This window comes from Mixophyes fleayi, chromosome 9 (assembly GCF_038048845.1).
Source record: "Mixophyes fleayi isolate aMixFle1 chromosome 9, aMixFle1.hap1, whole genome shotgun sequence".
Taxonomy (NCBI): domain Eukaryota; kingdom Metazoa; phylum Chordata; class Amphibia; order Anura; family Limnodynastidae; genus Mixophyes; species Mixophyes fleayi.
In genome coordinates, this window is record NC_134410.1 from 20,977,782 (window position 1) to 21,121,960 (window position 144,179).

A 144,179-nucleotide genomic window follows, 5' to 3' on the forward strand; every position below is an offset into this window, starting at 1 on the left:
ATCTTATCATTGATCTCATCTGCCCTTTAATGGCATCCTGCGAACATCTACTTTCATTTGGTGGTGTGATATTACCAGGCAATAATGAGGGATTAGGGACAGGCCCAGTTACAATTTCTTAACAATGATTCATTATTTTTACTGCTCTTGTTCCTTATCCAGCGTGATTGTTGGGCGATATCGGAGCCGTAACCCGAGAGGAACGTGGAAACTGAATACTGGGCGAGTTGCCATGTTTGTCTGCATTGTTCTTACCGAGGGCTAGATTTACTAAAAACTGCATTTACAATAAGGCAGTTTGAGGCTGCAATGTAAAATGACGGCTGATGTGTGGCGGATTGAAAACAGCTAAATCACCGGTTTGGTCAAATCCGCCATTAAAACTTCCATAAAAGAGACATTCTGTTTGAGCTATCTAGCCATTCAGAACATAAGAGGAGGCGCTATTGGCATATAACTTATGGGGCAATCATTATTTATTGATTAAAATGAATTTATAGCTAACTTATGGGGGAAAGCTACTAGCAAAAAAAAAAATAAAAAAAAATCAGAGGTAGAATGGTTTGTGGTATTCATAATGATACTGTACGCAGACAGTTGTTAAGAGTAAATAATTTGACTTTAGAAACTGCCATTCACATCTGCATGCTTAATGAATAGTCTGAGAGGAGTACAAGCGAATTAAGGAAAGAGGTAGAGGACTCTCCCACCTCCCCCCCCCTCTCTATTTCTGTTAATAACACTACCCTCGTTTCTGTTCCCCAAGTCCGATGCTTTGGGGTCATCCTTGATTCATCCCTCTCATTCAAGCCTCACATTCTGTCCCTCTCAAAATCCTGCTACTTCCACCTTCGGAATATATCTAAGATACGTCACTTTCTCACCACAGAAGCCGCGAAAACCCTAATTCACTCGCTTGTTATCTCTCGCCTTGACTACTGTAACCTCCTTCTCTCTGACCTACCTGATTCTCGCCTTAACCCTCTTAAGTCTATCCTCAACAATGCTGCTCGCCTCATTTTTCTCTCCCGCCGCTCTGTATCTGCTGTCTCCCTCCAACAGTCACTACATTGGCTCCCCATACCCTACAGAATTAAATTTAAACTCCTCACCCTCACCTTTAAAGCTCTTAGTCAGTCTATCCCTCCCTACATCTCCAATCTCATCTCTACCTACACTCCTACCCGCCCCCTCCGCTAGCCCGTGACCACCGTCTCACTACTTCACTGATCACCTCCTCTCACTCTCCTCTTCAGGACTTTGTCCGGGTTGCTTCCCTGCTGTGGAACGATCTTCCATGTTCCATCAGGTTAGCATCTACTCTCAAAGGCTTCAAGCGTGCCCTTAAGACTCATCACTTTATTCAAGTCTATCAGTCCTCTTCCTAACTTCCTTTTCCTGGCTCTCTCCCCCAATTAGTACCACCCTTTTGTGTCTCCCCCTTCCCTTTAGGATGTAAGCTCACATGAGCAGGGCCCTCTTTCCTTGTGTGCTCCTTCTACTGTTCCTTCACCCTCTGTACCTCTTGGCCTGCTTCACTAGCCCTGTTTTCCCTGTTTTCTTAAGCCTTGGCCTTCTTCTCGCAGATTTCTACCATCCCTTTCACTATCTGTCCCACAGTTAATCCGTCACATAGAGTCAATAACGCAGAGACCGAGTCCGCATCAGTATCCGCCAATGCGATATATTGTGCAGATCTGGTCGCTGAAAAGGGAGAAATCTTTACACACAGAAACATTGTGAAAATAAAAATTGACACTGGTGCCAAGTACAACATTATGTATAAGACTCCCCTGCACAGAACAAACTCACAGGCACTAATTGACCAGACATATTCAGTACTTGTGGCGCTCAGGTGGGCTTTGGGCAATCATCTACCAGTGACACTTCCTATGGTCACGAGGTCTGGTCGGGTATCTAAATCTATCCCGAAATTCCAGGACTTTGTAGCTTAGTGGTAAATCTCCATGGCCCTTTCTCCCATTAACTTGCTGCCCCATCCTACCCCTCTGCCAGTTTACACCTACCCATTATCTGTATCTTGAAGGGAAGGATATACATGTATGACCTGCCAGTGCATGGCGGGAAGCAAGGTCATTGGCTAGGCATGCTGGGAAGTTCCTGTTCTCTGTTCATGTACGTCATGCTGAGTAAACAAGTTTGGGTTCACTCCTGAAAGTTGTCACTCCGGTCTTTCTACACCCTTATCTACAGTCTACTCATGTAATTTAATACAATCCTTTGAATTTCAGTTTGATTGTGTGCAGCCTTTTGTTTCCTTTATTTTGTATGCAGCCACAGTTTGCACTGAACATTCACTGTACCCTGTGGTGAGAAGATGAGCTAGACAAGTTCCAGAACTAGGTGAGCAGAAATAAGCATACGCACTACCCCAAACAGAGGCTACATCTCTAAGACCTCTTATTTTTGGGGGGCGACATTGCAATATTTAACAAAAAAGAATACAAGTAATGGCAATGATACAATTCAATTTAATCAGCACGGGATACATTCCTATCATTAAAGTGTTAATGTCTAATAAAGACATATTGTGTTATTTAAAATGAGGTAGATACAAGTACCTTTACAGAGAAGGTCCTAACAGAGCTCTCAAAACTGAAATTGGATACATCAATGGGGGCAGATGGGATACATCCAACGATACTAAAAGAGCTTAAAGGGGTGCTGCTAACACCATTCACAGAATTATTCAAGCAGTCACTAGCTACAGGAGTAATTCCAGAGGACTGAAAAAGAGCGAATGTAGTCCCATTGCAGAAAAGTGGAAGCAAGGAAGAGGCGAGCAACTACAGACCAGTGAGCCTTACATCAGTAGTAGGGAAATTGATGGAAACACTCTTAAAAGAAAGAGTTGTAGAATATCTAAAATCCAGTAACTTACAGGATCCCAAATAGCATGGGGGAGATCATGTTAAACAAATCTTATTGACTTTTTTGACCGGGTAACTAAAGTAATAGATCAAAGAGGGGCTGTAGATATAGCTTATCTGGATATTAGTAAGGTTGTTGACACTGTCCCACATCGCAGACTGCTAAATTAATTCAAAAGCTCGGGATTGGATTCTAAGATGGTTGAATGGATAAGATCTTGGTTGCAGGATAGAAAACAGAGAGTTATAGTAAATGGAGTACATTCACAGGAGGGAAAGGTTACTAGTGGAGTACCCCAAGGATCTGTACTTGGACCAGTGCTGTCAGGATTCCCAGTGTAAAAACCACTGAGAGAGTGTAAGTGGAACGAAGTGGTTTTATTATTACACAGGTTACACAGGTTAGGGATGCAATAAATGGTAAGGCATCAAATACAAGTCAGCAGTATATGGCAGTTGTAGCAAAGATTACTCAGGAAGTCACATATGACAAGGTAGTATAGTACAAAAGAGACAGTGCTGAGAAGATGGAGAAACCACGGGTGTCAGGATACCTGGTTTACTCTGGAGTCAGGAGGCACCAAATGAGTCACAGGTGTCAGGACTGCAGGTTACTCGGGAGGCACGAGACACCGGGTGAGTCACGGGTGTAAGGACTGCAGGTTACTTAAGTTCTGAAGGCACGAGGCACCGAATGAGTCACAGGTAGCAGGACTCAGGTAACACGGGAGGCATGAGGCACCGGATGACAAGCAAGCTGAGAAGGTGTAGTGGTCTGCAGGGCAGTGTACTTGGGGGACCAGGTAGACAGACAGCCTGCAAACTGGATCAGACACAGCGGTGTAACAACTGCAGACACAGGATCTGGATATGCCACAGACTGTAGGTGCTGTATTGCTAGTGATGCAATGGAATGTAGACAATGTAAAGCAGAAGGGTCAAACAAGGCAGAGGTCAAAGCCACACAGTCCACCACGATACCAGGGATAAGGCAGAAGAGAAGTCACAACAAAGCCGGGTCTGGGTCATAAGAAGAGGTGCAAAATGAGAAGCCAAGCAGAGGTCAAAACCAGGAAATCAAACAGGATTTATACACAGGAAAACCAGCTGCAGTAAAGGCAACAGATGAACTGGCAAAGGCTGCCTGGACAGATAGGCTTTTAAAGACCAGGGACAGGTGCTAAGCATCCTGGAGTAAGAAGCTTAGCTCTGTCAGGTAGGAGAGCAGTCCAAGTACCACAGTGGCCCCTTTGGTGGAACAGTGGTACTGCAAGCTGGATACATATCAAGGCAAAAGTCCAACATAGTTCTTGGCAGACAGGAGTTGCAAGAGGCAGATTGTGTCAAGTGCTTTTTAATATCTTTATTGGTGACATTGCAAATGGTATTGAAGGGAAAGTATGCCTTTTTGCAGATGGCACAAAAATATGTAATAGGGTAGACACACCAGGATGGGTAAAACAAATGATCGATGATCTAGGTAAACTAGAGGACTGGTCTAACATGGCAACTTCAGTTTAATGCCAAAAATTGCAGAATCATGCACTTGGGTCTAAAAAACCCAAAGGCTAAATACAGTATTAATGACACTATAATGAAAACTGCTGAGGAGGAAAGGCATCTACAAGTCACCATTTCAGGTGACTTAAAGGCAGGTAAGCAAAGCAACAAAGCAATGAGGATGGCAAGTCAGATGCTTGGTTGCATAGGGAGAAAAATCAGTAGCAAAAAGAAAGAAATAATAATGCTACTGTATAGGTCATTGGTACAGCTCATCTAGAATACTGTGTTCAATTCTGGAGGCCATACCTCCAGAAGGATATAAATACATTAGAGACTGTACAAAGAAGGGCAACTAAAATGGTGCATAGCCTACATCACAAAACTCACCCGGAAAGACTAAAAGATCTTAATATGTATAGTTTGGGACAGAGAAGGGAAAGGGGGACAGAGAGAAACTTTCAAATATATCAAGGGTTTTAACAAGGTACAGGAGGGAAACATTCTTCAAAGGAAGAGAAGTATTAGAACACAAGGACATGCACTGACACTGGAGGGAAGTAGGTTCAAAGGAAATTTGAGGACAAACTACTTCACATAAAGGGTAGTGGATAAGTGGAATAGTCTCCCATCAGAGGTGGTTGAGGCAAATACAGTAAAGTAATTTAAACATGCTTGGGATAGACATAAGGATATCCTTACAAAGAATAAAGGATCAAATAAGTTTTGAGGTTACAAAAGGTTAAAAAATTGGGAAGACTAGATGGATCAAGCGGTTCTTATCTGCCGTCAAATTCTATGTTCCTAATTACTTGTAATCACATATTATAAGAGTTTGATGTCAAATTTGGATTAGCAAATTAGTAATATTATTAAATTGCAACTTTTTATTTCTTAATGCTTTCAAATGTGTAGTGAGGTCCAGGTCTAGCTGGATGTTTCTGCATAGAACAGTGCGTACATCATTAATAATTGTGAAGAACCAGACGTTCACATCTTGGGGTCAAAAAAAGATCTCTATATACAATGGGATGTAATATGTAATAACTTCTCTCCAGGACAATCCCAAACATGATGAAGAAAGGTGTCCTCGACTGTATTGCATCGATTACATGTTGGGCTAGGGACATGTTAAATTTGGTAGAGTCTATTTATTGTATAATAAGCCCTGCAAATTAATTTAAGCCCTGTAAGTTGATTTATTGCATAGTAAAGTGGCACCAAACCCACCGTAGATGTTGTGTTTTGACGGGTGCTGTAACTTAATATAGGTTTCTTGTCATACCAACCGAGTATATATGAATTGTTTTAAAGTATGAGGCTGGAAAAATTTTGGACAGTTAGAAGAAATAATCTTTTCAACTGGTTCTCCAAATATCCACTAGCTGGCGCTGTGTGCTTACATATACTACGTCAACTTTAGAACCTTTATTATTATTGTATCATTTTCATCTATAATATTAAAGTCATCACACACGACAATCTGACCTGAAGGGAAATTGTGCTACTGTGCTATAATCTGTAGAAACAAATCCTTGTCATAGACTCAAAGATACAAAATACGCGTTGTTCATGCATTCGTAACAGCCTTCCGGATTAACACAACTGGCGTGTTCTGAACTTGGTATACCCTGTTCAATTAGAATTTAATCACCCCGGCTTTAGAAATAAACAAGGCAAACGTTATGCTATTCAAGCAAATCTTTATTTTAATTGAACATACTCAAATTCCTTCAGATGTACAGTATTTCCTGCAAAAAAAACCACATGAATGCTAAGTATGTAATTATGTAAGCGTTTTCTTCTCCTATCCAGAGTGTTTATACCCCTAAATCTTCTGTCACTTTAAGAACTGTTCAAAATCATAATGTCTAAGTGAAAGTGACTAGCCTTATGAGCACTGAGAAATAGAATTTCTCGTCTTAGTGTCAATAATGCAATAACATCTACATTCAATAGGATACATAACATAATGCAAAACATCTAAATCATATCACATTTTAGGATGTAAATATGCAAATAAAGCAACTTTGGCATATTAATCTTTCCATCCCAAAGTTTACATAGTGCATCTTGTGACTCCTGTATTTAAAATGTACAAGAGAGGTTTTCCATATTAGTCTGAACATAACTCACTTACACCCAATGAACTATAAATGACAGCTGTAACAAGACTATAATAAAACTGTGTACACAACATATATTAAATCCGATTCCATAGGTGAAGGAATACTAACATAATAACATTATTAATATGTTCTCCCTGTGTTTGTGTGCATTTTATTCCGGGTGCTCCGGTTTCCTCCAACACTCCAAAAACATACTAGTAGGTTAATTAATTGGCTGCTATCAAAAATTGACCCTAGTCTCTCTCTCTCTCTCTCTCTCTCTCTCTCTCTCTCTCTCTGTCTGTGTTTGTCTGTGTATATTAGGGAATTTAGACTGTAAGCTCTAATGAGGCAGGGACTGATGTGAGTGAGTTCTCTGTACAGCGCTGCAAAATTTGTGGCGCTATATAGCTGATGATGATGATGACAATATCTATCACCTATAATACATAACAGATAACAGCATATAGTAAACTGTATTCCCTTGGTATAAAGCAGTTAACCAAGGATTAATATCATGTACCCTATGTAAAGATCAGTAGAAAAACAGAACATTAATGAACAAACTCTTCCATCTTTCAAGGTGGCACTCTATTTTAGTGTCCTGCGCCATCTCCACTTTGTTCCTTTGCAGCAGGGACATAACCCCTTGCCTAGCAGCAGGACGTGATCCGTTGCCTAGCAGCGGGACGTGATCCGTTGCCTAGTAGCGGGACGTGACCCGTTGTCTAGCAGCGGGACGTGACTGCTGGGACTTCAGTCGGCCGGACTAAAAGCATCCAGATGCTTGACAACTGGACAAAACTTTTAAAGGACATATCAGCGTTCACTGTGATGTCACTGGCCACCGGAAACACCTCTGGGCAGCCTGTATAAGGCAGGCTCTGGCACCGATACTTCTGATATTTTTACATTTTATATACCTCCTTGTCACTCTTCCAACCTTCTTCCCCCACTCCTCTCCATTTCACTTTGGGGTGTGGATGACACTGAATGCAATTAACTCTCAGTGACTGGAATCAAAACACATCAGCATCCATATAGTCTTGTGGGTTACTGAAGCTGTTGTTATGGGCCATCCATCCAAGGATTCTACAGCCAATGACCTCATCTGTAAATATGCCCATTGGCATCATTTTCAGAAACAAGAGTAGTTCCGCAACGTTGGCAAAGTCGAAATCTGTGAAATTATTCATTGCTCTGGAATCCAGGACGGCCTCAGTGTCTACATGGGAGGTGAGGGTGATGGACAGCTTAAATTGCAAAAAGGAAGAATGGCCAATGCTCACTGGACTTGTCTCCTGTTTAAGTGAGCAAAGCTATTTCCCAAAAGCTCTGATTTTTCCAATTCTGAGCACTGGGTACTGACTCCGCGGCCACAATAAAGACACTCACCTGTCTCTCGGCAGCAAGCTTTCTTGTTATTAGGAAACAAAAACCTCCTTAGCTGCAAGAGCTCCTTGAAGCTCTCAGCTAGCATGACAAGGATCACCTGTGGCTGGTGAGCTGATGGGAGATGGCGAGTAACTATCACTTCTTTATTGAAGGTCCTGAATTCAGGTGTCAAGCCAAATACAAATGGAGATGAGTGCAATTGGGAGGTGGGAAGGCCACAGCAATTGATTTGGTCCTTTCTAAAAGGCGGCGAGCAGCGTCTCATTGTTAAATCCGTTCTCTGCTGTAAGAATCTGGAATTCAATGGCATACTGGGAAACTGAGCGACCACAGTGGTGCTTCAATGGCGGTGCAACCCGAGAGTCAAAGATCAGCTTTAGTGTGGCTAAAAACACCTTGCTGATACCCATCAATGGATTGTCTTTCTAATGGAGTGGCCTTGGCCAAAGCAGGGAGATGACATGCCCCACTTTGATCCGCTCTGTGGGGAACAATGCTGCTTACAGCTTGTACGGTAGGTGAATCCCCTTCACCCTTCAGGGGTTGCCATCAAATTTACAGAGTGCAGCAATTTTAAGCTCCTGGACAAATTGTGCACCATTATTTATTGCTCCTGGACAAAGATCTGAGATTCTGTCCTTAGATTATGGAGTTGGCTGACCATTGGCTCATAGCTGGCATTCCTGCAAGGTCTGCTTGCTTCAGGTTACCATTCTCTTCATGTGTCTCTGAACAGTGTTGTGAAAGGATCACACCACTCCCCTACCACGGTGTGGTCCATATTTAGGTATGAGCAAAATATCAGTGCTGGTTGCTCCCAGGAGAGAACCACTTGGCTGGGCGAGCTATTACAGACACGAAAAGTCCAGCAAACCACTTAGCCCTGAGAGGATGGATCATAAGGTACAACGCTGAAGTCGATGGGTAGGAGAAAGTAGAATCATTAGAAGTGAAGCCAAAGTTGATGAGTTGGAGAATGTAGACCTGTGAAGTTGATGAACAGGCAACGAAACAAGACTCTTTGAAGCACCAACAAGAAAATGTAAATCCAAACTTTGCTTGTGCAAAGCTTTGTAGGAGGGCTTTATAAAGCCTGCATACAGGTGAGGTCTCTTAGTCCCGGTTGTCTTGGCCTTTAGCAGAAGTGTTGAGTGTGTAGCAAGTGTACCACAGCACCATACATTGCAGTAGTACAAATAATGTAGACATAGTTCACATAAACAAACAAAAGGTCGCAAAAATTTACATAGCACAAGTAGAACTGAAAGACGTGGGTAAGAAATACAAGTAGTGACACAATATGTTTAACCTACATCAAGTTGGGATGTAGTCAGAATGTCGACACCATAATGTAGACATTCAGAATGTTAACACTTCCAGCGGATTGAACTCAAGCGCTGAGTTCAAGCCGTGGGAAATGTTACGAATAGGACCAGTGCCGCTAAGAGCTCACTGTGCGGAAGGAGCTCTTAGGAGCTAGTTTTGTGGCGTCTACCATGGTTTTTTATTTTGCAAAGAATCCATGGATCTATTACAGATGAAGACCGTGGATGTATTTGGCATTTTTATTTTGCCAAGCAAAAATCGTTGGATCTGGGACCTGAAGTACACAGGGACAAAATGTGGTTTTTTTTACATTAATTAAATTACTATTACACCACACTCACCGCCCAGGGTTATGATAAAAGCCTGGGAATTACAGACCGAGGGAGAGGTAAAAGGAAGTGGTAGAGTGTGGTGTTGTCAATGATCAGGGAGAGTTGGGGAGGGGTTGTGACTCAGGAAGAATTTAAGACAATGAGCTCAGTTTTGGCTATATTTTCCTTAAGAAAGTGTAATATGTGGCTTTATGCTTGTGTGTAACAACAAAGTACACTCATACAACCAGTGTATTGTATTCTAAGTAGCAACCATCACTACATGCAAATCATAGATATAAATGTGTCTTAAATCTATGTGCGTTCTTGCTCAACTCTAAATTGCAGTGTAATAATAGAGCTGTCCGGTATTTGTGTGCAACATGCAAAAGACGGCAGTAATTTCACTGAATGCAAAAACAAATTGTATTTGAACCCAATTGCATCACAACATGGTTTATCCAGGTGCAAATGTTCAACTTTTAGCTGGGTGTGCTCCTGACTCTAAATAGAGAGCAAACTCCTAAAATCCAGCAGCTCCTAATCCTGATCCTTTTGTTGCTGATTTATCCTAGCTGTTGATAGCAATCTGAAAAATTGTTGTACTTAGCTTCTCCGTTACATCATTAAATAAGCCTGATAATACCTCCAGCTGACTTGCGCAAAATATATGGGGGGTACTTACATAAATAAATTAATTTCATTAATATTTCATTTAATAGAAACTTATGTAAGTCAAAATTTATTAAATCACTATTACTGTACAAACAGTGTACAAATATACATTTAATAGTAATTTAAGGTGATTTTATAAAAATATTGCTTATAAATAAAAACGTGGGTCGTAAAAAGAAAATGAAATGTGGGATCTGGTGTACACACAGCAATTGTATTGCCTAAATGACCATATACCCAGCATAAAAATAACCATTAATGACCAGCGTTTCATGCCAAATTACTGGGACTGCCAGGTGTCTGCCCGGTCCAGTTTTTGCAACCCATGACCAGTAAAAGAAAACAATTACCAGTTGCATCTTGGTTATTGCTGGACTTTACGCCATGTTGTTCATTGGCGAACGGTAGAACATGCTACAAAATACTATATACATGGGAAAGACAGTTTATGTTATCAGAATATAACAATCATCTAGCCCTCACTAAGTCCTAAAATTGAACACTTCTAATTTCATGTATAATTTCATTTCATGGATTTTTAATTTTGCGCAAAAAAAATAAAGCATGGAGAAGCCATGTGTGAAAAAGTAAGTGCACTCCACGATTCAGTAGTTAACCACCTTTAGAAGCAATAACTTTAGAACCATCTTTAGAAACAATAACTTTTAATCGTTTTCTGTATAATATTACCAGTCTCGCAAATCGTATTTGAGGAATTTTGGACCAGTTCCCCTTTAGTTCATTGATGCTTGACGGCGTTCATTTATGCACAAGCTTTAATTGTCAACAGATGACCAGGGGGGAGCGATCGGGGCAATTGCCCCCCCTAGCAGCACAAGTCCTTTAAATTTGGGTATAAAACGCTGATCAAAACGTGTGGAGGGGCGTGGCCAATCATGGGTGGTGGGCGGGGTTTTCCGGTGTTAGCCAATCAGAATGAAGGAGGGGTGTGATTATGCAAAATCGCCTAAACATGACGTCTAGGTCCGCCCCTGCAGATCACCTCACATTTGCTCTAAAATACTCTAGTATAAGGAGGAGTTTATGGTGAACTTAATGATTGTGAAGCATCCAGGGATGGTGGCTGAAAACTAACCCAATGTAACCCCAGATCACCCCCCTCCATCACCCTGCCCATTGCTGGGAAGATTGGCATATGTTTTCAATATCCCCCATTTGTTAATAACCCACGTCGCATTAGAATTATTGCCTTCAAATGATTCAAAACATATTTCTAACCCTTTCCAGACAGATGGGTAGAAACAATTGGTTCTCTGAGATCCTTACAGATGGCTTTTCTCCTTAACATGGTGTTAACACAAACCTACCGATGGTTCTGCTTTTATATAATGAAGTGCACATGGCTTAAATTTCCTTTTTTATTGGTATATAAGCAGTAAGAGTGTACTTACTGCACTCATGGCTTCTTCATATTGGCTTATTTTTGTTTTGAATAAATAACCAGAAAGTAAAATATGTTTAGAGTTATTTGTCAAAAGAGATTAAATTAGATTAAATTGATAAATTTTAGGACTTGGTGGGGACTTGATAATTATGTCCTGATATGCAAAAATATACATCGGGAGTATTTGTAGCAAGCTGAGAGTTTTCCGGCAGGTTTGAAAAGTGGAGATGTTGCCTATAGCAACCAATCAGATTCTAACTGTCATTTTGTAGAATGTACTAAATAAATGATAGCTAGAATCTGATTGGTTTTTCAAACCCGCCGGAAAACTCTCAGCTTGATACATTTATCCCTGGGTGTGCTTTGTTCACATGACATCTAATGAATTGCCATATTAAAACAAAGACAGACGCACACTACCAATAAAATCACATCCAATAATTTACATTAGACCATACTACCGTCACCATGTCTAGTATTGTAAAACTCTTTTTTTATTTTTTTAAAAAATGTTTTTATATTTTCCATAACACAACTTACAAGGACAAAATATGATCGTCAGCAGTCATAATAACAAGCGTCTTACGTGATAGTCGGGATAAATACAACAAACAAGTGTATAAGGGATATACAGTGTTAGGCTAGGTACACACTGGAGCGTGTACCAAAGTGTCTATTGTCGGTTCATTCCGTTGGTCGTACTGTTTAATATTTTCCGACCAATCCCCTAACGATCATGTAGTGTGTATAAGTTTCCGATCGATCCACAAGCAACTGCCAATACTTCCTCGAGCTGCGACTCCTTTGGGGGCGTGTGTATGTTAATTTGTGGTGCCTGTACCAGTCCCCCCACGTGAAGCTGTGTCCGCACGTCACTCATTTGGTAATTAGGTGCTTCTAGCGGTAAAGCAATAGCTGGTGTCTATTACATTAATGTGTATAGCATATGTCTGCCAGTTTAATTATAAACCTTTGTCAGTGTGGTATACAAAAAACAACGTTTTATTTATGTGTATTGCTTATGTCTGCCTCCTTTATTGTACATTCAATACACATTCATAAAAATGTAACATATATGTATTACATTTGTCTGCTTGCATAATTATATCTATATAAAAAAAATAATGTCTGGTTGCATATTAGTACACCTGTGTAAATGGTAATGCATCTTGCACCTGTGTTCTGTAGCCCCTTACATGTACATTTAAGATGTTTTACAATCAAACTTTTATTTACTTGTCAATGTATATATTTATAAAATACACAGAATAAACCACACATTATAAATCCAACAGATTTATTGTTGAATTCTGTACTAAAAATTACCATTGGACATTAACATTGGACTTTTTAACAGTTAAACCGGCTTGTGCTTTGTGGCATTACCTTCTGAAAAAAGTGAAACATCTCCTGTTACTAGCCGCCGCGACTTTCTGCTCACCTTCATCCTGGCCGTCTCCATGACGACCAGGACGTCACTTCCTGTTCTCGCCTCGAGACGCTGTAGTAGCCAGCAGCGCCTCCCAAGCATTAGGGGCAGCCGGGCGCGTGAGCATATTATTAATCTATTAATTAATCAGCCCCTGAGGCTGATTTCTCCCTGCTGGGCTCCTCTGCTAGCATTGGCCAGTCTCTGTATATAAGCCAGGGAGGGCTTAGCCGGTTATTGTTCTCAGTTGCTGCTCTAGCCTGCTCCTGTGTCTTTGGACTTGTTGCTGTTTGGATTTTCCGTGTATGACCCTTGGCTTCATTTATAGGACTTGATTCTTGCCTGTTGCCCTGACCTTTGCTTCGTTTCTGGATTTTCCTTGTTTGCTGCCAGCCCTGACATCTTGCCTATACCTGACCCTGTTACCTGCTTTGTACCTAGACCTCGGCCTGTTTCCTGACCACGCTAGACGCTACACCCCGCTATTCTGCGCTACGGTACATTCATACACCTGTACTACTCTGAGTGTAAGTCCTGGGGCCATATGAGTACCTGTGAGCATAACGAGCTCTACAGGAAAGGCGGCTGCTATAGGTGAAGACCTCTCCATCTGGTTCTACAGGTTTATGATAAGACCGTTAGCTGTAACATCTCCATGAACTTTTTTTCTATATTTTTTTTTTTACATCACTGATGGTAGCCCTGAATTCTTGAAAATATTCACAAATCTTTCGCATCTTCTCGCCCACACCCTTCAAAGGACTACCAACATTCTTTTCTACCTCAGAACCTTCGTCCAATATGACGATGGTATCTACGAGAAACAGAAAAAAATATGTTTAGCATTTAACTTCTATATCTGTAATAAAGTTAAGTTATTTTTCAACACCAAGTAAAGTCCCATTTGCTCACTTTGTACAGTGCTCGTAATAAGTTCATGTTCTGGTCCCTCTTGTTGCATCTCTGCAAAGGTGCCCTTTACCTCCATAGGTTCTGTAAAACATTTTGGTTATTATAACGGTAACGGTATACGTTTCGCCCCAAAACATTTTACAGCCTCCACATCAGACTTCAAATACATCTTTTCTTTCTTCTAATTCGGTATCTATTTTTTCAGCTTTAATAAGTCCGTGTTCAGCTTTAACATGTCATTGTGCATTCTTCTTTCTGGAAACAATACAGCATTTTCAATATACTATATACTATTGTCAGTCGTTCATCTACAAATTCACTAACAAGTCCTTCAAACAGTTGCACAACATGTCAAACTCACTTTTTTTAATGCTTCTATAGATTCGCATCAGTCTCCGTTGTTCTTTATATTTTAGGTCTGACCAACGCTTTTGCACTTGAAATTTATTTCTTTTCTTTCCAAGTTTCTCCTTAATTTGTTTTAGTAATTTCTGCGTTATTAGTTTCTTTCTGTTATTAACTCTTCGGTATTTTCTCTTTTGGCAGTCGTAGTCGTAGTCGTACTGGTACAGTACTTTTACTCTTTTCACGTCCCTTAATTGTATTTCTTCTTCTTCTCCATCCCCCTCCACTACATTTTTTCTCTACATCTCGCACCCCCAGCGACACCTGCTCTTTATCCGCCATCTTCCCACGTCCCTCGGCGCCCGACAGGCACCTCGGTTATTTTATACACTCAGACATGGGCGTTCGTTTCAGTTGTGGACCAATCAGTGGTGGTACCTGTACAAAATGGAGCATTGTGGGTGAAGGCCATTCATGTATAATACCCACGTGCTTGGCAAAAATATAAATATATTTAACCCTTAGTGGTCCGAGAAATACGAACGGATACTATGAGCGTTTTACACCTTACATCCATTGCCATACAAGGTAAGTTGTTTATATGGAAGGATTATGAATGTTTTTTGTACCATTGTGTTTATCGTAACAACTGCATAAATATATATTTTGTTATTGTTAATATGTGTAGATTCAAAATATTATAGTATAATTTAAGATACACAAACTTGCTAAAATATTAGTAAAAATATTTGGTAAATATATTACAATATATTCTACAGTTTCTTTGATATCATCAGTGGACAAAAAATTAGCATGACTATTTATTTTTTATTTTTAAAGAAAAACTGGAAATGTCATATGACCGCAACGTGGAGCTCATGAAGGATTTCACCCCTGTTGGTGGAAGATACAATCAAAGGAATATTGTAACTGAATGTTACGTAATGTAGCTATGCAGGAACTTGTAAAAGCATGCCTGGTACATTACCCTGGAGCAAATGTGGAATGGGCAAAGAGCAAAATACGGAACCTTCGAACTGTATACAAGAAAGAACTAAACAAGCTTGAGGCCTCTAAAAACTCTGGTGCAGATGATGTTTATGTGTCAAAGCTGTGGTACTTTGAACTTCTGGAATTCCTCCATGGAAATGAAATTACATGGCAGTCCACCTGCAGCATGGATACGGACAGTAGTTCTCCTACTGATGTGGTCCAAGCAGATGACATACCTCCTAGTGGAACTGTAAGTAAAGTATATTTTGCAGTTGCTGTGCAACAGGTTTATTAAAGTAGAAATACATAACAATAACGTTTGCACACATAACATGCTTATGGACAATTGTTACACAAACTCATTCTGCCATGACACTGCACCCTACCTGTTAAAATATTGAAGGTATGCCTCAATATTTAATTTTGCACTGGCACTTGCATTTCTAAGCTGGCCCGACTCTAGAGGTGTCAAGCCCACTACCTTCGTTTCTTCTACATTGTTGTCCGCATACGTATGTGAACTGCGTACACAGGGGGTTTTACGTCTTAGAAAGTTATTCATAACACAACAGGCCATCACCACTTTGTCTATCTTGTCCAAACGCAGATTAATAGCAGAATGGAAAACTTTGAATCTGTTACTGAGAATTCCAAACGCATTTCCAGCAACACGCCTAGCTCGTGACAGTCTATAATTAAATATCCCCCTTTCTGTAGACAGATTGCTTTGTGGGTACAGTTTCAATACATTGTTGTGCAATGCAAAGGCTTCATCAGCCACAAATTTAGTCCATATTTTGTATTACTTTCAGTTGGAAGATTAAGTTCATAGTTTTTTAGTCTGCTCCAATGCACCACCAACAGACACTTTCCCATTTTTCCCAATGTCCACAAATAAGAATTCATAGTTCGCATCTACTATGGCCATTAGAATGATGCTGAAAAATCCTTTGTAGTTATAATAAAAAGATCCACTTTGGATTTGGACATATTTCCCATCAATGGCATTGCCACATTTTGGAAAATTCCGTTGTCTCTCAAATTCTTCCGCAATAACTTGCCATTGTTCTAGCATTGCAGCAAGCTGAAACATAAAGAGGTGTGAAATTGGTACATGCATTTAATATCATACTCTTTTTTTTCCCTAATTTTTTCATTACTCAGCCTGCTGTCCTGTCACAAAAACTCATGTTGGATGTTGCAGACCAAGAAGAGACAAGTGCAACTATTGTACAGGGAAGCCAGGTGACAGTCAACAGCCAGGAGTGGCTGTTGAGGTTGCAATTCCACCACAAACGCAACAGAAGAGGAAGAAAAAAAGGCTCCAGGAAGTTGATCAAAGTGATGGTGGAATGTGCAAACAGTGTGCCAAAAAACCTGCACAACACACTTTTGACCTACTTGGAGCAACACTAGCAAGTAAAATGAAAAGTGGAAATGGAGGGTTTGGTGCTACCAAGTTGGATTTGTAGCCAGCAAACCACAGGCAGACACAATCATACACATTTTGGCATACACAGATTCAGCATGGTAGTATAGGGGTACAATATTTAATGCCAAAACCATACCTGACTTCTACTCCTATACCCAGCTCAAACATGCAACAGTTCACTGTAAGTTCATCACAAATGGATAATAGCGAAGTGTTGCAATATGAACAACTATAAACGGTATATTTGGCTGCTTTTATTGGATTGCACGTTATTTATTTAATGTATATTGTAAATTTTATGTATGTTAATAAAATTATACATTTGTTTCTAAAGAAGACTATTTATTTTTACCAACCTTTATATACTGTTCATGGAGAACTTCAATGATAGCATCACAGGTCTCGGGTATTATCAAACCTAGAGCTTGTGGTGACATTGCTGTGCTGTATTTCAGATCAGACAGTGTCCTCCCTGTTGCCAAAAATCTTTGGGTAGCAACCAGTCTGCTGTGCTGATATGGGTCTCTTTAAACGGGTGTCCTCCATCTGGATGATGGTGGTGACTAGTTGGAGCAGTTCCTGGAATTTGGGGTCATTCATTCTTAGGAAATTCAGGAAATTCCATCAGGGTTGTTGTCCCGTATCTTCTGCAGCAGGGACATATGAGAGAATGAGTCTCTCCACTTGAAACACTCTTTGGTATAAACAAGATCTATTCTTTCTCTTTCTTTCCCTTTGGGTCTGTACTTGCAGTCTTATTGTCACAGCGAGCAGAAAAAGAGCAGTTCCTTGTTGTCCTTCAACAGTATCCATAGTAGTAAAAAAAATTGTTGATGTGCGGCTGTGAACGACCGTACACGTGCTAACGAATGTATGAAGAAAACGTGTTACCTTCACTTTTTTTATGAGGCTTGGGGTGGTTACTATTGAACATGCTCTGTCCTTAATTTAAATTTCTTGGGGATATCGTCAGTGGTGGGATTCAGCTGGTTCTTACCGGTTCTCCAGAACAGATACCTAAGTTTAGGCTTGATTCGGCGAACCGGTGACTACAGGGGCTGAGTCACCATCTTCGTTGGTGAGGGGAGCAGGCTCCATGAGAGAAACAAAACTCACCTGTCTGCAGCGTCAGCACTCCTCCTCCCTGGTCCGTCTGCACTGAATGTCGGGCGAGACGTCATCCCGCCACGCCTGACATTCAGTGAGGAGCGGTGCAGAGAGGAGTCGGCGGCAAGAAGAGAGAAGACGCACAGAAGAAGAGAAGAAAAGAAAAGAAAGGAGAAGAAAGAAGCCGACAGAAAAGGTAAGTGAAGGAACGTAACCAAGGGGGAGCAAAGGCAGCATGGCAGACATTTTTTTCAGGGGCAAAGGCAGCATGGCAGACTGTTTTCAGGGGCAAAGACAACATGGCACAGTGTGATGAAGAGGGGCATTACTGTGGCATAATATGAACTGGGGGCACAACTGTGGCATAATATGAACTGGGGGCATTACTGTGGCATAATATGAACTGGGGGCATTACTGTGTGGCATAAACTAAGTCATTAGTATTATTATCTCGATATTAGCAGCATAAAATAAGAAATCTTTTATACACACACGCACACCTTTTACACATTTTAAAATAAACACTTTTAATTTTTTAAAAGGATGAAAAGGTAACAGAGTTTGACAGATTTTTTCAATAAGAAACCAAAATTGGAATCTGTTCTATCAGAATTGGTCTTGGGCGGTACAAAACAAGTACAACCAATCCAACCTGAAGAAAGCAGCACGTCAATTATTGAAATACAAAGCAAAGAAAATTGCAATTGAGGACGCCAATCAAGAAGCAATATGGAAATAGCTTAAATAATAGCTTTTTGTCAGGTATTCTTTGATATTTTTTCTTTAATATTTTAAAACTCTTTCTTATAACATAATCTAGTTTTGTGTACCTCTTTTATTGTTCTTATTTGAGTATTAAATGCATGAAATATTAAAATACCTTTCGGTATATCTTTTTATATACTTAAAACGGTAATTAGGGCAGACAACCGGTTGTTAATTTATTTGAATCCCACCACTGGATATCGTTAGATGGACCTCATAAGTTGTTTCAGTGTCCGACAATATGGCTGTGAAAAGTCGCTGCCGGGACGGTCGGCCTTTCATTAATTGTCTAAAATGTGACTAGTGGGTATGCATTAATCGTCCGAGCGATCGGACCTTCGGTCGAAGATAAAGTCGTTGTAGAGAACACATCGGTCGGAAATTCTCCATTGTGTACCTAGTCTAAGGGGATATACAGGATTTACATTCAGATAACTGGCCAAGGCAAAATACACAGAAAACTATTTCAAAATGAGATATACAAGAGTGATATTTTTTATTTTAATTTTTTTTTTGGGGGGCGGGGGGGGGTAACTCAGACCTGAAATAGGACCCCTGGTGGCCACCGGGCCCCCAAAGGGGAACGAGAATGATTTTATAAAGTCAATTAAACCAATCATCTGGCTATAGTCATAAGAAAAGTTATGACATGTCCAGTATTTTTAATCAAGCAATCTGGTAAAGCTACGCCCAACATATTACACCGGAACAATACAGTTGCCATCAAAAAGCAACATACAATACGGAATGAACACTACTTGAGTTCTCTGTACAGTGCTGTGGAATTAGTGGCGTTATATACATAGATGATGATATGAGCTACAGCAGCTGAAGACCACATCGGAATGTCCGTTAAGAACAGGCTTACTAACACCAGACAGTTGAAGACTGGAAAAATGTTGCCTGGTCTGACAAATATTGATTTCTGCTGAGACATGTAGATGGTAGGGTCAAAAAATTGCTGTAGACAACATGAATCCATGGATTCATCCGGCCTTGTGTCAACGGTACAGGCTGGTGGTGATGGTGTAATGGTGTGAGGAATGTTTTCTTGGTACATTAGACTTCTTTATACCAGGTGAGCTTTGTTTAAATGCCCCACTATCTGAGTATCGGTGCTGACCATGTGCATCCCCTTATGGCTACAGTCTACCCATCTTCTAATGGCTACATCCAGCAGGATAACATGTCATGTCACAAAGCAAATCATCTCAAGCTCATTCCAGGAACATGACAATGAATTCAGTGTATCCCAGTGGCTTCTACAGTCACCAGAAAACATAGCTCTATCTGCTGCCTGGAATAATATGCCGGGTTATATCTGGTGGCTAGAACAACTACCACTGTGTACTCACGTTCGTTGACTGTTAAGACTCTCCCCCCCCCCCCCCCCCCCCCCCCCCTGCTGGCTCCCACTGCAGCTATCATGTTAACTTGCTCTGAAAACTGGTGGCCACACGGTGTACACAGCACGTAGGTCACTCAATCAGTGATCAAAGTGGAAAGTTCTAATGGAATCTGATCGTTTTACAATTAATTCAGCAGGAGAATTGGACAACTAGACAGCAGTATGTGCACAAATATTTACACAGACAATACATATATCCAGGTAAAGGAACTTTGTTTTTAATTATTCATTGAAGCTCTCACATATTTTACTAGTGCTGGACAGAGTCATGAAGAAAGTGGTGGAGAGTAGGAAGAGAGGTGTACAAAGGGTATTTCATTACAGGCTGGAAGGCTTGAATTTTGCAGATGATATTTGCATTCTCTCACAACAATACTGAGATATGGAGTAGACGTTTGCTCGGTTACATACGGGGTTGAGCCATGTCTGGTGAGAAGTATAGAGCTGAGCCTTTTCTGGTACCTAGCATAATGATGATTGAGCCATATCCAGTGGAACCTGCTGTGCCTGCAGGTGCCAGGTATAATATCCTGAGCCATATCCGGTGCCAAGCAGTGGTAGAAGCGGGCTGGTGTACAGTGGTATGTCATACCGCCACTTCTCCTACTGCCTTCATTGTAAAACGATCAGATTTCATTCAGTGACATTTTCTATACTGCCGCTTCTAAATGTCCACTTCGACCACTGGTGTCAGATATAAAATGCTCACATATCTGGTGCAAAGACTATAGGATATACATTGTAGAAAATTGAGCCATATCTGATGCAAATATTACAAAGCTGAACCATATTTGATGCCAAGACAAATATTCTGAATAAATCCATGCAAACAAGGGAGAGGATTCCTGTGAGGTAGCAATGTGCCACAGTGCCACCCATTATATACCCAGACTATACACTCTGCAGCGCGTTCAACACTTTTAGTAAACATGGCCGCTTGAACAGCTGTAAACTTTGAACTCTATATTGAATGCGGTGCCAGTACCTATAGACACTTTCGCCGAATGCTTGATGGACCAGCAACACCACTTGTGTCTGTGAAGTATTTATAAAAATGTCAATATTTATAGACATTCGATTACAAATAGCGACCGCAGCTTAAACTGAACATGACACAGCCACAAATTAAAGCTACTGTGTGTATCTACCTCAAACAAAACCAGATATAGCCTCCTGTAGTTTTATATCAGAGACCGATTATTAATAACACAACAAGTAACACTTATCAAACAGAATAATAGCAGGATATATTATTTCTAAGTAAAGTAATAATTTATCTTTGTTATTATCCTTTACTTATATTGCACCAACATATTCAGTTCCTGACCCACTGGAATTTACAGTCTGATTTACTTACATGCAAACAGCAAGGCCAATTTAATCAGAAGCAAATTAACCTGTTAGTATGTTTGGAAGGCATGCAGAACACCCAGAGGAAACCCGCACTAACGCCAGAGGAATACACAAACTTCACCCAGATAGCAACCTGGTTACAATCAAACCCAAATGCCAGCACTAAAAGTGACAGTGCAATCCCATTATGCTGCCTATATTGAATATGCATTTGTTTTATGCAGTGTATATAGGAGGCAGGCAGGCAGGCAAGGGGTTACCTGGCTCCACGCTAATAGACAGGCAAGTACTTGTCCTGTACAAAACCGCATGAAAGGAGACATTCCTGAACACTTACACATTGCATTGAGCTGCAAGGACCCACCTTATTGAGCAAACTATCCAAAAACGACTCAGAATTAGAGGGTCAACAGATTCTGAATGCTTGGGGCTGAACGGTAAAATCTAATAGAAAAATCAACAAGAAATCTCAATTAGAAGCAGATTCATGCAAGCAAGATTGCAAGGGGTGGAGGAGGCACATTTTGTGGCGTTCCCTGTTTAGTGAGGGGCTGCAGAGCAGTTTCCTCTACTCAAAATAAGTTTAAAGTCAAACCACTAACCCTATAACTGCCTTCTCGGTACTCAGGGAGCCAGCGTGTTAATATAGAGCCGTTCTATACTTACAATGAGACGCCTTTTGCCTCCCAGGCAGGTATTTTTAGCACACCTCGTCAATAATTTAGGATATAAGTGTAAACTAACGCAGCAGTATTTTAGTAGAAAATGGAAAGGCTGAAATAAATGACAGGAGTGGTCCTAAGCGGTACTAAGATGGACTTTTCACTGTTTCCACCAATCCCGCAAAAAAAAGTTGCAAAATAATTTTCAGGGGGTAGTTCGAAAAGGCAAGATGTCCCATTAGGCACATGTATTGCACCTTCATAAATTACCTTTAAAGTCTCTCTAGTTGGGACCCAGTAGCCACTGCTTACTAAACATTAACTATACCCTGCTGTAATATTTATTAATCAATTGTATCCAAATCACTATCATATATCATATTAAACTGAATTTGCCTCCATAGATTCATATTCCCTTTTTCAACAACATTACAAACTGGCCATATGTCATGTTAAGAAAAGTATTTAATGTCAGGGAAATTAACCTTTTCATTTGTCTCTGCCTTTTGTGTTTTTAACAAGCAGCTCCTCCCATCATCAGCCATTCATATAGCGCTACTAATTCCGCAGCACTGTACAGAGCACTCTGAGCAGCCAAGCTTGGACTGGCAATTAAGCATGAGATCTACCAGTGAGCCTTAAGCCTAGGTGCAAGGCTATATCCACAGTTTACACTGCCTAAGGCATTATGAGTAAAAATAATACTGTATGCTCCGCTTTCCTCCCACACTCCAAAAACATACAGGTAGGTTAATTGGCTGCTGACAAAATTAACCCTAGTCTGTATGTGCAATATGTAATTTAGAATGTAGTTCCATTTGGGCAAGAACCGATGTGAATAATAGATATTCTCTGTGCAGCGCTGCAGAATTGGTGGCGCTATATAAATAACGATGAAGATGATAATACCAATACTCCAAATCTTTATGCCCCGGCGGCAGCTATAACACCGCTTCTCTTTTCCAGTGCTCCCCCCAAACCCTTTCAGTCCCCAGTACAACCAGTCACCACATTCTGCAATAATTGGCTGCAGAAAGAAGCACAGATTGACTCAACAATCACCTGTGCTTCCTCCTGCATTCACTGGTTATTATTTTGTTATTAGGTGACTGGAGTTAGGGGCAGGTCCCTCTCTTGCTCCTGTTCTACTAGCACTGTCACTGTGCTCTTAGATGATTGCAAGAGGAAGCGCAGGTGATTGGATTGTCACACCCACTTCTTCCTTCAATCGATTATTGCAGAGCATAGTGACCTGACGTAACAGGGGAGTGAGAGGAAATAGGCTAGCAGTATGAGAACCTGATATCAGCAGCCCCTAGAAATGTGCCTTCTGAGACAACCTTTTTATATCACCTTATGTCTGACACAGCAAAAAAACAAAAGAACAATGGATTACCGTATTGACCTTTTAAAACTAGGGTGGCCTATTGATTTAGGGAATAGCCTCAGCAAAGTAGAGGCTTGTGTAGAGACTTGTGGCAAGGCATGGGATCCTATATATGGATTTTTTGATGGTGTCCCTGTAAAACTGGATTTATTGGCATGCCCTCTATAACCCAGTCCAACGGCCACTCCTCCCGAGAGGCAAGTCAGAATTTTCAGAAACAAGGTTCTCACCTTCTTTCCTGGGGAAGAATGATGAACGAGCATGTCCTAGAACACTCCTTTCCCCAACTTTCTTGTCACTTCAGTCACCGATCACTCACTACTGGAGCAAACTGACAATGTGAGAGAAGCAGGGACAGGAAAAGTATTGGAGATGTCTGATAGTGTTAGAGAAGCAGGGACAGGATAAATATTGGAGATGACTGACAGTGTGAGAGAAGCAGGGATAGGAGAAGTATTGGAGATGACTGACAATGTGAGAGAAGCAGGGACAGGAGAAGTATTGGAGATGACTGATGGTGTGAGAGAAGCAGGGACAGGAAAAGTATTGGAGATGACTGACAGTGTGAGAGAAGCAGGGACAGGAGAAGTATTGGAGATGACTGATAGTGTGAGAGAAGCAGGGACAGGAGAAGTATTGGAGATGACTGACAGTGTGAGAGAAGCAGGGACAGGAGAAGTATTGGAGATGACTGACAGTGTGAGAGAAGTAGGGACAGGAGACGTATTGGAGACGACTGACAGTGTGAGAGAAGCAGAGACAGGAGAAGTATTGGAGATGACGGACAGTGTGAGAGAAGCAGGGACAGGAGAAGTATTGAAGATGACTGACAGTGTGAGAGAAGCAGGGACAGGCGAAGTATTGGAGATAACTGACAGTGTGAGAGAAGCAGGGACAGGAGAAGTATTGGAGATGACTGACAGTGTGAGAGAAGTAGGGACAGGAGAAGTATTGGAGACAACTGATATTGTGAGAGAAGCGGGGACAGGAGAAGTATTGGAGACGACTGACAGTGTGACAGAAGCAGGGACAGGAGAAGTAGTGGAGATGAATGACAGTGTGAGAGAAGTAGGGATAGGAGACATATTGGAGATGACTGACAGTGTGAGAGAAGCAGAGACAGGAGAAGTATTGGAGATGATGGACAGTGTGAGAGAAGCAGGGACAGGAGAAGTATTGGAGACAACTGATATTGTGAGAGAAGCGGGGACAGGAGAAGTATTGGAGACAACTGACAGTGTGACAGAAGCAGGGACAGGAGAAGTAGTGGAGATGACTGACAGTGTGAGAGAAGTAGGGACAGGAGACGTATTGGAGACGACTGACAGTGTGAGAGAAGCAGGGACAGGAGAAGTATTGGAGACAACTGATATTGTGAGAGAAGCGGGGACAGGAGAAGTATTGGAGACGACTGACAGTGTGACAGAAGCAGGGACAGGAGAAGTAGTGGAGATGAATGACAGTGTGAGAGAAGTAGGGACAGGAGACATATTGGAGATGACTGACAGTGTGAGAGAAGCAGAGACAGCAGAAGTATTGGAGATGACGGACAGTGTGAGAGAAGCAGGGACAGGAGAAGTATTGAAGATGACTGACAGTGTGAGAGAAGCAGGGACAGGAGAAGTATTGGAGATGACTGACAGTGTGAGTGAAGCAGGGACAGGAGAAGTATTGGAGATGACTGACAGTGTGAGAGAAGTAGGGACAGGAGAAGTATTGGAGACAACTGATATTGTGAGAGAAGCGGGGACAGGAGAAGTATTGGAGACGACTGACATTCTCCTGTCATTGTGCCAGTCACCAGGCTCCCTCAAGCAGTGGGCAACTAGGGGTTGGGGCAACAGTGTACAAGGAACACCCCCAGCCCTACACCGCGAGCAGTTCAAAAAGCATGCTGGCTATTTCTAGTACTAAGGGACAAGAAATGATAATAAAAATGGATGCCATAACAATACAAACATTACAAATTCCCTTTTTTTTCCCAGAAATGTTTCACCCACCCTTTTACTTTTTATTTTTCTCCGAATTCTTTGCTGGAAGCTCCTGATGCCAGTGATTTCCTAAAATGGAAAGAGAATATATTTCACTTTCGAAAAGTGTGATGTCGCTGTCAGTGTAGCACGACAAAGAAGTGAAATGTTAATTATGTTTCACCACATGGTAAATCCCAAAATGTAATGTGTTGGATATAGTATACACTTTCATTGTGATTAGGCGAGTGTTTACTAGCTACAATATTTTGTTTATCTACCCACCCCGTCTTCTGCTTATCCCCCCCCCCTCTGTCTGACTAACTTGCAGTAGGCGTCTCTCCAGGATACTGGATCTCCGCATGAAGTGGATTTACCAGTTTTCTAAAACATACTGGACAGATCTGCCCTGCCCCTTCTCGTTCAGGCTATAAAGCATCTCTCATCCCCAAGAGAAAACTCTACACTGAGAAATTCTTTCTGCCACCAAATATGGCGTTTGTACCTGCTCCTAACTACCAATGTGCCTATAATCCTGTGAGTACTACCTAACTAGCTGCTTTATTTCATTTTAACTGAATCTACACTCCTGTACTTTGTCTAGATTAATGCATGTATCATTATTATCAACCTCATTGGTTATGGGACATTTTCTGGATCAATAAGATGTTCCCTTGATAAAAGTGTTTAAAATTTCCCCAAATATACTTTAAAGGTTTGATCAGGTTGTAATTTCTACAGTGCAAACTTAGAGTTAGGGTGGATTGAGCCCCCTACCTGTTGCTAGCTATTTTGGGTGTGTCTCACGTCTGTTCATGAGATTCATTAACACATATTTGAGATGTTGGGACAAGTCTGTAAAGAAAAAAAGCCCATATCTAGTACAGGAGAGTTTTCATAGTAAATTAACCACTTTGTGCCGAGAACAGTGTTACTGATGAATCTATAGTACAAATGTCTATGCCATTATATATAAATTTACTTGTTAAATTTACATCTAAAAGACCCCATGGGCATCTCTGAAAATAGTGCTTGGTAAAAATGTTTTATCTGTGAGTCTTGAGAGTGGGCAGCAGCAGGGAAATAATTGCCAGCGTACAGTGTTTTGGAGAGGAATGGCGTTATCCAGAAGACGTGCCCTGGCACAGCCTCACCCAGCCAGTCACTATTTACTGTAAGCACCATCAGACTGCCAACACTCCTTGGGGCCTTTCTGTGCTAGTCATAGGCACTCAAATAACTAGTATTATGTTACTTTGACCACACACAGGCCTGACACAATATTTGTAGGTCCTGTACTGCTCCATTTACATCCACACTGTAAGAGGAAGCGGTTTCTGTGGCAGTGTAGAAAATTCCAACAAGTGGAGTGTGTCAGAAAGGGGTGTAAGCCACTGTGCTGGCATCTTTGGCCCAAGTCACCGCCTTCCAGCACCTGGAATCCAGGGGGTTCTCTATCATCTAATTGTTGCCTCATAATGATGAATGGTAACTTTCCAGCCATCTCTAATCCTTACCACCGTTGTTGTAATTTCCATCCATTCTAAATGCTGAAGAACTTTGTGAACTTTTGTTTTGAATGAAATGGTCACAATGCACCCAAAGGGTTAATTTTGTTACTATGTAATCTGCCCAACATCAGCGAGTTTGGAATTACTGGCGCCAATAGCTTTTTATTCGCAGAGGAATTGAAACCATCTCTCTTCCACTAAAGATAACCGTTTTTTTGGTACTAATAAAGTTAAGTAGGGAGTGTCTTTACAAAACTGTCACTGGGTGTTGTTAATCCTTTCTGGTTTATTGTAATACTCACAGTTTCTTATGTTCCAAGACACAAACCTCAGAAACCATTTTCAGATATAAATGATTATAAAACACAACTTATTATACTATACTATACTATACTATACTATACAAACACAGCAGTCTCCTAAAACCTTTAATAATACATAAGGTGGCAGGAATGATGAACTTTGCCACACAGACATTTTGCAAGAGGTTATTTTATCTATACATCAGACAGAAGGAAAGGGGAATATAAAAGACTCTGCAAGAGAAATAACAGCACTGGTCAGTCTCCCGAATGTGAGTATTACAGAATGTTCCAGCCAGGTACTAGAGGAAGAAGGGAAGGTCAGGGTGTGTCAGCATTATCCCGCACTGTGGGTGGAATGTAGACAGAAAGATTATGGTATGTCACTTAAGTGAAGAGAAGATAATTCATCAATTGTGCAGGGGATTCTCTATTGTGAATGACGTGTTTACTGGATGGAGCAATCTCTGAGTACACTTTTATACACTACTATGAGACGCACACAATTCTGAAATGTGGACGTATTGTACAGTGCAATGTGTATAATTTCAGGACATTGTAAGGGACAGTGTCGGACTGGTTGCTATTTATATTAAATAAATAGCAACCTTTATATCTTTAAGTACTCTTATGAGCATGGGTGTGTTACTTTATGTTGCCTTTAAGCAATATGTTTAACATGGAAGATTCTGAAAACTCCTCACAGTATTGCTCAGCATTTAAAAACCATTCAGTGGGCAGCACGGTGGCTTAGTGGTTAGCAATTCTTCCTGACAGCACTGGGGTCATAAGTTTGATTCCTGACCATGGCTTAATCTGTGTGGAGTTTGTATGTTCTCCCTGTGTTTGCTTGGGCTTCCTCCGGGTGCTCCGGTTTCCTCCCACACTCCAAAAACATACTGGTAGGTTAATTGGCTGCTATCAAACTTGACCCTGCCTCTCTGTATGTCTGTCTGTGTGAGTGTATGTCTATATTAGGGAATTTAGACTGTAAGCTCCAATGGGGCAGGGACTGATGTAAATGAGTTCTCTGTACAGCGCCTCTGTTTGGCCCTGCTCTTCTTGGGCCTCCGTCTGCCCCTCCTCACCCTCCTAGCTGTCCTGTGAAACACACACACAGAATAGTTGTGTTAGTTTTATTAGATTTGAAATCAGTATACCTACAAAGCTCTAAGACACACTTATGTTCAATGTATTTATTTAGTAGACAATGGATGAGATTAATAATGGAGCTTAGCAAGGGGAGCTCTCAGGTCACATGACTGTGTCACAACCAGGAACACATGAACAACATTTTCACCTCCTTAACTTCCAGAAATGGCTCGTCCAATCATCTTCCAGCCTGTACAGAGCTTTTTCTATGTACAACTTCTGAAGGCTGGGAGTATAGAGATTCATGGGAGCTGACAGGGCTGAGTATCTCCCAAATTGTTGGGCATGGTATTCCCATGTCTATAATTTTTGAGAGAGGAGAAGTAAGGTAGTAATATAAATAATAATTTTGTCACAAAAACAATGTAATATTGTATATAATTTCTGATTAAGGTCTCCAATGAACAAACTTTTAACAGGCTTAGCCAGAAAAAATTGAGATTCTGTGCAAAATAACAACATGGTAACCCTACTTCTGACACCATTCAGTAACCCTGTCTTTGTCCATTGCAGCCTATCCCGTATACTACTCTGATCGCCGGTGGTCTGCGTCCGGGAATGGCTGTATGCATACAGGCCATCCTTCCCAGTAAATGTAATAGGTATCCAATCATGCAATTTTCTGTCCATGCTAAACTGAAATGTATGTCCACTTTATTACCTTTTATCTTAAGTCTACTTGCGGGCTGAACCAATATTCACAAGAATGCAGCCTGTGAACTCCGTAGTAACCTTGTTCCTTAGCGATGTCACAAGTACCTAGAAGATTCACAGGCTGGGTGCTCTTTCTTCTCATATCTTCTCATTGTCCTTCTTCTTCCTATCGTCTCATCTGTTTACCTGGAACAAGTTCTCAAACTGCTCCATCCAAGCTTTTCATTTGTCCATACCAAATTCTGCATTATTCTGTGTGGTGTGATTTGTCTGGTTTACCCACCAGACAATTGCCACCATAAGCCATGGCCTTGTCTTATCCTAAATCAAACATGGTCCAATTCTTTCTCTCTCCTGCATCTCTGACTTGACCTCATCCACTTTCATTACCTCATGATGCTTTTAATCTGTCTTCTGTTTTCTTTATCTTCATTTGTTACTCGCAAGATGTTCTTGTTCCCCACATAAACATTGTCATACGTCACTTACATTTACTAGGTTTGCCATCAACTTTGCAACTGGTGAGGATGAGAGTTCGGACATCGCCTTGCACATGAATGCCCGGTATGATGGCCGTGACCGTGTTGTGTTTAACACCCGGCAAGGTGATGTTTGGGGAGAGGAAGAAATGAAGAAAGAGATGCCCTTTAAATCTGGAAAACCTTTTGTAGCTATGTTTGAGGTCACGCCAAACAACTACCTGGTAAGCCGGACTTATGTATCATGCTTGATAATTGTTCTGAAAATGCTTAGTTTTCAATGTTTATTTGCTTTTGTTTTTTAATAATAATAATAATAATAATAATAATAATAATAATAATAAGAATAACTGTTTGCAAGCATCCCTGAACCAGGTAACCATGTCCAGGGGAGGGCTAGCAAATATTAGCCAGGGGGACAAGACTCGTCTCAGCAGCCTATTAGGAATATTTTAAAGGAAAAAAAAAATACAGGTGACCCAGTCCAAGGTAGCCCACTATGGGTCCGGCCCAGGGGGCAGGTGCCCCCCTTACAGCTTGCCCCTGACCATGTCAACGAGTGGTATGGCTACAGAGGGCCATGGTCTATAGTAGAGATATACTAGTCAGTCCACTCTTGCGTCTATCCCAGACGCATCCTCTTTAGAGCTTTGCTGTACAAAGCGATGTATTCATTAAGCGTACTACACAGTGCGGACAGGGAGTCTTCATTGGCCAAGCAGCTCCAGTGGTATGACAGCCATTGACCAATCAAAACCATAAAATGTTTGGCAGCATAACTCATTCTATTCACAAATACAGTTGTCTTTTCAAAGGTCAATCGCTAATTACCCTTTGGAAACTTTAACATAATAATCATAGGGGATACCATGCAGCCCTGCCATTAAGTACTGCCTGTTCTCCTTTTTAACCCTTTCAGTGCCAGATGTTTGAATTGATGTGGTCATTGCCCAGGCTGCATGGCTTCTTGCAGGAATAACTTTATTTAATAATATTTTTTTTTCCTCCACCAGACTGAAATTTTTTTAAGACAATAAAGGGTGAATTTTTTTTTGTGAACATAATATACACATGAGTACAGATAAGTAAGTTGGCAAAACCTATTACAAGTACGGGCATAAAGAAAGGTATATTCCTGTGCTGGGTTATTGGGGAAACATACAGTAGAGAGAGGAAGGGAAAAATATGCAAGAATAGAAGAGGAAAAAACCATAGGAAGGAGTAAACTACTAGCGAATAGGGGAATATTAGGCTTGATGGAAAGGGTGAAGATATTAAGGATAAAAACAACTTTAAAGCATCTGTGGATCAATTATAATACATATAAATTATAATAAAAAAAAATGCACCATCTATCAAAATCATAAACAATATATCGGCACCATACAACATTTATATGTCACATTAGATCCTGCAAGCCTGCATAAAATCTACAAATCTACTAAACTCTGTACTCTATAGAGTGAATATAATCTAAATGACCATGGACTTCCTTAATCAAATGGTTTTGAATTCTGCAGTCTGTCCGCAGCTACACAACGAACCTCAGGGGGTAAATTATCGAGCTGCGGGTTTGAAGAAATGGAGATTCTAGGGGGTGTGGCTTTGCGTCCGAACGGCATGGCCGCACTGCCTGTGAGCTCCGGGCAAAAACTCTAAAACACAGTGTATATCGGGGATCTGGGGTTCCCCCCAGCCACAAACCTTACTTGCAGTGAAAGCGCTAGGTGCTCAGACGGTGGACGTGGACCGGCAAGGCGGGGATCTGTCCTGTAATCCAGGGGAGCTGAAGAGTGGAGCGCCCCCAGGGCTCAGGCGGCCAGACATCCAAGTGGTGTGCGGAGGAGCGGCTTTCTCCTCCAGCGCACATATCGCCAAGGTGCTGTTTCCTCTTCTTTTTTTTTTTTGGTGCCTCCTCCGTGGCTGCTGTGTCAGGTGGCTGCCGCGATGATTGGCCGTAAGTCCCAGGGTGCCATAGCCACCTTCTCTTCCGGGAGGTCTCTGCGGGGTCTGCTGGGAATTGACCTGACGCGGAGGAAGGAGCAGCGGCGCTGTGGAGGTGAGGTGACTTGCCTCTATTCATATTCATACACAGTCAGCTCTGCATTCACAAAGCCCCTACTCTACACAACCAAACCTGTCAGGGCTCATCAGCCAGAGTGTCTTGCCAGCCTGCTTTCATCTTTGAGCTTGAAGTTGATCACATTTAACAAGGGGACCACCCAACATAGCTGCTTATAGATCTCAATATTAAGCCTGCTAAAGAGGTACCACTGGTGCCTGCATAAAAGTCTATACAACAGCCACTGGTTTTCTGCATTTAACAAACAGTGTATGCTGCCATCTAGTGGTCGCCCTCCATATTACTGTGAAACAGCTCTCATCGAATTAAGCCTTTATTAGATCCACTAAGAGTTCGCTCTTTGGGGCGTGATGTGATAGCCATCTGTGTCGGACCCCCTCCAAACGTGCCTGCATATAACCAGGGAAATAATAACAACCAATAACTTCTCTCCACCTGGTAGCGGTTGTCATACTTCAGTTCATCAACATACACTATCTGCTATCAACACTGTGCGGTGACCCCGTCTGCCGAGTGAGGCTCTGGCCGTGAACTCTCTCGCAATGTGGGAATCCCCACGTTCCCCTACAACGTCTCCGCCATACGAAATGTTGATGTTTGGGTGCTAATCATGCCTTCCTATTCCCCTTGGTCCTGAACACCTACAGCGAAACAACCAATCTCTCCTCCCCACTACTTCTGTAAACGGTTGAACCCCTTTTCTACCAAGATGCCTAGGGGGGAAAAAAGACCCCAGGAGGAGATCTCCTACCCTACCTCTCCAAACAGAAAACTCCTGCCAGATCCAGTGACCATTCTGACTCGGACCCTGACACTGAGGATTCTGCTCCAATGACTTTCTAGCCCTCCTTAAATAGCTGAAAGATGTCAAAGCCTCGGTCCAAGCCCTCCACTCACTAAAATCAGACATCGCTGAAATAGGCGGCAGAACCGATCATCTTGAACACAGAGTGGAAGAGGTGGTGGCCCACCAACAATCAGTCGGAACGGAGCTCCACCAAATCCACCAAGACATCGCCCAATTACAAGAAGGACAAGAAGACCAAGATAATCGAGCACGTCGCAACAATATGAGAATCAGTGGGATACCGGAACTGATTGAATCCGCCCACTTGGAGCTTTACCTCAAAAGACTTTTTACTCAGCTCTCCCCTTCGAATCCCGAGGAGCTCCTTCTTCTAGATAGAGCCCATCAGGCGCTGAGACCTCGCTCCCAAGATCCGTCCCAACCTAGAGATGTCATTCTTAGAATGCACTACTTCACGGCGAAAGAAGACATCATGAGGGAAGTCCGCCGCCTACAATCCATCACCTTTGACAACGTTAGTCTTCAAATTTTTCAAGACCTTTCCCCACTCACCCTAGCCAAAAGATGGGACTTCAAACCTATTACTACTCTTCTCCGCCAACGACAAATAAAATACCGCTGGGGATTCCCCTTTCGCATTCTGATTTGGCATCAGGGTTCGATGCTCATGGCTAGAACTCTCTCTGAAGCTCAGTCACTGCTTCCGAAACTGGGAATTACTACTGATCTTCTAACCCCCTCTGAATCATCTCCTCTTCCCCAGAAAGCATCAAGACCTTCGTCCCGTCAAGCTCCCAGTACCGGGTGGACCACCGTACCGGTTTCATCTCCACCACCTGTCGAGACTTCTGGGACTTGATTTTCTCTGCCATGTTTTGTTTCTCTGTACTCCAAATGTTTTGTTTTGTCTTTTTATATGCTCTTCTCCTTGCTATTCTTTTCCTCCTTGGAGGTCCGGACTAAATGTCACATGTTGGGGAGTGTCCAAGTAAAATTCTGGGTCTCCACCTTTGGAGGGACCCTTCCAATTCATGTGCTTTGTGGCTCCATAATGCCTTATGTTCACTGGTAGTTCTGTTTCATAACAATTCTGCTGGGTGCTCCTGTGTCACAGCCCCTCACCACATGTGCTATTTGATTGTCCTCGTTGACACCTTCCTACTCTCCCGGCATCACTCACCCACCTGACCTACTTCGAGTGGGAGCTGTCGCACAGGACCACCCGACTATTTATTAACCTTTGTTTTATTGCATTATCAGATTATGCCAATTTACCTTGTTCAATCTTAAAATACATGGCTATACTGTTTTTGCTCTGTTTATTACACTAGACTGTCCCACATCGGAACACCACCTAATACCACCATACTTACCCCCCTTGTATTGTTTTACATGCTGCTTCCCTTACAATCATACCAATATGTTAGCCTTACCTATTGTTATTTGGGTGTCCGCGGATCCTATCAGTCTTTTTCCTCCTTGGGGGTTGGTGACCGCTCGACCTGGTCCCCTATACCATACTGCATTGTGTTCTCTGTTAGATCTACTTTTAACATTTTTGCGGGGTGTTCCTGTGGTGCAGCTTCCCCTTATGGAACCCACTTGATTGCCCATGCTGATATTTACTTAGTTACTCTGCATCATTCTATTACCTAACCTGTTTCGGTTGGGGGTTGTTGCATGGGACCACCCGACTACTTATTAATGTTACCTTTATCGTAGAACCACTTGTTACTAGTTTATACTGTTTTATTATAAAATGTCTGTTTACATTGTTTTGTTTTGCTCCACATTCCTATTTTCCTCTATACCTGCGCCCTCTCTCCTCTACCCCTATTACCCCTCCCCTCCTTTATCTCATCTCACCTCAACTCAAACCGCCTACAATATTCCCAATTCTCACCATTCCTGCCTCCCTCCCAGGTTGCTTCACCCATTATCCGCACCTAATCCCACCATAGAAACTCCTAGTTCAGATACCCCAAGGGACCACAACCTCCTGATCCATCCTTTTGGATCTACGCAATGCGTCTATTGGATTCCTCGCCACGTTTCCCTGGAGCTTTTAGCTCCTTTGCTGACCTATGTACTCCCCCAGTACATAGTAACCTCTTCCTATGTCGGCACCACTGGTCCCGGCCCTTTTTGCCGTGTGACCCACTTCCTGCCCTCCCGCCCCTTTCCCTCTCACCAACTCCTCCCCTTCTTCAACCGACCACATGGTACATCCACATTTAATCTCCTCGCTCACCTTCTCAAACCCTTCCCCCCCACTATTCGGCCACACTGTACCATGCCCTCTCCTGATCTTTTTCCTCCTCGCTGCACATGGGTCTTAGAGTCCTCTCATTTAATGTTAAAGGGCTGAATAGCCCTCAGAAAAGGGGTAAGCTTTTCACTACCCTCAAACTCTATTCGGGTGATATAATTTTCCTACAAGAAACACATTTCCAAAATAATTCCCATCCCGAACTCCGCTCAAAAGCATACCCTGATACACACCATGCATGCGATCACACAACCAAAAAACGAGGAGTTACAATCTTATTTGCCCGCCATCTCTCCTTCAAACGCATTGATTCTCTCGCAGACAAAGAGGGTAGGTACCTTATCTTAGTAGGCAAAATTAATAATAAACTTTGCACCCTGGTTAATGTTTACGCTACCAACCAACACCAGAACCGCTTTTTTTCAAAACTAGATGTCTTAGTGTCCCACCTGCGTCAGGGGGATCTTTTCGTAGCGGGAGACTTTAATACTGTCCTGAATCATTCCTTGGACCGTTCCACCGCTGTGGCTGCACCCCCTTCCGCTTCGGACCCAATATCCTGTAAGTCGCTCCTCAGTCTCATGAAATCCCAGCTTCTTTACGACTCCTGGAGAGTGAAGGAACCTACCGCGCGTGAACATACATACTACTCTCCACCCCATCACTCTTATTCACGCATAGACATGATCCTGCTCATCCATGATTTGGCACTGAGACTCCAGACGGCTCAAATACACCCGATGATCTGGTCTGACCACTCTCCAATTTCTATAGACCTCTGCGGCTTTTCAAACCGCACCCGCCCCATGATGTGGCGCCTCAATGATTCTCTACTTCACAATGCAAATATACTTTCCCAGCTTGGGGCTCATCTCGAAGAATTCTTCAAACTCAACGACACCCCGGAGATCTCTAGGACTACTCTTTGGACGGCACATAAGGCAGTCCTAAGGGGACACTTACTCAGCATCGCCTCTAAGAAGAAAAAAGAAACTCTCACCTTGACCAACAATCTATCCCTCAAACTACAATCCCTGGAAGCCCAACACAAGGCTACTCCAGACCCTGCCACTTTAATAGCCCTCCGCGAGACCAAAGCCCAACTTGATCTCTTTTTTTCCAAACGGTCGCTAAGAGCCTTAAATGGCTCCGCCAATCCTTTTATGAAGAGGGAGACAAGGCGGACAAAATCCTAGCGGAATGGCTTCGCTCAGTCAGGACCCACAAAAATATTATTTCGATCCGGGATTCCAACAACCAACTCCACCACGACCACGCTGCTATTAGAGAAGCTTTCCAACAATACTATTCCACCCTCTATAACCTCCCAGGGCCCCCTCCTCACAGCAATCCAACGCCGCACTGATCTCAGACTTTCTTGCTACATCTAAACTCCCTAAGTTATCCCCTCAAGCCCTTCAACAGCTTAATGAAGAAATCTCATTAGAGGAAATCCAACTCGCAAAAAAGTCACAAAAAAGTGATAAATCCCCAGGCCTCGATGGCTTTACGGCACTCTACTACAAAAAAAATTTGAGCTTGCTTGCTCCCCACCTGCACTCTCTGTACAATGGTGCCCTTCAAGGGACCCCCTTCCCACCTGAAATGCTCAAAGCCAGAATTGTAGTGATCCCAAAAGACGGAAAGGATACACTTCATTGCGGCAGCTACAGACCCATCTTCCTCCTCAACCTGGACCTAAAGATATATGCTAAAATCCTGGCAAATCGCCTGAACGAATTCCTCCCATCATTGATCCACTATGACCAGGTGGGATTCATTCCGGGATGCCAGGCAAGGGAAAACACCAGAAGAGCTATTGATGTCATCACAGGACATAGGACTTTTATTTGGCACCATAGCTGAGTAAATATCTTTCAATTACAAAGGAAAACTTTTTTTCTTTACAAAAGCATGTGCTAAGAGTCAATAAATAGTCTTGGCTGTCAGGGACATCCAAAATGTATCTTAGAGCTTGTTAACATGCTCTGGTGGAGGTGCTTTCTGGAGGGAAATACACTGGAAGTGCCTCAGAGATCACTTTGTCCTTGTGTTCACAAAGTAATCGGGAGTCCTTGTCGCTCTCTGTATGTGAGCCGGATTTCTCACAATGAACCAATGCTCTAAATCATGGTCATTGACCTTGGTTCAGAGTGTGCTTTGAGAGAAGCTCAGGGACCCAAAACTAATATTTACCGAGAGGCACATATGTAAATTATACGTCTATGATACACTAGTGTTATGTTGTGTTTGAGTAGGGTCAAAGCCAGGGCCGGCGAAACACAATAAGTCCAGAAGGAGGGTGCTGCGTTAACCGAGGCGCCATGCCAGCCCACCCACACCGAAAAAATGTATCTTTTTTACAATGTTATTCCTTAGTCTCTTAGTCCCCTCGGTGCGGGGTAGCAGCGCATGCACAGTGACTGCGCAGGTGCAAATTGTCGACAGGAGGGGGCGCTGGAAATGCCAGTTTCTCCGCTAGTTAGAGCTTCTCTTTATTATTAATTTACATATCTCAATGTTTGCAGTTTTGAAGTTGGCAGTGATAGAACAATCTGTAGCCAATCAGATAACCACAATGTTCATAGCAGCACAGATTATTTCAGGTGATGAGTGTGAGTCGATTTTGTGAGAGGCAGAATCCAGTCCACTTGTGTGATCATGTTAGAGCAGGACTGCATGTGACAGGGGCAATGTCATGATATCTGGAGAGGGGAACAGAGGCAAACTGAAAGACACAGACTTTGCTAACAGAAGGAGCAGAGTCCTTTAACAGCACAAACTAATGATTTGAGGCTCCTGTTAAACTAAGGCAGGAGTGACTCACGTGAAGTGTATAAATCCAACTTGTACCTATGCTTCCTCTTCTATAGAGATTGCCAGATCCTCAGTTGTATTATGAACTGTCAGCACTGTGTTCATCTATATCTATTTGAGCCCATTCTATAAAACTGCACTGTAAATTCTTCTCTAAAGCACCCTGTTCCCTTGTAGCACTATAAAGCTCAATATATATATACACGCATTACTGTTTTTCACCCTTTTACAATCCATGTCTGTTGCCTTGTCCAGGTGTCTGCAAGCGGAGAAAGGTTCTATGAGTTTGGACACCGGATTCCCCTGTGTCAGGTACAATGGCTGCAGGTGACCGGGGATATTACAGTTCAAGCACTGAGCATCATGGGCAGTGGACCAGCTGTAAAGGGGGTAAGTAACACAGAGGAGTGGTAACTACAGGGGCTATGATGGAGATATCCTGAACTACTATAGTATAGGGGGGGGGGGTAATAAACAAATAACTGGTCATTAGAACATGCGTGAATCTGATTAGCACAGCCGATTTAAGTGAATACTTATAGGAAGATTCTAATTAAACCCTACATAGAAACATTGTATATTTCGAAACATAAGGCAGATATGACATTGAGACTTTCATATATTGTTATATACAATGACTTGGATGTCATATTTTTATTTCTTTACATATGTATAATACAATTTTCACTATCTGTTCCTACTTTCTGTTAATGTTAATATATATTTAAATACTACAGTGAAATGAAAAACTAGTAATGTTCACAGATTCACCACTGACTCACCCCACATAGAAGCTTTGATTTACACTTCTTCTATTTGCTTATACCAGTCTATTTGTTGTATAACCTTTGTGTTGATGTGTACCCCACTTAATTTCCTCCCCCTGTGTCCTCCCCCCTATTTGTAACTGTTTGCTTTCTGTACCTTTGAAATTAAAAACCTTAATAAGAACTAATGTTGAAAAAAAAATGTATAATATATGTATTGCAACAAAGTAATACATATTTCAATTTGATCATTATTTCATTTCACAAAAAAAAAGACTATAGGCCTGATGAATAAAAGAAAGTAAGGCAAAAAAATTAGTATGTTTTCTGCTGGACAAAACCATGTTATGATGCCAGGGGTGCAAAATAGTTTTATATTTTGCACATAAGTTAAATACTGGCTGTGTTTTCATATAGCACACACATACTTGATAGCTTTATTTTTACAATGAAATTTAAAGTTGATCTAGGACATGCCCTACCCCAACTATAAATCTGCCATCACATTTTAAATTTACCTCCCCTTCAAATGCAACATGGTTTTGCCCAGGTGCAAAGTTACCCTTTTTTTTTTTTTTGCTTCACTTTCCTTAATGAATCAGGTCCTGTGTGATCATCCCATATACTCGCACCATACCTGGTTTTAGAATTATGTCTAGCCAGTTTCTGCTGTCTGATTTTATAAACTCTAAAACCAACAACTCTCTAGCCAGAACTCTAAAGTGAGCTCTACTGTTTGTACTGAGCAAAATCTGAATTTATATATATATATTCATTTGCAAAATTAAACACTGACAGAATTAAGCTACATATTATTTTGCTCTAATTAGTTTCATGATAGTTTCCCATAAAAACGCTAACTATTGATACTCAAGTTCCGATGTCATGTTTGCAAAGCTAATCTGCGTGTATTTATTTCAGAATCTTGTGATGTCAGCCGCACAGGCACCGCTCCCGGTTAGTATGATTTGGTGAGAGTGACTTGTTTGTAAGTATTAACCCATTCCCATGTCTCATGCTGTTTCCTGTTTGTCATACAGCCTATGCTGGGACCCCCCTTTATAAACCCAGTAAGTACCCATCAAACATTGAACACTTGATACCTAACAGCTCAATATGCCCAACACTGAATGACCCTGTCGCTCATCCTAGGCAGTTCCGTTCCATGCAAGCATCAGAGGAGGGATGTTCCCGAAACGTACGGTTGTTGTGAAAGGCATGGTGAAATCTAATGCGAAAAGGTGAGGTGCAATGCTCTGCAAAGCTTTGTGAACAGGGCAATGTTTTGTTGAAATTAAAACACATTTCCACTATTGGTTATAAGGCCTATGCCTCGATTATGATTAAAACATTGTTTATAATTTTTGCTTTCTAGCGGATTAAAAATAAACTCAGTAGCATAATCTCAGTGCTGAGAATTGACTCGACAACAACTGGACAACATCTTTGCAACACAGTAGAAAGTTCACAGTTGTTACGTAAGGAAGTGAGACTTTGCTCAGCAGCCTTTTAGGAACATTTTAAAGGAAAAAAAAAATGCAGGTGGGCAAGTGACCCAGCCCAAAGTAGCCTACTACAAAAGACAAAATGAACATTTTTAGACATGATCTATGGAGGCAAATACGTTGTTCTGTGTAACCCTGACATCCCCTTGCTGCTGTTACCCCCTCCCCACTCCTCTGTAGAAAGCTGAAGCTGCTCCCACATCCTTGGGACAATGTCCTAATGAGATCTCTCATGCAGGACAACAAGCTGATTCTGCATGCTTTTGAGTTACTATGACATCATTGGTCCTGCCCCAGTGCATGAAGCAACCAATCCATTAATTGCATTTCTGTACTGCAGGTCTGCAAAACTGTCACTCACATCTCTCCTAGCATGGCAACCTGCAGCAAATGTTTCTTTGTTATGTTTCATTACGGTATATTTAAAAGTAGATTTGCTCTAGACATGGGCTTTCCCATATGAAGAGTGTCTGGAAGGTGCAAGCAGTGTCCTGTTGACAGTCCAATCTCCACCCCCTACAAATACTCATGAAAGTGAAATACATTTGCAGGGAGAACAATGCAGTCACATGCTAACTCAGAAGTGCCACCTCAAATACCCTCATTATAGGTTACAAAAATTAAAAATGCCCCATGAGATGCTGTAACCTTGACACACTAATTTATATGCTTCCCATACAAATGGGAGCATTTGCAAAACAATAAATGAACAAGATCACAAACCATCTGTCTTGCAAACCTGCAAATGTACAGTTCCATAAATGATCTTTAATGTATTGTTCTCTGCTGTGCAATATGTGTCCTCGATCTGGAACGACTTGTTAATTATATCTATTAACTGCTCATTCTCCAGCTTTGGTATAAATTTGAAGGCTGGATTCAGCAATGACATCATTTTTCATTTGAACCCTCGTCTTAACAAATCTACTGTGATCAGAAACCATTGTATAAATGGCGTCTGGGGAGAGGAGGAAAAGGACTTGGCCAAAAACCCTTTCAAGCAAGGAGAATACTTTGACGTGAGTTACTGGACAATTTATTTTAGAAGGGGAATGTCGGTATGATTATAGGATGTCTACAGGGTGCAGTGGTGGTCGGTTAGATTGTTGCGCTTCATGTGTATTAAAGGATGATTTCGAACAGGTGTTTGGGTTGTGTGTGTGAAGCGATTGGTCAGGTGGATATGTTTGCGTAATGGTGGTCAATCTGTCATCTGCAGTAATGAAAACTTAACAATGCTTGTGTAATAACTGTTAGTTGTCTTCCTCATCTCCTCCAGGTTTCTGTTCGCAGCGGAGTGAACAATTTTAAAGTTTTTATCAATGGAAGCCACAGCTTTAACTATGCTAGTCGAATGGCAAATATGCAGCAAGTGGACACCGTGGAGGTGGAAGGGGATGTGAAACTTCTTTTTGTACTCATCTAATTTACTCTTCTCAATCAAGTTTCCGCCTAGGAAATCTCCATGAAGATACAAGTCATCAATGACAACATTTATTAATGTTAACATACCATAAATAAGAATGTCTCTATAAATATACTGTATACCGAATCCAGCATTTCAAACCACATTTCCTCTTTTCTTTTACTAAACTGATGGTCACAGATATGAAAAGTTAGTAATTGAACAGGGCATCTTAAGGCACCTACACTTACTGCAGAACTATGCATTAGTTCTGGGGGTAAATGTATGAATGTCCGATTTCTGCAAGTCGCCGGAAATAGGCAACCTTGCAGTGAAAATTTAAAGGGGCGATGGCTTGTAAAGGCAAGTTTGCCTTTACAAGCCACTGCCCCTTTAAATTTTCACTGCAAAGTCGCCAATTTCTGGTGACTTGCAGAAATCGGACATTCATACATTTACCTCCTGGTGTGAATTCTTATTGGGTGACTCTCAGTATTCACCATCAGAAACACCTGAGATTTTATTCAAACAATAAGAGAGCGGGGAGAGCTTGTTCTAACAATCTGCCACTCGTCTCACGCTAGTATTTATCTATAGGCTCCACCACAAATAAGATGGTTTGTGCTCAGTCAGATGAGCCTCAGAATTTTCTCAAGGCAGGTTCTTTATGCATTGCAATGTGAGAAAATCTTTGAAAGTCCTGCAGGCATTTAGATTACTGATCCTGATGCCTATGGGCAGCCTTATGCACTGCAAGGGTTCAATGTGAGGCCCTCTATCCTTCAAAAGAACCACACATTAGCCTTAATCTCGATAATTAAAAACCCTCAAGATGACCTCTGTACCCTCCAAAATGCCCCTCCAACTCCCCACCTGCAACACACTTGCCCAAATCCACTCAGACTCCCACAGATCATTAAGGCCCCCTCCATATGTCCCTCAGATCTCCTCACTTGTTTAAAACCCACATGCTCCTAAATGCCCTCACATGCCACTCAGACCTCCCACTTGCCCTGGCACTCTGGAGCCCACAGAAGGTATGTTATGCAGTAGAGGTCACATGATGCGTAAACAGACTTATTCCCTGCCTGGCTTTCATCAATGTAAAGATGTGCAGGTGCCAAGGTCAATGGTCAGAATGCCTACACCATTTAAAGAGCAGTATGACCGTCGCATTCCATTTGGAACGTGGTGTAAGCACAAACAATGAACGAGCCATTGAAGTATCTGGCAACAAGAGATACATGTTGTAGAGGAACAGTTCACATATATGATCTGCTCCTTGTCAAACTGTGTTACTTGAGAAAAATGTAACCTAACATTTTATTGGATTTTATATTTTACCAAGATTTACAAGTATAACAAATAACAATATGGTAACAAACAATAAAGCAGGAGGTAAATAATGGTAAAATGGTATTTTTATTATTATTATCATTTATTTGTTAGGCGCCACAAGATTTCGGCAGCGCCGCACACAGTACAAACAGCAGACTTTACAGGGCGAAACAATACAGAACAATAAACAAAAAGTACCAGTACTTTAGAAACTCAAGGCAGGCTTATGCAATAACGACGGAGCAGAAAAACAGGTAAGGAGACAGGAGGGAAGAGGGCCCTGCTCATGCGAGCTTACATCCTAAGGGAGGGTGAACAGACCAGGCACAAGAGGAGCCAGTTGATGCAAGGGGAGAGAGGGGAGAATGAGCGGATGAGATGGGGGGGGGGGGGGTTAAGTGGATGGGTGGTAGGCTTTGAGGAAGAGGTGAGTTTTGAGTGCACGTTTGAAGGAGCACAGGGTAGTAGAGAGATGGATGGCACAAGGAAGGTCATTCCAGTGAAGGGGGGTCACACGGGAAAATTCTTGGATTCTGGAGTGGGAAGAGGTGATAAGAGTTGAGGAGAGGCGGCGATCATTAGCCAAGCGCAGGGAGCGGGCAGGAGTGTGAATGGAGAGGAGGTTAGAGATATAAGGGGCAGTAGAGTGGGAGAGAGCCTTGTAAGTGGTGGTGGAGTTTGAAAAGAATTCTGTAGGGGAAGGGGAGCCAGTGTAAGGCAAAGCAGAGAGGGGAGGCAGAGGAGGAGCGGCGTGATAGGAAGATGAGTCTTGTGGCCACATTGAGTATAGAGCAGAGGGGGGAGAGGGGGGAGTGGGGGAAGCCAGTGAGGAGGTTACAATAATCGAGGCAGAAGATGATGAGTGCGTGGATGATAGTTTTGGTGCCCTCCTGAGAGAGAAAGGGACGGATGCGTGCGATGTTGCGTAGTTGGAAGCAACAGACTTGGGCAAGGGAATGAATCTGGGGGCAAAAGAGAGAGGGGAGTCGAGGGTGACACCCAGGCAGCGGAGTTGTGTGACAGAGGAGATGGTGGTGTTGTTGACGACAATAGAGAGGTCATGGTGGAATGGAAGTCTGGGCGGAGGAAAGACAATGAGTTCAGTTTTAGAGATACTGATTTTCAGAAAGCACTCAGACATCCAGGAGGAGATGGCGGAGAGGCCGTCAGATACCCGAGCGAGGAGGGTGGAGGAAAGATCAGGAGAAGAGATGTAGAGTTGAATGTCATCAGCATAAAGGTGATACTGAAGACCAAAGGAGGAGATGAGAGCACCAAGGAAGGAAGTATAGAGCGAAAGAGTAGAGGGCCGAAAACAGAGCCCTGCGGGACTCCTACAGGGGGAGGAGGAAGACCCAGACGTGGATACAGAGAAGGAGCGGTTAGCGAGGTATGAGCTGAACCAGGCGTGGACAAAACCAGAGAGGCCGAGAGAGAGAAGAGTTTGCAGCAGGAGGGAGTGGTCCACGGTGTCAAAGGCTGCGGAGAGGTCAAGGAGAATGAGTAGGGAGAAGTGACCCTTGGATTTGGCTGATAGGAGATCATTAGTAACCTTGGCCAGGGCAGTTTCGGTAGAATTGAGGGGGCGATAGCCGGATTGGAGAGGGTCAAGGAGGGAATTGTCAGAGAGGTGCCTGGTTAGGCGGCTGCAGACAATCCGCTCGAGTAATTTGGAGGCATAGGGGAGAAGTGAGATAGGGCGATAATTAGCAAGAGAGGTGGGGTCGAGATTGGGTATTGGGAGGATAGGAGAGATAAGAGCGTGTTTAAATGAGGAGGGTACTACACCAGAGGAGAGTGATAGGTTGAAAAGGTGTGCGAGGTAAGAGCAGGCAGTGGGAGAGAGAGAGCAAAGGAGGTGGGAGGGAATGGGATCGAGAGGTCAGGTGAAGGGACACATATGAGGAACACACTAGGCATCTAGCAGTTATGGCTGGTTGCAGCCATATCGGCCAGCAATTTTAATGGTACCCTTTATAATAGGACACTTGTCTGATCTACCAGCATCTGACCCCCATACAGACTGCATTATGATGGCTGGTATAGTGCTGAGTGGTATTCTGATGTTCAGCATACATGGTGAGCCATTTTAATGTCTCATATACAGTGTGAGACCTAATCTGCGGTCCAGCCGATTGGTTGGTGGCGTTTGCTGCTGCTAACTGGTTATTGTAGATTATTTTTGTGGGCCGATCCCAACGTTCATTTATCTGACTAATATCTACAATATGATAATACAGTGGTAATATATCTCATTTTATAAGATAGACATCTTACCAAGAGGAATGTATCACATTTTAAAAAGTTTTTAGAACTGTCGATGAACTACAAATGTTCAGCTTACTGCACAAGGGTGCCATTTCCAGTGTGTATTCTTGCTTTCGCCAACACCAGTTAATACAATGGTCTTATTATTCTGGAAGTAGAAAGTCAAACTTAAATTTTCCCTAGCTAGGTGGCAGCATTGTTTTACATCTGTTTCAAATGATAATTACAAGTCTGCCTTTCAGAAATCTCCGTCAAAGCCTAATGCTAGTCTCACACACTGCAATATCGGGCAATAAACCTGATAAAGCAACTTTTTGTTTGACCCTTATTGACCTGTGTTATTATCATCATTATTACTTATTTATTTATAAGGCACCACAGATTCCGTAGCGCCGGATACAGAAGCAACTAACAAATAGATGAGGTAATACATGTAAGTAGCACAGATGAGTGTGAGTAATGCTATGGGGACTCACACAGAGTTCAGCAAAAGACATGACAGGACGTACGAGGGACAGTAGACAGATGTGGGACAATGGGTAGAGAGGACCCTGCCTGCGAAGGCTTACATTCTAGAGGGAGGGGTGGTGAGAGACAGTAGGACCAACTGGGAGAAAAATGGAGATGGCAGACGAGGAAGAGGAGGTGATGGATAGAATGGTTAGGAGGTGGTAGGATAGGCAAGCCTGAAAAAGTGAGTTTTGATGAAGAGTTTGAATGACTGAAGGTTGGGAGAGAGTCGAGTGAGATGGGGTAGGGAGTTCCAAAGATTAAAAGCAGCACGGCAGAACTCTTGAAGGCGAGCATGAAGGTAATGAGAGGTGAATTGAGGCGGAGGTCAGAGGCACAGCGGAGTGGGTGGGTAGGTATGTACCTCGAGACAAGGTCAGAGATGTAAGGGGGAGAAGTGTTGATAAGGGTAAGTGAGGGTAAGGAGCTTGAACTGAATTCTGAAACAGATAGGGAGCCAATGAGGGGATTTACGCAGAGGAGAAGTGGAAGAGGTGCGGTGGGAGAGGAAGATGAGCCCAGCCGCAGCATTCTGTATGGATTGAAGGTCAGATGTGCGAGAGCGAGGAAGGAGGTTGCAATAGTTGAGACGAGAAATGAGGACTGAATGGACCAGGATTTTGATTGCTTCCTAAGAGAGGAAGGGACGGATTTTCGTAATGTTACGGAGGCAGAAGTGGCAGGATTTGGTGAGGGACTGGATATGAGGGCTGAGTTCAGAGGTGACTTCAAGGCACCAGGCTTGGGTGACAGGAGAAAGAGTGATGTTGTCAACCAAGAGGGAGATATTGGGAGGGATAGCAACAATGGCTGGAGGAAAGATTATGAGCTCAGATTTGGAGATGTTGAGTTTCTGGAAGCGCTGTGACATCCAGGTAGTTACAGCAGAGAGACAGCTAGATACCTGGGTTAGCACAGCGGGAGAGAGGTCAGGGGAGGAAAGATAGATTTGCGTGTCATCAGCATAGAGGTGGTATTGGAGGACAAATTATTTAATGAGTTCACCAAGAGAGGTGGTGTAGAGAGAGAAGAGCAGAGAGCCAAGGACAGAACCTTGTGGGTCTCCAATAGAAAAGGGAAGAGGGGGGGGAGTCACAAAAACCTAGGGAGTGCAGGGTGGTGAGGGGAAGAGAATGATCGAATGTGTCAAAAGCAGCAGAGAGGTCGAGTTGTACGAGAAGGGAGAAGTGACCTTTGGACTTAGCTGAGAGTAAGTCATTTATTACTTTAGTGAGGGCAGTTTCAATTGAGTGAAGGGGACGGAAGCTAGATTGGAGAGGGTCAAAGAGAGAGTAGGAAGAGAGAAAGTGGGTCAGACAATTGAAGACAAGTCGTTCGAGAAATTTTGAAGCAAAGAAAAGCAGAGATGTAGGGCAATAGTTGTAGAGAGAGGATGGGTGTAGTCATCTTGTGAACGTATGACGTTGGGAGAAATACATCTGTCTAGCTTGATCGCCAAGTAGCCAAATCTTGTCTAGCTTTGTCACTTATATATGTGGCCAATCTAGAGACCAATTCCACTGTGTGTGGCCGGAGTGACATAGCGCATACTTGGTCCGGTGAAATGACATATCCTTTCTTTCATGCTGTAAAATGGAAAAATGTATTTGTTTCTAGATAATAAACAATTAGCAATACTTCTGATAGACTATCGGAAAAAGATACTTTTACAAATAAATGATAACTTTTGAAACCATAGTTGGGCTATACTGATTGTGGGCCATAATCAAAATCTTACCAAGAGGAATGTATCACATTTTAAAAAGTTTTTAGAACTGTCGATGAACTACAAATGTTCAGCTTACTGCACAAGGGTGCCATTTCCAGTGTGTATTCTTGCTTTCGCCAACACCAGTTAATACAATGGTCTTATTATTCTGGAAGTAGAAAGTCAAACTTAAATTTTCCCTAGCTAGGTGGCAGCATTGTTTTACATCTGTTTCAAATGATAATTACAAGTCCGCCTTTCAGAAATCTCCGTTAAAGCCTAATGCTTGCCTCACACACTGCAATATTGGGCAATAAGCCTGATAAAGCAACTTTTTGTTTGACCCTTATTGACCTGTGTTATTATCATTATTATTTATTTATAAGGCACCACAGATTCCGTAGCGCCGGATACAGACGCAACTAACAAATAGATGAGGTAATACATGTAAGTAGCACAGATGAGTGTGAGTAATGCTATGGGGACTCACACAGAGTTCAGCAAAAGACATGACAGGACGTACGAGGGACAGTAGACAGATGTGGGACAATGGGTAGAGAGGACCCTACCTGCGAGGGCTTACATTCTAGAGGGAGGGGTGGTGAGAGACAGTAGGACCAACTGGGAGAAAAATGGAGATGGCAGACGAGGAAGAGGAGGTGATGGATAGAATGGTTGGGAGGTGGTAGGATAGGCAAGCCTGAAAAAGTGAGTTTTGATGAAGCGTTTGAAGGACTGAAGGTTGGGAGAGAGTCGAGTGAGACAGGGTAAGGAGTTCCAAAGATTAGGAGCAGCACGGCAAAACTCTTTGAGGCGAGCATGGAGGAGGTAATGAGAGGTGAATTAAGGCGGAGGTCAGAGGCATGGCGGAGGGGCCGGGTAGGTATGTACCTCAAGACAAGGTCAGAGATGTAAGGGGGAGAAGTGTTGGTAAGGGTTTTGTAAGTGAGGGTAAGGAGCTTGAACTGAATTCTGAAACGGATAGGGAGCCAAAGAAGGGATTTACGCAGATGAGAAGCAGAAGATGTGCAGTGGGAGAGGAAGATGGGCTTAGCCGAAGCATTCTGTATAGATTGAAGGTCAGATGTGCGAGAGCGAGGAAGGAGGTTGCAATAGTCGAGACAAGAAATGATGAGTGAATGGACCAGGATTTTGATTGCTTCCTGAGAGAAGAAGGGATGGATTTTCGTAATGTTACGGAGGCAGAAGTGGCAGGATTTGGTCAGGGACTGGATATAAGGGGTAAAGCTGAGGGTTGAGTTCAGAGGTGACTCCAAGATAGCAGGTTTGGGTGACAGGAGAAAGAGTGATGTTGTCAACCAAGAGGGAAATATTGGGAGGAATAGCAACATTGGCAGGAAAAAAGATGATGATCCCGGATTTGGAGATGTTGAGTTTCAGAAAGCGTTGTGACATCCAGGTAGTTACAGCAGAGAGACAGCTAGATACCTGGGATAGGACAGCGGGAGAGAGGTCAGGGAAGGAAAGATAGATTTGTGTGTCATCAGCATAGAGCTGGTATTGGAGGCCAAATGATTTAATAAGTTCACCAAGAGAGGTGGTGTAGAGAGAGAAGAGCAGAGGGCCAAGGACAGAGCCTTGTGGGACTCCAATAGAAAGGGGAAGAGCAGGGGGAGTCAGAAGCAGACACACTAAAAGAGCAGTCAGGAGGCAAACCAGGAGAGAGCTGTTTCTGGAAGACCTAGGGAGTGCAGATTGGTGATGAGAAGAGAATGATCGAAGGTGTCAAAAGCAGCAGAGAGGTCGAGTAGTACGAGAAGGGAGAAGTGACCTTAGGACTTAGCTGAGAGTAAGTCATTTGTTACTTTAGTGAGGGCAGTTTCAATTGAGTGAAGGGGACGGAAGCCAGACTGGAGAGGGTCAAAAAGAGAGTGGGAAGAGAGAATGTGGGTCAGACAATTGAAGATAAGTTGTTTGAGAATATTTGAAGCAAAGGAAAGCAGAGATATGGGGTGATAGTTGGAGAGAGAGGATGGGTGTAGTCATCTTCTGAATGTATGACATTGGGAGAAATACATCTGTCTAGCTCAATCGCCAAATAGCCAAATCTTTGTCATTTATATATGTGGGCAATCTAGAGACCAATTATACTTGTGTGGCCGGAGTGACATAGCGAATACTTGGTCCGGTGAAATGACATATCCTTTCTTTCATGCTGTAAAATGGAAAAATTTATTTGATTCTAGATAATGAACAATTAGCAATACTTCTGATGGACTCTCTGAAAAAGATACTTTTATAAATAAATTATAACTTTTGAAACCATAGTTAGGCTATACTGATTGTGGGCCCTAATCAATTACTTGCATGGGGTGATTTCAATGTTTCCAGAATTTTTTTTTAAGAAAAAAACTCAGTGGACAAGGAAAGTACAATGTAGATGATAATGCTCTATTTATGATTTTCCCAAAATCAAATAAACATAGTGGGCTATATGTTAATTCACCACCAGAAAAGATTGTACCATCTTTTCATCCAAGTTTGCAGTCAATGATTCAGGACAAACCAATTGGAACCACTGGTGCTGGGTACTGGGGGGGCTCAGCCGCCTCAGCTGCTTTTATTGGTGGCCTCTTCTTCTGCGGGTGGTTTAAAGTCAAGGCACTGCCTCACATCCTTTGGGACTCCCAGAGAATGTTGGCTCTGAACACATGCACAATGGGCACCAAGCTAATTCACCAACAGGGGATTAACTGCAGACAAAAATGATGATTGCCACTTCCCAGAATTAACCCCAGAGTCTTTTTGGGTCTGTTGGAACTCCGGGCTATTACATCCAGCCCATTAGGGCCAACCACTAAAGTCCAGGTAATCGGAGTATTAACAGTCAATACTTATCATCTCTGGAGTAATGTAGATTTGGTGCAAGTCCGTGGTGATACACAGTTCCTAGTTTGGCTATAGTTTCTTCAGGGCATAGATCTATACATAACTATATCTATTGGATTTTACTAAAAACATTATTTTTCAGAAGTTTCACTTGTTAGCAACGCATGTTTTTATATAAAACACCTGCACAGTACAACCTCTCTACAGTAACACTTATTTTGATCTATGTGCAATTCTCAAAACCTGCTCCTATTATGTACACATGGTAAACTATATAGTACCACATCTCCTATTGTGCCTGTATGGACAATGGCACTGTACCATTTCCCTTGTTCTGCTCACTACATTTCATTCTCAGTTCTTGTTCCTATTCTACATGTATGTAAAACTGCATGGTATCTTATCATGCTCTGCTTGCTGTGTGTCCTTAGTATCTGTTCTAGTCTGCACATATTATTAGTACCATATCTCGTTTTGCATTCTGCAGTATATTTTCAACATTTGTTCTTATGCTATACGGTGCATAAGTTTTTCTGAAAATGAATCATTTGCAGTACTCATTTGATGTTGGATAATTAGCACAGGCATACTCTACATCATGTGTAGGAATGTACCAGACTGGCAGCATTGCCCTGGATATTTAAATATTGGCAGCTATGATCAATTACCACATTCAATCAGTTCTAACAAGAATATCTTATACAGTCAATACTGTGTCTTCCTACCAGTCTGTGTATGGATTCAAAGAATCTTTATAAATAATTCATAATGTAAACCTGCATTCTAAGTAACATAGCAGCATTTGCCCGTGCCATAATCAGTGATCATAAGGCACGAGTATGTGGCTGAAGACTTTATATAGAGAAACAAATATCCACATGTCTGTAAGTGCATTCTCTCGGGGTGAATGGTTTTGCAGATTGGTTGCTATGGAAACCTGAGTGAAGTGCGAACGACGTCTGTGTGTGATGGTGGAGGGGTCTGTTTGCACAGAAACACAGTCTGCATCCCGCAGAAGAGAGGATCCAAGGCTACACGCTGTGTAAGATGACGGAAGGGGTGGGGAATGGAACCCAAATATAGAACCACATAGGACCTGAATACATTATAGTAGGGAACGCTGAAACCATGGGACAGATGTCATTCACATTATGTACAGTAGGAAGATACCAGGGACTTCTAGTACATAAGAGAGAACACAGACTGCAGCAGGAACAGATGACACTATTTATCATACCAGCACATATCGTACATAGGGCACCATAAGAGACTACCATACACTGCACCAGCAGAAAGGTGAACCTAATATACAAGACCAAGGACTAGAGGACACCCATATATCACATTAATACACTGCACTATAATCTACTTTACACTGTACAGAAGATAGAGGACTCCTATACATCATACCATGTGGAATACAAAGGACGACCATTATTCACTCAAGAACAATAGGTGACCACATGTACTGCACTAGGAGACCAGAAAATCCAGTCCCCTATCATGAGAAAAGAGCTATGTCATGTAAGACATCAGAGACATATGATACCCATAATATGCTTAGAAAGGGAGAACACCCAAAATGTCCTACTAAAGTTCAGGGAACCCATATACTGTAACAGATGACCTCTATTATAATAACCGAAGGTAGAGGACTTTGCAAACACTCAAAACATATAGCATACAATATACTAACATAGAAAGTCAAACAAATATTGCCCCAGAAAACACACACCACACACATTGTACAGGAGAAAGGTGACCAACATACAATATACCTAAGGTGACCACATACCTAATACCAGAACATAACCCACACAGTATTAGCAAACGGTAACGGAACCCAAAGAAAACTCAAAGAGAATGTTTGTGGATGAAATGGGGAGGTCTGTGGGAAAAGATATCTCTAGGTCAGAACTGCACTGGAAATAGATGTAATGCAGACTCCTCTAAGACAGTATAATATGGGACAAAGATGGGATAAAGACAGCTCTAGGATAGTAAAGCGTAGGAAGCAGGTGATCTACAGGAGAAGATAGCAGAATAGAACATTGCTAGTGCTATCAGACCTCCAACACATGTAGCTGGGAAGCAGATGCTATTAGAAGAGTGACTTGTGACTTGTTACAGACTCCTCTACAAGATGACAAGTGGGATACTGGAAACTTTAACACAGGGTGGTGCCATAGTTCGCTGTTCCAAAGACTAACAACTTTATTTTTTCACCCAGATACGGCGTATATTGCCACAAGCCATAAAACAGTGAGGATATGGGAGTTACACAGATGGAGGAAGCAGAGAGTTCTGGAAATACAACGTCCAATAGACAGGAAAAACTACGGAGGACCTCTGGGGAAAGCAGCGGGACTCCTAAAGCAGCTCAACCATCCTGCCTCAGAGAAGCTTTTATCTGTGTCTTTCTGAAGAGGACAGAACGGAATAATTGGGAAGAGGACCCCTCAGCCAATATAGAAGACAAAGAGGTTGTTAGGGGGAAAAAGCGGAGAGTGGTGGGAGGAAGCATCTTCCGGCTACCTTGCCTGAAACCTGCAGAGAGAACAGGTAGTTGTGAGCAAATTAATAACCTTCAGGAAAAGACAGAGGAGCAAAGCAATCAGTTAATTGCGGAAGAAGAACTAAAACCATATTCTAAAGCATCCTTCCTTAGGAAAATTAGGGGTTATAGATTAATGAGGGAGAGAGATGCCACAGAAAAGGAGAAAGTGATAGAGATGGCCCAATGTATCCATGGCATGGAAAGTGTTGTGGTAAAGGAACATCAAGACCATAATAGTCATGAGGACGTAGTGGAAGAAAAAGGAAAAGTCTTGGTAGAACAGGAATGCCATTCAGATGGTTTGGGAGTAACAAATAACAACTTGCTAAAGCAGGATGTTCATGCAGAATGTGCAGGAAAGGCGGATAATAGCTTCAGAGAACAAGAGAGTCATGTAGAGAAGTTAGGAGAACAGAGAAAAGACCTGCTTGAAAAAAATAATCAAGCAGAGAGGGTAGGGGATATAGGCAGAGCCACGGGAAAACAGGAGAGTCATGCGGAGAAAGTTGAGAACCTTGGAAATTACTTGTTAGACCAGGTAAGTCATGTAAATGGGACAAGAGGCATGGAGAAAGCAGTCCTGGAACAAGAGAGGTGTGCAGAAAAGGTGGAGGATCTAGGTAGTGAATTGCTAGAACATGGGAGCCAAGCAGAGAAGGTATTGAAAGGCAGAAAAGACTCGCCAAATCAAAAAAGTCCACCAAAAAAAGAGGGGCACCTGGAAAAAGACTTAACAGAACAGAAGAGTCATGGAGAGATTGAGGGTAAATTTCTAAAAGAATTCATAGAACAAGGGAGTCATGCAGAGGAGGTGGGAAAAGTGGGAGATGACTTGCCAGTACAATACATTAATGCAGAGGAGGTGGTTAAAGTGGGAGATGACTTGCCAGAACAAGACAGCCATTCAGAGGTGGTGGTAAAAGTGGGAAGTGACTTGCCAGAACAAGACAGCCATGCAGAGGAGGTGGTTAAAGTGGGAGGTGACTTGCCAGAACAAGACAGTCGTGTAGAGGTGGTGGTTAAAGTGGGAGGTGACTTGCCAGAACAAGACAGCCATGCAGAGGTGGTGGTTAAAGTGGGAGGTGACTTGCCAGAACAAGACAGTCATGTAGAGGTGGTGGTTAAAGTGGGAAATGACTTGCCAGAACAAGACAGTCGTGCAGAGGTGGTGGTAACAGTGGAAGATGACTTGCCAGAACAAGACAGCCATGCAGAGGAGGTGGTTAAAGTGGGAGATGACTTGCCAGAACAAGACAGTCATGCAGAGGTGGTGGTAAACGTGGGAGATGACATGCCAGAACAAGACAGTCATGAAGAGGTGGTGGTTAAAGAGGGAGATGACTTGCCAGAACAAGACAGCCATGCAGAGGAGGTGGTTAAGGTGGGAGATGACTTGCCAGTACAAGAGAGTTGTGCAGAGGTGGTGGTAACAGTGGAAGATGACTGGCCAGAACACCAGATTCATATAGAAGCGGTAAGAAAAATGGGAGATGACTTGCTAGAACAAGACAGTAATCTAGAGATGGCAGGAGAGGTGGGAAAAGACATGCTGGAGCAGGAGAATAATGTAGGGATCACTGAAGAACTGGAAAACTATTTGTTAGAAATGGACAGTCATGCAGAGGAAGTGGGCAAATTAGGAAACAACTTAGCTGAAACAAAGTGTAATGCAGAGAAAGTTGGAGAACAAGGATGTGACTCGCTAAAACAGAACAGTTACAGAGAGAAAGTGGAAGAACCAGGAAAAGACTTTCCAGAACAAGAAAATCCTAAAGAGATTGTGAGGGAACAGGGAAAAGACACACTAGCAAAGGGGAGAATAACACAAAAGGTAGGAGAATCAGGAAAAAATACCAGAGAGTTTTCACAGACATCTGCGGCTCGGGGCAGGCAAAGTGTTACAGACAGCTTCAGAGATAATCTGAACCAGGAAGGTACCATGTTCAATGTGCATCAAGAGTGTGTGCCCTCTGAAACATGTCAACAAGAATTCTTCACTATGAGGACGTGGGAGAAGGGTGAGAATGGGCGGCTTGACAAATCAGTCAGGAAGAAGACACTAGTCACCAATACCCCTAGCACTACAATGTTTGAGGAACCACACTCACAACTTCTGAAGTTACGTGACGAGGAATCAACATCATCATCAAACATAACAGACCTTGTCTACCAAGAACAAAAGACCGGCCAGATAGGTGTCAAGGATGAGGACGATGAGATGGGGTGTAAGGACAGAGACTGGGGGTCACTAAGGGTAGAGGTGAAGGACATGGTGGAATGGCTAGTACAGGAAGCATCTGATAGATTGACCTACTACACAGAAGAATCACATGGTACTGGATAATGTAAAAGAAGCTCTTCTGGGTGTATCTAATAACAGATGGGAAGATCAGTCTCTGCCTTAGTTACAACAGAAGGCAGAAAAAGCTGTAACACACGTCTCTTTTGGCTAAATAGCATAAACACATTTCCGTGTGTCTAGCTGTGGAAAGATTTCAAGCATGTGTTTTAGAGAGAAAATACCACAAACACAGCCAGAGAGGACAAACATCCACGTGTCTATGCCTCACGATTCATTATAACACAACTACGTGTCTACAATAGTACTGCAGGAATCACCACACATGAGTATACAACCATATCTATGTATGCTGCACAAGACAACCATCAGTGTAAGGAACTACTGTATGCTTCACAAGACAGGATAACATAACCACATGCTTATGGAATGACGACAAAAATCACTACACATAAAAACACAGCCACGTGTCTGTGAAATGACTGCAAGCTTCAGTAAAATATAATATAAACACATGCCTATGGGATTACTGCTGCTTCGCCATACAGGATAACACAATTGCATGTCTATGGAAAGAAAGCAAATTTCACAAAAAAAAAAAAAGAATAATACAAATGTGGCTGTGATATGTCTACTGTTTCACAATACAGGATAACACATATGTGCATCACAACTGGACTACTGTAAAGTGGAAAATGATGTTAAATATGCATTTGGGACAGGTTTGGAGACCTTTTAACCACGTGGTAGGTGAGGACTTTTATATATACGGCTTCCCCAGATGTTACATCACCGAGGACTCCATGCTGACTGTTCCACGGCATATAATGCCATTAGCTAAATTCATTCTGCCAGAAAGGGTGGGTGCTTTGTTGTAGCCCTTCGCCAAAACAGTTATCATCAGTAGGTGATACTCTCCCTTTAAATACTACCAAAAATCTGTTACCACTTTCTGCATATCACATATAAATGTATTTGCAATTTGCATCATTTTATTTACTATGTTCTTAATGCACATTTCTGAAAATAAAAAAAAAGTTAAGTCATTTCACTATAAAATTAAATGGGAAGAATAAACCTACTTCTTACTTATTATTGTTCTTGTGTTTTTGTAATGAGAACCACTGTAATCCGAATCAAATAATCTGGCAAAATTAGCACCATCTTCCTGTAGAAATTTGCACTTGGAATGTATTTGTTTTTTATGAATGTAATTGATGAAATGCAATTTTCTAGCTGCTTCTGCCAATACCTCTTTGTGTCTCCTACTTAAGTCCTTAAAGCTACTGGTGTTTACTGCATTTAAAACTGCTGGCAAACCGCAATTTTAAATGCAAATTTGCTGCTAATGTTTTTACTAGTATTTGGAGCTCATCCCGCAGTAAATGCAAAAAATAAATAAGATGTGTTCCTAAAATTGGAATGCAAACGGAATGCAGCAGAATGCTACATAAAGCGCTAGTTAAAGCGCATGCAAAAACATGAGTGGATAGGAGACCTATAACCCCACAAAGAAGGAATTCCATAGTAATGACATACTTATCTTCTAAACCCCTGCAGCCTTTCCCTATACTGTCCGCCCTCTAAATGATTATGTGGCCTGCAGAAAAATTGCCATGACTATGAAGTACAGTTTAATTATAGGCTTAGAAAATGTACCACAAAATTTATTAGCAATATGTGTGGCGTTAATTAGGAAAAAACACTTTAAATATAGCAAAAGACAAAAGGGAATATAACAGCATGTATTAGGAAGGGGTTGACGTCACAAGAGGCGTGGTCACGCCACAAGGGCGTGGTCGTGGCTCAATGGGGGCGTGGTCACTCCCCCAGAAAACTGCCTCCCTTCCCCCCAAACACTGCAGCACGCACCAATAGCAGGCAAGGGCCGTCTTAACAGCCGGTCTAAGCAGTGCACTGAGGCTTTACCTACACAACCACTCGCAGGAATAAAAATGTAAATTATCAATAAAACTAAGCTTATATTTATTGGTACCTCTAACAAAACATTAAAAAACATGCTATACAGTAGAGGATAATCCACACAAATGTTTGGATAGTATAACATGAGCCTTGAAGTTGAAAAACAAGAAATTTAACATAAAAACGATACTCAGTTGGGAAATCATACAGACAGAGTTGGCACAGTATGAAATTACTATGAATTATTTATTATTAATCAAGTGTTCAACACAAACAGTTGCGAAATTTATTTGAGAATTGCTTCAAGAAATTATGTGTGTTGATTTTGTCTTGCTTATGTACAATTAGTACGTGTATGTTGTTTTCATCAAGGTCAAAATATGAATTTGCAACAGCAAGATCGCATGTACAGGTAATAACTGATACTGTGGGTGATTAGTCCACCTAAACGTTTTAATAAAGAGGTTTTGAATGTTCTGAATAAATATCCCGGAATAGTATACTGAGAAGTTGGCAAGCCTATGGGGCCCCTATGACCATGGGGCTCTTATGTTCATGGGCAACTGCCCAGCATGCCCATGCCAGCTATGATAGCAGGTGTGCTGCACCCGTTTACCTCTGCACCGCTGCTCTGCTATGCAGCACCGCTGTGAATTGAATGATACCTCCCAATATTCCCACATGCAAAACAAACATGTCCCCGAATGGGACAGCGGGACAGAGGCCTAAATTCCGGACTGTCACAACGAAATTGAGACAGTTCAGGTAACAGAGGCACACACCAGCTCCCTGCTGTTTTACTGTATTGAGGGGTCATAAGGGATAAATTAAGGAATGGTCCAAAACGTACAAACCCTTTAATGAAACAGAATAGAGGGCTTTTTTCATAGTGTGGTATTTCTTCAATAAAATAAGGAGTTAGGGTAATCACATTTGACATTCGTCATAATCACGACTTCAGATTAAGCCATCAGACAGGACATTATAAACTGTGCCTGAAGCAGGTATAATTACGGCACCAGTCTCAATCAATAGTGAGCCTCTAACCAAAGAGTTTATACAAATCGTGAGCAAGCAAAATTAACACTAAGGTTAATAATCCAATAAAATGTATTGGTAATCATGTAGTTTAGATTCATACATTATTCAAACACCATGGACAATGTGGAAGAATTATTTATATTATCCTATGTGCCTACGCTGTTTATGGTATTGGAATAAGTTTTACCTGTCAAACAGAAATTCAAAATATGGCTTACTGATGTTGCTGCAATCCACCTGATCCATCAGTTCCCCTGGCTCCTTGCTCCTGCCAGTGTCTTGTCGCTGCCTCAGCAGGAGTAAAGCGTGCCACTGGTTCCAGTACACTGCCACAACACAGGCAGATAATATTTGCATTTGCAGTTTAATTTCAATTCCACGCAAACTGAATTATTCATAATAACTATATGCCCCACGATTACCACTTTATTTAAAATTGTGCCTCTAAACCAATTGTATCAGATAATCTAAACCACACTCACTGCTTCAACTTAAATACTATCTATAAATAGCGCCCACTAAAGGACAGGCTATTGTACCACTGATAGCATATAAAACTACAAGTTAACCCGTGCATGATACTCATGCATTCTAGTCAAATCAAGCTACTTAAGGTGTTAAAAAGGTTCTTGTCATGCATTTGGGGCTAGGCCAGGCCTCCTCAGGGGAAGAGCATTACTTCCCGACGTAAGCGCCCTTTTTTAACGTGGTTTTGTCCACATGTCACCACCTCATCATTCTTCTCCATCGCCTCATCCTTCATCTTCATCGCCACATCCTTAATCTCCATCGTCTTACTGTTCTAAAACCTCTCGATACACAACGTTTCTGCTAAACACCTTATCGCTGTGCTCAATCAGTCTTCCTTGAAGGGCAGTATTCATAACCTGCACTTTCACATCACTGCCTCTCCGTACTCGTGAAAATGCGACATACAATTGTCCATGACCAAACCCAGGCTCTGGTAAATAAATACCCACACGGTCAAGAGTTTGAGCCCTCAACTGGTAAATTTAGCCTTTATTACCCCTCCCATGGGGGGAAGGGGGGATGATGGAAGTTAACTGACTTCACTATTATAATTTTTTTGTCAAATAATGTCAGTATACCAAATTTCAGGTCAATTGGATGAGCCCTTTCTGAGAAAATAGTTTTTCCCACACACACACACACACACACACACACACACTAACACACGCCGCTAGGCTTATATATATTAGATAATGTGTGTGTATATATATATATATATATATATATATATATATATATGCGGATAAACATCATATTTTATGACTTTAAAGATGGACTAAAACCAGAAAACTATTCTTGATATGTTGTAAAGGAGGATGAACTGTTTCCTCCTTTATAAAGTGCTACAGAATATGCTGGCACTATATAATAAATGGTGATGATGATGATGATGAATTATACTGCCTTAGCTATGTTCACTCAGAAAGTCATTCAGAAGTTGGTCACTAAACACCGCCATATGTATGTGAATGTCAACCCCACATCCCAAGCCAGTCAGGCTCTTTTCCGAAAGTATAAATGCTGTTTTGTGGCATTATGTATCTATGCACCCGTTTTAACAGGTAGATTTTAGGGCAAGTTGGTGGCATATGTGGGGTTGCAAATGTTAGCACCATTTGATGGGAAGAGCTGGAGATAATTATTGTCTGGAACTTTAGTAATAGTCTTTTCAATCCTCTCCTCAACGACACAATGGTACAAGTGTCTCACATATAATAAAGTCTCAACATCGCCATTCTATGTAGCTTAGTGTGCGGTATATATAGTCCCATATCCAGCAAATGCTGTGGCATGTTCTGTTTAACAACCCTTTCCGACAGTCAGAGATCTATATGATGCTACAGAAAGCAATTTGCTCTCTCATTGGTTGTAGTGCTATGTCTGCTTTTCCCATACTGAACTGTGGTTGGCTATTGATTCATATTCATATTGTTCCTTTTCAATTTCAACAGGTCATAATGCCTACGTGTTTTTATCCCTAGAAGAGGGAGGTTGCAGTGTGATGTATTTACAATGTGGTTTTGTGACAATGGCCCAAACACTGAGAGTTATTAAGTCTGAAGTAGCCTAATTCCATACCTGTACAAAGACAGCCAAAAGCTAGCCAACATCAATTTCCAAGATAACCCCGAAATAAGCACTAAAATATATGGGTGACACACTGCTTAAAAATACTTCTGCTACATGTATCCATAAGTATTAATAATACAAAGTAACATATTCTCATACTCAACTAGCAAGTTGAATATTGAACTCAACAATACTCTGCTAAGAGCAGACATTTCTGAGTAGCCCATTTCGTATGGCAACCAATCCCTCGTGTCCCAATCAGTGGCAGTCTGCAACTATCATAAGCAAACACAGGAGTTTAACAGGGAACATCAACTTCTAGTCTAAAAATGTAAGTTGTGCAACCAATTTATAAACAGCAAACATGGCAAAGAAATATAGGGGCAACCCACCACAAGTACACAAATATTAAGTTTTCCCTGCATTCATCTGCCAGTCACCAAAACAAGAATTTAATTTAAAATCTACAATTAAAAAATGTAATCAAAGAATTAGTCTTGGGTTACATAAATGCAAACAAGTGTATGCTGTCCATTGCTATAGCACTTTCACCAAATAAAGAGTTGTCTACCTTCCCAGTAAATCCAAGAAAACCTTAAATTAGCTTGAGACCTCCCAGACTCCCAGGAGAGAAAAGTTTTCTCAGAAGGAGGCATACCAGCCTGCAAGGTAGCAGGGATGTGCGCAGCACGGAGGTTTAGTGGTTAGCACTTCTGCCTAACAGCACTGGTGTCATGAGTTACATTCCTGACCATGGCCTTATCTGTGTGGAGTTTGTATGTTCTCCTTGTGTTTGCATGGGTTTCCTCTGGGTGCTCTGGTTTCCTCCCACACTTCAAAAACATACTAGTAGGTTGACTGGCTACTATTAAATTGACCTTAGTCTCTTCAGGGTGTGTGTATGTTAGGGAATTTAGACTGTAAGCTCCAATGGGGCAGGGACTGATGTGAGTTCTCTGTACAGTGCTGCGGAATTAGTGGCGCTATATAAATAGCTCATGATGATTATGTGGCGCAATGATAAAAATCGCATCTCCAATGGTCAAGGGTGTGATGGCAAAATCAGTGTCACCAAACACTTGTCCTAACCACTTGATGAGGTGAGTGGTGTCATAGAATTCTGCCAGCCTCTTCTATTTAGATCTCCTCCCAACATCTACCAGAAGTGAGGTATGAGAAGTAGACAAGTATTCCAAAACTTTAAAATTGAATGAATGTTTCCAGAGAACAATTATAGACATTGAGAAGTTCTCCATTGTGCATTGTAAGAAAAATTGTACTATGTAGTAATAGCTTGGGATTGTTAAATAGGGACATTTCCAGTGACAAATATGTAATATTTGGGACTATGCTTTGCATGCATCCTGCTCTCCCCTATGGGATGGTCCACAAATCACACTGTCTTGTAGAACAGAGGACGTAAGGAAAGTCAAGCACCTGCAATTACTCCTCCCTGCTTTAGCTTATGACTAAACATAAAACTATTTCACGATAAGTCTCTAGTTTAGTCATTGGGCTGTCGTCTTTTGTGTTTTCCATTAAGTAAGGTCTCCGAGAAAATGGCCGCCACCAGGAGCATTGAATCCAAGACACATTTCAGAATGAATTGTACTTTAAAGAAAGAAACCGGGAACACACATGCGCCAATAACTAGTGAAACAGTGTTCTTTTGAATGGACATCAGGGTGGGAACGGCGCAGCCGCAGTGAGTGCGAAGGGTGTATTGCGCGTGCGTAAAGAGTGAGCCAAGGCCGGGTGAGGGCACTCAGCATGCGCAGATGCCGCACTGAAGTAGTGTGCTGGGTGGGCGGGGATCTGCGCATGCGCAATTAGCTCTGGTGTGGTTCTTTCGCCCGCGCCCTTCCGATTCCGGGATCAGGAGCCGGGACCGTGGACACCCAGCATTAACTGTGAGTGACGGGGCAGTGTACGTGCTGGCCCGTGTATGAAACAGGGGAAGATACACGATAGTGATGTACATGATGGGGTGTCTGTGCTGCAAGGACATTTACTACAGAGGCATATGTATACTGGGACTGTCTGAGTGACAGCTTTGCTTTAAATATCAATTGTACTTATATAACAATGAATAGAGGGAGTGGCATAAGTACTTCAAGAGAGGAGGAATGATGGAGGAGGGGGACTAGCTCATTTATATGTATAATAAGGAATGGGTAGGGTACCTCAGGAGAGGAGGAATGATGGAGGAGGGGGATAGCTCAGTTATATGTATAATAAGGAATGGACAGACAAGGTACCTCAGGAGAGGAGGAATGATGGAGGTAGAGGATAGCTCAGTTATATGTATAATAAGGAACGGGCAGTGTACCTCAGGAGAGGAGGAATGATGGAGGTAGAGGATAGCTCAGTTATATGAATAATAAGGAATGGGCAGGGTACCTCAGGAGAGGAGGAATGATAGAAGAGGGGGATAGCTCAGTTATATGTATAATAAGGAATGGGCAGGGTACATCAGGAGAGGAGGAATGATGGAGGAGGGGGGATAGCTCAGTTATATGTATAATAAGGAATGGGCAGTGTACCTCAGGAGAGTAGGAATGATGGAGGAGGGGGGATAGCTCAGTTATATGTATGAAAAGGAATGGGCAGGGTACCTCAGGAGAGAGGGAATGATAGAGGAGGGGGGATAGCTCAGTTATATGTATAATAAGGAATGGGCAGTGTACCTCGGGAGAGTAGGAATGATAGAGGAGGGGGGGATAGCTCAGTTATATGTATAATAAGGAATGGGCAGGGTACCTCAGGAGAGGAGGAATTATGGGGGGGATAGCTCAGTTATATGTATAATAAGGAATGGGCAGGGTACCTCATGAAAGGAGGAATGATGGAAGAGGGGATAGCTCAGTTATATATATAATAAGGAATAGGCAGGGTAACTCAGGAGAGGGAGAATAATGGAGGAGGGGGTATAGCTCAGTTATATGTATAATAAGGAATGGACAGGGTACCTTGGGAGAGGAGGAATGATGGAGGAGGGGGTATAGCTCAGTTATATGTATAATAAGGAATGGACAGGGTACCTCGTGAGAGGAGGAATGATGGAGGAGAGGGATAGCTCAGTTATATGTATAATAAAGAATGGGCAGAGTACCTCGTGAGAGGAGGAATGATGGAGGAGGGGGATAGCTCAGTTATAAGTACAGTAAGTAGTGAGTGTATATCAGGCAAGTAGGAATAGAAGATGATGGGATATCTCAGTTATAAGTACAGTAAGAAGTGCAAATATTTCCAGATAAATGTGCTTATTATAGGGCCTTACCTCAGATGTTACCAATACTGCTTTTAGAAATCATCATTAACAAGAAAGCCATTCTACCTTCTACAACAGTCAAAATTGCTGTAAAAAATATACATACAGGCATGCAATTCTGTCATTGCTTACAGTGTCTGCACAATGCATATTTATCTTATAATGTCACTTGGAAGCAAGCACTGAACAACAAGATTATAAAATAATAACAAGCACACTTAAGTGTTAAATAAAAATGAGTATACTTTTGACAAATACTTAAAAGCAATACCTAGTGTTGTCATTCTTGGGTACCTACATTGGTATTAATGTGGGTACCCCCAGTAGGATGAGACTGCAGCATTGGGCTTTTTTGGCTTAAGTGTGTGCCAAGTGATTGGATGTGAAGTGAACATGTGATGTTATGTTTCTCCAGGAATGCCCACTGCTTCAGTGCCATCTAGCTGGTGGGAGGATTGGTAGTTTTGGCTATGGTACTTTCCATTACCAATATAATCATCATCTATTTATATAGTGCCACTAATTCTGCAGCGCTGTACAGAGAACTACCATCAGTTCCTGCCCCATTAGAGCTTACAGTCTAAATTCTCAAACATACACACACCCAGACCAAAAGAGACTAAGCTCAATTTAATAGCAGCCAATTAAGCTGATAGTATGTTTTTGGAATAATATGAGGAACATATGTTGTTCACATACAGAGAGATACATTATTTATGTTTCACCTGACACAGTATTGCATAAAAAGCCACTTCTATAATGATTTAATAATAAAATTGTGCCAAATATAGTGCATTCTGCATAGCTGTTATGTTCGGTATACATATTATTTACAGTTCTGTATAAGATGTAGTGGACTGAAATATCCTTTTAAATTCACAAGTTTAGTTACATTGGCCAATGTTAAAATTAAGGGGTCTATTTATGAAGCAGTGAAGAGTCTAATGTCAGGCAAAAATAGCTCTTTTACTTTTTCGCCCAATTTAACAAAGGATCAACTCTGGAGAAATCGGACTTCTCTACCGTTAACTCTGATTACTGTCATTCCCATAGAGGTCTAGGGTCCTATGCTATATTTATGGACATACAGTGTATTAACCCATACACATTTCATGGTGTAGAATGTTGTGTTGCGTCCTTGCAGCTAGACCTCCACCTGGTTGCTTGGGTTCCAGTATAACTGAACACTGTGGCTGGGCTGCAGTTTTGGTTCTGTTCTGTACATTTCTGGGTTGGTCAAGCTAGATAAATATGCAAAGCGTTGTGTAGTTGCCTGGTGTCTGGTATTGTTGTGCAGAGGAACAGCTACAAGTCTGTGCACATAAGTGCTTGATCTGCTGACAATGACACCAATGTCTCCTCTGCACTTTGCTGACAGTGAATGCATTGTATGCACGCCTTGTTTTTCTTCTTTCTTTTCTTTTTTATCCAGTTTTGAAAAGTCACGTTTTTCAAGTCTATCAAAATACTCCCCCTCCCCAACTTCACACCGCTTACGTTTTGACTTTTTTTTTTTACTGAATATTTTATTTATGCCCATGTTTGTGAGTGTAATAAGCAAATGTCATTCTGAGCCAACCTGAATGTGGTGCCAAGTTCTCTTTTAACTGGCATAGGGCTGGCCACAGTACATTTACAGCGGGTCAGAGCACTTTTCTCTTTATCCCACTGTAAAGAAAGAAGGACGGCTGTTTCCATGTGCAGGCCGTAGGAGCTCTGGTGGCTCTCTATCTGTTTCTTTGGTTTTTAACACGTTAGTATTTTAGGAGATGCTATTAGTGTTTTAAAGTATACATTAGATAGTGTTGGATTATTAGTGATCTGATTGGTATTAAGTGTTCTATGACTGTACAGTGTGGCATACAGAAGGCATTTTAAATACTTTGACAAATTACAAAAATTAGAGTAAAGGCGCCTACTGATATAGATACACATAAGCAACAAGGTGTATCAATTTCACATAGACGATGTCTATAAAGTATCTTTCTCTGTATCCAATCCGGGGCAGAAGGAGAAATGAGGACAAAGCAGTCCACAGTATTATTGATATAATTTTTTTTCACCAGTCCCGGTCAAAAAGAAAAGATACATTTCTTCCAAAGAAGACACCAGCTTCTTAACTCTCTTGTAGATATGTAGTTTACTCACACTGATGTTTTTTCTGTGTGGACTCTCACCACAGGAGTGAAAAGGGGTAAATATAACCCACACATAGAATAAAGGGAAAAGAAAAAAACACACAGTGTAATACTGTAGATTTGATTAAAAAAAACAATGGATATTTATTCCACTCCCATATATAAAAAACATATATCACTTCCTGAACAACTCCATACATAGACATACAGATATTCGTACCAGATATAAAGTAGAATAAGGCATCCAAAATATAAACAGTGCCCGTCCAGAACATGTACTGATAAATGTGGAGCTTCAAGAATATTCTGTAGTACTTATGGAGAATATAAATGGTTGGTCTTCCCCCATCAACGCTCCAACGCGTTTCGGCTCATAAAAGTATTCCTCAAGACACAAAATACTTTGTAATTTGTCAGATTACCAGAGCAGTTGGGATAGTTTAGGTTCAGCATTTTGCGCCAGTAGATGATACATCTTAACCTCCAGTATTGAGGGCCAGCACTAGCAGAGGGGTGCAGGAGAACTGCATGGTGCAAGAAAGACGGGCAGTGTTGGGGGTACAAAACTGATAGGTGCAGAGTATTTTCTATTAGACAGAATCAAGTGGTGGACGAAAATATATAAATTTACTATGTTTTCACATTTTTTACTGCAGAAAAAGTCTATTTATTGATATATGCTACTAACAGAATGTCCTATTTATCTAAAAAATATAAAACAATAACAATATAAAGTTCAGTTGGATGAACGAGCAACTATCAGTATAACGGCCACATCACAAAATCTTGAATACCGGCCAGGGCAAAAGTGGGTTTAAACTTTCCGGTCATTAAGCAGATAAATTTAGTGATAGGGGAATGGAAATAGATATTCCACAGTAGGCGTTATTGAAATAAAGCCTATGCTTTTACTAAATATTTCAGGAAAGAAATTGTATATGTGTCGCCCTGAGCCTAATTCTGCACTTCTCTGTATAACACTGCATACTATTGTATACAAAACTGTAAATAAATTCAAGACTATACTAAGAATTTAGTACAGGTGATGGTTTTGTTCTTAAAGACAAACATGCAACTGGGCCTGTTTTCCTTTATAAAACACAGCGGTCACTGTTGGAGGGAGAGAGGATTACATAATCTCTCTACTTGAAAAAGGTCTAGATGTTGTTTTGGAAGCTGTATAGTCTGTCTAGTATGGAGGCACAGGTAGTGTCAATAAACCTCTCCTTTTAAATGATAGATTTTGATAATAAAGCATATATGTTGTAAAGAGTGCCGGAGAGAACTGATATACATATCCGCTGCACCCACTTCCTTTCCCCTTAGTGTATCTCTGGTAATATCACAATTAAGAAATCAAAATCGGTAATACATTAGGGACTGATTGGTCAGGGTCTGAATGAAATGATTGCTGCCAAGCCTGCCTTGCACAGCTGGTTTCAAGCTATGTTCCCATGCTCTGAAGTGTAAGTCTAAGGGGCATATTCAATTAGGATCCACGGTACCGCAATAACGTGGATTTTCGTTCGCACCCCATAGGGTTGAATACGAAAATCCACGTTATTGCGGTACTGTGGATTAACTTCGCGGCCCGTTCCGGCACGATCCCGCGGACCGGAAACATAATTGAATATGCCCCTAATATTGTTACAGGATATTTAGATATCTCTAACAGTATGTATATAGAACATCCATTCAAATACAATATGTTAAGACACCTTTATAAGTAAATACAATGGCACTGTTCTTTTAGCTTGGTTGCAATGATCTATGAAATGTTATTTTTCTGTTCATAGAGCAAACGTAGTTACTGTGCGGTGCAATGGGTGTGAACAATAGCTGCTGATAGATACGAACTATTCTCTTGGTGTTTGTTACTGGATATAATGACAGTACAGACTTAGTAATAGACTGAATTATTTTCTGTATGAAACAGTTCAGAGTAGTTATCCCTGAGCCTCATGAACCAACAAGTATTACTGGAATTATCCCCTTTCATTATATTCTAGATCTATAAAGTATAGTGTGTGTTTGGAGGTGACTCTTAATGACCTCTTTGGGTAACTTCACAAATTTACAGACCGTTCATATTCACTCTTTATCTCTTTCTCTCTCTCCCTCTCTCTCTAGCCCAGCTGTATGGACTCTAAGCCTCCATCATGGGGCATATGCTATCCAGGGTGTTTGGGAACAAAGAAATGCGAATATTAATGTTGGGTCTAGACGCGGCCGGAAAGACCACCATTCTGTACAAGCTGAAGTTGGGCCAATCCGTCACGACCATTCCCACTGTGGGCTTCAATGTGGAGACGGTGACTTATAAGAATGTTAAGTTCAATGTGTGGGACGTTGGCGGCCAGGACAAGATCCGCCCGCTCTGGCGGCACTATTACACAGGCACACAGGGCCTCATATTTGTGGTAGACTGTGCTGACCGAGATCGCATTGACGAGGCGCGGCAAGAACTCCACCGCATCATTAATGACCGTGAAATGAGGGATGCCATCATTCTCATTTTCGCCAACAAACAGGACCTGGTAGATGCCATGAAGCCACACGAAATCCAGGAAAAGCTTGGACTAACCCGCATCAGGGACAGAAACTGGTACGTCCAGCCATCTTGTGCCAACACCGGAGAGGGACTCTACGAGGGTCTCATGTGGCTAACTTCAAACTACAAATCTTAAATTCTTTTTATGGTGATTATTTTTTTTTTTTTTTTTAATATATATGATTTTTTTTTTCCTCTTTAATTTTACTGGCTCAGTAGAGGAGCTTTGAAGGAGTAATCCGTATAAACCAAATCTGGGTGTCCCATTTTGTTATATAATGAAAGTTAAAGGGAGATTTTGGAGCTGCAGGGCTGCAAAGGACTTTGCTAGGTACTGACAGCCCCTTGCGTTATCTGCCTTAATTATCAGTGTGAAGCGATTAACACAGCTGAGTATTAGCTCTTTCTTCAGACCTCAGCAGTCACAGCTTTGTCTGTCTCCCCGTACTGTTAATGAAAAGGGCTGGTTACCTCTTGCTCAGCAGCATAAACCATGCAACAGCTCGGTATTAAAATAACGCCTTGTACGCAAGTGGGCAAGCAGAAAGCACTGCGTGGTGGAGGGTTTCAGTGTTACATTATCATGGGTACAATATCCTCTTATAGTGTCATTTCTTACACAAGACCTGTGCCTGATCATTATGCTTTGCAGATTGCGTGTTGTCAGCAGCTAAATCTTTGTCTAATGCAAAATGATTTCTGTAATGATTTGCATTATTAATTAGTCTGATGTGTTCCTGGAACCAAATTTGGATTTGTCTATCCTTCAATGCATTCCTCTTACCTATTCCATGAACCAATTTAGCTTTATTTTTGTTAACAACTTCCTGCCCACATGTTGGGTTTCCTTTTACAATGAATCAAAATTTCCACCTCATTCCATTACTCCCAGGAAAAAAATGTTCCCTTTACCGGCACGTTCACATTTATCCACTGTGTAATGCACTTTGTAATCACTAACTAACACCAGAAAACCGTATTTAAAAATAGGATGATTGGTTTCTTAGGGACTTGTTCCCACCATTGTGACCTATTTCTAATGTGCTAACACACTACTGGTACAATAGATTGTATTGGTAAAAGTGCACTGCATCAGTGGCTCACTGAAAACGTGTGATCACCTAACTCCTGTATTTTCATACGCTTTACTAATTTTTCCAGAGCATATATATGAGCGGTCTCTTAATGTACCTTTTAGGGGTAGAGGTCTCAAACCTTCTAAAAGGAAAAGTGGAGGTTCTCCCCTCAGATTCTAGCTATCATTTATCTAGTACATGCTAGAATCTGATTGGTTCCTACGGGCAACACCTCAAGTTTGCCTTTATAGAAGGTTTGAGAAATATACACTTCACTTCATGTTCTGCTTAAGCCTGGTTCTGAGATCTGTCGGTCTGTAAATTTGTTCAAAATGTCCATTACGTCTTAATCCATCTCTACTGGGAGCTCGGATTTCAAGTTTTGTCTCTAAATGTTTGTAGCCTGAAATTACCCTTCACCTGTTAACTTTCCATTCATTAGTGTCCGTCACGAAGAAAGTAAAAATATTATACTTTGCATTAGGAAGACCCTATAGGCCTTTGAGCCAGGCCTTATTTAACAGGCTTGTTCATATCTTGCAAACCGGACTCTACTTTACACTGACACAACAAACATTTACACACTACACAAAAACCTTTTTATTTTTTTGCGATAAAACTGTGAGCGCCTCCAGTTTGAGCACTAGGCACCTTTTGTTCCCCAGGCACAGAACAAAAATGACATGCGCTGACATTGCACTTTTTTCTGTATGGAGCAGGTCTTTTCATGGAACTAAAACTATGATTTCTGATGTTCTATCCACATAATGACCTCCAGTGTAGTGTTATATTACAGTGGTTATTGCTGATTTTGAGGCCAACGTACTCTTATGCCTTTTTTTTGGGCTGGCTCAGTCTTCCAGCCCATTGGGCAATAGTGTCTGACGTTACATACTGATCCACTGGTGAAGTGACAGGGTTCAATTCTTACTGACTGACATGCATTGCTGAGCTATGCAGACCTCCCCTGGTCTTATTCCCGCCCTTCCCTCCAGTGCACTAATGTTATTCCTGTTCCAGAATGTTTGATTTCCAATAAGATTTGTTTCATGTTGTATTGCTTAATACCTATCAATAAAAAGTTCAACAATGCATCCAAACGTCTATACTGTGTGTCAAATGTACATTCATGATGCAATGTTGTGTGTCCTGTCTGAAATAGTGATGTATATCCACACCATCCAATTCAGCATTTTTCTGCACATAACAAGCAGTATGATCGTCCATTACTTTTCATACGAGCGCTAGCTAATGGGCTCCATGAATGCTGCTTTTATAAGACCTATCGGTCTGTGATGTGTGCTATGAATTCTGTGCTTAAGCTGCCTGAACAGTGTTTGTAAATGCCAGGTTCCCAAGTGTAAGCTTATATTAAAGGATCACTAAAACTCCGAATTTAAATTTTCAGATATGAAACATAAAGGTAAAAATAAGTAAGTACTGTGTTCACCGGACATTCGACTGCGGCTCTGTTACAAAGTATTGTCTCCTCACTCTAGTACAAACAGCTGAAGTTCCTCTCTCACCTTTAGTGTCCTGACGGAATCTGATGCAGGTTATAAAGTTTATCCCGCAGGCATTTAAGTTGTTGTAAGATTAGTGGGCCTGTCCCTATGTAAGGATCATGCACGCTGGATGCCCAGTGCAAATCGTTTTTATTTTGCTGCAGTGCTCCTTGATTGTCCGGTCAGCGCTCTTCAAGATGCTCCTCTCCGATCCACTGCAAACTAGTTGTGCATGTGGGGAGGCAGAGAGACAGAAAAGCTGAAGAGGCTCCCTGTGCAAAAGTGTAAATGTCGCATCAAGTCTAAATACCTACCGCTTAAGAACAAACCCTTTTGTTAAATAAGTTTTTCTAAAACAGTCCTTGGTTTAGTATCTTTTCTTCAAGTAATCACAGGTGAGGGGACATCAGGACTGTCCTTATTACAGTTGCAACTTTTGAGTGTTTTGAAGATTCATATTTTTAATTGCACCTGCTGCATCACAGAACTGATAAGATGGAGCAAAGTTCTGCCCACTATAAGTATAGGGACAAGTGTTTTGCATAGTGGTTCTGTACCCTTCTGCAAAGCAAGGAATGCCCTGGAATGGTCTGTGCAAAGCTCTGCTCCTCGCATGCACTTTGGAAATCTAGGTCCACTTGTGAATTTGAGGTGTATGGTGTCACCAAAGACGCTTTTGCACTGTGCCTCTATATTGTGCATTGTAAGTTCACTGCACTGTATTATTGCACAATATCTGTCTTTTTAGTTAAAGAAATAAAAGAGCATCGTGGACATACACCGATCAGCCACAAGATAAAAACCACTGACAAGTGAAGTGAATAAAATTGATTATCTCGTTACAATGGCACCTGTCAAAGGGTGGGATACATTAAGCAGCAAGTGAAGTTCGTTCTTGAAGTTGATGTGTTGGAAGCAGGAAAAATGGCCAAGCGTAAGGATCTGAGCAACTTTGACAAGGGCCAAATTGTGAGAGCTAGACGACTGGGTCAGAACATGTCCAAAATGGCAGGTCTTGTGGGGTGTTCCCGGTATGCAGTGGTTAGTACCTACCAAAAGTGGTCCAAGGAAGGACAACCTGTGAACCGGCAATAGGGTTATGGACGAAGGCTAGCCCGCCTAGCACAAATTGCTGAAAAATTTAATGCTGGCTATGAAAAAGGTGTCGGGACACAAGATGACCTGGTCTGATGAATCACGTTTTGTTGGTTTTTTTTTTTACATCCTGTGGACTGCTGGGTGCATGTGCGTTGTTTACCTGGGGAAGAGATGGCACCAGGATGCAGTATGGTAAGAAGGCATGCTGGCGGAGGCAGTGTGATGTTCTGCTGGTAAACCTTGGGTCCTGGCATTCATGTGGATGTTACTTTGACATGCAACACCTACCTAAACATTGTTGCAGTCCAAGTACAACACTTCATTGCAATGGTATTCCCTGATGGCAGTGGCCTCTTTCAGCAGGATAATGCGCCCTGTCACACTGAAAAAAATGTTCAGGAATGGTTTGAGGAACATGATAAAGAGTTTACGGTGTTGACTTGGCCTTCATATTCCCCAGATCTCAATCCGATCGACCATATGTGGGATGGATGTGCTGGAAAAACAAGTCCTAGCCATGGAGACCCCACCTCGCAACTTACATAACTTAAAAGATCTGCTGCTAACGTCTCTGTGCCAGATACCATGAAACACCTTCAGAGATACAGTAGAGTATTGCATGTCGGTTATGCTTGCTATGACATCACTGGTTCTGCCCTATGCGAATGAATCCACCATTCTGCAGCCTTTCTGTTAGCTTGGAAACTAGCCAGTCTCTCACGCAAGCTCCGTTTTTCCCGCTAGCCTTACAGCAGCAGGTGAGTGCGAGAGACCAAATTTAAAGCAATGTTTTATTTTACTTTGCCAGAAAACAATGCATAGCTGAATTATCATTACATTTATGTGGATAGTGGACAAATCTGAAAATGCAAATTAGACATTATTGAAAAATGACTTTTGGCACTGCAAAAAAAAACCCAAGGAAGAGTCTGTAAGGGTACCAATCTCCAAGTAGGAATTGTACCTACAGGGTCTTCTAAATTCACATGCTCTGCACATGTTTAAGATCATGTAAATGGGAATTTGCAGTTGTGTTCACAGAGCATTGTGCAGCATTTTTTATAGAAGCAAAAAAAAAGCATGCATTTGCGAATGTGTTAGCCTGAATGGACCTGGCGTGTATTACAGATCCATGCATGTGCATAACGTTTGAACATGTATAATTGCGCCACCCTGACTTAATGGGCCACAATGTTTTGATCAATCTTTTTTAGTCAGGCAATGTATTGCGCAGTCACCTTTTGTGTCACAAGTCACGTGTCTCCTTCCCATCTGCCCATGTCTGGAATAAATGTCACTTTCAAAAAAGTTTTCTTTTAATTTAAATTAGGATGATAATATAATCAGTGATCATTTCAATTTAAATGTTTTTCGTGGGTAATTACTTGGTAGTACCAAGATTGAGTTAGAGCTGCTGAATGCCATCTCCGTTCAGCTGCTGGACCCAGCGAGTTTCCTGTCAGCTGTCATTACTTTTATCATCTCTTCTAGTCCTTTGGGGACCTCAGCTGCCTACTTGGTGACAGCAGCTGCCACCAAACATGATGAACAACTGTCCTGGCTCTCTTTCCAGCAGTGACCATAACACTAAAGAGAAACGTTGGGCTATGTACAGTTACTCCATACTGATGGATAACAAACAAAAGTCTGAGAAACACAAAAGCAAAAGTCTCCTCTGTTACCAGCAAAAGAAGGACGTTCAGTTAGGATAAATGGTGTTGGACAGTCATGGTTGCCGGCAGATAACTTACAAGGTTTTTTGTTGCCGCCTTTTGCTGTCTCTCCTCATACCAACCATAACACAGTTCCATGGAGATGCTAATTGCCAATGCTTTATTATTGGAGAATAATAAAGCAGCTGTTCAAGAATAGCCACAAGCACTTTCTCCACCAGTAACGACAATGGTTATACCACTACTTTCTATATCAAGTGTTCCCTACACCTCTTGTATAGTAAGCTTATTTGGGTAGGGCCATCTTTACCTTCTGTTTCATGTCATGTATGTGATTGGTGTTGGGATTCCTTCAATGTACAACGCTATGTAATATACAGTGGCGCTTTAGAAATAAAAGATAACGATTATGTATTCAAATTAGATTTACACTTAGCATTACACTACTACCAACCAACACACAATTTATCTGATGTACACAACAAAGATTGCCTACTGAGTTATCTCTAGAAGACTATTTACACAATGACATTTAGCATTTTGGGAACAGAGATTAGACATCCGTTTAAAACAGTTGATTAATCCTTATAGCAGTGGTTCCCAAACTTTTTCAGTTCGCTACACTTAGAGTCTCCATAATTTTTCAAGGCACCCCTCCAAAATAATTTCCGAGCAGTCCCAGTTTTTGTAGTATTTGAGTCAAAAGAACGTAATAAGTATTTAGGTCAGAACAGAAATACTTAGTAAGTTGTTTGCAAAAATAATATACATAAATCCAAGGGAAAAGAATGTTTTTATATATTCTTTTTCAATTCTATTTCTGTCAAAGAACAATTTACTGCTAATATTAAGAGGAATAAGATAAAACAAAATAAAACAACATGTACAAAAATCATCACACTGTCTGCCCCTTCATCCACACACACTGTCTGCCCCTCTTCATCCTCACTCTGCCCCCTCTTTCATTCTTTTGCCCCTCCATTGCTGTTTCCTTTCACCTCCCCTCTGTTTCTTTACTTACCATACTTGGCCTTCTGTCTTCTCTTCTATCTTCTTACCAATGCGGTGGTGCCCAGGACCCAGCATCCTCCTCTCTCCTGCCGCTTCTTACTGAATATGTCGGGTGCGATGACGTCACGCCCAACATTCAGTGAGAAGGGAGGAGGATGCTGGGTCCCGGGCACCGCCGGATTGATAAGTTGTTTTTCATTTGGGTTTTTTTTTTTTGTCCCCTGGCCGTGGCACCCCTCTGACAGCGCCACAACGCACACTTTGGGAACCGCTGCCTAATAGTAAACATGCTCTCAATACATCCGGACACTTTCCTGAATGCTACAAGCACCAGGCCAATCTTTCAGGAGTGTCAATGTGCATTGGCTGTTGATACAGGTGTGTCTATTTTACCAGATGTCACAGCATCCACTCGGTTCTCTTGATATGAGAGAGCTCGGAGCTTTTGAAGTCCCGACTGAGTATTTGGACACTTCGCTCCAATAGTTCTGCCAGTTGGGAGGATTTAATTCTTTAATTTGAGGAGTTCTTTAATGTTTCTCCTACACCGTTATTGAAAGGGCTCCCTGTTTGGTTTGTTCTTGGATTGGTTAAAGTGGACTCGCAAGAAACAACATCAATTATATGGGATTTTTTTTGTAGGCCCAGTGTGAATTATTATCTCCAGATTATTTAGGTCCCATGTTGCCATTTTGTGAAATTCAATAACGATAATGACCTCTACTGGTCGCCGTTCTACTTAACCCATCTACTTGTGTGATTTGTACTACCATGTCCATTTCTTTTTTTAAATTAGCGGTTGAAGAGCAAGCTTACATGGTGCAATCGGTCGCTCAACAACTGTCCCGGCTGCATTGCTGCAGATCCAGCAACAATGGACTTCTGGTGTTGCAGGACAAACAGAAGCTCATGGAAATAGTCTGGTTCTTTTAGCAAAATTTGGCAGTTTCCAAGCCAGATGAGTTTCATGGATAGTTATGGCAAGAAGTATGGAGGACAAACAGGTGGCAAAGAGAGAACAAATAGTACAACACTGAGAGCAGTCCCAAACAGGTGACAACCGTCATAGTTCCACCCAGTGTGTGAACGCGTTATGGATGTATGTGTCGCGAGCCACGGCGGCTCCGGGCACTGCTGCGACTCTCTGCAGCCATCGTCATGACGACCGGGACGTCACTGTAGGTTTGTCCCGGCCGTTGCGAAGGCAACGGTTGGGACGCTCTCAGTCTGTAGCGCCGTGCCTTGGCATCCAGAACAGTCGGGCGCGTGCGCAAATTAAGAAATAGCCTCAGGTGGCTAATTATTTATATCCTGTGGCCAAACGTTTTCATTGGTCCATACTAGTATTTAAGGCAGGAAGTGCCAAAGCCTCCCTGCCGGTTATAGTCCCTGCTACCCTGCATACTTCTCCTGCTCTGTTGTTGCTCCTGTTATTTCTATTATCGTTGCTGACCCCTTGCCTGGATACTGACACCGTTGTTTTGCCTGTGACTCTGACCCATTGCTCGGATACTGACGCTGCCGTATTACCAGTGACCTCTTTGACCCCTGGCCTGGACCTAGACGCTACTGTATTACCGGCGACCCTCAAAACCTCTGCCGGGATCTTCACTCCACCTCTGTGTGAACACCTACGCTACGTTCTCAGGTTATCAGCTCCTACTACTAGAGTACAAGACCTGGGGGCATCAGAGTACCTGTAAGCGCATCTAGCTCAAAGGAAAAGCGGTTCCTATAGGCGAAGACCTCTGAAGCGGATCTAGGAGTTGATACCTGGGGCGTGAGCCGTAACATTATAACCGGCCTCAAATATATACACTAGGGGGCACATTCAATTAGCTTTCCGGTTCGCAGGATCGCGCCGGAACGGCCCGCGAAGTAAATCCACGGTACCGCAATAACGTGGATTTTCGTTCGCACCCCATAGGGTTGCGTACGAAAATCTGCGTTATTGTGGTACTGTGTTACCGGCAATACTGCGCAGGTTTCGGAGTGAGTGAACTGTCTTGAAATTCGGTCCTATGGAACCAAGTCCGGCTCAAGTGTTGGCAGGACAAATCCAGACCTTGTCCCAAATGGTCCAAGAGCTGTCTAAGAGCTGGTCTATTGTTGCCCTTACCAGTTCCAGTCAGACCTTGGACCCACTTGCCCATGGACTTCATTGTCGACTTACCTCCATCTTCCGGGTGCAACACCATCTGGGTAACCGTGGATCGGTTCAGTAAAATGGCTCCCTTTAATCCTTTGACTAAGTTACCTTCAGCATGCTCTCTGGCCTCACTATTCATCAAATGTGCTTCGTCTCCATGGTCTCCCTGAAAATATAGTGTCCAATCGGGGGTCTCAGTTCATAGCAGCCTTCTGGAAATCTTTTTGCTCCCTGCTGGTTATTAGTCTAAGCCTATCATCTGCCTACCATCCACAGTCAAACTGACAAACTGAAATGGTGAATCAGTCCCTAGAGCAATATCTGCTGGAAGTTGGTACATCAGTCCTTACTCCGAGCCTCCTTTAGGTCCAAAGTCTTTGCTGACCTACACCATTCTGCCTGTTCCTTCAAGGTTGGAGATTTCGTATGGTTGTCTACTCGGAATATCAGACTCCGCCAACCGTGCAAGAAGCTAGGGCCCAACTTTACTAGACTTTTTCCCATTTTGAAACAAATCAACCCAGTGTCTTTCAGACTGAAGGTTCCAGAATCTTTAAGAATTCCCAACACGTTCCACTGCTCCCTGTTGAAACCCGTTCTTTCCTCCAAAAGGTTCGGACACAGACTGCCTTCTAAACCTCAGTCTATATCTATTGATGGACATCAAGAATTTGAGTTTGAGAAAATCTCGGACTCAAGAAAGTTCAGGGCCAAATTAATTTTCTAGTTCATTGGAAGGCATACGACCCTGAAGAGCGGTCCTGGGTACCGCAAAGGAATCTACATTCAGATAGATTACTTACTGATTTCTTTAGAAGATTTCCCGGAAAACCAGGTTGTCGGGGTTCCTTGACCCCTCCTCAAGGAGGGGGAGGGGTACTGTCACGAGCCACGGCGGTGCCCGGAGCCCCAGTCTCCCGATCGTCGTGACGACGACCATGACGCTCTGTCTGTAGCGCTGCGCCCCGGCATCCAGGACAGCCGGGCATGTGCGCAAATTAAGAAATAGCCTCAGGTAGCTAATTATTTCTCCTGTGGCCAAACGTTTTCATTGGTCCATACTAGTATTTAAGGCAGGAAGGGGCAAAGTCTCCCTGCCAGTTATAGTCCCTGCTACCCTGCATACTTCTCCTGCTCTGTTGTTGCTCCTGTTACTTCTATTATTGTTGCTGACCCCTTGCCTGGATACTGACAACGTTGTTTTGCCTGTGACCCTTGACCTCTTGCCTGGATACTGACGCCTCTTATTTGCCTGTGACCCTGACCCATTGCTCGGATACTGGCATTGCCGTATTGCCTGTAACCTAATTGACCCCTGGCCTGGACCTAGACGCTACTGTATTACCGGCGACCCTCAAAACCTTTGCCAGGATCTTCACTCCACCTCTGTGTGAACACCTGCACTATGCTCTCAGGTTAGCAGCTCCTACTACTAGAGTACAAGACCTGGGGACATCAGAGTACCTGTGAGCGCATCTAGCTCTACGGGAAAAGCGGTTCCTATAGGCGAAGACCTCTAAAGCGGTTCTAAGAGTTGATACCTGGGGCGTGAGCTGTAACAGTATGCAAGTGAATCTGCTACTTCACGGAGGAGCTTGGATGGAAAAGTCCATGGTTAGTGACACTGTAGAACTTCAGCATTCTGGAGATAGCTGCCATGTCTATATTGAGTGAAAAAGCTTTAGTGCTATTAAAATGAGCTCTACATGGATTTAATGAGCTAAGTGATATTTTAGAATCGCAGTAGGTAGTAGGTTTGCAATTTCTTCAAGCAATTGCAGATTCACAAGAGAAGGAAGGCAAACAGGAGCATAGCCACTGAGATGGCATGACCATATAGACAGGTTTGTTAAGTTACTCTCAAGACATAATGAGCTGGCTGCTTGAGACAACCTATGTGCAACACACCTTGTGTTGCCCAGTGCTAGCTCCAATGCTGTTCCTCCCATGGATTCTGGTTCCAGCCTGGCTGAGCTACCCTGAGCAAGAGACCTGGAAAAATTCTTATATAGCCTTTTCATGTGTCTGGAACTCCCTACATCAACTGATATTAGAGGCAGTCCTGTTCCTCTAAGATTTTGCCCACTCCATGTCTCCTCAACTTCCAGCACTCAGAACTGGATTTAGGGCTGAGTTCATTTCAATACTGAGTATAATTTTTCAGTGTCAAGTTCCTACAAGGGGTGGCCCACATTGTTCACACCTATCATTCTATCTTGAGACTTGAACAAATTCCTTGAAGTGGTGTAGGAGGGGAGTTCTTTGAACTTTCAGTGGATACGCAGCTTGATCTTCAGTCTGTGAAGGTTTCCTTCCTTATAGCAATCTCCTCAGCCATAAGAGTTTCCGCGTTGGTGCCCTTTTATGCGTGATGATGTTCCTTGTTTTACTTCATGACAGTATTGCGGCAATCTTCTTATTTCTTGATTTCTTTTCTAAGGAGGTAGCTTCATGCCTCTTTTCCTGACACCTTTGAGAGGTGACTTTTTCCAAATTCGGCTTCAATTGGAGGGTTCCAACTCTCTCTATCCGCTCTTCTGAACCACCTACAGCCAGGGACGCTCTGAAGATACAATTTTGTTGATACAACAGCTTACTGTTAATGCAGAAGTGGACAAATCCCTCCATTGCCTCTGCCTGCTCTGTCCAGGTGATGAGCCCAACAACAGTTGTGGGAGGTGATAGTGTGGTCCTCCAAGCACACCTTCACAAAATATTATACAATTAATTTTGGTGACCTCAGAAGATGCCAGCTCTGGGCACAAAGTGCTACAGGCAGCAGTGGGTTAGCATTTTCTTGTTTGATTACTTTTTGGCCACCCGAGTTATTCGAACCCATGACCCCAGACATTTTTGGATTGTACAAATTTCATCGAAAAGGTAAATTTAATCTTATATTTTAATTCTGTTACTGTAGTTTTTAAAAGGTGTCTCCTCCCACTAGTTTACTTTATTTTGCCTCCTTTTTACTGCAGTTTTGATGAGCTACTGATCATCTGAAGGCCTGAGCTGGAACTGCAGAAGGCCTGTTTTAGGAACACCTGATGTCACTCTGAGGTAAAATAACCTTTCATGTTTGCATGATTTGTCAGCTTTCTGGAAAAGTATGTTTTACATATTGCCATGTACACTAATGCACTGTTTAATAAGTGCAGCGGCACTCTCAGGCATCGTACTTATACATTTACCTAGGTAATGCCCATGTGGGAAGAAAGTGCAAAAAAATACTTATTTTTCTGCATTTACTTTTAGTTTGAGATTACAGAAAATGAATTTGCATAGTTGCGCTTTCTATTTCTCTTGTGACAATCCGCACAATAATTCAGAAATCCTGCAATTTTATTTGGTCCCAAACAAAAAGAATTGTGCTGCGGATTGCAACGGAAGAAACCTTTCATTTCCCTAACTGCACTTGAGCTATGGACGGTAAACGTATAAGGGTGCCATTGCCGCTTTACAGTGGAAGCTGATGTTTTGATTATAAAACTTTATAAACCATAAAACAAGAATATTGTAATCACAGTTTGTGATATATGTTGTGATCAGGGGGTGAACTAATGTGAGAAGAAGGTTCCGCAACATGAAATGATGTGTACACATGTGAATAATGTGTCTATCATCATCATCGCCACAGCACTGGGATCATGAGTTCAATTCCTGACCATGGCATAATCTGTGTGGAGTTTGTATGTTCTCCCCGTGTTTGCGTGGGTTTCCTCCGGGTGCTCCGGTTTCCTCCCACACTCCAAAAACATACTAGTAGGTTAATTGGCTGCTATCAAAATAGACCCTAGTCTGTCTGTGTGTGTATGTTAGGGAAGTTAGACTGTAAGCTCCAATGGGGCAGGGAGCGATGTGAATGAGTTCTCTGTACAGCGCTGTGGAATCAGTAGCGCTATATAAATAAATGGTGGTGATACTTAAATTAAATAAAAGGCACAGAACACAGCTTTTACATTTTACTAGTTTAATTTTTGAAACTTTTTTTTAGTTGCAGATGTCTCTTGTTTGGCTTTCTTGAGCTTACCATTACTTGTAAAGTTTGTTTTTTGGTTTTTTTTGGTTTTTATTTTACACTTAATTACATGAATGACTTAACAATGAATGGAATGTCATGTACCTTATCTTCTCTTGGTTCCTGGTCATGCTCCATTTCACCATTGGTTGTGTCACAGTTACTGTCTGTGCTTTAAAAAAAGGTGCTTGTTCGTGTAGCACCGTGCAATGTTTCAGCAATAAGAACTCTCAGTATTGGCTTGTTGACTGGCACTAAATAATTGATTAGTGAACATTGCCTGTCCAATTTACAACATTGGTTTAAAAAATTACTGTCCTGGTTTGCTTTACTAAAAAGCTCTAATTTGGTCTCATTTGCTCAGAAGGAATTTGGCTTCTTCGGGTGTATTTTGGCATACTCAGGTCGGTATTTGAGGATAGGTTTGGTAAACGGCAGCACAGAGCATTCTATATACTAGAACTCTGTTATAGAATCACCTGCTTCATCGCTATCTGTTGTATAGGACTCTCTATCTCATCTTTATAAATGTTGCAGGAGGTGCTCTCCAAGAATATAAGTCACAGCGAGAAGGAAATAGAAAGGTTCCTTATGATAGAGGCACTCTAAGGTTGACCATAATATTATTAAAATCACTTAATGCTTTATTTAGTTGTTTAAAAACTATTATTTTATTTCCACAATATTTTTACTATGTTTAGTAAGCAAAATATAAATATATAGAGGAGTAGTTGTGAAAAGAAAAATCAGACAGTGGGTATCTAATAATTTCTTACACTTTCTTATGAATCACATCATGGAAGGCTGATGTTTGTCAGCAAATGTATTTATTAATTTACTGCAGACACCCACCAGTTTTTTATACTTGTATAAGTAATATTTTTGAAAAATAGGTCATCCAAGATGAACGATTTGTGTAGAAGATAATATAGCCGTACTGGGTTTATGATTGTCTGTTGATCGCCATATATTGTAATTCTTTAACAGAGCAAATATAGTACAAGTTGATGTTTCATTTTAAACCTATGTACTAACCAGCTGTAGATACTCAAGCATTAATATAACATAAAATTATAATAGACTACTCCAGTCATTAGGATGTATTAATGACACAGAGGGAATATAGGAGCATGAAATAGTGGTTGTCTAATATACAGGGTGATTCAAAAGTCGCAGTACACCCTTTTATTTCAAAAACTCTACAGGAAATTGGGAAACTTGAATACTCCAGTAAGGTATGGGTGACGTGGTCTATCTTTTACGGTATGTACCAAACATGGACGCCATCTTGAAATCGGCCCAATTCCTGTAGAGTTTTTGAACTAAAAGGGTGTACTGCGACTTTTGAATCGCCCTGTATACTAATTAGTGCAGTCCTTTACTTAACACTGCTTTACTGGGAAGTGGTTGAGTCAAAATTTCAATATTCATATTGTTTTATTCAGTACATTAGTTAGAAGTGCAGAAAGATTATATGCTTCTTTGTTTTCATTCGTAAATAAGCATTAATCCAACCCTGTTAATTCATTGACAACTTATTAATCATGTGGATTTAACTAAGACTATTACTATAGAACACCTATATTTTGATATTCTCTCATCTGATACGAAGAGAGAACGGCTGTGCCTCCTTTCTATATCACACTGTGCCCCTGGCCCCCTTTCTGTATCATACTGTGCCCTTTCTGTATGGCACTATGCCCCCAGCCCGTTCCTGTATGGCACTGTGCCCCCACTGCCTCCGTTTCTTTACTTACCTTTTATATGGCCTTCTTTCTTCTCTTTCTCTTCTGTCTTCATGCTTGTGGCTCCTCTCTGTATCACTTCTCACCGACAAGCTGCACGTGATGACATGCAGGGAGGAGGATGTCGTGTCCTGGGCACCTCCGGGTTGGCTGACTCTGTATGAGACATTCGATAATCACTAGCGGGAACTTGCAAGTTGTGATGGATATAAGTTGACTGTATGCTTGTCCTAAGAGGAAGCTAATCACAGAGTGATTAAGATTTAGAATTCACTGTCACAGACGACCATATGGAATGAATGGGAATTTAATAATTTCTTAGACTTGTAAACCTTCTTAGATACCCAAATAGGAGGGCTGAAAAACTATTTAAACCTGATAAAATCTAATGAATGGGATATGTAATGGGAATTAATATTTGCTATACCTGAGCTATGAACAGAATATTTTTTTATTGTGTAACTCACAATTTTAATTCACACTTTCTTATTTCTCTCCCAGCCGTGGGGCTATCCTGGGCCTCCAAACATATAACACCCTTTCTTTGAGTTGGCGACAGATGGTTGTGTTTGAAAGGCAGTTGGCGGATCCAAATTATTTATTTATTACAAATCGGTTACAACATTAAAACCACCTGCCTAATATTGTGTAGACTCCTCTTGTGCCAATAAAACAGCTCTGATCCATCGAGACAAGAACTCCACAAGACCTCTGAAGGTGCCCTGTGGTATCTGGTACCAAGTCGTTAGCAGCAGATTCTTTAAGTCCTGTAAGTTGTGAAGTGGAGCCTCCATGGATCAGACTTGGTTTTTCCGGCACATCTCACAGATGCTCCCTCGGATTGAGATCTGGGAAATTTCGAGGCCAAGTCAACACCTTGAACTCTTTGTCATGTTCCTTAAACCATTCAATGTGACAGGGCCCATTATCCTGTTGAAAGAGGCCGCTGCCATCAGGGAATAGTTAGAATAAAGGGTGTACTTGGTCTGCAACAATGTTTAGGTAGGTGGTACGTGTCAGAGTAACATCCACATGAATGCCAGAACCCAAGATTTCCCGGCAGAACATTGACTGGAGCATCACACTGCCTGTGCCAGCTTGCCTTCTTACCATAGTGCAGCGGTGTGCACCGCTGTCACAGGGGTGCGCGGCCAGGGGACAAAAAACAAACAACTTGTCAATCCTGCAACACCCGGGACCCAGCATCCTCCTCCCTCCTCACAATGTCAGTGAGAAGCGCCAGGAGAAAGGAGGATGCTAGGTTCTGGGCACCGCTGCATTGGTAAGAAGATAGAAGAAAGAAGGCCAAGTATGGTAAGTAAAGAAACAAAGGGGAAGGTGAAAGGAAACAGCAATGGAGGAGCAAAATAATGAAGGAGGGGGCAGAGTGAGAATGAAGAGGGGCAGGCAGTGTGTGGATGAAGGGGCACAGTGTGATGATTTTTGTACATGTTGTATTTTTATCTTATTCCTCTTAATATTAGCTGTAAATTATTCTTTGACAGAAATATAATTGGAAAAAGTATATAAAAATATTATTTTCCCTTGGATCAATGTATATTATTTTTGCAAACAACTTACTAAGAATTTCTGTCCAGACTTGAATACTTATTACGTTCTTTTGACTCAAATACTTAAAAACCAGGACTGCTCAGTAATTATTTTGGATGGGGTGCCTTAAAAAAATTATGGGAGACTCTAAGGGTGCCGCGAACTGAAAAAATTTGGAAACCACTGCCATAGGGCATCCTGGAGTCATCTCTTCCCCAGGTAATTGACGCCCATTTTTTCTGTATCAAAAACATCAGCTTCAACAACTGATCGTTCACTTCTTCCTTTAGTGCAGCCTGGTGCCTTCTCTTCCTCAGGTAAATGATGCACATGCACCCAACCGTCCTGGCATTCACGCGGATGTTACTTTGACACGTACTACCTGCCTAAACCTTGCTGCAGTCCAAATACCACCTTCATGGTAACTTTCCACACGTTCTTATTGCAGCAACATGCTCTGAATTAATTGATACCTGTATTTTTCAACGTTAATTCATTCAGCTCAGGTCACTGCAATGTTAAATTAAGAGGCAAGTTCAGGAATAGGGCATCTTACATCATGGTGTGAGGTAATGATGGAAGGTAAATAGAGTATGGTGTAACAGCGCTGCCGTTTCTATTAAACCCTCAGTCTCATCCTGCTGCATGTATATTTTTATGAAGGCCTCTGATTAATGTTATTAGTCTATATTATTATGGGCCTTCCACCTTTTTCACGGTGTGTACATTTACCTTGTGACAGCACTAACGGCTCATGTTAATGAATGAGGCGCCATTACACAGTAACTGAGTGTGCACAAGATGGCGGCTCGTCGTCTCCAATATGACTTCTCGCCTCACCGACAAGCGACCAATCACAGCACAGGAAGGTGGGACATTGGCCTTGATTGACGCATCCTGTGGCCAACAGCGTAAACAGTCGTTAGAATCCACCTCCTTCTCACGGTATCCAATGAGTCCCTTAAGTGCGTGAGTGGCGTCGATGGTCACCCAATGAGCGGGTAAATAAGAGGAGTGGCATTCCCCCGGGCCTATCGCATGATGGTAAGTAGGCGGGGCGGCGCAAGGTTTAGCCCCGGCGCCATGTTACAGAGGGCTCAGTCCCGGCGGAGCTCTGAAGATGGCGGCAGCTGCAGCGGTGGGAGGAAGGTCAGCTTATTACGGGACTGAGGGTGGCCGTGCCCCAAAGAGGTTGAAGACGGACGGAACCGAGGACAACGTGGCGGCCACTGCGGTAAGAGCGCAGAGTTCTCCTATTGACAAGTGCTGGAGGCGGCCTGGGCTCTGTTTATAGCAGTATAGCCCCATTGTGCGGAGGACGGAGCCTGGGCCCGGGGCAGTGCTGCTTAGTAATGGTGCTGGCTCCATGCGTGCAGTACATTGTGTGTGCAGAGCTGTATACTGCTGTGATGGCCTCTGTATACTGATATTATATCCTACATATACCCTGACTCCAGTTGTAGTACAGAGTCTCCATTGTGCGTGGCCAGAAATACCAACCCTGCCATTCAGAAACCTCCTCAATAATAATCACTGCTCCTCTGTGTGCCTGAGCTGCTGTATCCCTATGGGAGCTTTTATTCAGCAAGCCCCCAGATAAATAAAGCTTAACTTTGACTTTTACATATTTTTTTTTTTTTACAGATATGGGGCCTGATTCATTAAAGATCTTAAATGAAGAGGATTCTTATTTCAGTCTCCTGGACAAAACCATGTTACATTGCAAGGGGTGCAAATGAGTGTTCTGTTTTGCACATAAGTTAAATACTGACTGTTTTTTAATGTAGCACACAAATACTTGATAGTGTATTTGTACTCTGAAATTTAAAGTTGATATGTGTGTGCTACGTGAAAAAACAGTCAGTATTTAACTTATGTGGAAAACAGAACACTCATTTGCACCCCTTGCAATGTAACATGGTTTTGTCCAGGAGACTGAAATAAGAATCCTCTTCATTTAAGATCCTTAATGAATCAGGCCCATGGTCACTATGAGGAGCTTTGCTAAGTTTAATAAGGAGTATCTGGCTCTTTGGGTCCTTGTATAAATTGCATATGCTACATTTTGGTGCCTGATACAGGCTCTCATTTAGAGATCCCACTTTTAGGACCAGCCTATGCCTACTCTTTTTTTGTTTATGCTAATCTTAGAAAATAAAATAAGCATTTTATGCAGTTAAGAACCGTATTGACTGTTTTTTTTTATAATGCCCAAACTATAATATACTGATATTTGTTATGGGGTGGCCCCGTTGTGAGGGGGTCTGGGCCTGTTTATTCAGTTACCCCTCCCCCCTCGTGTAGTGAGGTTGCCCCCTTTGTGTTTCTGAACTTTATATTAATATACAACATGTTTGCCTAAGGTATAACAATATATGTTGCATGAATTAGATTTTCATGCCTCTTTAGGCAATTCATATATTTATAGATAACTATTTGGAGGCAAGTGTGTACGCGAGACTCGTATGAAAGATTGCTAGGTCAACGGGTTCTATTTGTGTCTGCGATATGTTTTTATATGTGAGATACTTATGTGTGTGTTTTTTTTTTACCAACTGTGTAGTTTTAGGGGTTGCCAAGACTAGGTTCTCCTGTGAACTAGTGTTTCAATGTTGCGCTGTAATAGAGGGTTCTTGGCCTTTTTACTGAAACGAATGAGTATTTACCTGCAAAGAATGGCCAAGCTAATTGTTTAGGAAGATATTTGCAACAGAACCCATGAGCGGTCATGACTTCTATTGCATTCTCATCTTGACTAAGGTTGAGCAAATAATTGTCTTTGGCTGACTGGTGGCCTACATATACAATAGGAGATTGTACAGAGGCTTAAAATGGCAACTTCAGGATGTGCCACATAGGAGTGCTACCTAGTTTACTCTTAAAGTACGTTTTCAAAACTATGAATGAAGTCCTTAAACTGCAGTGCAAGTAGCATGAGCTGGTGAATGCAAACAAAGGAGTGTTGTACGAAATTGTTGATAAGCTGACGCCAGACATCCCAGGTGCCTACTCACACATGGTGTTTTGTGCTTGTGTGTTCTGTATAAATGTTTGAAGGCTATTGTTCACCGCCAGAAAGTGGCTGCTTTTACTATCTGGACTATACACTAATTTTCTGAGATGCAAAGTGTAAGCTGTTGAATTTAATTCGGTGTGAGAGATGTCTTGTAGAGCTGCACTTCCGGCTGCTTTGAACAGATTAAGCACAGATATTGTAAAACTATTTTATAACCCTGCAGCTAATCTTTCACACAAATTATCCCTTCCTTTGTTTTTTTTTTAGGAAGGATACGAGGACCCTCACAAAACCCCGGCTTCTCCGGTGGTCCACGTGAGGGGACTAATTGATGGAGTCGTGGAAGCTGATCTTGCAGAGGCACTCCAGGAGTTTGGTACTATCAGGTATGATGACCTAACAAAGCAGCACTCATAATAAAATACCACTTAACGTATACAGCAGAAGGCTGGCTTATGTGACAATACTTAATCAATCCGAAGATTAACCAGTGACCATACCAAATATTACATGTTAGCCAGTATTTGCATACTATTAGAATATATTTCCTCTGTTCAGTTTTGGTCTCTACTGTAGTGTATAAATCTGGACTGATGTATGGCACTGGTCTTATTACAGCTGTTACATTTTTTTCTAATGGGGTTAATTCTTACAAGCCTTAAATAGCTACTGTTTCTATGCAGAATCAGGAATGGTACCTAGTCTAGATTTTCCCATATTATATATTTCATAGCACACTAAGGGGCGTATTCAATTGTTAGTGTTAACGCTGAAAAACGAGCGCTTGAAAAATATTACCGTTTATACGGTAATATTGCGCGCGAAAAGCGTTAATACGGTAGTTTACTCGCGGAATTTCAGCTCGCAGCTCAGGGAGCAGCGAGCTGAAATTCCGCGAGTAATTACCGTATTAACGCTAAGATTTTTCGAGCGCTCGTTTGTTAGCGTTAACGCTAACAATTGAATACGCCCCTAAGTTTTCACTTGTAGCTTGTCTGTGCTAGGTATATTCATTAAATGTAATTTCTGATTTAATTTATGGGCGTCTCACTCCTTGCAGTTACGTGGTAGTGATGCCGAAGAAGAGACAGGCCCTGGTGGAGTTTGAGGACATCCTGGGAGCCTGTAATGCTGTAAACTATGCAGCAGACAACCAGATCTATGTAGCTGGTCATCCAGCTTTTGTCAACTACTCCACCAGCCAGAAGATCTCTCGTCCTGTAGACACTGGAGATGATTCCAGAGGAGTAAACAATGTCCTTCTGTTCACCATCCTAAACCCCATCTATTCCATCACAACGGTGAGTAAAAGTGTCCTACATCTGCTGTAGCTAAGACCTTAGTCTTATAGTAATGTACAAATGTGTGGCTTTGGTTTAGTGACACTAAAGCTATGTCACAATGAGTCGATCTGAGAACCGCAACATAAACATGTCTGAATTCTCTTCACTAGGACGTGCTGTACACCATCTGTAATCCTTGTGGACCTGTCCAGCGGATTGTAATCTTCAGGAAGAATGGAGTCCAGGCCATGGTGGAATATCCTTTCTCTGCTATGTTTAAGTGGCATAAATGTCATTCTTGCATAACTGCGTTGCAGCCTTAAGCTTCATGTAAGGAAGATTGTTATACATAACATTAGTCATTTCCATCCTGTGCTCGTAGCACAGTGGTAGTGACCAGCTGTAATTTGTCCCATCCACGGACGCTGGGTGTTCATAACTTTCCCACTTCTATAGCTATGAATTTCTAAGTCCCCTGCACCGTATCAACAGGTTTCAGGTAGTCTGCCCTAAGATTGTTCCTTGGCATGCTGTAAAATTATACGATCCACTCACGTCTCAATTATTTACATTTTAGTGCATATTATATAATAAACTAATTGAACTTTCCTTTGAAAACTTTCGTGCACCTTTTAGATCTTCATTTTTAATAAACTGATTTTCAGTGTTCTATTTGTATAGTGTATGAGCACAAAGAAACAAAATATTGCAATTCATTTGTAATCGTGTTCGTTGCTGTGTGGTTTCCTTAACTCTTTTGCACATTTGACTCTGTACAAAGTGCCCAGCGTGCGAAGGCCTCTCTGAACGGAGCGGACATCTACTCTGGATGTTGCACTCTTAAGATTGAATACGCTAAGGTAAGGCAATGCTATATGGATACTTTTAATGAAGCTGCCCAGCCCATTGCCCCGCATTGATTTATATTGTCTTCCTTTTTCCCCAGCCCACAAGGCTGAATGTCTTCAAAAACGACCAGGACACTTGGGACTACACAAACCCAACACTGAGCGGACAAGGTAATGATTTCTCTATTAATGTGTTATGTATACATGCTATATTCATTAGTCTGATCAAATGCACAAGACTGGCACGTCACGCTCTGTAATGCCATTGCTTCGACTCCTGGCAACCAAGAAACTTGGTCCCTTGCTTCCAAACCTGCAGCTTTGTTGCTCAGTATAAGCAACTAAACTATATAGTGCCTGTACCAACGATGTCTTTACATGTAACGTCCTCCCTGCAAGTCCTGAGAGCGCTTCTGGATGAGTCATTTGGCTTCTGACCGTTTCTCCCTAGAGCAAGCAATGGCATTACATGACCAAAACCTAACACATTTCTTTTCCAAGGTACATACTAGATTCCATGTGCAGGGGCCAGCTCAGTGCTGCCTCAGACAAAGGCAGTTTACTCAAACTGAACCGAGAGGTAGCGCTTTTGGTTTTCAGAGGCCTCCCATTAATGGGAAGCTTCCCGGCTTCCTCTTGGGGTCCAGGACTGACAGGCCCTTGTCTGCACATTGCTTTATAAAACACACAGTGTAGTGAGACAGCACGGAGACACTCATCGCAGAAATACCAGGCCTTCTGCAGAGGTCACACACGGAGAACATCACACGGTGACCCAAGAGCAAGTCGCTGAAACTGGGGCGTCAACAGGCATGTAACAAGTACAGAGATGCTCTCCATACGCTGCAGGCATGACAGAGAACGTTCTCCACATTACAGCAGACATTTTTAAACAAAAACTTGAGTGCTACATGCCATAGCAATGTATTTACAATGAACACAGTCATGTAACGGGCACAGAAGTGGGTCTGCACATGCCATGGCAGGCAGAAACGGGACATGCTACAACATTTAACACCACGTGAGCCTCAAAACTCCCCACCACAGACAGTTCCTCCTCACCAACCAAGTCCAGAAGAGCCGAACATACCTCACACCCCTTCAAGATACAGGACGTGTGACGGGGGGCAGACACCAGCTAGCAGCATCACAACAAGAGAAAACATGTACATGGAGCACACAGAACACGGAGAAACATGTTAGCAACATGTGAGCCTTTTACAGAATTGCCAATTGTTGAGTTGTTTTTGCCGTTCAATGTAACTCATGACTGAAACCATGTGATGCAGGGTCGCTACGTGTGTATGGCGGGGCGGCACCTGTCAGAGCTCTGCTAAAGCACACATGAGGTATCCAATGGTAAGAGAAATACAGATATGTTATTATCACTGGGACCCACCTGTAAGTAAGTCTTTTCTCAATCTTTGTGCTCAATCTCCCCCAATTATATGTCCTGTGCGCAGTCAAGCTAATGGCTGGTTGATTTTGGGGATGGGTTGATCTGTGTATCAAGGTCCCTTTGTTGCAGACGTTAGAAGCTGCCCTTAGTTTGGTTTGGGAAAATGTTGGAGGGATGTAATGATATTGCCCATTTTTTATTTTTTACTGTTTAATATGTAGTGGGCTCTTGATACACTGGAGATGGTGCTTCAAAACCTTGATACACAGTTCTTTTAATCAGGGCTGTACTGTCACCCTATTATTGATTAGACTCTGGGGCTTTGAAGTTGGGATCAATATGGTATTTAGCAGTCTTCTGTTTGATCACTTATAGGTGACACCACAGGCAATCCTAACAAACGCCAGAGGAACCCACCGCTGCTGGGAGACCACCCTGCGGAGTATGGTAAGGCTTAAATGGCACAACAGAGGTTTCTGTTTTTTGGGTAGGGGGTTCATTTTCACGAAAGTGCAGCCTATTCACTACAAATGGGAATATCAATGCTTTACTGTTGACCACCCTGACTAATGCCTCAATGTCCAAAATGGCTGTCTGCTCTCTGTAAGCAATGGGATACTCTTGGGCATATGGTAACTGATTCTAGCTGGCGTCTCATCTGATTATTTTTTATTTTTTTTATTTTCTCACAGCTGGAGGACCACATGGAGGATATCACAGCCACTACCATGATGAGGCATATGGCCCCCCACCTCCACACTATGAGGGCCGCAGGATGGGCCCCCCTCCTGTAGGAGCTCCACGCCGAGGCCCTAATCGCTATGGTGGTCCCCAATATGGTCACCCTCCACCGCCACCCCCAGAATATGGCCCCCATGCAGACAGCCCAGTGCTGATGGTATATGGACTCGACCCCAGCAAAATGAATTGTGATCGAGTGTTCAATGTGTTCTGTTTGTACGGCAATGTAGAGAAGGTAAGTTGTAGGCGGGTCTCATGAGTGGTCCAGACTTTGTACTGTATTACAGTGCTTGAATACAATCTGTCAACTTCTCACTTATTAGGTGAAGTTCATGAAGAGCAAGCCTGGAGCAGCTATGGTAGAGATGGCCGATGGATATGCTGTTGATAGAGCCCTTACTCACTTGAACAACAATTTCATGTTTGGACAGAAACTTAGTGTGTGGTGAGTTCCCAACTAAAGCCATCACTCTATAATGTGCTAACTTGGGTCTGTTTACTAATGGATTGTTTCAAACTGAATCTTTGAAATATAGTGTGTCAAAGCAGCAGTCTATTGTACCTGGCCAGTCCTACGGCCTGGAGGATGGCTCGTGCAGCTTCAAGGTGTTCAGTGGCTCCCGCAACAACCGCTTCACCTCACCTGAGCAGGCTGCCAAAAACCGTATCCAGCAACCCAGCAATGTGCTGCATTTCTTCAATGCTCCTCCCGAAGTGACCGAGCCCAACTTCCTAGAGGTGAGACGTCAAGTGGGCACATGCCTGTTATTAGTCTGCACTGTAATAGTCAGTCTAAGCTTCATTAAAATGGTCATAAAAGCACTATAGATATCTTGGCGTGGTTTAGCTTACCATTTGTCTGCTTGTCTAGATATCTGACGAATTGGGTCTGAAGAAACCAGCATCGGTTAAAGTGTTTTCTGGAAAAAGTAAGTGTTGCAATAAAGTACCCTTTAGAAACTCTTAATTACCTTTTAATATGGTCTGATCTCTACAGCTAGAAATAGCACCAGTCTGTACAGCTCTACACTTGTGGCTGGCTGCCAGGCTGTAACACTTGGCCGGCCAGCCTATGTTAATGCTGCAGTGTCCTCAGTTTACCTGGCCTCATGCACACTCACTGATTCACACGCTAGAAGTAGAACGGCTTGTTGCCGAAACTTCATTATAGATGCTGGAGAAATAACAATGATTTATGTCTAGGTGAACGGAGCTCATCTGGACTGCTTGAGTGGGAATCCAAGAGCGATGCCCTTGAAACACTTGGCCTCCTGAATCATTACCAGATGAAGAATCCCAGTGAGTACTTAGGGGGTATTCATAGTGTGTGATACAACAATTCTGGACTGGTCAACTAGTATGTTTGTCCACAGTACCACAATGTAAAATGCTGTCCTGTAGTACTACATCTGACGTCTAGCAGGATGGCACTATATGTAGTCTACTGAAGCTTACTTGTTGGTCTTTTAAATATACCATTTGTTTTATGTCTTGAAGTGAATTTTTTTTGCAAATTTAAAGTTCTTAAAATGTTACGTGGGGTGAAACTGTCTTGTATTATTGAAAGGGTTGAACTGAATCTAATTACTTGGCAGCAAGTTTAATGTGTGTGACGGACATGATGTTTAAATGTCAGACTAACGTAAGAGCACTGCTGTTCTGTGGTGGTAACAAATGGTCCAGTTTGTCCTAAAACATTGACTTTGCACAACTTTATATAACACTAGGATTTGTTATTCTGGAGTCTGATATATTTCTATGTGCTGATTTTGGCTTTCTTGGACCTCAACTTTGTCTTTTTATACAAGTTGAACTCTTCATAGTTGCTAATCACATTATGTATACTTCATTTATTTTTTCAGATGGTCCATACCCATACACTCTGAAACTTTGCTTCTCTACTGCCCAGCATGCGTCGTAACATCCAGGACATGACCAGATGACTCCCTCCCCGCCACTAATGTTTAGTAAAAGTTTGACTCCTTGAGCTAGTTTTTATTTTGGGATTTCTTTTTCCTTTTTTTTAATGTATGTTTGTGTGCTTTTATTTGGCACATGTTAATAAAATGTTTGGGGACATCTGTGTGGTATCATTGATTTCATAGTTTTATTAAAGGTTCCTGTGTCTAATAAAGCCCTGCATTTTTATTAGCGATTTTCCTTGTAGTAATTCGTTTAAGTATTTTGCTTCTATGAAGATGAAGCTATTCAAAGCTTACAAGTATTTCATAGGCTGTTTATTCTCTAAGTGTAGTAGTTATTCACCTGCAGACTGTTAAGAGATATTGACCTTTCTAATGTGACAATACAAAAAGGCTCCTGTGCACTGCTAATGAAGGAACATTTTGTGGCACTATGTGGATGTCGTCTTCAGCAGTTTCTGCAAAAGGATGTTTAGCTGAAGACTGAAGCATATGAGCATAGGACATCATCATCATCATCACCATTTATTTATATAGCGCCACTAATTCCGCAGCGCTGTACAGAGAACTCGCTCACATCAGTCCCTGCCCCATTGGGGCTTACAGTCTAAATTCCCTAACACACACACACAGAGAGAGAGAGAGAGAGAGACACACACAGACAGACACACTAGGGTCAATTTGTTAGCAGCCAATTAACCTACTAGTATGTTTTTGGAGTGTGGGAGGAAACCGGAGCACCCGGAGGAAACCCACGCAAACACAGGGAGAACATACAAACTCCTCACAGATAAGGCCATGGTTGGGAATTGAACTCATGACCCCAGTTCTGTAAGGCAGACGTGCTAACCACTACGCCACCGTGCTAAAGGTTACATTTTTTTTAAATTTATTTTTCCAGTTTTTGTTAAATGTGCAAGAGTAATCCATGGTCATCTGACCATTGATTACATATACACTGCTAGAGTGCAGAAAAGGTTCCATGAGAACAGAATTGCTAAAAACCAGTGGGAGCACAGTTGTAGGCTGACCTGTCTTAGTCCAGTGGAGAACAAGCATCCTTTGTGCTGGAGCCTTGGTGAGCACTCCTCCTTCAGAACTGCTTACTAGCACACCACAGTATATAGTGGGAGACTAGCTTGGCTTAGGATGTCCTCACCTCACTCTAGCAGACTGAGAGCAGCATATGGGTTTTTGTTTTTCATTACCTTGCTCTAGCTGTAGGGCCCTGAGTTTGTTTCAATTAACTGATAGTGCCTGTGCTGTATATTCAAAACTACCACTCATGTTTCCAGAGTGAAGGATCAGTTATTCAAGGCAATAGTCCCATATGTAGATGTATATGAATTTAGACTAATATTTTTGGGATAACAATTGACAGTAAGTGAGATTCTGGTTCAGATCCTGACTATACTGACAGTCCACACTGCTAATCATAAGAGTGAAGATAACCAGTGGGTGCTTGTGTTGGAACTCAACTGTTCAGAAATCATAGGAATTAGGAGGTGGTGTTGCGGTAAAAACAATATGGAGTGTATTGTAGTACACCGCATATAATGATAGAGCTCAAGCACACTGGATTTGGCATTATTCACAAAGTAGACAAGTGGTAACATAGGTTCTGAGGCAATGCTGGTGCACATCTCACAGTCTTTAAGGCAATGAAGGAAAATAAGAGTCCAGTGATCACATGTTTGAGCACCACACTGCAAGTCTGGGTGAGCCTAAGTGACGGAGGAAGTCCTGATGAGTAAGGAGTCGCCAATATTCCCATACTCTTGAGTAGGGCAGCTGGTGTTTTCATGACTTTTGGAAACAATGGAGGCTGCACACAATACAAATTGAAGCATACAAATTTGATGTGATTGCATCTACTGGAAACTTGAAAGCTCTGAAGTGCGGTATAAATGTGAACATCTATATAAACCTTTAAAGATCAATTGAATTACTGACTTGAGGGATTGCATTTTGAAGTGCTGGTAAAAGATTCAGGGATTTGAGATAGAAATGGATCATAGCTGTTACCCTTGGCTACACTGAATGAGTAGAGTCCCTTTAAGTACAGAAGTTGTAGAACATAGTTCTGGAATATTAGGAAATCTTGCAATCAGAAGTCAGATATTCTTGAATATAGCTAGCTTTATTTTCAAGACAGCACAGCAGAGCATATAATACAAATTTCCTAGATAGTTCCAAGCTTGTCCCAAATACACCTTAACTAGCTTATTGTACAGTTTCAGCTTGATACAGTCCATTTAGACAGCTAATTCATCCCCGTTGGTAAACATCCAAATTCTGTAAATGTTTTAAATGACACTTAAACATCTACAAATAACTAAATATTCTTACCCATATCTACAAATAGACGATGAGTTCTTTCTGACATGATTAAAGTTATCATTCACATCCCTAAAACTAAAGCATGTGGTTTGTCATTAATTTCACTAAACAGTATAATATTCTTCACATGTACATACGAAAAATGAATTGGTTATATTAATTCCTAGGGGCAATACATCATTCTTATAGGTTCCTTGGGATGTAAATATCACTGACACAATATTGTCTTACTTTCAGAGGTTAAAAATATATACCAGGAGCCTTAACAAACATTTAGTAAATGATGATGATGATCATGATATTCTTTTGATCAGTTATATATGTTCCATGGTAAATATAAGCTGTCCTGAATTGATACAGATCCTTCAAACTAGATAGTTTCTCGACCAAACTTCACCGTGTCCAAGAGATTGAAAATCAAGTTCGAAATTCTCTTCCATGTGGTAATGGGATCAAACAGACACTTTGGACTTAAACACTTTAACCCCCTGGTGGGCTTTTCAGCAACTGGACATGTGACAAGAAAATGACATTTTGGGAAACGTTGACATTCTGTGCGTCAGAGTTATGAGCAAAGGAATAAAAAAAAGCATATTTGCACATTGGCAAAACTATGTTACACTGCAGGGAGACAAGTTTAGGGAGGGGGGGGGCAGATTTAAAGTTGGGAGTGTGCATGTCCTAGCTCAACTCTAAATTATACTGTTAAAATAAAGCGGTTCAGTATTTGTGTGCCACGTGCAAAAACGTTTTTTTCTTTGCAGGCAAAAAAAAAAAAAAATCCTTTGTGTTTTTCTGTTGCGGAAGAAAAAAAAATCACTATCAGATTTCCTGGAGACGCTCTGACGTTTTATGCTTGGAGGAGAAATCGGCGTGTCACCAAAATAACCACCAGGATCTTCTGACAACTGCTAATATACAAGTTGTTTGCCATTCTGGTGACCTGTATTGTATCAATGATACATTTTATGGGTGGTAGGAAGACTGACACTTTCAGCTCCAGGATCTGTGGTAATATGACAAGAGCCATTACAGTGGTGCAATCTGCAAGCAAAAATAGAGGATATACACCAGGGTCCTGTGTATAGACTAAGCATATAAAGTGCCAGCCCATCACAAATTCATTTTATAGAGAATTAAACCTACAGTATGGTAGAACTGAAGTCTGCCTTTGCCAACAGTATGTTCCCTTTTTACAAAGTTTCCTGGCATCTCTACATTTGATGGATCATCACCCCCTTTAAGGGTTGAGTGGCAATTTTCAACTAGTTCTTCAGATAACCATGGTTCTGTGAAAAGAAAAGTTCATTCGGGACCAAACACTAATAATTTCCTAATGACTTGGAAAGACACATTTAAATTTGGAACCAATCTTCTTCTGATGCTCCTGTCTCCTGTTTATCTTAAAGTAGAGCACTTAGGCACACTTGTAGTTTGGGCGTCTCCTGAGGGTGCAGAGTAGCGTGCACCTTGAGATGCACCGGGGAGACCATAAAATGCACCAATACTAAAAAAAAATAAAAAGGTGTCTTGCGACATGCACACATTATGTCTTGTGTATCTACATATGGCTTCCATTCCTGCTATATGTGTGTCTCCATGTCTCCCATCTGGAGTAATCCAGAAAAATTTTACTGCCTAGGGCGAAAAAAAGGAAAACTGTCGCCCCATTTGCCTTCAATTTTAACCAAAATAATCTAAAATATTCATAAACTGCACCCCCCTTCTGCATTGCGCCCTGGGTAGTCACCCCGCTCGCACAGCCCTAGCTACGGCCTTTCCTCCGTGTCTCTGTGTGTCTCATCTCTAGTCATTCTGCATGTTTCCAAGTTTCTATCCCCAGTCACTTTTTATGTACTCATAAGAGGAAGAATGAGGTGCAAAATATAAGATGGCAATATCCATTTACTCACCCTAAAGTGGTTTCCATCTCCATCTCCAGCCATTCTGTGTGTCTCCATGTTACACATCTTCAGTCGCTCTCTGTGTCTCCATGTTACACATCTCCAGTTCCTCTGTATGTCTCCAGTTACTCTGTGTGTCTCCATGTCTCCCATCTCCAGCCATTCTGTGTGTCTCCATCTCCAGCCATTCTGTGTGTCTCCATGTCTCCCATCTCCAGTCATTCTGTGCATCTCCATGTCTCCCATCTCGTCACTCTGTGTGTCTCCATGTTACACATCTCCAGTTACTCTGTGTGTCTCCATGTCTCCCATCTCCAGCCATTCTGTGTGTCTCCATGTCTCCCATCTCCAGTCACTCTGTGTGTCTCCATGTCTCCCATCTCCAGTCACTCTGTGTGTCTCCCATCTCCAGTCACTCTGTGTGTCTCTATGTCTCCCATCTCCAGCCATTCTGTGTGTCTCCATGTCTCCCATCTCCAGTCACTCTGTGTGTCTCCATGTCTCCCATCTCCAGTCACTCTGTGTGTCTCCCATCTCCAGTCACTCTGTGTGTCTCTATGTCTCCCATCTCCAGCCATTCTGTGTGTCTCCATGTCTCCCATCTCCAGTCACTCTGTGTGTCTCCATGTCTCCCATCTCCAGTCACTCTGTATGTCTCCCATCTCCAGTCACTCTGTGTGTCTCCATGTCTCCCATCTCCAGCCATTCTGTGCGTCTCCATGAATCGCATCTCCAGACACTCTGTGTGTCTCCATGTCTCCCATCTCCAGACACTCTGTGTGTCTCCATGTCTCCCATCTCCAGTCACTCTGTGTGTCTCCATGTCTCCCATCTCCAGTCACTCTGTGTGTCTCCATGTCTCCATCTCCAGTCACTCTGTGTGTCTCCATGTTACACATCTCCAGTTACTCTGTGTGTCTCCATGTCTCCCATCTCCAGCCATTCTGTGTGTCTCCATGTCTCCCATCTCCAGTCACTCTGTGTGTCTCCATGTCTCCCATCTCCAGTCACTCTGTGTGTCTCCCATCTCCAGTCACTCTGTGTGTCTCTATGTCTCCCATCTCCAGCCATTCTGTGTGTCTCCATGTCTCCCATCTCCAGTCACTCTGTGTGTCTCCATGTCTCCCATCTCCAGTCACTCTGTGTGTCTCCCATCTCCAGTCACTCTGTGTGTCTCTATGTCTCCCATCTCCAGCCATTCTGTGTGTCTCCATGTCTCCCATCTCCAGTCACTCTGTGTGTCTCCATGTCTCCCATCTCCAGTCACTCTGTATGTCTCCCATCTCCAGTCACTCTGTGTGTCTCCATGTCTCCCATCTCCAGCCATTCTGTGCGTCTCCATGAATCGCATCTCCAGACACTCTGTGTGTCTCCATGTCTCCCATCTCCAGACACTCTGTGTGTCTCCATGTCTCCCATCTCCAGTCACTCTGTGTGTCTCCATGTCTCCCATCTCCAGTCACTCTGTGTGTCTCCATGTCTCCATCTCCAGTCACTCTGTGTGTCTCCATGTCTCCCATCTCCAGCCATTCTGTGCGTCTCCATGAATCGCATCTCCAGACACTCTGTGTGTCTCCATGTCTCCCATCTCCAGACACTCTGTGTGTCTCCATGTCTCCCATCTCCAGTCACTCTGTGTGTCTCCATGTCTCCATCTCCAGTCACTCTGTGTGTCTCCATGTCTCCCATCTCCAGACACTCTGTGTGTCTCCATGTCTCCCATCTCCAGCCATTCTGTGCGTCTCCATGTCTCCCATCTCCAGACACTCTGTGTGTCTCCATGTCTCCTATCTCCAGTCACTCTGTGTGTCTCCATGTCTCCCATCTCCAGACACTCTGTGTGTCTCCATGTCTCCCATCTCCAGTCACTCTGTGTGTCTCCATGTCTCCCATCTCCAGTCACTGTGTGTGTCTCCATACATAGGCGGAACCAACTTGACAAACACAAGATGGCGACGCCCGCTTTCTGACCCTAGAGTTTCTTCTATAGGTGTAAAGGGGACATATCATGGCTGTGCTCAGAGGACTCCTGAGGAGAGGTAAGGAGTCTTTTAGTGACAAGACTGTCAGTCTGACATACTGGTGTCTCCATACTATCAGCACTGCTCTCTAATAATGACTTAGTACATAGCACTGTTCTATAGGACTGTGTCAGACAGAAGCAGAGGACTGTGCATGTTTGTATTGCATGGATAAGTCAGAAACTGAATAATGTTGACATTGTCCATACACCCTAAGGTAACTGATAATTGAGGTTTAGTAAATATTCTGGGGAATAGCTACATAAGGTGAACGGTGTCATAATCTGGACAACCATAATGTGTGTATATAATACACACATAACCCAGCAGTTAGTGCTTCTGCAGATTTGTGGACTGAAGATATTCTCAAAATGATTTGAAGGCTTATATTTTCCATTATCCCATCCAAGATTTTCTGGATAATGTCCGTATTGTATACTTTTCTTATGTTGTACAAATACACCGTCACAGGCACTGCATGTGATCTGCTTAGACTTGTAACTGTGCAGCCTGATCACATTGCTCCCTCCCTCTCTACCTCCCACATTGAACTTTACCCAACTCCTGTAGAAAATCTAGAAACTGTATTTTAGGCCCCTTTGGATGATAGAAAAGAACTAACTTGTGTTTTGTGATCTTCAGACCTCTTTAAGGTGACTCTCGGACTGCGGAACATGTCGTCTGAGGCAGGATTAGCTTCATATAACTATGACACCCTGAAAGTGACAACGCCAGCGGATCACATCTTCCATGTGGAGATAAACCGTCCAGAAAAGAGAAATGCAATGAACCAGGCTTTCTGGAGGTAGTAAGGCATATCCTGTAGCATAAATACCCACCCTGGCACTGATTCAAATTATATTACACATACTAAGGGTACTATTGTAAGCTTGCGAGCAGGACTGTCTTCCCTCATTGTTTGTTAATACCCTTGTACCTTTATCTTGTTTTATTACTGTGTTTTGTTCACAATTGTAATGAGCGGTGGCGTATGCTATATAAAAATAAATGCTAATTATAATTTTCACCCTTCACTACCCATAGTGAGACTAACCTGAAACCCTTATACATATCTTATAATGTACACCTTCAATATCCTTAGAATGGGACAGAAATCACCGTCTATATCCTGCGTACTGCAAACAAGCAACTTATTTGCTTATTTGGAGGTTGATTCCCCCTAAGCTGATTATTTAAGATAATGTGTTCTATTATTATATATAAGTAAGGCATAAGATTCATGCATGGCAAGTTTTAAAACACTATATTTTCACTTTTTCACATTTATATTTTGCTGGTTTTTAGAATCAAACCTTTTATCTTTTACTAATAAAAGTTATGTGTTATTCCAATTACTTGGTACATGTGCATTTCAAATAAGAGACCCAATACTACACATTGCACCTTTAAGATCCAGTTATTTTTTTCACCTAATTGTTTACTTCTGACTAATGAATCGGTCTGATTTTCTAAAAGGACTATAATGTGTTGTATAGACATTGACCTGTAATCTCATCTTCGGCCTGTACATTAAATCCAGTATTGTTTATTTCCCTTGTAGGGAGATGGTACTTTGCTTCCGTGCTCTCACAGACGATGCTAATTGTAGAGCTGTTGTTATTTCTGCTGCTGGGAAAATGTTCACGTCAGGTCAGTTTTGTATATCCTCATGAGCAGTAATATCACAGTGAGAGTTGTCCTGTCACTGGCAATCTGCTAAGGGCAGCAAGCAAAACGTTGGTTTGTTGTAAGGGGTGAATGTAGGGTGTCGCGAGCACCCTACGTGAGCGCCCAGCCTGTCCCAGATACAGCAATCTGAACAGCTGGCCCTGACTGGCGTCACCTTGGTCACTTCGCAATGAATACACCTTTTCTGCCACCACAAAGGATTTATTATGGTGTCCTTACGTTCACCGGACCCACTTATTAATGTTTCACACTTAAATCATATATACATGTAACATGAGCCTCCCTGGGCTTCGTAACTTCACAAAGAATCATGGAGAACACACTAGATTAAATTTATTTAATCTGAAAAATGCTTTGAAGGCTTAGCTACACAAATTAATTACAAGACATACAATATGTTGCACAAATAAGTTTCAGAAAATAAAATAGGAACTAAAATCAGTCACTACTTACTAGTTAAGACCGGGGGTAAATTTATCAAGCTGAGTTTTCTGGCAGGTTTGAAAAGCCAATCCGATTCTAGCTATCATTTATTTAGTACATTCTACAAAATGAAAGCTAAAATCTGATTGGTTGCTATAGGCAACATCTCCACTTTTCAAACCCGCCGTAAAACTCAGCTTGATACATTTACCTCCTGGTGTGTGAGGAAACACAATTGAGAAATATGGGACATTTCAGTCTTGATAAACCCCCTCATGAAAATGCACACATTATTGTCTAAGGCAGAAGATTTTAAAACTTTCTCCACATAGCTTTCACACCTTTAGAGTTTAGCTGTCAAGTAGAACAGATTGATCTCCCAAATGTCACAGGGCTTTCGAAGTGAGCTAGGGATGTCCTGAGATCTGGAATGTTCACAGGACCTTGAGTTCTCACCTCTGCTGTTCGGCTTGCTGGTCAGGTCCACATCCTCTGCATACCAAAAAAAATCCTCCTCAGAGCTGCTTATCTATCTCTGGATAATGTGAAAAGATTAATGACACTTGCATAGGTTCAAACTCATGTCATTTAGCAATGCACACGTTGAGATTACATTACAAGGTTACATAAAATATTCACATTGTCATACATGAATTCAACAGAAAATAACAATCGGTCATTAGATATACTACATAATCGTCACAGAGGGAAACTAATGAAGACTGTGGTCTCTTAGGCTTAATATTCCTAAAATCATATGTGGTTATCTTTTTAAGCTAGTTATTAAAGAGCTCTGTTCCAATTCCTTTGTGATGTGACATGTGTCTGCGCCTAAGGACAGTGGGAAACTTTCTGCATCCACAGAAATCTGGCATTTAACCTCTCCCAGCTGAATTATCAGGCAGTGTAAACACTGTGTACTTGTCATATTTCTTTGGATATATACACTATGTGCTCTATGACATGGCCGCCAGTGCAAGGATGGCTTTCGTGCAGCCGGCATAATGCCTGTACCTTATTGTGATTCTTGAGTGTGAATTCAAAGGATGTTATTTTCAGGTGTACATAAAACAGAGAAAGATGTTAACGCTGCAGTTATCTGATGATGATGACCCTTAGTGTTTGTCCTACTCACAGGAATCGATCTTACGGACCTTGCTGGAGACTTCTTAAATCCACAGGAAGACGATACTGCGAGAATCGCTTGGAACATGCGGAAGAAGATTTTTGAATATCAGAAATCCTTTTCAGTAATTGAGAAGGTTTGTGTTCCTGTCTAGTGGGTTCTGTATATGGGTAACAATAGATAGAAAGCAGCCACACTGAATGTATTATTGGAGTATGTTGGTATTTGTTACTGTTGTGCTGACAGTTTGAAGTACGTGTATTATGGTGTTGCTGATGGAACTTTTACTATATTGAACCCGTGGCCCACAACAGTGGTATGAGCCTCTTTTACATCCAGTGGCAACTATTAGTGGGATGATCACCCTTTTTTGTCTGGTTTCTCCTATAGTGTCGGCCTCCGTTCTTACTGGCAGGTTCCAGTAGTGAGATGAGCCACTTTATTTTTATTTTTTCTGGTTGTTTGTAGTAGTGGGATAAGCCCAATTTGTTGACAGACGCCCCTAATAGTGGACTGATCGTCTCTTCAGATTGGCGGTACAAGTAGAGGGATGGGTTGTTTTGTTGACTGTGACATTATTACCCCACAGCACCTAATAGTGGTAGCCGAATGATTGTCTAGCCCCTACCCCCAGACTCGGCCCTGTTTTTATTTATTTCAGTTTGTTGTTACCCCTGTGTTTGATTGGTAGTCCCTTATAGTGAGCCCCCTTTTTACAATAATGATTTTATTAAAGTTTTTCCTTTTGGCTACATGGAACAAAAAAAACCCCAGAGAAACATACATTGTAAATTACAAGGGAGAAGAGGGGGGGGGGGGGGGGGGGGGAATTGGGAGGGGGGGGGGGGGATCAAGGGGAGGGGTAGGAGGGGGGGGGAGGGGTAGGGCAATACACATCAATATGAATCAATAGCATGAAACAGTTCCACTCTCAACATTTTACAGATTTTACAAATCGTTTGAGCAACAACAAAGATGGTAGCCCTTTGATTTTACTGTGGGGAGTTACACGGGGTTCCCCCAGAGGCGGGCAGGGCTGAGGATTTGGCTACATATCGATTCCATTCAAACCATATGATGTGGGGACAGAAGGCAGAAGAAGAGTAAGGGACTCCCAGCGTTTCCATGTCACAACTTAACTGAACCTTTGAGATTATCTTGCCTATGGAGGGCAGCGTGGCTGATTTCCAGGCTTGGGCAATCACCGCCCGGGTAACTATAAAAATGTGGCCTATGACATACCGATCCCCCAATAGCACTTGTGGGGGGAAGAAATGTAAGGGAGCAACTTCTGGTGTACTAGGGATCGGAGTTTGAATAACTTTAGATATTAAAGCGTACACCTCTGCCCAAAGAACTCTGACCACTGGACAACTCCAAAAAACATGGAAAATATTCCCTATCTCTCCACATCCACGCCAACAGGTCCTGGACTGATCTGGCCAAATCATATGTAACCTATCGGGGGTCATATAGAGTCTGTAGAGCAACTTGTAAAGCATCGCAGAGTGATTCAAACACCTCGACATCCTGAGGGCATTTTGGTAGATTTTGTCGGACTGGTCCGAGTCAAATTCCCGGCCAATATCCCTCTCCCAGGCCAGCTGGGAAGAGGCCTTTATCGGGTGTTGACTTGAGTTGAGGTGAGTGAACCAGAAGGAGATAGCCGCTTTTTTACTGCCAGTTGAAAGTCTAGATAAAACGAGAGCTGGTGGGTGTTGCAGGGAGGAGCCCGTGGGTGCACGGAATGTAGCCAGTGCCTAACCTGGAGGTATTTGTAAAATTCTTGGTTAGGAATGTGGAATTTGTCCCTCAATTCAGAGAAGGGTAGTAGGCCTGAGTCAGAATAGAGCAGTTTGAGGTTAGTGATGCACCCTGAATACCACAGAGAGAGGTTTAGGTTGGGAATAAGTTTCGATACTGCAAGGAGGGAAAGATTAGAGGTAGAGAGGGTGACAAGGTTAGAGGTCTTTAGGAATTTGTCCCAGGTCGTCAGTGCATCACACGTGAGACGTGGGAGGGTAGTCTGGGGGGGTCTCCAGGACCTAGGAATCCAGAGAGGGTCAGCCAATGGGAATGTACTATTGAGGCCTCTCTCCAAGTCGACCCAGGATTTAAGGGAGCCCGGGAGAGACCAGTCTCTGAGCTGAGCTAAGATGGGCACGTCCTGGTATTTGACCAAATCCGGCAAGGCTAAGCCCCCGGTCTTTTTTGAGCGTGCTATCATTGTATAAGCTAGTTTAGGAGGTTTCCCTTTCCATACATAAGAGGTAAGTAAGTTACGTAATTTGTCCATAAAGAATTTGGGCAACCTAAAAGTCAAAGTCCTAAATAAATACATCATTTTGGGGAGAAGGGACATTTTAAACACGGCTATCCTGCCTAGCCAGGAGACCTCATAGTGCTGCCACGCTTTTGCCAGAGTGTTTAACTGAATTAATAGTGGACCATAGTTGGCCTCCAAGAGGGAATCTAAACGTGGGGTTATCATGATTCCCAGATAGGGCATGGAAAGGGACCTCCAAGAATATGGGAAGGCCGTCTTGAGGCGACCAGAAGGGGCTCTGTCAAGTTAATAGGGAGAGCGTCCGTTTTAGTTGTGTTTAATTTGTAATAGGCGGCCCCCTTTTTGATTAGTATCTCCAAGTAGATATTTAGCTTCTTGCTGACTGTATATTGTGTGCCTTATGCTGTAAGTGCCAACAGTCTGTGAATCCTCTGATCACTAGAGCAGTTTATGTACATTCAGGGTCTGAGTCATTAAGGAACGTATCTACAGGTTTTTAATACCAGCTGCATGGCAATATAAATCTCCTATATGTATACAAAGAAAAAAGACCGTTGTTGTCAGCGCTTATCCTAAACACTGCTTATCTATATGTATCTAGAAAAATGAAAGCATGAGGTTCATATTTTGATCAAAACATTTAAGCCTGCATTCCAGCATCAAAGGTACTGGACTGTATGCAGGTCCTACACTGACCTATATGCTTTAGACATCATTAAAATGCAGTTAAAATCAGATGCACTCACCTCCCAGGTATAGGGGCTTACATCTTGCAAGGGCTGGCTTGTGTGCCACACTCCAACGTCTTAAATAGGCTTAATAGCCAGGCAGCTGCTAAGACAATATTCAGAATATAGATGTGTTTTGGAATTGAGATCGACAGTTGTCAAACTTTGTGTCTTCACTTTCAGTGCACAAAGCCCGTGATTGTCGCAGTTCACAACGCCTGTATTGGAGGAGGTAAGACTCTGAAGGGTAACAGTGGGTATCTTACTGTTGTGAGTGTGAGATTGTGTCTTTATTAGTAATGTCCCACCAGGTGTGGATCTCGTCTGTGCCTGTGACATCCGTTACTGCACCCAGGATTCCTATTTTCAAGTTAAGGTAACAAATATCAGACAATCTGACTCTGGTAGGGTATAATGTGAGCTGTCATTGTGTTTTCTGCCGGCCCCTTTAAGTTTACACATAATACTGATAGTGGTTTGTTGGCGGACTGTGCTTTTTCTTAATTAGAAGTTCGGTCTAATTAGCACAGTTTAAGTTTGTTAAAATTTAAGTCCCACCCCTTACAAAATCATCTCATATCTTAAGTTAATTTCTTTTTGCCAAAAACAAAATTAGACCTATGCACTGAGCAATCAGAGCAGTCTCTCTCTCCATGTGGTGCCCCTAGGCATAGGCCTGGGTGTCTAATGTTAGATCCAGCTCTGTAACTGACCAATCAGAAGCTGCCTTTATAATTCTGTCTTGCAGGAGGTGGACGTGGGTCTTGCGGCCGATGTAGGAACCCTGCAGCGTCTCCCCAGCATCATTGGGAGCAGAAGGTACTTGGAAAAGTATAGTAAGATGAAGTAGGATGTACACAGTCTATGTATGTGCTGTTCATGCTACATGCACACATGTGGGTGACTTCTGCCAGTGGTTTGTCCCAGCCTGACTTCAATAGTGAACTCGGATAAATAAGAACTTGCAATAGAAATGATGGCACAAGACAGACTGAAACTAGAATAGGCTGATTCTAGGTCCTGCAGGCATTTGTAAAAATAAATAATATTTATTTACACAAATATGGAGGGTAAAATGGTACTCCAATAACGCGGATTTTCCGTTGCAACCCTATGGGGTGCAAACAAAGATCAGCCTTATTGCGGTGCCGTGGATTACATTTGCGGGACGTTCCACATCTAATTGCATATGCCCCTGTGAGTTAAAGGTTTTTGGTTGGGGGGGGGCATATGATTTGGCAATTGTGGTTCTACAAGTGTCGGAGTGCCCTGGCAACCACGGATATGCTGGTGCTTGTAGTACTACAAGCGCCAACATGCCCATACCCTTAATGGCAGCCTGGGCATGCTGGGATATGTGGTGCACTAGGGACAAAATGTTTTTTAACATTTAAGTAATTATTATTACCCCACAATCGCTGCCCCAGGGGTGTGGGAAGAGCCCTAGTGTTGGTGGTAACCAGCTCTCACTCGTGCCTACAAGACTTCTCCTGTCCTGCTCCACGCTCGGAGCCACCTGTGCTCCTCTTGTTTCAGCGGTGCCCTCTTCCACTTAGAATGTAAGCTCTCTAATGAGCAGAGTCCTTCATACTCTTTGTTTTCATGTCTCCATTCATTTTGTCTACCTTGTATGTCCCTGTTTTATGTAAGTACTGTTTTCCCTACTGTATGGCGCTGTGGAGCACTGTGGCGCCCTACAAATCTACTTGATGATAAAAGCATGGGGCTGGTAAAACTATGGTTTGTCATCATGGCAGGCTTCCCTGCTATAGTGCTTGGCCTAGGCTGGCAGAGCCTAGTGCTGGCAATGGTAAAATTGGGGGGAGGTGCACTTTTTGTCCTCCCAGAAATACAGAATTGTCTGCCCTGACTTTTTGTGAGCCAGATGGTGAATGCAGCTCTCAAACTGGTGTTGGGGAGAGCTCAGGGTAATGTTATAAAACACTTTCTATCTATTATATATAAATCTGTGTCCCTTCTATAACCCTCCAGTAAATGATGGACAATTCATGTAGGTGACTTTGGTGACTCCATAAGCACTAGCAACGCTTACTCTTTAGATATTTATTGTGTGCTATAAATGATAGTAATGTAGCAGCTAATTTCTCCACCACTAGGTGGAGACAAAGCTTTGCCATATCCTCTATGTTTATTCAGTCTCTGCAATTACTGTTTTATTTAAACTGTATCTAAATGGGACCAATATTTTTACTAATGCTTTTACATACGCATATTTACTGCAGAGACAGGAACTGTATATATGTACAAAATCTGTTTCGCTAACAGGTTGTAAATAATGACATCCGATGTCCACGTTGACATGCATGCCAAAGACAACAGCTATACAGATATAGGAATCCAAATACAGTATATAAAACAAATCACAAACAATAATATTTCTCGCTGTTACGTAGCAAAATTAATTTCCAAGAAAGCTGGGAAATAATCAACAAAAAATGAATTTAGATTAATCTGCCACTGGATATTAATGGCTTTACTCGCAATTACACATACAGCTATGTCGTACTAGAGTGAAAACCATAATATATTATCATTTAGGCCCTTCCAGCAGAAATCCTGTCTCCACTGTGATAGTCTCTTTTTGGTAAGTTGAGGATCTCTGTAGCTCTCACCTTGAGACTCCTCGACTTGGACGATTAGTACCCCAACATCCCAGTATAATGCCGTCTCTGCTCAGCACAGCTACTCCACGGCTCTGGTATAAACAGAATAAATATATGTAAAATCACTGATCAACGCTCAGTGGTACCACCCCTCTGCTCCATGTCCGCTCTCTACACGAATATAGCATACAGTGCACCATTTCCCTTCCCGGGAAGACACAGGAGAGGCAGGAAAACTGTTCTTCTCCTACAAACATTGATTCTTAACTGGCATAGGCGCATTTTTTTTTTAACCACAGGCAGTTTTTAATATTTGTCAGAACCATTGTAAAAGAAAGTCGTATCGTAAAACGTGGCTATAGTGCATCCCTGCTTGTCATGGAACAGAACATTGGAGAGTCCACACGCAGGAGGCCTAGGAATTGGTGTAAAGGAGATAGTCTTGCAATTTCTACACCATCGTGTTTTCTTTCATTTTCTAAAGTCCACTAGAAAAATTACAATTATGGGTAACACAACGTTTATCTTCCTCTGCACCAGCTTTGGTTACTTTACCCTGACGGAGTAAAGCTGGATTCACACTACAGAAAATTTATCACGATGAGATATTGGTAACTATTTAACCGACAAAGTCCCGATCAGCAGCCGATTCATGTGCACACACTATACACATTTTACAAGATTTATCTTCAGATCTGTGCTCTTCATCTGTCATAACCATCGACTGAAAAGATTGTGACTCTGCACACTCCATAGAGTTCTATGGACACTGCCGGTCCTGAGTGTGTACACACTGCAGAATTGGAACGACATCGTTCCATCGTTGAACGAGAAATTTTTAGTCCGGTTTAAAAATGAAATGAAACGATACGACGAGCTTTGGAGCGATAATCGTTCATCGTTGGAGCGTACACACTAATGCGATATCGCCCCGAACGGTCCTTTATCGTGTGATTGACCTGATAATCGTCTGAAAGCCCTGTAGTGTGTATCCAGCCGAAGTGTCTTCCCGTATTGCTGACTGAAGTGGCTTGTGGCTAATGAATTGTGCGAGACTCCTGGTGCACATAGAAGGCTGCAGTTCACCATCCAATCACTGCCCCCCTGACCAATAAACCATATTTCTGTGGTCCAGCTTTACATACCACATTATAGACCGATTAAAACCGACTGCGTCCAAAGTCCTGTTGTACAATATTGCTAAAAGATATAGCGCTCTGTTTATTTGTACCGTTATTTTTCTCCCCTAGTGTTGGCTGATTGTAATGACAGCTCCTCCTATATAATTGATGTAAATGGACAAGGTGTTTCGTGCCGGGGCATAAGCGTCAGTGCGCACAATCGCTTGTCTTTGTAGGATTCTCTTTTCTTTACAGATATATAGCCCAGGCTGCTGGCGTTCTTTATCAATGTCTGGCGTACATTTATAATTCATCTACAATAAAGGAAGTAGAACAGAGTGTCTCATAGTTTATTTTGTTCACACAAGACTTATTTATTTTCATAATCACACATCCTTACAGCCCCTCCCCTTCTCTCAATATATAGATCCCATCTCGGTTAATGTTTGAAGAAAAGCTTGTAAAAAAGGACAGAGATTAACTACAACTAGTCCCGTGTAGTCATAGAAATCATTGTGTGTCACAAGTGTGCATTCAAGTCGTTTGTTGAAGTCGGTTTATAGCATTCTTATAAACCACTTCTCGTCTAACACAGCAATAAACCTGTTGTGCTTTACGCTGTTCATGTGCATTTTACTGATTTACATCCTTTATCATACAGTAGATCTTTCTATAGTCCGTAGGATATATGTATGTGTTTGTGTGTCTGTACATATAAATATATATTATTATTATTATTTATTATTATTATGCACTTTTATTTCAATCAACCCCAGCAGCACTGCAGGTGGGTTATGGATCCAGCCCTATAAGCCAATAGGACAGAATGACATTTTCAAACGTTCCCCCCTCACCTTGAATCATGTGTTTTATTGGGGATTAGCCTATAAAATAGGAATGGAAAATGCGCCTTATCTCGTGTTTACAATTGCTGTTCTTTGTAGATATATAGACAATATAACCTATCACCGTGCTTCCACCTCTTCCCATAAAAAAATGAGTGATCTAGGTAATGCTGCAATAACATGTAACGTTCATAGAAATCTCACAATGTGATTATTTTATTTTTTTTTATGATTTTTATTAATCTGCCATGTAGAAATTATTCTGTCTAGGGGATCGGTTTTTCACATCCTAAATAAAATATTTTTAGTGGAATAAGGTGCGATAGTGTATAGTTGTTCCATCAAATAATTTTATTTATTTTTTAACCCTGTTTTCAGATTTCTCCACTTTTGTGTAAAAGGTCCAATATACCAGATCCACAAGGGAGATTATTTATTAACAGGTTTTTTTTTTCGTTTAGCTTTTTTTTTTATACAGCACCTACATATTACTCAGTGCTGTACAAAGCATATGTAATCCTTCACGTCAGTCCCTGCCCCAGTGGAGCTTACAATCTAAATTCTCTATGACACAAAGACAGTAGGGTTCATTTTTTAAGAAGTCAATTAACCTTTGGACTGTGTGGGAGGAAACTGGAACACACGGGGGAAACCCAGGCAAACGCGAGGAGAACATACAAACGCCACATAGATAAGGGCCCTGCTCAGAATCGAACCCATGACCCCAGCGCTGACTGTGAACAATGCTAAATGTTGTGCCACCCGATTATGTAATAAACGGGCAACAAAATAGACGCACGGACAGGGAAAAAAACTATTTAGTTATTTATTTTGGCCAAATAATACCTAAACTGATAGGGTAAGGTTACGTTTCTAATGTCTGGTGCCAACTGTGCTTTAGTATGTTAGATCTTTAGAGCATTTGACAAATGTTGAATAAACAGTGTGAACTTTTATTGCCATTGAATATTGCTGCAACAAGTCAGCATTGAGGAACTAAACAACTTTAACTGTGTTATGATTTTAAATACAGTGTATTATTTCATATTTATAGCTGACAAACAGCTAGGACCTGCTGCCACAGAATACACACCTTGTTGGGATTCCTCAGTGCAGAACGACTTGCACTGAGGTGCTCTAATAAGGATGAAACAAACTGTCTAGGTTGGTGGGCAGCACGATGGCTCAGTGGTTAGCACTTCTGCTTCACAGCACTGAGGTCATGAGTTCAATTCCTGACCATGGCCTTATCTGTGAGGAGTTTGTATGTTCTCCCCGTGTTTGCGTGGGTTTCCTCTGGGTGCTCCGGTTTCCTCCCACACTCCAAAAACATACTGGTAGGTTAATTGGCTGCTATCATATTGACCCTAGTGTGTGTGTGTGTGTGTGTTAGGGAATTTAGACTGTAAGCTCCAATGGGACAGGGACTGATGTGAGTGAGTTCACCGTACAGCACTACATAATTAGTGGTGCTATATAAATAAATGGTGGTGATGATTTTCTGTGCGAGTACAAGCCTGTGTCATGTCCTAAAACCTAGCGGGTGAAACATTACCTCAAACTGCTCCCATTCAGCAGGTTCTCATGGCATCGGCAAGTAACAGTCAGTAGGTTCTCATGGAATTGTGACCTAAGTAAGTTCTGATTCTATAGCGTCGGCTATAGATAGTCATCGATGGCTTCTATGAAGTTCTACTGTTCTTGGCTGTTGCCGTGGAGCGTTGGGTGGACTCACCTGGGTTCGGGCTACCTTCATCTGGTTGTTTAGAGTAAATCTTGTCCCAATGGTGTTTTGGGAGCCGGTGGTCATGGAAATTATGTATTGTAAGTAGATGGAGAAAATGAGCAAATAGAGGAATAAAAACGATGCAGGTGTTTTGTAAATCCTAAAATGCTGCATGGGATCTGGTGGCGGTAAAAATATTATGAATGAAATGAAAATTAAGTGATAAAATACAGTGAGAAATCTATAAAGCTACACAAATTATACACACATATATATATATATATATATATATATATATATATATATATATTAATATATATTAAACTAGTATTGATGGTAATGAAAAAATAAATAAGAGTTAACAAGTGAATATATGGAAATAGAACACCCTCTACTTATCATGGAACAGACCATTCCGCCACCACCGAGTCCACACGTGTTCCAAACATTAAATAAAATTTCATGTTAATGTGTTTGCTAGTATGATCTATATATTCACCCAGAGGTTCACAGCAACAAATGACTAACTGAGGAATGTAGACAGAGCTGCTTTCTATACTATTGATTCTCTCTTTCCCTCCACAGCCTGGTGAATGAGCTGGCTTTTACTGCTAGGAAGATGATGTCCGATGAGGCCTTGAGTAGTGGTTTTGTCAGGTACCAGTGTGTGACTCTTCTGTATGTGTGTAAACAGTAGCTCTGCACTGTGGGTGTCTGTGTGTACACAGTGTAGCTCTGCTCCTGTGTGTGTACTAGAAAGGACAATATTCAAGATATTATTCACATTAATCCTGTGCTGTTAGTTACTTGCCCCCTTCGCACACTTAACCTTATAAACCACTCGCACTCTCGTCCTTTCCACAATTAAATGGCATTTGCTCAATAGTTACTGCACCAAAACTGAACTTGTACACATATACCTGTCATTTTTATAACCTACAATTACCGTGTATATAGATATAAAAGTATCTTCCACTACATATTATCTCTTACACACCATCCACACCTGTATACCGTATATTATAGTATCACCACTGCTCTTAAGCTGGGTACACACCTAGATGCAGTATCTGTAATGATTTCACCAATGACTGAAAGTCCTGATGACTATGCTGATTCATGTGCACACAACTACACGATCAGATCTGTGATCTTCATCTCTCGTAACCATCTGCTGAAAAGATTGTGACTTTGCACTCTCTACAGATATATAGAGGATAATCCATTGTTGATCAGAAGTTTGTAAAACCAAATCAAACAATGCGCTGTGTTTTGGCGCGATAAAACACGTTCGTGGAAGCGTACACACTATGGGACCAAACGGTCGTTTATCGTGTGATCTGCACAATCATTCCAGCTTCACTATATTTGTTTTTCTTTATCTATATTGCTCTTTCCTTTTTTTTTTTTTTAATATCTTTTAACTCTTCTCTATTTATCGTAACGTACTTTGACTTTGTATAGATAAGTCATATAAATAGTATAGGTGGGTAAAGTGTAAGAAGATATAGTAACTGTGTATATTACCAGTAGTAGTAATCAGAGTGTACTTAGGTACAGTAACAGCAGTTTTGCTGAATTGTAGTTAGTAATAATTCAACATTATTTGAAGGATAGGAGCAATACTTATAAATGTACTAATTATCCTTGTGTCCTTTTAGTTTTGTAGTGCAGTTCTAGGACATAGGTATAGAAAGGGTGAGTACTCGGGTCCAGGGGTGTGAGAATACAGAGGGGGGAGGCTTTGCACAAGTAAAGGTGAGACATGAGAAGCTTATATAGCCAGCACTTGGCATTCCCAGAGCTCTTTGCTCCCAAATGTTTGCATGTGGCTGCTCCTCGTGTGTGCAGTGATGTCATGGCCACTCTCCTCTCTGTGTATACATAGTGGATTTCTCCTTGTAATACAATGTTTTTCCCCCAGATATGTAGTTCCTTGGGATGACTTTTTCTTTATTCTGCAGCCGGGTGTTCCCCGATAAGCCGTCCCTCCTACTTGCTGCTTTTGACCTGGCCTCGGAGATTGTTAGCAAGAGCCCTGTTGCAGTTCAAGGAACCAAAGTGAATTTACTGTACGCTCGAGACCACTCAGTGCAGGAAAGTTTGGATTACATGGTGAGTGCCCTTCCCTGCTGTTCCCTCTCCCTTGCACCTCACAAAGCTTTATCATAACCATGTTCTGTCCATGTTACAGGCAACTTGGAACATGAGTATGCTTCAGACGCAAGACATCATTAAATCCGCACAGGCCATAATGCAGAAGAAGACCACAAAAGATGTCACGTTTTCTAAACTATAGAAGCCGCCCTGTAGTGCATTACACGTGATTGACAGGACCAGCTAGGACATGGCATAACATGACCGCAACACAAGTACTCAGCTCTAAAAGACACGTAACTGGGAGTAGGGACAGATGTTCCGATAGAACCGTGGTTACATGCTTCTAATAGTATATAATTCTCATAATTAAAAAACTTTTCTTTCAAAACCTACACAACATTTGAGAAGCTGTTAATAAGTGAGTGTTTAGCTTCCTGATGCATTTATAGGAATCTGATAATTCTGCAACTAGATTTACCCGTGTGCAAAGATCGTAAAACTTGGAGTTGATACCTGATCTTTTAATGTAAGCTCAGGCTGCCTAGGCACCTCCAGGTTTAAGCTTTGGTGTTACAAGCATTGGCTAACAGCATCCAATTTTCCATTCTCTAGGGCTCATTTACAGACATAGGATGTTGGTGCAAAAATTGTATTGAACTCCAGCAACCAATCGGCAATTTGCTTTAAATCTGTCTAGCGTATGCTAGGCAATGAAAGTAAGCTACTAATTGGCTGTTCTAAGACAAGGGGGTCTATTTACTAAACTGCATGTTTTAAAAAGTGGAGATGTTGCCTATAGCAACTAATCAGATTCTAGCTGTTATTTAGTAGAATGTACTAAATAAATGATATAATCTGGTTGCTATAGGCAACATCTCCACTTTTTAAAACATGCAGTTTAGTAAATAGACCCCAAAACATTTAATGTTCTATAGGTCAGATTGAGATTTTTTGTGCTGAGCACCAGACAGTATATAGCATAACTTCCAATTGTCCCGATTTGAGGTTTACAGGCGGCCCCCTTTGTGATGTGACCACGCCCCCTTTTCCAGTGACCACGCCCCCTCTCCTGCTGGTGACGTGTTTGGAGTTATGGTATAGTACTTAACGGCCCGGTGTTACACCTCTATTTCAGAGCAACATACAAGATAATATAAACAGATGTTGCTGAATAAGGTGTATTGTAGATACATCATGCTATATATACAGTAATCATCTTCAAATGGGGACTTATAATCAATTCTGGCAAGGACAAGAAATTACTGATGTAACAACGCATGAACTTGGCGAGAGACAAACCTCAGCTGACCTATTAGACTGCAGAAATCTCAGCCTTCTAATTATAGGAAATGTGATTCCATCTTTATCTGTTATTTCATTGAATGTAATTATAGATTTGTTCTCCTGACTTTTCTGTTTGAAACACAATTGACTGTTTTGTTAACGGTTTCATTAAAAGTCTAAGTTGAATTATCACTGCTAGTCTCAGAACTTTGTTTTTATGTCTTTTATTCTGCATGTAGCAGTCCAGGTTTGTGGAAAACACAGGTCCTAATGGACAAACATAATGTGGCGAATGAATTATTATTATTATTTATTTATTTGTTGGGCGCCACAAGGTTTCCGCAGCGCTGTACATAGTACAAACAGTAGACCATACAGAGTTAAACAGTACAGAACGATAAACACAAAGTACCAATGCTTCAGTAACTCCGGGACAGACCTATGGAGTAAGGACAGAGCAGAAGAACAGGTATGGAGACACGAGGGAAGACGGGCCCTGCTCATACAAGCTTACATCCTAAGGGAGGGTGGACAAATCAGGTACGAGAGGGAGCTGGTGATGTCAGGGGAGAGAGGGAATGGCGAGCAGAGTAGATGAGGGGTTAAGTGGATGGCTGATAAGCTATGAGGAACAGGTGAGTTTTAAGTGCACGTTTGAAGGAGCACAGATTGGGAGCGAGACGGATAGAACGAGGGAGGTCATTCCAGTGCAGGGGGGCAGCTCGGGCGAAGTCTTGGATTCTGGCGTGGGAAGTGGTAATTAGAGTGGAGGAGAGGCGACGGTCATTAGCAGAGCGCAGGGATCGGACAGGAGTGTGAATGGTGAGGAGGTTAGAGATATAGGGAGCAGTAGACTGGGAGAGAGCCTTGTAAGTGGTTATGAGGAGTTTGAAGAGGATTCTGTAGGGGATGGGGAGGCAGAGGAGGAGCGGCGTGAGAGAAAGATGAGTCTGGTAGACGCATTGAGTACAGAGCGGAGGGGGACGAGATGAGAGAGGGGGAGACCAGTGAGGAAAAGGTTGCAGTAGTCGAGGCGGGAGATGAGTGCGTGGATGATGATTTTGGTGGCGTCATGTGAGTGGAAGGGTCGGATGCGGGCGATGTTGCGCAGTTGAAAGCGACAGGCTTGAGCAAGGGATTGGACATGGGGGTCAAAAGAGAGGTGACACCCAGGCAGCGGAGTTGGGTGACAGAGGAGATGGTGGTGTTATTAACAACGATAGAGAGATTGTGGTGAGAAGGGAGTCTAGGGGGATGAATGAGGTTCAATGTGCAGTAACTTCCTGGGTGGAGGAATAGAGCCCTATTACAGAGTGGCCCTGTTGGCGGGATGATGAGACAGTATGTGGAGGAATCCTTGTGGTGGGGGAGATGAAGGGGAGTTAGTTATATTGCATCGGACGTTTATACGCAGATCAGACAATAGTTCTGAGAATGTAGCCTGTGGTTTCATAAGGAACCAATGATATTGCTAATAAATGGGAGTCCTTTTATGATGTCTGGTTCTTAGTGAATTGGTCGTCTCAATATACTGTATATTGATTTGTCCCTCAAAAATGGCTTCCTCCATTGACTTCAGGCAGTGGTACACTTTTAAAAGTTTTTTTTAGAGGAACAATGAAGGCCCATTGTTAGTGGTCCAGTTGTGTTCCTTAGGGACGATGAAGACTTATTGTAGAGGGAGTCTTTGGTGTATGGAGGCTTCTTGTATAGAGGGTCTTGGGTGACGTTTATGGAGCTTCATTGAGTAAGGTGACGTCCTGAGGATGAGGAGACTTTGCAGAAGGTCCAGTTGGTGGATTCATGAGGGCAGCATTTTCATGTGGGAGGAATTAAATGGGCACTTTGTGGTGGAAGATGTGGAGCAAGTTTAAGATCCACGGTAAATGTGACTTGGAATTTATCAAAACGTTTGTTATAGTCCTATATTTATTTTGCTCCCACTTTACTCATTTTAGTTTAAACACAATATTCCACAATAGGTTATCACTCGCACTATAAATGTTCATATATGGCTAAATACACAGAATTCTATATTATTCAACATAGTAAACACATCATTGGTGAAAATTAAATGAAACTACACACACAACGATACTACCTAACCTCACTACTTAGAAGGAAATGTATCGCTTGCAAAGATTTCAATACTATAGATAATTACTTGTCATTATAATGACATTATTCGGTTTATATACCGAGTAGCTGGTCAATAGACAACCACAAAACATGCAAAAAACAGCCTAGAAATTGAATACAACTGAATTTTATATTAAACCTAACTCATAAAGAAATATACATAATTATAAAGATAAAATCAGTCCAAAATAGCCATTTATGAATGATAACGATCAAATATACAAGTATGTCTTAATAACTCAATCCCCCCCCCCCCCCCAAAGTAATAGTATGTACAGAACTAAGATGGCTAGACTAACAACAATAAACCCGTTAATGATAGCAGAGGAAACTTCTGATGACATGGTGGTATATTTACTAAACGGCGGGTTTGAAAAAGTGGAGATATTGCCTATAGCAACCAATCAGATTCTAGCTGTCATTTTGTAGAATGTATTAAATAAAATAATTGGAATCTGGTTGCTATAGGCAACGTCTCCACCATTTCAAACCATCAGTTTAGTAAATATACCCCCAGGTCTAAAATCAAAATACAATCAACATGATTAATGTAATGTAATAGAACACTGCTATATACATCAGTAGAATACCAGATAACAATAAAAATAATTTTGCTATAAGGTATAAATTATATAATAAAGTTATGGAAGTTACATCTTATAATTAACACTTACTAATTGGAAAAACCCTTATCTCTGCGTACAAAGATAAATTATCCAAGTTAATGTGATTAAACCGTTTAATAAAACTAACTCAAGTTAAATTCAAGCAACACCCCATAAACCATCTGACAATGAAATGAACATATAGGTTCTGGGGTGACCAAACAGTCAGAGACCAAGAGCCCAAAAATATCTATAGGTACCGCAAAGAGCCAACTTTACCTTTTATATATGTGTGCATATACACTATATGGACAAAAGTATTCGGACGCTTGACTATTACACCAACAGGGACTGTAATGACATTGTATTCAAATAGATATATTTTAATATAGAGTTGGTCCCCCTTTTGCAGTGATGACAGCTCCCACTGTTCTTGGAAGACTTTTCACAAGATGTTGGAGTGTTTCTGTGGGAATTTGTGCCCATTCATTCTGTAGAGCATTTATGAGGTCAGGCACTGATGTTGGATGAGAAGGTCTGGCTCGCAATCTCCGTTCCAGTTGATCCCAAGGGTGTTCGATGGGGTTGAAGTCAGGGCTCTGTGCAGGCCAGTCAGATTCTTCCATTCCGAACTCCTTAAACCATGACTTTGTAGTCCTTGCTTTGTGCACTGGGGCACAGTAATTTTGGAATAGAAAAGGGCCTTCCCCAAACTGTTGCCACAAGTTGGAAGCATAGCATTGTCCAAAATGACTTGGTATGCTGAAGCATTAAGATGGCCCTTCACTGGAGATAAGGGGCCTAGCCCAAACCCTGAAAGAGAGCCCCATATCATTATCCCTCCTCCACCAAACTTCACAGTTGGAATAATGCAGTCAGGCAGGTAACGTTCTCCCGACATCCACCAATCCCAGACTCGCCCATCTGCCAAACAGAGAAGCGTGATTCGTCACTCCACAGAACACGTTTCCACTGCTCCACAGTCCAGTGTCTGATTGAGTGGTGTAAAGCACACCGACGCTTGGCATTGGTCTAGTTGATGTAAGGCTGCATGCAGCTGCTCGGCCATGGAAACCCATTCCATTAAGCACCCACCGCACAGTTTTTGTGCTTACATTAATGCCAGTGGAAGTTCGGAACTCTTCAGCTATGGAATGCGCCTTAGCAGTCATTGACCTCGCTCTGTGATTTTATTTGGTCTTCTGCTTCGTAGCTGAGTTGCTGTTCCTAGGCACTTCCACTTTCTAATAATATCACTTACAGTTGTCCGTGGAATATCCAGCAGGGATGAAATTTCATGAACCAACTTATTGCACAGTACCACGCTTGAAGTCACTTAACTCTTCAAAACGACCCATTTTTGTATCACAAATGTTTGCAAATGGAAACTGCAGGACTAGGTGCTTGATTTTATACACCTCTGGCAACGGGTCTGATTGAAACACCTCAATTCAATAATTAACAGGTGTGGCCAAATACTTTTGTCCATACAGTGTACAGAAACCCAGTATAACATGCGCATATATACCTTACACACATACATTGAAAATATAACATAATTTACAATATCTTGCGAAGCAAAAAATAAATTATCCAACACTTTGCCAAAATGTTTAGAATAATCATCAAATCAGCATAGCTCTTACCTCACTGCTGTGTTCAGTGGAGGAGGGTTCAATAAAACTACTTATAGTGCTAGATTTACTAAGCTGCGGGTTTGAAAAAGCGGGGATGTTGCCTATAGCAACCAATCAGATTCTAGCTTTCATTCATTTAGCACCTTCTACAAAATGACAGCTAGAATCTGATTGGTTGCTATAGGCAACATCCCCACTTTTTCAAACCCGCAGCTTAGTAAATCTAGCCCATAGTCTCTTCACAGTAGCTCACACTGCTACTGCATCCACTATACCTCAGACCTCTTAACGTGCCCCGCTGACCTCCGTACATGCCCATCGGATCTTCCCACATGCCATCCGATTTCCCCATATTCCCCTTATATGCACATCAGTCTTTTGCATGCCATCAAATCTACCCACATGACCCAAAAATGCTTGTCAGATATTCCCACATGCCATCACACCTCCCCACAAGCCCCTTATGTGCCCATCAGCCTCCCCACCTGCAAGCAGATTTCACCAGATGCCCCTTATGCCATCAGACTTCCCCACCAGATCTCACATGCTCATTACATGCCATCAGATCTACCCAAATTCCCCATAAATTCCATCTGATCTCCCCAAATGCCATCACATCTCTTTACATACCCATTAGCATTTTCACCTGCCATCAAATCTCACATGCCCCTTTCTTACCTCTCCCACCTCCAGCCCTTAGACGTTGGAGCCTGCGCAGACGAAGGATGAATCGCACACTACAAACTCTCCTCTGTGTCCTCCCTGCATTGTGCAGAGGAGATCGCAAGACATGGCTGCTCGCGGTCAGACGAGCAGCTGAATGTTTTCCAATCGGCACCTGAATCACTATACTTCATTGATGTTCTCGGCCAGGAGCCACATTTCAAAGCTCAAAGAGCCGCATGTGGCTCTAGAGCCACAGGTTGGCCTTATTAATCAAGATATGCAAAGCGAACTTAATGTGTGATTTTTTTTTTTTTTATTTATTTTTTTTTAATGCATGTACATCTGGTATATGCACGTCCAACAAGCAGTGGATGTGAAGATATGTCTGTGTTAGGGGCCGCGGGCACCACTGCGACTCCCTGCTCTCTCCCCCGGCGTCCAGCTCGTCCCCATGACGACCGTGACGTCACTTCCGGGGATTCGGCCTGACCATTGCCAGGGCAACGGCCGGGCGCCGATGTTCTTCTTATTGCGCCCCGGCCATCAATATCAGCCGGGCGCATGCGCAGGGTTCCTCAAAGCCTGCGGGCTGATTATATGTCTAATTATTTTATTAGCCTGCACCTGAGTGTAGTTTCAGGGCAAAGCCCTGATTGGCTGGTTCAAGTATTTAAGGCCTCCATGCTGGTTATAGCGCTTACTACCCTGTATGCTGACCTGCTCCTGCCCTGTTCCTGTTGATCCCAGTGCCTGTGGATACTCTGCTACTTTTCTATTGGATCTCCTGTTCTGACCTTCTGCCTGTACTTGGACCCTGCCTGCTTGCCCGTGACCCTGACCCTTCGGCCTGTACCTTGGACTTCGCTTCTTTGCCTGTGACCCTGACCTTTGGCATGTTTTCCGACCATTCTGCTTGCTAGTGACCCTTGGCCTCGGCTACCATCTGACAATCCGCTGCCATCTATTCAGCCTCCTGGCCTGCCGCTACGGTCTTGAATTACCAACTTACACTACACCTGGAGTTAAGTCCTGGGGGCATCTGAGTATCGGTGAGCGTATAAAGCTCTAAGGGAAAGGCGGCTGCTATAGGTGAAGACCTCCGCCATCTTGTTCTGTAAGTTGGTGATCTAACCGTCACCCTAACAGTCTGTTGATGAATATGGGTCTAGGTGTGCTCTGCTCCAACAGACAGGACACTGCAGGATAATTCCAATACATATTTGGAATATAAAGTCACAAAAGAACGCACAGAAAAAATTAAAAATATTCAATGATTATCACCTGTTAATAATATAGTCAATGACAAAACATTAAGATAAAAGTTTATTTTTACTGCCTCCCCATATAAAATACATTGATTTGGATGTTATTGTCTACTAAAATACATTTTCACAGTTGCTCCTGATTGCAAACACGTTCTAGCATACATACACAGCCGTCATTACTAGTAATTGGCACTTACAACAGACCTGTAGCTGGTGCAAGTGATATGAGTAAAAATCGCGTACCTTAGAGACGCCCATAGTTTGAATGGATGCTGCTTGGCACGCTCTTACCATACATTGATTACGTGCATACATCCAGTCCCCTCCCAGTTCTGCCTCTGAAATCCTAGGCTGTAGTAAGGGTCCTCTGCGCTTGAAGATAAATTGGTCGTTGCTGCGTTCTCTGGCGTATGGTTCTTTTCTGGGCATGCGCAGTGCGATTGCTACGAAAAATACGGCACGTATCAGCATTTACGCCCCTTAATGAATCGGACCTAAACTACAAGGATTTTATTTTCTAAATATAGAAAGATGCGCTAGTATACTAAAACAATCATTAATAAATGTCTAGCATTCTACCGATGAAGGGACGTTAGACCCCCCCAAAAAAGAAAGATAAGTTGTGCAGTAAAGAATTCCTATTCTGATCATTAACGAAATGTGATTAAGCAACCAAGAATTAATACTTGCCAGGTATAAATTACATCGCAAAATGGGAATGATGCTACACTCTGGGATTGGACAGAACCATTTAAATAAAATGATCTCGCCTTCCTATAAACTTTTGCCTTGACAAAGCAAGTAGCGAAACGCGCTTCGGCATAGCCGTAGTTCTGACTGTGTGTGTATGTTACATAAAAGTTATAACGCCGTACAGTAATTCACCTTAGTACTAAGATAATGATGTCAGTGAGAAAATAGTTAATCTTATCTAAAAACATAGGGTAAGGAATTTCCTAGATATAGATTACTCCCCCGCGCCCAAGTCAGTAATCTTTGCTCACCAAATAGGTGATCTCTCGTGCCTTACAAGTGTATCACCTCGCTATTGTACTGTGACTCTTTGGATAAGTTAGATAGTCTTTTAAAAGACTATTATATATTAATCAATTTATTTAAGGCATATCTATCTATGTAGGTAAGAAAATAGCTAATGAATAACTTATCCGGACTTTGAAGGGGAACTAGATACATAGACATAAGTACCTAACGGTGATTCCAACCTGACATTGTTTTTAAGCTAACAACACAGAGATAAAGGTTTCATTTCTATGGGGTTTATTACTTACTTTTTCCTTATGTTCTATTTGATAAATGAAAATGAATTATTGAGCAGAAGTAATAATAGTGAAATATATAGAAGACAACTAGATTTTTAATAATTATTGTGAAGGATATTTTATCCTCAGATTCAACACTGTAAATAATTATGAATCCAGAAACTATTCAAATATCTTGTGGCATTTAGCTATATAAGACTCCATTGAATTGGAAGCATAGATGCCTTTCATTCAAACCACATACATAACAAATGTGAAGGGTCTACTTAACAACTAGCGATGGAAGGTACACTAAGCCCAGCAGTAGACATTGTTGAAAGTCAACTGAATGGGTGCGTACGGTAGATATCGCTAATCTGCCTAGAGAGATTAAATACACACAACAGAACAGACAGATGGTTCATATAGTTTATCTATAGAAACCTTTAGAACGTGTACCGATAAGAATCTAATAGCGCTCTCTTTCAACCAACTAATATTAGGTACGTTCCAGTCAGCAATGATAGATACTAAGTAATTATATATATTAGTACATATAAATATCAGACGTAAGAAAATTGATCAATTCCACAGCCTACAACTAAATTTAAAACCCTTTATAATATCTTTTTCTATCCATTGTAATATTTCACTGAAACATTTAATAAACCATGAAACAAAAAATCTTTTTAAAGAGACCTAAATTAAAAGTTATTTGTCCATCCTAATGTAACGATGCTTTTGTCAATACAAACATTCCATTTCTCAAAATCTGTAATCATTAAGCAATGAACAAAACATTTTATCTGGAAGGAAGATTAAACTTATTTTGAACAATATTGAAAAGCTAAAAGTTTTTTTATAGCTCATTACAAGCCCTCTCGTCTACCAGTGATCTGTATCCTGGGGTCCGCACGGCACAAGACTTGCCCCCATGGCAGTTCTTTATTCTATTGCTACTGTTCTTATAGTAGATTTACTCTTGAGGATTCCATGTTATTTCTTATCTAATATCACCTGCTAGTGTACAAGTACAATCTATGTTGTAGTGTGCACTGGAGTTAAGTGGAAATGTTGCTGTTGTAATATACATGGAGATGGTACCTTATGGTACCACGCTGTCATTATGTGAAACACATACTCTATGCCCTTCATTAGTTACTGTCTTTTGCTCAGCTAATTCCGTGCATGTTTAGTAAAGGTGATATTCCGGCCTCTCCCCACTGGTAAATCTGGTTAATAGTTACTGATTTTTACAGCCCTGTACCATAAAACACACCCAAGCAGTTGTAATTGCAACGTGGTCAAAGAACAGGAGCTTATCACCAGCTCCGGCTCCTCTACCAGCCATCCGGTCTCATAGGAATCCCCCGTGCTTGCATTAGGGCGAGGTGAATCCTGCAGGGTTTTCCTGCTACAGCATGGGGAGTAGATAAAACATCTCTGCCATTGTTGTTCTTTCAGCAATTGTGAGAGCAAACAATCCATCCAAGTGTAAGGACTAGTGAACTTGTAGGGCGTATTTTACACTTGCATAGCCTCCTGTAAAAAAAATTATATATATATATATATATATATATATATATATATATATATATTTACGTCCGTATCTCAAGATAGGTCGAACGCTGCACCTGTAGCCAGGGTTGCCATCAGAAACTGTGGCAGCCCTTCCTCCGTCCCCCATCACAGTACATGCTCCGCTCCCTCATCACAGTACATGCTCCGCTCCCCTCATCACAGTACATGCTCCGCTCCCCCCATCACAGTACATGCTCCGCTCCCCTCATCACAGTACATGCTCCGCTCCCCCCATCACAGTACATGCTCCGCTCCCCCATCACAGTACATGCTCCGCTCCCTCATCACAGTACATGCTCCGCTCCCCCATCACAGTACATGCTCCGCTCCCCCCATCACAGTACATGCTCCGCTCCCCCCATCACAGTACATGCTCTGCTCCCTCATCACAGTACATGCTCCACTCCCCCATCACAGTACATGCTCCGCTCCCCCCATCACAGTACATGCTCCACTCCCCCCATCACAGTACATGCTCCGCTCCCCCCATCACAGTACATGCTCCGCTCCCTCATCACAGTACATGCTCCGCTCCCCCATCACAGTACATGCTCCGCTCCCCCATCACAGTACATGCGCCGCTCCCTCATCACAGTACATGCTCCGCTCCCCCCATCACAGTACATGCTCCACTCCCCCCATCACAGTACATGCTCCGCTCCCCCATCACAGTACATGCTCCGCTCCCTCATCACAGTACATGCTCCGCTCCCCCATCACAGTACATGCTCCGCTCCCCCATCACAGTACATGCTCCGCTCCCTCATCACAGTACATGCTCCGCTCCCCCCATCACAGTACATGCTCCGCTCCCCCATCACAGTACATGCTCCGCTCCCCCCATCACAGTACATGCTCCGCTCCCTCATCACAGTACATGCTCCGCTCCCCTCATCACAGTACATGCTCCACTCCCCCCATCACAGTACATGCTCCGCTCCCTCATCACAGTACATGCTCCACTCTCCCCCATCACAGTACATGCTCCTCTCCCCCCATCATAGTACATGCTCCACTCCCCCATCACAGTACATGCTCCGCTCCCTCATCACTATACATGCTCCACTCCCCCCCCCCCCCATCACAGTACATGCTCCGCTCCCCCCATCACAGAACAGTTTTCAGTCCTGGTTTCAAAATTTGATTGATAATAAATGGAATTGAATCAGACAGAATGATAGTTTTAAGCCTATGGACAATCTCTGGATTTAAGACTTGTCAGCCGTCAGCACAACAATACAGCTGCAGGCAGAAAAGAGTTACAACATAAACAAAATAAACAGCGTGCCCCTGCCCCCCTTCCCATATAGATTAACCCTAGTGCTGCCAGTCTAGGCTGGTGCTAGCAAAATCGGAGGGGGGGGGGGGGGAAACCAGCCCCGGCTGGCAAAGCCTAGTGCTGGTACTAATAAAATTGGGGGGACAAAAAGCATGGGGTACTAACACTAGGCTGTGCCAGGCAGTGCTGGTGGCACTATAGTAGGTCAACCTGCCCCGTGGGTTCCGGGGGGTCCAGCTGCCAGCACACGTTTTAATGTCTTGGGTTGTTTTTGTTTTTTTTATGGGGGGGGTTTGATTGAAGTGTTTTTTTTTGTTTGTTATTAATTGTTTTGTGCCACTCGGTATTGCCAGCATGGACCTTTGAATGTCGACACTTTACTACCTATCCACGGTCACAATGTCCCCGATTTAAGCATACAGACTCACTGAATCTGTCGACAGCCAAACCGTCCCCCTTTTGGTGTTGGCAGACTGACTGTCGATAGATTCACCATGATCAGAAGTTCTTCAACCCTTTCAGTCTACTGTAGCACAAAGGTGGAATATGGCAATTTGCTTAGATGCAGAAGTTTTCCTCTAACCTTTGGTTTTATGGCCTTCATGTTTGTCTGCTATAAACCTATGAATGTGTTATTTTTTTAAAGAACGTTTTTCCTATTTTCACATCATTGGAGAAGTTTGCAAACAGCCTGGATCGTAGAAACATTTTGATACACAATTAGGGGGATCCAGTTGACTCTCTATTATGTCTCGTATGGAGTTCTGATTATAGGGTTAATCTGCTAAGGCTAATATAGAGTAAAGAGCGGCACATTTCCACTCCTTACTTCATAGATTGTAAGCTTGTGAGGAGGGCCCTGACCCCTCTGTCTGTCTGTATTACCCAGTATTGTTTTATTAATGTTTGTTCCCAATTGTAAAGCACTACGGAATTTGCTGGCGCTATATAAATAAATGATGATGATGATGATATTTACCTCCTCAAGCGCTTTGCACAGCCATCTAGTGCAGACGAGAAGTTGGGCAGAGCATGTGCACTACTCCCTCCCCTCCGCACCAAATTCCTCCACCTGTGTAGTAATAACCAAATATTATATATGGAGCCTCTCTGCTCCAGACACGGAGCGCCACGTCTTGCTATTATGTCTTGCTAGAGGGCTTGCACTATGTCCCATTGTGTCTATATTATCTATTACATAGCGTGTACAAGATTCCTTAACCAAAAATCAGACTTTTAGAAAAATCTAGATGCGAATAACAGACGAGAAATCGTTGACCTCCTACGACGTTGATAAGAAGGTTACATACAATGTCAACTCTCTTTTAAAGTGCAATATTAAGAAAATGCAGCCTATCCAGTCACTAGGAGACCACAATGTCACCAATAATACTGGTCCCTAATGAATTGAGAAGCTGCATTCTTATAGTGGTTCAACTTTTTAGATCGCTGCATCCACTGTGCGTAGGCGACAGGTAACATTTACCTTCTCTCAGGGTTAAACGCCCCCATTACAGTTGAAGAGATGCAACAATCTCATCATTCCCTAATAATGAGGCCCCTGGTGTGGATGGGTTGTCTTTGGGTTTATAGAAAATATTGTACCATCCTTTATTCCAACACTTCTGGAGGCCAACAAGAACTTACTGGCTGAGCCCTCGTTACTGCCTTCTATGTCGGAGGCCTTAGATATTGTTATAAACAGGAAGGATCTGCTACTCCCTGAGTCCTACCGGCCCATCGCTCTATTGTCCTCTCTCGCCCCAGCCCTGTTTCCCTCGCTGTAGAGCCTGGCTAGGGCTCATCATGGGATACTCGGCTTGGCGCTTGGGAAAAGTGGATTAAATTGCACTCTACACTGGCAACATGCAACTATTTCTGAAAGCTACGGGAAAATTTTTTCCATCAACCTGGCAGACTTCTTTCTTTTGACGTTGTCAGGGCCTCTGATTCAACTGAATGGGATGATTATAGAGGAGGAGCCTTGACAACACTGCTAGAAAAAAAACAGGATCAAGCATTAGAGAGGTTCTCCTGCTTCCTCTGGTACAAGTATCATGGGGACTTCTGGATTTGGGGAGTACAAGTAACTGAGATATTTTTCTTTTTATGTATCTTGTAAGTTATATATTAACTCCTATTCCTGCAAGATTCTCCAGACTTCCTTTTCTATCTAAAATGATTGTGATAAAAATCTGTTTGTTCTTCCTGGTGCAGATATTTTAAGATTTTTCTTTAAGGCTTGCCAGGTCCCTATGGTATATTCACTCTGAGACATGGACAAAGGCTTTGCACATTTATCAGTCCATCCTTGTGCAAAGGACAAAGGTTGACATACCTACATTACGGAAGTGTATATAAGGAATTTGCTGTTTGTACAAAGCACGATTTCCATTTGGACGTGACCAAGAAGACAACCATGGCATTTGTTTCGCCCCAAGGCTACCAGCCAGCTTACAACCCAGTAAGTGTCAACTTACTTCTCCATTCATAAAACACTTCACCGCTTCATCCTTCTGTCTTAATCCCAAGGTTTTGCTCCATATTTATCAGCAGAGATATTTGTAGTATGGCTAGATTGAGATAACTATTTATACTATAAGAATATTGTCTTATTTTAGAAATGTAACCTTCGGACAATGTAGGCATTCACCATACTTAGTGGTCAATTAATTTCTCGATGTGCCGCAGAGTTCCTTCGGAACGCTTACTGTGGTACCTGGAAATGTGCACGGCCGAACATCGTTGAGAATTGAATCGGCCACTTAGAATCTCAAAAAATGATATTACCCGGATAATGTGTAGAAAATATTTTCATTTGAAGAGTGTCCAGAATCGGATTTGTGCAAATTTATCAGGGGATAAATATATTTTAAGTTGCATTTTGCTGTAAGCACAATTTGCAGCGTTATTTTAACAATCATGAATTGTATGTATATTCTCTGTGTACGTACTAGTTTTTTTTGTTTGTTTATTTTTGATTGAGCACAAAAAAATGCAACAGTGTAGTGAATGTATACATTATAGTGTAATGTTGCATACAGGCAGCAAAGTTCATTGATGTACCTTTACGGAGTGTTTTTAAAGGATTTTCTCCTGAAAGTGTCAACGTCGGAGAAATCATAGATTTCTTCGGCCTCAACCTATTTTCCAACAGCCCTATAGACCTCTATGCGGACGACAGTATTAGGTAATTTATCAAGCTGTGAAAAGCAAAGCCATCACAGAATGTTGTTCTTTTTAAATTAATATAACTTGGAACTCGGAGCCGTAACTTAGAATGCTAGCGCCCTGGGCGAGAAAGACAAATGCCGTTCCCTAGCCCTCAATTTTAACCAAATTAACCTAAAATATTTCTAAACTGCGCCCCCACCCCCTTCAGCGTTGCGCCCTGGGTGGTCGCCCCTCTCGCACAGCCCTAATTACGGCCCTGTTGGAACTCCATTCAGACTCCAAAAGTCACTTTCACAACTTTTATAGTTACTGAGGATTTAATTGTTTATTTGTTTTTGTTTTTTGGTGGTGGGGGGTCCTGTCATTAAGATGTGCTCCCCATTTGTATACTATGGTCGTTACTTGTCATATTTGCCATGTTTCTGACTCTTTATCCGTCTTACTTCATGTTTCTTCTTCTGTGCCCCCTTCACTAAACTATTGTCGTCCATCCAACTCTGTCCAGGCTATCCCTTACAGAAGCCCCATCTATGGCGGCCTACGCCCCGGGATGTCAGTCTACATTCAGGGCTCCGTCCCCCAGCGCGTTAACAGGTAACCAAGATTCTATCAAAGTCAAATCGCCTGTGTCATTAAGTCACGTGACCCAGGTCTGAAAGTGCTCTTTGATCATAGAGAGAATGTCAATCTGCTTATCAGGGGGTTGAGGGCGTGATTCATTAAGGCACGCAAAACGAATGTACCCGTTCTTTGTGCATACAAACATCTATATTCAACAAGAGCGGATCTGAAGGTACGTCTGTTGTTGAATACGAGTCCAGGTGCGTTCTGCTCTAACAGCCTATAATGTCCAACATATATGTGGAATATAAAGTCACAGACGAATGCACAGAAAACAAAACAAAAAAATATTCAGTTAATGTCACCTGTTTACAATATAGTCATTAATGACAAGAAAGCCTAAAATAAACAATTTTTTTTTATTTTTTTTTCTTCCATAAAATACATTTATAAGGATCCTATTAATGTCTACTGTACATAAAATGCATTTTACAGTTGCTTCTGATTGCAAACACATGTTCTAGCAGCATACATATGCGACTGTCATCACTAGTAATCGGCACTTACACCTGACCTGTAGCTGGTTCAAGTGATTCGACCGAAAAACACGTACCCTAGAGATGCACAAAGCTTGAATCGGACGCTGCTGCATGTGCTCAACCTTGGCACGCCCTTACTGTACATTGACTACATGCATACGCCCAGTCCTCTCTCCGTTCCACCCATGAAAGCATAGGCTGTAGTAAGGGTCCTTTGCACTCGAAGACGAGTCATGCCCTGACTGATAACTCCAAACATGATCGATAAAAGGAAGCTTGATCAATCATGGAAAGACTTGTGTCTTTAATAATATATTTGCATATTAATAATATAATAATATCCAGAGAAGACAATAAATACATTATACTACAACAAATGGCCATTTTTAATATAGCATGGCTTTAAAATACGTAAGGGTTAATGTCTTATGTGAGCACAATGGAATTTGTCTCAGTTAATCAGTTATACATTTTATATGACACTGTATCGGGTACATTGTTCTCTCAGTGAAGCCAGGTCAGGTTTACATTAACTCACAGGCATAGTAAAAAGAAAACTCTTCTGTGAGAAGATATTGTGTATCATGTGTTATCTCAATGGAGAGAGATAGGTAGAAAGTAGCAAGAAATGGGAATACATCTCAGCAGTAAATGGAATGGAAGAGGAAGGGATTTCGGGAGAAGGGAAATAATAGGAGTAGATTTTAGCTGCAGATGGGGAGGAAAGGGTAAGAGATTTCAGCAGATGTGGAATTAAATTGCAATAGATTTCAGGGAAAGAAAACGGTAATAGAGTTGAGCAGGGGTTAGGAAGGAACTTAGAAGGGACTTTAACGTAAGAAATGTATGTGGCAACAGGGGCAAACGCAGGATTTATAGAGGGGGGTTTCCACACCACGCCACCAGTGGGCGTGACCAGCATGCATGGGGGTGTGGCTATAATATTAGACGGTGCTTGGCTGCTCTTCAACTCTTCCTATCTCCATAATATACATGGGCAATGCTGCGTGCACTACTGTTAGGTGCACGCAGCTCTCCTTTTCAAGCAGAGCCGTGTAAAGTGGGGGCAGGGTCCAGCCATCTCAATTATACAGTGCGCTAGGCTTGGAGGGGGGTTTCCAGGCACTAGGAATTCCCCCCTGGGTTTGCATATGGGCAATAGATTTCAGGGGAAGGAAAAGGTAATAGAGTTTAGCAGGAGTTAGGAAGAACATAGAAGGGACTTTAGCATAAGAGGAGAAGTAAATGGGAAGAGGTTTCACAGGCAGACAGTCCTAATAAAAATGATTGTGGTGCCTCTCTTATTATCTATTGCTTTTATCTACCTGATAGATTCTGTGTGAACTTTTCCTGTGGTCAGTACGACGGGACGGACATCGCCTTCCACTTCAATCCCCGTTTTGATGGGAAGAACAACGTTGTGTTTAATACTTTCCAGTCGGGGTCTTGGGGAAATGAGGAGAAGAGAAAAGATGGCTTCCCCTTTAACAAAGGGGTGCACTTTGAGTTGGTGTTCATGGTCAATCCTGGAGGCTACCAGGTGAGCAAACAGATATTACTCCCCCCCCCCCCCCCACTGAACCACTGAACACAGATGTGTACCAAACAGTACCCCTTATGTATTGCAAAAGAACCAAATTTTTTTCCACTTTATGACCACGAGTATGAACGTTTACAGAGTTGGTAAAAACTAATACAAACTGCACTTAATGCGGAACTCCATATGGAAATTAACCATGCACACTATATACCAGTGATGGGCCACATGTGGCCCCCGAGCCTTCACCTGTGGCCCCAGATCCTTCCTGCATTATTGTCATTGTTTGTTATAGCTTGTAGCACTTACTTAAAATGCCTGCTGATATATTATTACAGATAGGTGTTTTTTTTTTTTTATTAAATGTGTTGTTTTAACTTATTACTGAGCGTAAAGGTAATGTGTGGCCCTTTTGAAGGTTAGAGGGCCGCCCATGTGGTCCCCAAAGTGTATCAGGTGCCCATCACTGCTATATACAGTGTTACAGGACAGATTGATGTGAATTAGTAACAAAAACACGTATATAGTAAATATAAGAAGAATCTTCAATCTGCTGGCAGGATAAATTATAGTTGTAGAATTAGGTATTTAGTATGTGCACATTTTAAGCAAGTTGGTTCAATGCCTTGTTACTTAATAGGAGGAGAACAAAATTTGCGATACTGCTCAGGGACTGTATGAGAACCCACACACAATAGAGGCAACATACGGCATGACACTGCTATCGTGTGAATTGCCTTACGGACTCTATCTCTTTATAATATCTGATTGACCTACATATATCAGCATAGGCAAACCGAGGGGGGGTGGGGTTCCTAGTGCCTGGAAACCCCCCTCTGAGTCTGGGGCACTGTATAATTGAGGTGTCTGGCCCTGCTCCCACTTCACACAGCTCTGCTTGAAAAAGGAGAGCTGCATGCACCTAACAGTAGTGCACGCAGCATTGCCCATGTATATTATGGGGATAGGAAGAGTTGGAGAGCATCCAAGCACTGTCTAAAATTATAGCCACGCCCACTGGCGGCGTGGTGTGGAAACCCCCCTCTACAAATCCTGTGTTTGCCCCTGATCAGGCCTTATAATTTGAAGGTAGCAGTCGGGAGGATATAACAGACTCTACCTATTTGAGCTGTTTCAAGCTAATGAGACATTTAAATAGACACTGATTGTCTCCCCTGAACAAGATATGCAGCGGACAGAAAGGTCTCTATTACTTTATTATTATTAATATTCTTATTATTTTAATTATTATTAAAATGTATTACTTTAAACCACAAAGTGCACAAGTTGCTTTAAACACTAATTTAGATTGCTATAAACCAATAAGATCTTCTAGGTACTATATATAGCCATTGGAATGAAAATAAGAGAATAATGTCTACTATAATACAAATACTATGTCAATTATGTTTAGTGTCACTCCCCAGAAAAAAGGAGGTTAGGGTAAAAAGAACGAAAGGTAAAAAGAACGATAGGGGGCACCAAAACCTTAAAATACAACCCAAAAAGAAAAAGGGGTATGTAAAAAGGGTACTACAGGCACTCAAGTCGATTATATGGTAGAAAATATCCAAGAATCTTGGTAGTCGCACATAAATAAATGGATTTATTAAAAATAAATAACAAATGGCATCAAAACGAAAATTTGTTAAACATGTTAAAAGATACATCTATTATAAACAGCCGTAGAAAATAAATGGTGGAGATTACTATACACATTATAAATATAATGATAAGCATCACATTTTAAGTCTATACATTCAGATGTGTCACAAAGCTCAGAGGGGAACTGAAGATAGCAAAACAGGGCCAACAGTGAGCTACTAGGACTGAAGACAGCCGAATTCAATAGGAGATAGTGGCCGACTCGCCTGAGATCCTTAAATGAGAAATGTGCAGTCCTCCGTTTAATATAATGTTAATAAGTCAGTGTGAGCAGGTTTCAATCTACCTGAATCAGTGTATTATATATGTAATATATAATATATAGTGTTCTCATCAAGAATTTGGAATCCAGTTAAAAACTGGTTACTGCCAATATTGTAACACAAACATACAGTCACAGCACACAAATAAGTAAATATGTCCTCTGGTCTTGATGTTTGTCTGCTGAATCAATGTGGTGAGGCAGATGGTTGATTAGGGAGACTTCCTCTCCCTGTTGTATTGTAGACGGCCCAATGTAACTCGCCTTTGCCCAATATTATAATTACGCACAGGAATCCAACTACGGAAAGAGCAGGGAGATTGTGCTGGCATGGTTGAAGTGTTCAGTTCTAGAATCTAAGTATCGATATTAGGAGTCTGTATAATTGGCTCTCCAATTCCATATATGACTTGTTTACAGGTCTTAGTAATGTATCAAAGTAATCCACTGACGCGTTTCGCTCCTGTAAAGTAACTTGTTCAAAGATAGTTTCTTAATGAGATGAACCGTCTTTTTATAGAGCGTTTCCAAATACATTAAACCAATTGCAGATCTCCCCCCTTTGAGGAGTACACAGCTGCCATACATAAACATTTCATTCAACTGGTTTTGATTAATCTAAATCTATAACAGCAAACACAATAATTTTACCATTACAGACATTATGTATCTACCAAGGGTGTGGAAAAACATAAAACAAAATGCATATATCACAGCTCTAACTGTAAAAGGTAAATGTACTAATTTAGATCAGCCCATTGCACAACAATGGAAGCACTCACCTTTAAAGGCAGCACGTTATAGAGTAACTAGTGGAATTTAAGTTCATATTGAAATTAACCTTACATACTATACACAAAACTAAAGCACAGATTAATTGTTGATAAAAAATGAAGATGTCTTTAAAGTAAAAATACAAGAATAATCCTCAACCTGCTACCAGTATGAACTATAGGAGCACCATTATATAATTGAAGCACTTAGTAAATACACTAGGATGGTTCAATGTTCTGTTATCAAAGGGGACGGTATTAAATGAGCTACAATTTGAAAATTATTTACAAATTGCTTAAGAAACCATAGATCATAGAGGCGATACATGGCATTGCAACATTGACTGCAGTTTTATTGGACATTTCTCTTTACTACTCTTCTACAACTTTATTTTATGCTGCTGTTTTTATAACCACCTTCTTACAAATGAGGAAACATATATTTTTTTAAGCGTACCAATAAAGATCATGCATTTTAATGAAAGTTCAGTGCACCTCACTTAAAATGACCGTCTGCTTTTGTTTTGAAAATTTTGGTAAATAATCTCTCGGGATAGACAAATCATGACTGGCCCTTCTCTCCGTCCAGGTAAACGTGAATGGCTCTCACTTCTATGAGTATCGCCATAGGATTCCCCTACAGCGGGTGGAGTGTATACATGTGGACGGAGATGTGAATATCAATTCTGTGACCGTTGTTGGAGGAGGAGGAGGAGGGGTGAGTGAAGCTCTGCTAAATAGATGTAAGAGTAAGGAACATGCTGAGTAAAGAGAGTCTGAAGTGGAAGGAGCATGCTGGCAACTGCTGGAGGAGTTAAATTAAATGAATGGAGCGTGCTGGTATCTGAAAGAGGAAATATGTGCAAGAAGAAGTGGTATATTAAAATGTTGGTAATTGAGGTAGAATATACATGTAAAAGGGAGAGATCTGTGGCATAGAGACAATACTGGTAGAGGAAATGACATGCTGACTTGGCATCGAGATAAGTGGAAAAGGAACATCCAGATGGAGGGAGGAGATAGATGGAAGAGGAACATACGGGTGACCGGGAGGAGGGGATAGATGGAAGAGGAACATGCTGGTGACCGAGGGAGGAGATAGATGGAAGAGGAACCTGCTGGTGACAGGGAGGAGATAGATGGAAGAGGAACATGCTGGTGACAGAGGGAGGAGATAGATGGAAGAGGAACATGCTGGTGACAGAGGGAGGAGATAGATGGAAGAGGAACATGCTGGTGACAGAGGGAGGAGATAGATGAAAGAGGAACCTGCTGGTGACAGAGGGAGGAGATAGATGGAAGAGGAACAAGCTGGTGACAGAGGGAGGAGATAGATGGAAGAGGAACCTGCTGGTGACAGAGGGAGGAGATAGATGGAAGAGGAACATGCTGGTGACAGAGGGAGGAGATAGATGGAAGAGGAACATGCTGGTGACAGAGGGAGGAGATAGATGAAAGAGGAACCTGCTGGTGACAGAGGGAGGAGATAGATGAAAGAGGAACCTGCTGGTGACAGAGGGAGGAGATAGATGGAAGAGGAACCTGCTGGTGACAGAGGGAGGAGATAGATGAAAGAGGGACATGCTGGTGATGGGGGGGGGAGGAGATAGATGGAAGAGGAACATACGGGTGACTGGGAGGAGGAGATAGATGGAAGAGGAACATATGGGTGAACGAAGGAGGAGATAGATGGAAGAGAAACCTGCTGGTGACCGGGGCACATGCTGGTGAGCGGGGGGGGGGGGGGGGGAGATAGATGGAAGAGGAACATATGGGTGAATGAAGGAGGATATAGATGGAAGAGGAACATACTGGTGACCGGGGGAGGAGAAAGATGGAAGAGGACCAGGGGGAGGAGATAGATGGAAGACGAACAAGCTGGTGATCGGGGGAGGAGATAGATGGAAGAGGAACATGCTGGTGACCGGGGTGAAGAGATAGATGGAAGAGGAAAATACTGGTGACCAAGGGATGAGTTAGAAAGATTGGAAGAAGAAGAAACTTGGCTGTGGCTGTATAAGGAGATAAGCATTGGAAAGTACTGGTACAAATTACATTTCAGAGAATGTTATGAGGTTAGTGTATTGAATATAGTCAGGTAGTAACTAAGTAAATAAAAGTAAGGAGATAATAGTGAAAAAAGAAAATGTTGAACTTATATCTCATAATGCTCATTTTTGTTGTAGGGTCCAATGATGGCCCCTTCCTTCGGTGCTGGAGGGGTAAGTGCTATATGAGAGGGTTACTAGGGGAAACAGACATAGATCATATTAGGATATGATTGCTGTGTCTCTTGTGTCAATGAATAAATAGATTAATGGACATCTTTATTCATCTCTCTTTCAAGGCAATGCCGCTGCCAGGCTACCCAAACATGAACCTACCTGTGAGTATGCTTTCACCAGCCACTTTGTATGTGTATGAAAAATATGTTTCCCTTTTACAGTTAGTAGGAGAACTTTGTCTTCAGCATTTGGTCTGTTCTAAGCCAATGCCAAGAGAACAAATTCCCATCAGGACACACACATAGATAAAAGGCAGCCGTGCAAGTACAGCATGGGTAGTGATAAGAGGGGCGGGCACTCTGACTGACAATATTCTATGGTTATAATACAAATATATATATATATAGAGAGAGAGAGAGATGCATAGATGGGTAGATAGATAGTGAAATAGTTAACTTGGTTTGTTCAGAAAGATGTTGTTCAGGGTTCGGGCCTACAGGTTTGCAAGTCACAGTAGACTTTAGTCTTATTAACAAGTTTCAAGAACTGCAACTATGATTTGTAACAGTTATGTCCAGCTTCACAGGACAAGTATATCTTTCTTTGTTCTTTGTAATATTTGCCGATGTTGAACTTTGTGATTCACACTTGCGCAGTGCTAAAATGTCTACGTGACTAAAGCGTTATATATAGATGATGATTCGTTTTGATAAACTCAGAGCATGTACTGCTCACCACTGTGCGTGTATTTATAGTCTCTCCGGTCGTAATGATATATCTTACCCGATCAGTGAAGAAATATATATATATATATATATATATATATATATATATATATATATGAGACACAGGAGTTGAAGGTCCTCACTGCAGTGCCTTTTATGCACATATGTATGTTGTCAGGGTATATTTGGTTGTTTTAGCTAACCTTACGAATATGTTTTTCATTATTCTGGCAGGTAATGGGAGGACCCGTCTATAACCCGGTCAGTAGCCAGAATCCATGTATGACTGACTGTACTGACCTGTTTCACTTTCTGCATATCTGTGCATGTGTTTATGTGTACATGTCTGTCAGTCTGTGTTCCTTGTTCTGTGTCACTGCATACGTGTACATGTTTGTGTCTATGACTTCTGACACTCTCTATATATTGCCTCTGACAGCCAGTTCCTTACTTTGGAAACATACCGGGTGGGGTGACACCTAAGAGGACATTTGTGGTGAGAGGATTTATACCACAGGGGGGGCAGAGGTGAGTGACCATCATAATATTGTACCAGGCACTATCACACATTATTAATTAGCTCTGTCATATCCAGTACAGCACTCCAGTATACCTTAGTATTGAATAGCTTCTTTAGGTCACTGCTTTATGGCTTTGAAGTAACCAGCTCGATCATCTGCTGCACATTATTAACCAGCTCTATCATCTCCTGCTCAATTGCACATTATTAACCAGCTCTATCATCTCCTGCACAATAGCACATTATTAACCAGCTCTATTATCTCCTGCTCAATAGCACATTATTAACCAGCTCTATCATCTCCTGCATAATAGTATATTATTAACCAGCTCTATCATCTCCTGCTCAATTGCACATTATCAACCAGCTCTATCATCTCCTGCACAATAGCATATTATTAGCCAGCTCTATCATCTCCTGCTCAATTGCACATTATTAACCAGCTCTATCATATCTTGCACAATTGCACATTATTAACCAGCTCTATCATATCCTGCACAATAGCACATTATTAACCAGCTCTATCATCTCCTGCACAATAGCATATTATTATTAACCAGCTCTATCATCTCCTGCGCAATATCATATTATTAACCAGCTCTATAATCTCCTGCTCAATTGCACATTATTAACCAGCTCTATCATCTCCCGCACAATAGCATATTATTAACGAGCTCTATTATCTCCCGCAAAACAGCACATTATTAACCAGCTCTATCATCTCCAGCCTTGTATCACATTATCAAGTGGTGATTATTACTATAATGTCATAATCTGCTCTCACTTTCCAGGTTCCACATTAATTTTAAAACACAATCCGGTGATATAGCGCTACATTTCAATGTCCGCATCAATGAGAACGCGGTGGTGAGGAACAGCAAGCTCAGGGGGTCCTGGGGCAGTGAAGAAAGAGGCATGAAATTTAACCCCTTCGTGCCGGGGCAGTACTTCGATGTAAGTATACGTGTAACGTGTCTGTAGACCAAGGAATGTCTTTGTGATTGGTGGGGCAGCATATTATAGTAGCACACGCAGTATGCCACAAGATAGTCACAGTGTGGTTTAATTCAGTTGAGGCAGCTGGGTCCTCACTAATTAGACCAGCTTTCCATATATATATATATATATTACAAGTTAACCCGTGCATGATACTCATGCATTCTAGTCAAATCAAAATACTTAAGGTCTTAAAAAGGTTCTTGTCATGCATTTGGGCCTAGCCCAGGCCTCCTCAGGGGAAGAGCGTTACTTCCCGACGCAAGCGCCCTTTATAATGTGTGTTCATGAGGTAAAATTACCTTACGAAACAGAGTTTGAGCCCTCAACTCGTAAATTTTGCCTTTACTACCCCTCCCACGGGGGGAAGGGGGGATGATGGAAGTTAACTGACTTCACTATTCTAATTTTTTTGTCAAATAATGTTAGTATACCAAATTTCAGGTCAATTGGATGAGTCCTTTCTGAGAAAATAGTTTTTTCCACACACACACACACACACACACTAACACATGCCGCTAGGCTTTTACTTTTATATATTAGATAATGCTAAGAATTTAGTAGGTCAGTGTATAACTCTGCCCAGCAGGTGGCGCTGCAGCTTGTTTGTTTTTTTTCACACACAGACTAACACACGCCACTAGGCTTTTATATTATAGATATATATATATATATATATATAACCAGCACTAAAACATCAAGGAGTAACAGTATAGTCTAAGTTCTCAGCTTTCCAGGATCCAGATATCCAGTATCCTTTCACATATCTCCAACCAGTACAAAGATATCCTTCAGCACAAAGTGGATCATAAAAAATATATAATCTATAACGTTTTAACCGGTGATGTTCAAAACAAAAGTTATACCGCTGAGCTCATTTTAATGTAATACGGTCACGCAGAAATAGGTGAATGAATGTTGTCTGTCTCTATACAATGTCCCAGATTTCCTCTGTTTTTTCACCTTATGGAAAATATATATATATTGTAGACTCTACAATGTAGAGTGTAACAGTAATTATATTTGCCACAAAAATAAGTATACATATTCTGCTGGCCTATAATAGATGAGAGAAAGGCTTTAAGGTCAAGCTGTGGGGATTCTCCTATACCAGAGTCGATCTACTTAAGTAAATCTCTCAAAGGTCTTCCAGTTCAACAGTTTAATGGTCTAAAACATAGATCGGTAAATTAGTGTAAAATCATCAGTGCATTTATATTAAAATAGAGTCATAGCACTCACTCTGGTTCAACAGCCTATATCCATTGAATGGACGGTGGAGTAACGTTGTCCTTTATGTAGAGCAGCAGAGTTCCATGTAGCTAATGACACCTTACGCGTTTCGTGAACCTTTTCTGTTCACTTCCCCAGAGAAAAGTGAACATCCGAAAGACCTTTAAACTATGATCTCACTCCTCACTGATTGACCCCCTCAGGGTTAAGTACATATCATTTCAATTCTAACTACTAATCAAATAATATTAATACAATAAAGAAAAGTGTACTACAAACAAATAATAAAAATAAACTCCTTTTAACCCGAGTCAGCACGGCTGTTCCCTAATTGCAATCTCACTGTCATGTCAATATTATAGCCTAGATCAATAAAAAATGTTGTTACTTAAAACTAGAAATAGTTTGCAAAACATAAAAGGTTCTAAATGACAGGTGGGGACAGCCAGGTATTAGTACTATTATTATACTATTACTTATACTGCCAATGAGCAGCTATTCATAAAACACGTAGTCTACAACAACCAATGTTTGCTCCTCTTCCAGATCTCCATTCGCACCGGCAATGGGCGTTACAAAGTGTTTGTGAATGGACAAGATTTCTGTCAGTACGCTCACCGGTTCCAGGGCATGCAGATGATTACCCAGCTGGAGATTGGAGGAGATGTGGTGTTGTCACTTGTCCAGATTTAAGTTACCTCCTCTAGAGATATAGGGAGTAATACCAAGAAAATCTGATCTGTGCTCTGAATAAAGCCACAGGTCAACAATTCTGCACTTATGTTTAACACCAATAAAATATGTTTGTTTTGCAAATGAGCAATTAATTATTTATGTACAATCCATTAGAAGTGAATTGAATAGAGAAGGAGAAACCGTAGTAAAATACCACGGCTGCTGCTGTATTCTGAAACCTCTACCTCTACCTCCGTCTCCGGTCCTGACTATTATAGCTATACCTAGCTATACTATACTAATAAATGTACAAAGCATTAGAATGGTGCAGGATTTTGCAAATGTATAAATGTACGTCATAAGGTTCACCTATGTTTTTTTGTTTTGTTTTGTTTTTAACCAAAACATCTAGTATTATATAGTTTTGCACACAACACATATAAGTAAAAAAGGGGGTGAAGGTTAGTTAGCAAAACTTTCCACCCAAAAGGTGGAATTGCCCTTTAAACTATGAGGCCTGGGGGATTGTGAAGCCTCCTAATTATTATTATTATTATCATTAATTTATAAGGCGCCACAAAGGGTCCGCAGCGCCGTACATAACATACCAAAAACAGTGAGACATAACATGATACAGAAAGAACAAAAATGAACAACAATATATACACAGACACAGGTAACATGTAATGCAAATCAAATTATTACTGGGACAATGAGTGAAAGTGATGGTAGAAATCAGCGAGAAGTAGATGGAAGCTTAAGAAAATAGGGCTAGGGAAGCAGGCCAAGAGGTACAGAGGGTGATGGAAAAGTAGAAGGAGCACACCAGGGGCGGATCTAGACAACTGCTTTACCCGGGGCGATTTTAGGGGGAAGGGGGGATTTAGGCCCCGCCCCCTTTCTGATTTCTAAGGCTGGTCCGCTCGGCAGTGACAGTGTGCTGCCCCGCTGCTCTGATTGTGTTTAAAACACAATCACTGCTGAACGGACCTGCACAGTATGCAGCTGTCGCCCCCCTGGATCCGCCACTGGAGCACACAAGGAAATAAGGCCCTGCTCCTGAGAGCTTACATCCTACATACTAATTATACTTCATGTCTAATACGTTGCTGAAACGTTCATAATTCCTTTAATATCCACTCTGGACCACTTACAAATTTATATTTACATTACCGGCAATTACGGCAGAAATCTCTGTTCATTTTTTCTCGTACCTCTATGGGGTGCGAGGAAAAATGAGCAGATATTTCTGTCAAATCTCTGCCGCCAAGTGTATCTGGAGGACGTTCCGGAGACAACATTGCGGCTAATTGAATTCCCGCCTATGTCTTGTCCAGATTATACTGGTACCTCTCCGTATCACTGGGGGACATGTTCATGCAATGAAACATTTTAAGTCACCTGTGGATGGCTGGAAAGGAGTCTGTTGAAAATTATTAACTGAGGAGGGAATTAATTACTATGCAGGGAATAACAACTTATAACAACCAATGAATGCCAGTCCAAAGCAGTTTTATGTCAGGGGACGAGGGCTAAAAAACGATGTGTAGGAATGGGGGGATCACAGCTGGAGCTGAGCTTTCAATGAGAACCAGGACATCCGAAATATGGTTTGTGTCCAATATGAACATTTGCTGTCTGCGTAATAATTTCAATAGAGCTCTGTGCAGTATATACAGAACGTGGTACTTCCCCATCCAGTATCCAGGTTAAGCTTATGATCACTGGGAGCTCCATGAAGGAAAGAACCAGGTTAGCTCATAACAAAAAAAACAAAACAACTTCACTAATTTATTTATCTTATTAACGTTTATTTATATACCGCCAACATACTCCGCAGCGCTTTACTGTTAAAGCTGTAGCTGGAGTTAGTACGTCCGCTCCAGTTCAAGCAAACAAACAGTTGCTGTAAAAATATGAATATACTTGTGTTCCCGAAGGTCGATTTTAATGTACTGGGGAACATTGTAATAAAAAATAATAAAAAGTAAAACAAAATATATAGAAATAAATATGGTAACAAATGAAGAAACAAATAGGAAAAATAAAAACTACAGACACTCATTTCTAGCCCCTATAACTTTCTCTAAACTAGATATTTCCTATATCAGGAATCACAATAAATAGGATAATTATGGGGGACATATTTTAGGGGTGCACTACATGCTTCAAATAATCATGAGTATATCCAAGGAACAGTGTATTTTTCTTTTACTATTTCTCTATAACACTAAAAAATGAAAACTATTTAAATAAATCGTGTACATGCTAAAAACTGAGCCAAGGCGCAAAGGGTTACGCTGAGTAGCCCCAATTTACTCATAGCAAGCCATCAATTACAAAAAGGTGTAGTACCTAAAATTCACCTGTAGCTGGCGCTGTTTGCCCTACTACCAGTCAGTGCTGTGTACGTTTTTTCATATGTACAAGTCACATTAAAATATAGTGTAGTTCTATATAGAAGGTTGATGCGCCAAGCTTTGTACTGTCGACTTTTAGTTGCACCTCCCTTATTTATGGCAACTGCTTTGTACAAGAACCCCCCCCCCCCAAGTAAAAATCTCTACAGTATTCCTGTCTTTTCTTGTGTCCTGATGGATTTGTGCAGCTTCAGTTGGGTCTCTACTGACTGCTAACCACTGCTCTGTGTCTTTTCCATTAAGGTGTGTGCGGGGATACTGGTATCCGGGGCTTCTATAAAATAAATAAATAATTAAAGAGAAAAAAAATGGGCCAAATTAACACGATAATAGAGTTAAATGTCCCTTTAAGTAGTCTGGTAAAATGATGTTGTCTTAGCCAAAACTCACAAGTACTGCAGACCACTTTTGCGAATTTATGGTGATAGGAACACCAGATTTAAATGAAAACAGTTTACCAATATATGGGGTTTATCATTCTAAAGACTGACCTATTTGTCGTTGTATGCACCACGTTACATCTGAGGGTAACTTGACTTCAGTTTCAAAACTGCTTTTATCATTCTTACTGTAGATGTTCTACAGAAAATCATTCAGAATTTGCTCACTTTATGCTGCCATGATTCACTAACTTGAATCAATAAAAAAAATTATTCTTGTTGCCAGTACTGCATATTACACAAGACTACTTTAATTTGGTTTTTGACTACAATGGAAAAAATATAAATAAATATAAATATCAGCATACTTAAATAAGAAAACCCCAAATTCTCTCAAATATGGGGTGACTGTTGCATATACAATAGCCCCCTTGTCCTCGACCCACAGCCTGACCAGTCTCTCTTCCTATGACAGGACTGAGCAGGCCAAATTCTATTCTATAATTTTTCGCATTATTAAGCAAGATTACAAATGTTTCACCGGTCTAACTGGCATCCGGTCACTGGGGCTCCCAGATCACCCTCTCCCCCTTCCCTTCCCCCCTTTCCTCCTCCTCTGCCTGTTAAATATTGCATACACTTATATCATACTTGCCAACTCTCCTGGAATGTTCGGGAGACTCCCACATTTAGGGTGGGTCTCACGGACTCCCGGGAGTGTATGGCAATCTCCCGCATCTGCCCACTTCACTATGAAGTGGGCAGAATTAGGACCAAAATGCCGTGATTCTCCAGGATTCGCGACATTTGTCCCACCCCTGCTGTAAAATTACGCGTTTGCGTCATTACGTACGTTTGCGGGTCCAGAATGACGCGATTTTAGTGTCTCACCCCCCGCACACCCACCTCCCCCAGAGAGGCTCCCGGACGCCAACTACAAAAAGTTGGCAAGTATGACTTATACACTATTGTACGCCACACCCAAGCTGTTTTTCTGCTCTCGGCTACCAGCACACCTTCCTTCACCTGTTTACCAGAACCCTCTGCTCCATCCGAGAATTATGTAATTTTTCTTCCAAGTGTTTGCCCGACTGCGGAATATTTGTGTATTGCATACCAAAAACTATAAATAA

The 144,179-nt window shown here is 41.9% G+C and overlaps 6 protein-coding genes and 1 long non-coding RNA gene across 9 annotated transcripts; 6 read left to right on the forward strand and 1 right to left on the reverse strand.

The window, feature by feature from the left end:
- Positions 1–25,760: 25,760 nt before the first annotated feature.
- LOC142102163 (galectin-4-like) lies at positions 25,761–41,287 on the forward strand. The gene is made up of 9 exons (XM_075186834.1): positions 25,761–25,911; positions 28,853–28,941; positions 29,492–29,696; positions 37,705–37,839; positions 39,138–39,173; positions 39,257–39,286; positions 39,369–39,457; positions 40,575–40,740; positions 41,001–41,287. The coding sequence occupies exons 1-9, from the start codon at positions 25,867–25,869 to the stop codon at positions 41,145–41,147; spliced, it is 942 nt and encodes a 313-aa protein (XP_075042935.1). The 5' UTR covers positions 25,761–25,866; the 3' UTR covers positions 41,148–41,287.
- LOC142102164 (uncharacterized) lies at positions 27,162–84,338 on the reverse strand. Of its 2 annotated transcripts, none has more exons than XR_012679220.1 (3): positions 84,236–84,338; positions 81,965–82,193; positions 27,162–28,288 (listed from the first exon to the last, which is right to left on the reverse strand). It is a non-coding gene; the product is annotated as an uncharacterized LOC142102164 (long non-coding RNA). The 2 variants fall into 2 exon arrangements; XR_012679221.1 differs by having other exon boundaries at positions 81,965–82,108; positions 84,230–84,338.
- On the forward strand, positions 50,708–55,748 carry LOC142102160 (uncharacterized). 2 transcript variants are annotated; one of them, XM_075186830.1, is made up of 2 exons: positions 50,708–50,842; positions 52,031–55,748. In XM_075186830.1, the coding sequence occupies exon 2, from the start codon at positions 52,071–52,073 to the stop codon at positions 54,699–54,701; it is 2,631 nt and encodes an 876-aa protein (XP_075042931.1). In that variant the 5' UTR covers positions 50,708–50,842; positions 52,031–52,070; the 3' UTR covers positions 54,702–55,748. The 2 variants fall into 2 exon arrangements, with proteins under 2 accessions (XP_075042931.1, XP_075042932.1); XM_075186831.1 differs by lacking the exon at positions 50,708–50,842 and adding an exon at positions 50,864–51,255.
- LOC142102161 (ADP-ribosylation factor 6-like) lies at positions 61,498–69,850 on the forward strand. Its single transcript, XM_075186832.1, has 2 exons — positions 61,498–61,630; positions 67,260–69,850. The coding sequence occupies exon 2, from the start codon at positions 67,289–67,291 to the stop codon at positions 67,814–67,816; it is 528 nt and encodes a 175-aa protein (XP_075042933.1). The 5' UTR covers positions 61,498–61,630; positions 67,260–67,288; the 3' UTR covers positions 67,817–69,850.
- Positions 84,339–84,580: 242 nt separating the features above from the next.
- Positions 84,581–92,869, forward strand: HNRNPL (heterogeneous nuclear ribonucleoprotein L). Its single transcript, XM_075186833.1, has 13 exons — positions 84,581–84,737; positions 86,787–86,905; positions 87,580–87,820; positions 87,973–88,058; positions 88,566–88,662; positions 88,749–88,821; positions 90,425–90,496; positions 90,742–91,025; positions 91,114–91,235; positions 91,327–91,528; positions 91,662–91,719; positions 91,994–92,089; positions 92,653–92,869. Exons 1-13 carry the CDS (start codon positions 84,624–84,626, stop codon positions 92,709–92,711), a joined length of 1,623 nt encoding a protein of 540 aa, XP_075042934.1. The 5' UTR covers positions 84,581–84,623; the 3' UTR covers positions 92,712–92,869.
- A 5,986-nt stretch (positions 92,870–98,855) lies between these two features.
- On the forward strand, positions 98,856–115,122 carry ECH1 (enoyl-CoA hydratase 1). The gene is made up of 10 exons (XM_075186835.1): positions 98,856–98,995; positions 99,620–99,782; positions 100,539–100,627; positions 102,227–102,351; positions 105,414–105,462; positions 105,542–105,606; positions 105,979–106,049; positions 112,132–112,203; positions 113,511–113,661; positions 113,741–115,122. Exons 1-10 carry the CDS (start codon positions 98,965–98,967, stop codon positions 113,843–113,845), a joined length of 921 nt encoding a protein of 306 aa, XP_075042936.1. The 5' UTR covers positions 98,856–98,964; the 3' UTR covers positions 113,846–115,122.
- A 12,494-nt stretch (positions 115,123–127,616) lies between these two features.
- On the forward strand, positions 127,617–140,387 carry LOC142102166 (galectin-4-like). Its single transcript, XM_075186836.1, has 10 exons — positions 127,617–127,825; positions 129,041–129,129; positions 130,968–131,175; positions 134,462–134,590; positions 136,059–136,094; positions 136,220–136,258; positions 137,057–137,083; positions 137,262–137,350; positions 138,134–138,296; positions 140,118–140,387. Exons 1-10 carry the CDS (start codon positions 127,781–127,783, stop codon positions 140,262–140,264), a joined length of 972 nt encoding a protein of 323 aa, XP_075042937.1. The 5' UTR covers positions 127,617–127,780; the 3' UTR covers positions 140,265–140,387.
- Positions 140,388–144,179: the final 3,792 nt, after the last annotated feature.

Excerpts from the sequence above, each read along its gene's own strand:
- LOC142102163 (XM_075186834.1), top strand. The coding sequence starts at position 25,867 with ATGGCGTTTGTACCTGCTCCTAACTACCAATGTGCCTATAATCCT. Across the intron at positions 28,942-29,491 it reads CTTCCCAGTAAATGTAATAG|GTTTGCCATCAACTTTGCAA; the intron begins GTATCCAATCAT and ends TACATTTACTAG. Across the intron at positions 29,697-37,704 it reads TCACGCCAAACAACTACCTG|GTGTCTGCAAGCGGAGAAAG; the intron begins GTAAGCCGGACT and ends TGCCTTGTCCAG.
- LOC142102160 (XM_075186830.1), top strand. The coding sequence starts at position 52,071 with ATGGGAGTTACACAGATGGAGGAAGCAGAGAGTTCTGGAAATACAACG.
- LOC142102161 (XM_075186832.1), top strand. The coding sequence starts at position 67,289 with ATGGGGCATATGCTATCCAGGGTGTTTGGGAACAAAGAAATGCGAATA.
- HNRNPL (XM_075186833.1), top strand. The coding sequence starts at position 84,624 with ATGGCGGCAGCTGCAGCGGTGGGAGGAAGGTCAGCTTATTACGGGACT. Across the intron at positions 90,497-90,741 it reads AGACCACCCTGCGGAGTATG|CTGGAGGACCACATGGAGGA; the intron begins GTAAGGCTTAAA and ends ATTTTCTCACAG. Across the intron at positions 91,529-91,661 it reads CCGAGCCCAACTTCCTAGAG|ATATCTGACGAATTGGGTCT; the intron begins GTGAGACGTCAA and ends CTGCTTGTCTAG.
- ECH1 (XM_075186835.1), top strand. The coding sequence starts at position 98,965 with ATGGCTGTGCTCAGAGGACTCCTGAGGAGAG. Across the intron at positions 100,628-102,226 it reads TGGGAAAATGTTCACGTCAG|GAATCGATCTTACGGACCTT; the intron begins GTCAGTTTTGTA and ends TCCTACTCACAG. Across the intron at positions 102,352-105,413 it reads CCTTTTCAGTAATTGAGAAG|TGCACAAAGCCCGTGATTGT; the intron begins GTTTGTGTTCCT and ends CTTCACTTTCAG.
- LOC142102166 (XM_075186836.1), top strand. The coding sequence starts at position 127,781 with ATGGCATTTGTTTCGCCCCAAGGCTACCAGCCAGCTTACAACCCA. Across the intron at positions 137,084-137,261 it reads GAGGACCCGTCTATAACCCG|CCAGTTCCTTACTTTGGAAA; the intron begins GTCAGTAGCCAG and ends TGCCTCTGACAG. Across the intron at positions 137,351-138,133 it reads ATACCACAGGGGGGGCAGAG|GTTCCACATTAATTTTAAAA; the intron begins GTGAGTGACCAT and ends CTCACTTTCCAG.